Here is a 112,187-nt window from a genome sequence, read left to right as displayed (position 1 = left end):
CCTCCCTGAGGGAAGGAAGGACCTGCTGCAGAGACAGCCTGAGAGGGAAGTATTCCCCTCTCTCTCTTTCTCATACAAACTCCGGACTTGGTGAATCTCCTTTACTTTGTTTGGACTACAGGCGGGGAGGTAGGGGGAAAGGGGGAAGCCCTAGGACTGAGGCACGAGGAGGCATTTGCCACCTGATAGAAAGAGAGCAACCTCACTACACACAGCTGCCAGAAGGTTTGGTGTGTGACGATCGACTCCAAATTGGTGCGCAGTACTCCGCCACCGAATACGAGGTGGCAAGAGCTGAAGTCCACAAAGTTGGAGCACGAGCACCCCATGACAAACCTGCCAGTTTGCTAAGAAGATTATTGTGCGTTTTAACTTTAGCTGCTGTCTTCTTCAGGTGGGTATGGCAACTCGGTGTGCAGTCTAAGGTCACACCTAGATAGACCAATTCTACTTTATGCTTCACCTTCTGACCATTCAGATAAACATTCAGTTCTCGGGTTGTGCTGGCGTGATGAAGATGGAACAAACTGTAGACTGTTTTTATGATGTTTGGCTAGAGGCGCCAAGTCTTACTTTATCATGTCCCAGTTTAAGGTGGCATCAAGCTCGTGAAACGTCTGGGCCTGGGTACCGCAACAGATATTGTCTTCGTAAATGAACTTCCTTGATTCCGTTGATGGCAGGTCATTGATGTAAAGGTTGAACAGGGTTGGAGAAAGCACAGAGTCCTGGGGTAACCCACTGCTCTGTCATCTCCAAGCACTCGTCTTCTCCCCCATATGGACTCTGAACTGCCTATCGCGGAGGAACAGTTCAACAACACCTGTGACCCAAGGTAGCAGGACCCGTGATACCTTCATGAACAGGCCAGCACGCCATACTGTATCGTATGCCACTGTTAGATCGATGAAAACAGCGCCTGTTTTCAAGTTTCTCTGGAAGCCATTTTCAATAAATGTGGTCAGCGCAAGTACTTGGTTGCATGTGCTACAGCCTCGGCGAAAGCCGGCTTGGGTAGGGCTCAAAATTCTCTCCACGTCAGGTAATATGCGCTATAGGACCAAGCGCTCCAGTGCCTTGAAGCACACCAACAATAATGATATGGGACGATAGCTTGATGCTTGACTTGAGTCATTTCCAGGCTTTAGGAGGCCAATGACTTTTGTGGTGCACCATATCTTTGGTAGCCTACCTTCACTGATGACCCTGGTGAATAATTTCACAAGCCAAAGCCGAGCATGGGGAACCAAGGTTTTTCAGGAATTCTGGAGATACGTTGTCATAGCCCACAGCTGTTCCACACTTGATGCTACCCAGTGTCTGTTCCAGCTCTGTTACAGTGAATGGTTCTGGGCAGCTTTTGATCTGGTGTACGTTTAAACATATGCCATTCATTCCTCACTTGTCTTCGCACCTGTTTCTCCAAAGGTGCTCTGGCCACCTTAAGTAGGTGTCTGGCTACCTGGTTGAGTTTCAGCCTTAAGCAGCCCTGACTCTCAGACTACTGATAGCCCTCCAGGAACCCTGGGTCGGAGCCCAATGGAGGGAAGGACCTGGGCTCCCCTATCAACAACCCTCCACCCCCTTGCAGGTCAAAGGCCTAATCCCTGACCAATAGGCGGTGCTCCCCTACCAACCACCCTGAGCGAGGACCATCACAGGGTCCAATTCATCCCTGCATCAGAGCTGAACTCAGCATAGGGCTCAAGGTGGGGGCAAAGTGGCTATACACAAATTCTGTACTTTCCCCATCCTGGGCCGTCTTGTGGGCCCTTTGACCTCAATTGTAAGGTAGACCAGCCTGAGTACTGCCTTAACTTGAGCCCAGCTGTTTGTGGCCCCAAAGGGTGGTTGCAGCAGCCAAGAATGGCTGAAACACAATACAGCTGCCCCCAGCACATCTCCATGTACCAGGGGCTCCTGTCTGGACTGACATGCCAGCTAGTAAAGACTCCTATAGCAAGAGAATTCCTGAGCGAGACCACTGATCTTCTTGCCTTATCCACTGATCTTATTGCCTCTTTTCACCGGGGATGTGGCACAGGGCTGAATTGGAAGGAGAGGGCCACAGAGTTAATATCAGTGGGTGCAATTCCACTTAACCCAATAGAATTTAATGGAGGAGACTTTAAGAAAGAACAGCTTTCTGTATACAGTAGAAATGAGTGACTACATGCATGTAATTCACCTTTATGCTGCCATAGAAATGCTCAAGCTGTAATATATCACATTGGCAAAGCCCCTCAAATGATTATACAGAGTCTAAGAGTATAATTCCTATAAGCATGCAAATTAAAACAGCTCACAAAAATGAAATCCTCCCTAATGGACAACTTAAAGGATTTACAGGTACATCTGTTTCCAAGAAACTGTTTGCAATGAGAAGGAAAACTTTATAATGCTTGGTCTTTCACTACAAGAATCCTTACAGTATTGTAATGGGATCTTTTTCAAGACTTACTGAAAATAATATACTTGTGAAAGATATGGGGGGCAACCAGTTAGCAGGAAACATTAAGGGCAAAATCCAAAATTCATTGAAATTGATGGGGAAAAACTCCTTTGACTTCTAAGGTCTTTGGCTCAGGCTCCACATTACTATCTAAAATGTACTTGATTGTTATGCTCTGTGCTAGGATTTACAAAATATTTCAGGGTCAGAGGCTAGAGCTTTTGTGTGTCTGACATCTGCCCTTGCATCCATTCAGAGGCTGATTAGACCAGACTTTGGCTTTTCTTTTGTAAAAGAGAAAGTCACAATGAATGAAAATCTGAACCACTTGCTAGGCCCAGAGCGCACACCCTCACGTTTCCTTATTCCCAGTTGTCCCTTATGTAAAACTACTGTCCAGAAATTTGCAATTCTGGTTGTTCTAGCTCAGAACATTTGACATAGACTGGAATCCTGTTACTATTCCATTGGGAAGGCCCCACCAAGAGCTGGTTTTAAAAAAAAATTAAACATTTTATTTTCATTTTCCAAAAGACCTCAGAGACATGAGATAGACCTGGCCAGTGAAAACGTGTCAGGAACTGCACAACTTACTTCTCAGGAAAAAAGATTTGTTAAATATTGAATATAATATAAATGTTCCAATATTAAATCCTGGTTTAAAATAGCATGCTTGATTTAAGACACCAAATAAATGGGGCAAGGGCTTAAAGAAACCAAAAAGAACATTTAGTCTCACAGTGTAGCAATTGCTATAGTTCAAAGATGTATAATGATGGGTATTAATGGATTAGTGCTCCCTGTCCTTCTCTCTCACTATAGAGACTAGGGAAAATTGGTCCTACATAATTTGACTGGAGAATTGCATCAGCCACAATAGGGAAAGGCTGGTGATTGAATTTTGGGGAGATCCCATTGGTTATGGTTTTAGCACTTAGAGCTGTACCTAGGTACCTAAAAAAGAGGTAAATACAAGACTCCTATCCTGAAGAGTGAGTGTCCTATCTAAATGTAACATGACACAACAACGAGGGTCATAAACAGACAAGGAATGGGGGAGGGAAGAATATACCGGCAATAAGATGATCACACAGCGTGTACATATCTGAATGGTTCAATTTCCTGAGTGGTTATTTGCCCCTCACTGAAATGGCAGAAGTGAGTTTTTAGAAGGGATCTGAATGTAGTGAAGGAGGTGGCCTAGGGATTTTCCTACACACCCCCTGAATTTCCCCAACACCCGCTAGTGGTCAACTAGTTACATGCAGTGTTGCCAATTTAGTCATTGGTTGGAAATTTGAATTGAAATTAAAACATTAATACACATTTTAAAAGCATATACAGTGCACGATAAAATACTTGTACTTGAAAAAGTATAATAGGTTTGAAAAGTATGAACAAAGACTAGCTTCTTCACACAGCTGTTGTTTTTTCTGACAATGTTGGTCCATTCATTTCAGCAATGTTGGCCAACCTTATAATTTTAAATTATGATTTGTAAGCAAGGTCTGAATGAGCTCTCCCCTGACAGCCAGTGATGAGCTTGGGGGAGAGTGGGGCAAGGTGTCAGGACCAGACTGTATTTACATGAACTCACCTACTCTGCCTAGGTATCCAGCAGACAGAGCTGTGTTTCCCAAGTGATCAATTTTGGCTGGTGTTGGGTTACAAATCACTTTAGTATTGAATGTGGGGAGTCATGAAATGTTGTTATCCTTATTGTCTGAGTAAAGGGCAGCAGAACTGTACTTAGCCTGTCCCAATTGAGGGGGTCACCCTCAGTGCTTAAGTTTTGCCAGGGCTGAGCCCCAGGACCTCTGGGCTTGGCAGTTTCATAGCCCCGGGACCTCTGGGCTTGGCAGTTCATAGCCCCGGGACCTCTGGGCTTGCCATATCAGTTATAAAAGCAAACAACCTGCCTGAGCCCCGGCACTGCTTTTATTACAAATGAAACACTGGTCACCCTCAACTGAACAGCACTCGCTGAGCAAGGGGTATGGGCGGCAGATCCCAGTGGAGAGAGGGGCTTTGCTTGGTGGTGTGGGCTGTACCTCAGAGTCACAGGCATTATTTGACTTGGCCCTCTCACATATTTAAAGATAGAGCTTATTAGGCTCCATAGACAGCCATTTGTTTTGTTAAGTGTAGGGTGACCACATTTCCCTATGCTGAATATGAAACACCTGGTAAAATTACTCATATTCAAGTGAGTTCAACGGCTATCAATTGTACAAACATTCAAATTAACATCAAGTTGACTAAGCCCCTATTAAAAAGAAATACTGCATAGTTGGATCCTTTTTATTGACCTTCTTATCTTTAAGGCTTTAGGGTTCACACGGGGAGGGGTGACACACACCCCTAGCCCCGCCCCCCCACACACACACACGGGGATGGATGACACACAAACACTCCCATACACCTCTCTCACAAGGGGGAAGGAGGGGGTGACTGACCAACCCAACCCTCCCTGCCTGGCGTTATCCACCCTCCATGCCTGGCTGGGTCCCCAGGATGTACCCACCTCTCCTGGTATCTGGCACCACGTCTTCCCGAGGCAATACGTGGGGGGAAGGGGGCATACAGGGTCACATGCCCCTCTGCCCCCCATCAGATTTCTGCCAGGATTCACACCAGAATGTGGCCAGCAGCAGCCTTTTGGCACTGTGCAGGAGGGAAGGAACAGGAGCTGCTTCCAGCCACAAGAGAGGAATGACCTGGCCTGTGTCTTTGCAGAGCTCATCTCTTTCTCCCCCTCGCCCGCCCCCCGCTCCCATGTGGCTGGAAGCAGCTTGTCCCTTCCTGCCCACACAGTGTTAAAAGGCAGCTAACACCTTCAGGCTTCTCCTGGCCACCGACATAACCCAGCTGCCTCCTGTCCCCCGGCTACAGCACAGGCAGGAAGGGGTTAAGCCCTAAGGCTGCATTGTGCACCAGGGCCCAGGGAACCCGACTGCAGGGGCTTCAGCAAACCAGTCAGAGAGGTGGCTCAGCAGGGTAGGGTGTCTAGGTGACGGAGCTGCCCCGCACTCCCTGTGGGCAGGACCCAGGGCTGGGGTGGGGAAGCGGGTGAAGAGGGTGCTAAGCCCCTGCTTGGGGGGCTGCTGTGGAGCCTGCAGGTTTGGAGTGTGAACAGACCGGAAATCGCTTCCTCATGCCACTCCAGAGCTTAGCCGAGGGGCGGAGAGGCTTCCCCGTGCCAGTGCTGTGCAGGGCTTTGGCATATGCAGGGCTCAGCTCCTCCTGGCCAGCGCCCTGGGGCCGGAGGGTTTTGGGCTTTCCTGGGCCACCAGCCCAGCCAGTGGCAGTGGGGGAAGGAAGGAGCCTGCCGGCCAGGCTGTTGGTGAGCTGGGTGCTCTGACCAGAGGCTGGTTCTCCCCATAGCGCTGGGAGTGGGATGCGTCCCACCAGGGGTATATGGAGGAGCAGCAGGACTGGGGTGGCAGTGGGGCAAAGCAGGGAGAGAACAGCAAGAGGGGAAGCATGTAAAGGGCCAATGGGTGGGCAGCAGAGATGACACGTAACCGGACACCACCTGATGCCTCCCCACACTCACCAACCACTGCAGCTCGCAGCCAGTGTCAGCCGGAAACGGGACAGGGGCGGGGCCCTGCTGGCTGGGAACTGTCATGCAGCAAAGGCTGTGCTGACGGACCAGAAAGGGGAGTGGCCAGCCCTGCGAGCTGAATCTTTGCCCCGCCACCAGCCTTGCACACTCTCCCCCATCATCGGCCACTGGATCTCCACCCAATCACCGCTGGTGGGCGGGCGGCTGGAGAGCAGGGATCCAGCCAGCAGCAGGACCTGCCGGTACTGATGTGGAGGAGACAGAAAATATGGGACAATTTGCCCGTTTTCACAGCCAATTGTGGGGGGGGGAATGAGTGAAAATACCCTGTCCTCTAAACATTCAGTTCCCATGACTTTTTAACTTTAGATCATGTATCAATCCTTTGTGATATCACCAACAGTCAAATAGGTTGATTGCTAGGAGCATGTGAAAAAAAACTTTCATCTATTCCACAGGGTGTGAGTGGAGTGTGGAATTTAAAAGACCTTACTGTGTTGAAAGCATCAGCTTTCCAAATGCTGGGCAAATGAAATCCTTTTCATAATATTTGGTCTCACTTTTCTGAATTATATATTGTCAAGTATCAGGGGGTAGCCGTGTTAGTCTGTATCTACAAAAACAACAAGGAGTCTGGTGGCACCTTAAAGACTAACGGATTTATTTGGGGGTATATGCCCAAATAAATCCGTTAGTCTTTAAGGTGCCACCAGACTCCTTGTTGTTTTTGCTGAATTATATAAACTCTTATACATTCTAGCACTGACATAATCTCACCTGTTCTTCTTTGTTTTGCTATGTGTCCTGCTCAGTACATGTGCTTAGATACTTGATTTGAAACTAAATTAAAAATTTGAACAAATAAAGGCTAAACCAAAAAACAAAAATAAATAAAAAAAAAAACAGACTCCAGTTCAGAAAAAAAAAAACATTAGATGTTAGGCTCAGCAAGGGTATGTTACACAAGACTTTGGAAAAGTCTTCAGGAAACAAGATCCTCTTCTGTTTATAAAAGGATCTTAAATTTTCCAAATTCATATAAAACAGTAGCATCAAGCACCCAACCTACAGGCCAGATTTTATCTGCCTGATGTTTGTATGTAGCCTGAATGCAATAGTGAAGATTATGTTGTGAACTCCACATAGAGTAGGAACTAAATCCTTTAAAAAAATAAACACTGAGTCTCATCAAGCTCAAAAGTTCACAACTCTTAGGGGAAGTTGATCACAGAGTTTTTGAGAGTAAGAAGAGGTGGTAAAAATTTACTGTGTTTAAAAACAAGACTTTTAAAAGCCAGTCTCTTGAAATTTTCAGAAAGAGACAAATGCTGTTTTACAGTCTTCTACTTGAACAACTGTAACACACAAATATATGAAATCTGGCATGCTACTTTATACACTGAGAGCACTGTGAGCTGCTGTTAAGAAATCTGATGCAATGAAAAAAGATGTTTTGAGCCTTTTTCATTGGAATTTATTTTATTTTTGGCACAGAAGCTGACATATTTTTTTTCAAAGTCACAGGCTCACAGACACTACATTGATAAACTATCATACCGCCTGCAATGGACCTGGGGTAAGATACTGTCCGTGTTTGGATAGGGGTTTACATAGGAATCCACGATCAGATGCACTGTCTGTAGCCGAGGTAGGGGCAGCGGAGGGCTGTAGCCAGTTATGGGTCAGGGAGGAGTGAGTCGGTAATAGGTGAGGCTCAGAGTATGAATGGACCTGAGGACCGCATAGGGAGGTAGTGAGTATGAAAGGACAGACATCTCTGAAGGACAGTTGAATCCAGTTATGGGACAGGAGGGGATGAGCAGATAATAGGGACTCAGGGAGGGATCAGGGTAGGAAGATAGTGAATATGGGCTAAGCCTGCAACATTCCCCCAAAGAACTGCTCCTCCCTCTTAATGCCCACCTAATATTGGCCCATCATTGCACCATTGCATCAGGGCAGAGGGAAAGCAACAGAATTCATATGCCGTTCATGCATTCTGCAATACATTACTGCTCATCTCATTTCCTGTTTATTTCCTTGTCTGGTGCCTTTCTCTGGCACATACAACAGCAGTCTGATAAGAAGCTTTGTGACTGTGGTTACTCACAGTGGGAACACAGGATGTAAGCAATTTAGGAACTTTTGAGTATTTTTTTAACTTTAGTGTTAATTTAACTGATTATGGAACACAACATGTGAGCATCATATCCACAAAAAAATACGCATACTGTAACTGAAAATTACACGGTCATTTGCCATGCTTACAACATTAACAGCTGAGTAATGAGACAGCCAAGGGAGGCCTTTAGGACCTGGCACAAAGCCCACTGAAGGGAATCGAGTGGCTCCAGGTGACTTCAGCGGGCTTGGATGAAGGCCCATGGTGAATTCACATTAGAATTGGTAGATATAAAAATTTTATTAAAGTTAATGTTTAAAATTAAATATACACAAGTTAAGAGGGAAGGTACTATACACCTGGGGTCCGGCTTGAATTATGAGGGATTACAGGTATCGGTTATGAGGATCATGAGATACATACATATCACATAACCAGCATAGACCCAGATTTGGGTGTAGGAGTTTTTAAAGCGTCAGTGGATAAGTGGCCTCGGGTACACCATCCATGGAATGTATTAAGAGTCCAAGTCAGTATCAGTGTAGCAAATAAGTACATGGGTGGGATGCATCCCTTGGTTCGTCAGGGAAGGAAGTGGGTTATTTCCCTGGTCAGTGGTCTTGGTTACTCAACGTAGTATTGACAGTGTCCCATGATGTGTTCTGTATAGATGTCTCTGGACCACCTGATGGTGTCGGACACCATGAGCTGTCTCATGAGCCGGGCGTAGCATCGACCAACTCTGCACGCTGTCAGTACCAGCTCGTTGTGGGGGTCCCACGAGCCTAGGGCTCCCACGATCAGCGCGTGTAACTGGACCTCGTAGCCCTGGGCTCTTAGGGTGTCAGCCAGAGGGGTGTACTTCAATGCCTTCCGTGCTTGGGCCTCGTGGAAGGCCGGTGACCTGTTTTCAAATGGCACCGTGACATCTACCATGAGGACCTTCTTCTTTTCTGCGTCCATCACGACGATGTCGGGTCGCAGTCAGTTGTCTGTCCTGGGGATGGCGGAGTCGACGGTGATCTTCCCCAGGGACGGTGGGATGGCTTTCACCAGCCAGTTCTGGATGGTGCTGTGGTGGTGCCGCCACGCTCCAGAGTGCGGTTTGCATACACACAGGACGTGGGTCAGGGTCTCATTGGCATAGCCACACTTCCTCCAATGCTTGTCCTGGTTGCCGTGTCAGATGGCTCCATTGAGGGGAACGCAGTTTAATCGGGCCCGGTGGACGAACCTCCAGTTGGCGAACCTGGTGAAGCTGCCCCCAGGGAGGAAGTGGTTGCTGGCATCCCACTTGCTGGACACCTTGCCCTGGTCCGGCTTCTGCTTGAGGTTCTTGGCATAGTGGCAGCGGATGGTGTTTTTCAGGGTCCTTTCCAGCATCGTTCTGGCAGTTGGGGTGATGATGGTGTGGTTCGGAGTCTTTACGCGTGGCACCAGTATTCCCAGCTGCTGGTGCTCCTCGCACCACTTCCAGTGGCAGCCGACCCTCTTTTCTAGGTGTCTCGAGGTATTGCGGGTGCAGGACCAGAGAGAGGACAGGTCTTCCCTGTCTCTCCTGAGCTCAGCCTCCAGGGAGCCGCTGAGGTAAGTGGTGACGTCCTGCTCGGAAGGGGCCCTGGCAATGCGTTTCCGGACCACATCCCATACGGCTTCCTCCGCGATGCTCGTCACCATCGGGTCCGGGCACGTCAGGAGGCGGAAGGGGTGGGTCATCACCGCCACGTTGCACAGGTCACCCATCCGAGGTACGTTGGTGCCGCCCTGCCTGTGGGAAATGTAGATGATGTCGGTGCTGGCCCTCTGGGGAAGGTAGAGCCATTTCCTCACCAGCTGCCTGATGGTGCTGTCGGCCTTGTTCAGGGGCACCGTGGCTACGGCCGATCCCCTGAAGACAAAGGAGATGCAGGGGATCAGGAAGGTATTGAGGGGGTTCATCTTTAGCCAGAGGGCAAGCAGGGAGGAGTCAATTTGGCCATGTCCCACAGGATCTCCACAATGGTGTCTTCGGGGGTCTGTCGGACACTGACTCCTGTGGGTGTGTCCAGGTGTTGGTATACCTCTCCCTCCTTGAAGGAGGCCATGGGCTCACCCTGGATCAGGAACCATGATGCCCAGACTAGAGCCTGGCACCACCGTCAACGTGGAGGGAGGCACACTTTTTGGGGTTGAAGCGGAGGCCCATCCACTCGGTGGCTTGTCTGGCGACATCAAACATCTGCTGGAGGCTTTCCAAGCTGTTAGCGACCAGCGCTAGATTGTCCACGTAGGCCAGGATGCTGATTTTCTTGCTGTGCAGGTCAAAGCCGGTCAGGCCACTGGAGATGGCTCGGATGAGCGGTTCCATGGCCAGGTTGATGATGATGGGGCTGAGGGGGCAGCCCTATTTCACACCGCAGCGGATGGGGATGGTGACCATCTCTCCATCCATGGTGCGGATGGTGGTGGTGCAGTCCTTTGTAGAGGTCCTGGAGGATCTGGATGAAGCTTTCTGGCATCCCGAACTCTCCCAGGGTGGCAAATATGTGATGGTGGGGTATGGACCTGAAGGGGTTGGTCAGGTCAAGCCATTCTATGGCGCACTGCCTCCTTGACCTCCTGGCGTCCTGGATGGCCATCTGAAGAAGGAAGTTGTGCTTGCAGCATCCCTCACAGGACATGAAAAGTGTGCAACCCCTGTGTTTTACTACTGTGGTGGTTGTATGAAGACCAACAGCCTGTGAACCCATCCCCTGCCTGCCTTCTGAATGTAGTTGACCTCAGCCTGTGCAGTACTGTTGTACCCTTGTGTCCCTCCCAGGATATTAGAGAGACAATGTAGGTAAGCGAGCCAACTTCTGTTGGTGAGAGAGATGAGCTTTGGAGCTACTCCCAGCAGTAGCCTGAAAGCCTGGCTCATTTCAATAATGTCAATATTATCCATTCCTGATCAGCAGCAGAAGAGGCAAAGAACTGAGAAGAAGGGGTTTTTTGGAGGGTGGGGGGGGGGGGCGGAGGCGATTCACCCTTTTTCATTCACACTAATATTTATTCCGGGAGATTTTTACTGCTAAGCTCCGCAAAAAATAATAATATAATAATCAAGGAAACCACGCTGCATACTTAGACCATGCTTTGATGGAAAAGCACTTTGCAAACATCAGCCTAAAGTAGGGTGACCAAATGCATAGGCGCCGACTCCATGGGTGCTCCGGAACTGGAGCACCCACGGGGAAAAAGTGCCGGAGTCAGAGTGAGGTCGAGCACCCACCAGCGCCAAGGAACGGTGGCGCCTGTGACCAGATGTTCCGATTTTATAGGGACAGTCCTGATATTTGAGGCTTTGTCTTATGTAGGCGCCTATTACCCCCCACCCCGTCCCAATTTTTCACACTTCTGTCTGGTCACCCTAAGAACCGTCCCCAGGCGTCTCCCAAGATGTGACTGCCCCTGTCCCAGCATCACAAGGCTGCAGTGCGCCACTTTGCCCCGCTGGGGGCCCCACGCTGCCATTCGCAGAGCCCGCGGCCGCACGCAGACTGGGGCCGGCAGTAGGCGGGGCGCGGACACCCGCCGGAGACAGCGCGCTGCTGCCGGGAGCCCCCCCCCCGCTCTCACCTGGAACGCGCCAGCCCCAGCGTTCCGGGGCCGGCGGCAGCTCATTGGTGCAGCGGGAGCCGGGGCCAATGGGAAGGGGGACTACGACTCCCAGCCACGCTCGGGACCGCGCCTGCCGGGCGGCGTGTGCGCTGCGGGGGGCAGTGCCGGCCGGGTGCTACCGGCTCCCAGGGGAGGGCGCAGTCTGGAGGCGGGGTCACGCTGATACGGCGCCGGCGTTGGAAGCGGAGCCTGGCTGGGGAGGGCGGCGGCGGGAGGTGAGTACAGCCCGGTCGGTCTCGGCTCACTGAGCGGAGCGGCCAGCGGGTCCGGGGCGTCCCGGGTGGGGGCTCCCGTCCCCTGCGCTCCGCTGCCGGGCAGCCGGCGGGGAGCTGCGCCCTGTGGCAGCGGGAAGTCTCCGGGGGGACTCCGGGGCTGCTGCAAGTGACCCGGCTCCGGGGGTGGCCTGGGCGCAGGTGAGGGCTCCTGGCTCTCCCGGCCTTGCTGCGCCGCACTCCTAGCGGATCGTCGCCCTCCAGCCCTATCGCTGCCGGGCTCCCGGAGATGTGTTCCGCCAGGGGCGGGAGTCGGACCTGGGCCTGGGCTGCCCGCCGATGCCCGCTAGTTCCTGAGCGGGCCGGTGTGTGCACCCCGTTAGATGCGGCCGCTAGCTGCTCACACAACATCTAACCATCGCTGTGCTTCAAACAGCCCCCGACTGGGGACTGGGTGCGGGTGAAAGGAGAAGCCGGGGGATTGTTGTGACATAGGATCAGTCATTTCCTGGCAATGGGATCTGGTGACTTCACACGTCGCAAGAATACACTAGTTCTGCGCTGAAGGGAGGAACCTGGGGAGCACTAATACCAATACTCTGCCCTTCAGAAGTGACTTCCAGCCAGGGATCTCAGTCTATTTAAAAACTTTTACCAGTTAAGTTTCCCAACACTCCTGCACAGTGCCTCGGTACATTATGATCCTGGCTATGCCAGGCTTGGAGGAACATAGAAAACCTCTAGGTAGTCAAATGAGCCATTGCATCAGGCCTCGATATGAACATTCATGTAATCCACTGGTGAAGGAAACATTTTCTTGGTCATGTCTGCTATAATATAGCTCTGACTCAGCAGGGCTTCTGATCATAACTCTTCACACCCATTATGTAAAGGCATTCACTCTAAATGTGATGAAGTCAAGCATCAGTGCACACAGGTGTGAACTAGCTTGCACTGGGAAAGCTGGCAGGCTTTCTTAAGAAGGAGGTTTCATTTCAGACACTTGATTTTTGGTGGTGTTTTCAACAAGAGAGAGAAAAAATTGTCAGAAGGTCCCTTAAAATACTTGTGTGTACAAATACAGTCTGCTATAAGTGTATCTAAGGCTTGCTTATCTGAAATCCCTAGGGAACAGGGTTCTGTTTTAGGTAAACAGTGGGATTTGGCTAAGTACATTTCTGCTGTATTACTAACCCTGTTTTACAAATGAGAAAGTAAGGCGATCACTTGCCCAGCTTCACGCAGCAAGTCAGCGAGGGTATGTCTTTGCTGCAGTTAGCTCAAGTTCTCTTCGTTTGAGTTAGCCTAGCCTGTGTGAGAGCAGCCATGCTAAAATAATACTTGCTTGTCTGCAAAAAGAAGAACAGGAGTACTTGTGGCACCTTAGAGACTAACAAATTTATTAGAGCATAAGCTTTCGTGGACTACAGCCCACTTCTTCGGATGCATATAGAATGGAACATATATTGAGGAGATATATATACACACATACCTGTTCATGCTCTCTGTATGTGTGTATATATATCTCCTCAATATATGTTCCATTCTATATGCATCCGAAGAAGTGGGCTGTAGTCCACGAAAGCTTATGCTCTAATAAATTTGTTAGTCTCTAAGGTGCCACAAGTACTCCTGTTCTTCTTTTTGCGGATACAGACTAACACGGCTGCTACTCTGAAACTTGCTTGTCTGTAGTGCTAGGACTTCTGGGGGCACATCCGGCAGTTCTTAGCGCTGCAGTAAGCTGAGCCACACTATGAATTCTTTCTTGGTGTATTGTGGGAGAATTTGCCTGGTCCTTTCTGGGAACCGAGAAGGCATTGGAGGACTACCGGTACTCAAATGAAGGTAGTTTGAGTCCATACTGCAGAACGTCATAGCAAACAGGTTGTGCCTGCTTGAGCTGTAGCTTATGTTCCCTCTCAGGCCAGCCAGCTCAGGTTAGAAGCACCACTTCATTCAAGTTAACCCTTTTTGTGTGTGGACAGGAGAAGAGTCAAGGACAACATTCGAGTTATAACCTGAGTTAACTTTGCAGTAAAGATGAGTCTTGAGAGAGGTAGGAACAGCTCTACTGCTTCCTAGTCTTGAGCTCTAATTGCTATGCTACACTTCCTTTTCCAAAGTAACTAATTTGGAAAGCTGTAAATTTTTTGGGACTGTGTGTGTTGCAATCAGACACACCTAGATGGTGGTAATAATTCCCCTCAAATGCTGATGTGCCCGGAACTCAAACAAGTTGTCAGACATTAGAAGTTAGACTATCACACCCTGCAAGGGGCAACGACATGTCCTGCAAGAAGGGTGCTCACTCTCTTTCAGGATCGTGCCTTTAATTGTCACAGACCCCAATTACTGACACACTCATTGTTTCTAGCATACTTTGGGAAGGGGTACTGTATACATGGACTTGACAATTTAAATTGTGACATGTAAAACTCTTTGGGCATAGCTGACACAAACATTATATTAGCTATGCTTATATATTGGTTTATGTGCTACCTTTTGTTGTAACTGGTGATATTAAAGACTGGAACTTTCAAAAATGCCTAAGTGCCTAAGCCACTTAGACTCCTACTCTCCAATGTTACATTTAAAAAATGGTGATGAAATTGAAACAAGAGTTGACTGTCAGGAAATCTGCAAGTTGCTTCAGCAATCTGTCTTACCCTCGCATATGTCTAGGGTTTCTGGGTTTCAGTTTAAACCAATAACTGGTGGAAATCCAAAGCAACTCCTCAGTGTTGTCTACTCACAGCATCCTCTGGTGTAGTTGTACTGTTGCTCAATTATGGTTTCATTTTTGCAAGGCCTGAGAGTTACTTCTGGCCCACGGTTTTTATCCTGCAACAGCTGACACTTAAAGCTAGTCCAGGAGTGTCAACCCTTGCACTTTCCTTGTTAGTGATGTCATCAGCTGTAAGAGGGGAAATGCCAAACCCAGAATGTGAGTCTCCAATTAAATACATTTTGCATCAGCTTCATTGCCTTACCTGAAGAGCTTCAAGTCTGCTGCTTAGTTCCATTAAGCAGGAATCCTCAATACTTCTAGAGATATGAATGCAAAGTGTTTTACTTTGAACTCATCCCCTCCTTGTATAACCTTGACAATGAATTATTGAGGAAGCTGATTTCCATTGGATGATTCTCCCAAATGAGGAAACACACCAGGGTCCACTCCTGAGCAAACAGGAGACGGGAAGTCTCTATCAGTAAGATAACATAATCTTAGATAAATAGCAAGTGCCTGAATGAGGGCAGAACCTGTCATGGACCAAATCCCGCTCATGGAGTCATTGAGGTTGATGATATTACTCATATGAGTAGGGCAATTGGAATTTAGTCCAAGGTGTATTGCACACAAATCTACATTAGAAGTGTAAACAAAAAAAAATTAAGCAAGGGCTGAATATTGCCCATGTCGTCTTTTGTTTTCAGTGTAAATGTAGATTATTTCCCTGACTGAAGAGTTGAATGGTTTTGAAGAGGGAGAGAGGCTCCATTGGATAAATAATATCAGTTCACACACAATAGAAGTAGTTGCTACTTCTTCTCCCAGAAAGAATCTTCCATAGAATAAAGTTTACATCAGCTAGGCCAGAAATGAGTCTCTCAGGGATCCCACACACCTGAGGTTGGGGCAGAGTATGCAGCCCATCTCCCCAAAAGAACAATTAGGGAGAAACGATGCTAAGGAATCCTTGGAGAGATTTCCTCCCCCCTCTCTGAGGTTTTACCATGAGGTGAGAGCACCTCATCTGACCCGCTCACTTGTTATATTGGTTGATTAAGTAAATGCTGTAATGGACACAAGAATAAAGGATGATCTTAGGAAGTCCAGCTGTGACTTTTTTTTTATCCATCCACAAGTCAAAAAGACTGATAAGTCTGTCTCTCTTGTCACACTTTCCTTGATAATAGTCCTTAATGTCAGAGCCTGTTAAAACAAAACCTCGTACACACAGCCATGCACCTGGTTGTTTTTCCACTCTCCTTGCAAAAAATGCATAAAAGATGGTAGGGCTGGCTATTCTGAGCTAAAACTTCTAAACTCCAGCCCCTTTAAATTGTAAATTCACTTGTCTGTATGTCACATGGACTGTGGAAAAGCATTTTGGGTTTGTTTGTGGAGTGTGAGACCTAGATTTATGTTCTCTTCCTCCTAGTCAGTGACAAGGGGTCCGACTTCAGAGTGATTGCATCAGTGGCCTTGGGTTTGGGCCACTGATGCACTCAACCCAGGGATTGTTGTCTCTGGGGAGATTAACTTGACCCATAGTTTCATGCACCTGCCAAATCCTGACCAACCCATTTCAGCATGATGAAGTGGACATAAGTCAAACTATGACCCTGATTTCCCCCACCTGAATATCATGAGCTTTAATTGAACATTTTTAACTGTTTTACTCCTCTTGCATGAGGCAAAGCTGTCACTGAGTTTAACGAGAGGGCAGTGATGAAGTAAGGGTGGCAAGATCAGGCCCAGAGTCACCAGAGCTGCAAAAGAGGAATACAAATGGCCAAACAATTAAATCTCCCTCTGTTTTTGCTGTGATAGGGTTAGTTATGCTGGAAACATAGTTATCTGAACTTTGTGGGGGAGGGCCTGGGGTGCTTTGCTGTTTAAAGTGAGCCGTGATTTGAACTGTCTTATCAACGTGGCATAAGTATCACATGTTCCAAAAATGGGTATTAGTGACCTATAAGAGGTTGTCATGGAGAAAACAAACAGCAGCTATTGAACGCAAAATAGCGTATTAAAGAGCTAATGAATTTGGTGGCATGGAACAAATCTTTAGAAGCTAAAATATTTTAATCTTTGACATGGCAAATGAGGTATGAAACCTCAATCATCAATTATATGATCTAGGATATTTAAAAAAAAAACAGTAAAGTGCAGTGGCTGCAGAAAGATCAAAGGTGGTTGTATTTTCTGAGGTAAATATTGCTATTGTCCTTCATCTAAGAGATCATAGGCTAAAAATTATATAGAGAAATTAATCCTGTATGTCCATGAATTTTATGTTGAATCACTCTAGGGATTTTCTTGTATGTTTTCTTCATGCAGTTTCAGTTTGCGATGTACAATGCAAATGGACAGCACCACATGTAGCAAAGCAATTAGGGCATCACTCAAAGAGTTAAATTATGATACCCTTACTTAGTCTGAGTAAGGGCAGCTTATACCACAGCTAGTGTCATTGACTCCAATGGGACTTCTTGTAGAGTAGGCTGAGTAGTAAAACAATCTGAGAGGAAATACAAACGTAGGAACAAATCTTGAGGTCCTTACAGGGTCTCTTCAGTGGGAGTTTTACCTAAGTAAGGGCTGAGTTGAAATTCAGGGCCCTTGCAATAATTCTTCATGGTCAGATCCCATTAATTCATTACAGAGCATATCCGCTGAGTTCATTGTTCTACTCTAGTCAGCACTGGTGAGGCCTCAGCTTGAATATTGTGTCCAGTTTTGGATACCACACTTTAAGAAACATGTGGATAGCTTGGAGAGAGTTCAGAAGGTTGGCGTAGGGCAGAAGTAATTGCTGGGCAGGGGGATGGGCAGATGTGGGAGTGATAGACCTGTGACGGGTTGGATCACAGAAACCCCCTTGGGAGCTGCCACCAGATGTGCAAAGACTACCCCTGCTTCTGCTTTCCCTGCCAGCTCAGGACTCCAGCACCCTGTCTTGCTGAGCCAGACACTCCCGTCTGACTCCAGACACAGACCCAGGGTCTGAATCACTTGTCCCAAAGCTGCAAGTTTACCTGAAAACAGCTCGCAGTAGCGTGCTTGTCTTTAGCACTCAGATGCCCAACTCCCAATGGGGTCTAAACCCAGATAAATCCGTTTTGCCCTGCATAAAGTTTATGCAGGGCAAACTCATAAATTGTTCGCCCTCTATAACACTGATAGAGAGATATGCACAGTTGTTTGCTCCCCCAGGTATTAATACATACTCTGAGTGAATTACTAAATAGAAAGTGATTTTATTAAATACAGACAGTAGGATTTAAGTGGTTCAAAGTAGTAACAGACAGAACAAAGTAAGTCACAAGCAAAATAAAATAAAATGCGCAGATCTATGCCTAATCAAACTGAATACAGATAATTTCCTCACCAGTTCCAGAGTGCTCCCTTTTACAGGCTAAGCTCCTTTTAGCCTGGGTCCAGCAATCACTCACACCCCCTGTAGTTACTGTCCTTTGTTTCAGTCTCCTTCAAGTATCCTGGGGGGGGGTGGAGAGGCTCCTTCTTTAGCCAGCTGAAGACAACCTGGAGGGGTCTCCCATAGGTTTAAGTAGACTCTCTCTTGTGGGTGAAGACCCCCCTCCTCCCTCCTATGCAAAGCCCAGCTCCAAGATGGAGTTTTGGAGTCACCTGGGCAAGTCACATGCCCCTGCATGACTCAGTCTTTGCAGGCCGACGCCATTGTCCACATGGCATCTTGCATGTCTCCAGGAAGACTTCTCATGTGGATTGGAGCATTCCAAGATGCATTGTTCCCTAAGTGTCTCCTGATCAGGTACTTAACCTGGCAAATTCCTTCCTAAAAAAGCTGACCAAATGCCTCACAAAGCTTACTTAGAAATCAGGCAAGCATACAGCCCATATTCGTAACCTCGAGTAGAAAATGATATATATGTACAAATAGGATGAATAGATATAGTAGACCATAACCCTTACGGAGAGATGTTACATGGCACAGACAGCGCAAAACATATTCCAGTTATGTCATACATACATTTATAAGCACCCCCTCCCCATAAAGCCTTATGGGGTACACTGTCACAGACCTCACCATCACTTTTTTCACACCTCTTAGCCCTGGTCACTCATTGGTGGATTTGACATGGGCAGGCAGTGCAGAAGGTATGTGTGTTAGATTGGCATGAAGAGAAGCTGCTGGTTGGTAGTTGGAAGAAGAGGGGTTTCTGGCAAGAGGGAGCAGCATGGTAGAACGTACAGAGGAGATAGTGGGGGGGAAAAGAAACCATGTTTAGTCAGGAGACTTGGGTGGAACAGAGGGAATGAGTGTGGGGAGTAGGATATAATGAGGGCAACCCTGTAGTCAGGAGCAGATTTATGCAGAGCCTTAAAAATGAGGGTGAGAAGCTTGAACTATATATGGAGGTTAAGAAATCACAAATGGTTTCAAAGAGGGGAGTGATATGATCTGGGCAGTGCGTGAGGAAAGTGACTTTGGATGAACTGGTGCATGGAGCAGAAAGGCAAGTGGGGGAGATAGAGGTGTCGCTGGGTGCTCTAGTGGGGGGGGCTGTAAGTGAACAAATGGATTTTTGAAACCAAGGAGGAACCAAATGGTTCCTAAAATGTAGAATTGGGGAGAGGCGTTAAACATGACTCCAAGCATGGGAGATAGGAAAGGTTTTTGCTTTGCTGTATTGTAGTGGGATGCAGGACAACCAGGATGAGATGTGAGGTGGTTAGAGGTAGGTTTGAGAGTCATCCGCATAGAGTAAATGAAGCCATTTGGGAAATGAGTCTGACCCATGCTAAAGTGCAGAGCAAGTTAAGGAGGGGACCACGGAGAGAACCCTGAGGAACACAAGGGACCTGATTCTCTGTGACCTAGCACCTTGTCTGAGCACTTACACCCTTTTTGCACTGGTGTAAAACATTACCATCCTGATTTTTAGCATTTTACAGCCACTGTGCGCTGGTCTGATGACTGCACAAGTAGGGCAAGGGAGAATCAGGCCTGAGAAGAGACGGGGGTTGAAAAAAGAGTAAATAGTAACAGAGTTAAGATATTTCTTTAAATAACTTTGTTGTTTCCTAAATAGATGTGGGATTTACAGCCTTTGCAATCTCCTGTTAACCATGAATGGTTTGAAACATGGATGCATGGGACATTTGTTGTCTTGAGCTACAGCATGTTTCCTCTAGTCCAGTGGTCTCCAAAGTGGGGTGCGCAAGAGGATCCTTGGGGTGCGCGGCAGGAGGAGCGCTTTATTTATTTATTTTTTTGCTTCATCCAAGCGGCTTTTTATTTATTTATTTATTTGCTTCAGCAGTTCGGGCGGAAGTCTGAGGTAGAGCCGGTGCGGCAGGGGGTGTGTGCTCAAAAAATTTTTACTCATAGGAGTCTGTGATCAAAAAAGTTTGGAGACCACTGCTCTAGTCCATAGGTTAATAGCCATGACCATTACCCCAAAAACTAAAAGATAACACTTCAAAGGGCTGCAGTCCGAGTTTAACTTGGATTCGTCCAACAGAAAAGCATTCCTGTATATTTAGTGTAACACATTAAACCTACCTGTATTGTAAGGCTATGATTGGAGATAAGAAGGCATATTGTGTTGGTAGAGGTAATATGTTTGCTGTGTTTAATGCAGTCAAAAGGTCTGTGAAGACTTGTAGGGGAGCTGCTCTTAGGTTGGCTAATCCAGCAGTGCCACTGGATGGTCACAGAATGTGCAGTTTAAAGAAACAAAACTGTCCTATTGTGAGACTTTTTTTTTTTAAGTATACCTATTAAATATCTGAAATCTACATAATTTCACACTTCTGCCTCTGTTACTCTTCATTGTGTGCTGTGTTTTGGCTAAGGGGGATGAGCTGCTCCACCACTCGTGACCATCCAATATATCCGTACAGTTAAAAACATTCACACAAGGCCAAATCCAAGTCCAGTGAAATCAATGGGAGCTTTCTCACGAACTTCAACCAGACCAGGATTTGGTCTGTAATGCAGTTTCCAGAAGCCAATGTAAATTGTTTGAAGCTTCCTGATGGAGCACTTAGAGCATACCCAGGGTGGTACGTAGAAGTCTTCCAGGGGGTACATCAATTCTATAACAGGCTACATAAAAAAGCACTAGCAAAGTCAGTACAAACTTCAATTTCATACAATGACTTGTTTATACTGCTCTATATACTATACACTGAAATGCAAGTACAATATTTATATTCAGATTGCTTATTCATTTTTACCGTAAAATTATAAAATAAATCAATGTTTCCGAAATGGTGTGCTGTGATCCTTTTATATTTTTGTCTGATTTTTTGTAAGCAAGTAGTTTTTAAGTGCAGTGAAACTTGGGGGTACACAAGACAAATCAGACTCCTGAAAGGGGTACAGTAGTCTGGAATGGTTGAGAGTCACTGACTTAAGCTTTGTCTACATTGGCACTTTTGTCATTAAAACTATTGTAGCTCAGGGGTGTGGAAAAAATACCCCCCTAAACGACAAAAGTTTTGACGACGAAGGCGCCAATCTGGACAGCGCTTCGTCGGCAGGAGCCACACTTCCGGCGACGAAGCTACCATCCCTCATTTGAGGTAGTTTTATTTTGTCCCCAGGAGAACTCTCTCCTGGCAATAAAGAGCGGCTACACTGTGTGCCTTACAACTGTGCGGCTGTAGCGGCGTGCCGCTTTAAGGTATGCAGTGTAGACATAGCCTTAGAACATTGTCACCACATGGTGTTAATGTGGCAAGAGTCACACTTTTTCTGACACCTTCAGGTTAATAATAGCCTCCAGAGCTGGCCTTTATCTGTCAGATAAAGAACCACTACCTCTTAAGTCTCCTGCATGTAGCCTGCCAATTACCCCAGCTTATCTGGCTGATAAGAAATACTGCTGGTACTCTTATTGCTCAGTAATTCAATCTTTGTTGTTAAGCACAGATTATCTGAGAGCAGCCCTTCATTGTGTATAGTATAGACCCACAAAATCTCAAAGATTCCTTCCCCTCCTGCCCCCAGGGATACATCAACTCATCTAGATATTTGCCTAGTTTTACAAGAGCTTACATAAAAAGCACTAGTGACGTCAGTACAAACTACAATTTCATACAATTACTTGTTTATACTGCTCTATACACTGTGCAATATTTATATTCCAGTTGATTTATTTTATAATTATAGGGTTAAAAATGAGAAAGTAAACAATTTTTCAGTAATAGTGTGCTGACACTTTTGTATATTTTTGTCCGATTTTGTAAGAAAGTTTTTAAATGAGGTGAAACTTGGAGTACACAAGACAAAACAGAGGTACAGTAATCTGGAAAGGGTGAGAACCACCGGTTTAAGGGACTCCACTTCCAATTACGTTAAGCATTGCTTAGCACTCAAAACGGTTAACTTTGGAGACAACCATGGCGCTTGTGTATGCTGGATAGTTAAATCCTGTTTGAACATGTATTCAGTGAATCAAATCCTTTTTAGCTTTGTGTGTGTGTGTGTGGCTGGTAAATTGTTTAATGTCTATGCATTTATGCCCTGATCCAGCAAAACATTTAAGTACAATTTAACTTTAAGCATGTGATGATTAGATTCATTGACTTCAGTGGGACTACTCTTATGCTTAAAGATAAGCATGTGCTTAAATACTTTGCTGTATTGGGGACTAAGAGCCTGATCCAAAGTTCACTGAAGTCAGTGGGTACCTTTCCACCCACTCTAGTGGGCTTTGGATTATACACTAAATGAGATTCTATATCCACGTTTGAACGTTTTAGGCTGGAATTGAACAGATTTGTTCCATGTCCCATCAGTGTACTTGCTTCTTAGGGTTTGAACCTGCTCTTCAGTATATAGCATATATATTCACATTTCAATGGCAAGGGAAGTAATTGTAACATGTCTCTTGGGGTCTAAGTCTTCTGCATGAATGAACAGCACTTTATACATGAGTGTCACTAGCAGTCTTTGAGCCTAGCTTATTAGGTTGTAAATCAGTTTCCATGCTATAAAAAAGTTTAATGTTAATAAAGATGCAGACAAAATGTCACTTAGTTTTTTTTCTCCTGATTTAGTCAGAACTAAAGTAAAATATAAACTTTTTTACATCCTTTATGTCAATGGAGTTGCTCCAGACTTGCGCTAATGTAAACGCGATGCGAGTCCAGCCCTTAGATTGTTTCTGACAATGTATCTTCTCTAGGACCTGGCCGCCATCCGTAATGAGCTGTGACTCATAATCTTCCTCAATTAGTACTTGGTGGTGGTTACAATTCCCTCTGCATTGCTATCAGTCTTTCTCTCTCCACCTCTGGTGTATCTTTTCTTTGATTGGGATCTCTTTGAATTTAAAGAGAGTGGTTTATAAAGTACAATAACAACCAGTATATTCTTTTGTGGTTTGTATCAAGTGCTTCAGCAGGGGAATTGGTGAGGAAGGAAGGTAATTTTATGACTAAAATTATTATTCCTTCTCCCTCACTGTGACTCTCTCTAATGATGTGTCTGTCTGTACCTCAACAGTGGATTCTTTTGCTGACAGTCTTAGGCCTTGATCCTGCAAATAATTAGTCGCATGTGTCATTCTACATGTATGAGAAGTCCCATTGAAGCCAGTGGGAGTACTGGTGTGGAGAAAGCTAAGCGTGTATGGGGGGGGGGGGAGATTGGGGCCTTAGTTTGTACAGTTAAAATACATTCACCCTAAAACATTAGACATATAAGAAAAGTAATGCCCAATTGTAATCTAAAATTTGTGCCCACATGAGGTTTCCATAGCAACTCCTACACTACTGTCTGTTCTGGTCACTGGTGTCTGGGGCGCATGGCTCAACCAAAGGGAAATCCTGAAACAAATGTATCCAGCGTTACCTAGGGAAGTGGTGGAGTCTCCTTCCTTGGAGGTTTTTTAAGGCCCGGCTTGACAAAGCTCTGGCTGGGATGATTTAGCTGGGAATTGGTCCTGCTTTGAGCAGGGGGTTGGACTAGATGACCTCTTGAGGTCCCTTCCAACTCTGATATTCTATGATTCTATGAGCTCATCCCTGTTTGCTGGACCAGCTCTTTGGGGCCTAACTTGCACCAGGGCCTATGCTGGTCTCTGGTAACCCTTTCCCCACCCCCATGGTACAGCTTGACCAGATCAGGAATCTAACCTTAACATGTTATAACATTGCATCATTCATGGCAATCAGTGCTATCCTATCTCTTCAACTTTCAGGTTACTAAGGTGAAGCAGATGCATACTGTTTACTTTTAAAAGTCAATATAAAAAAATGCTGCTTTTTTTTTGGCTTTATCCTGTCCATCCAAGTTCCCTTTCTGCAATCTGACATGTTTTACATTAACCAGGTCCTATTTACTTAATAGTTTAATGGCCCTGTCTCATTGCTCATAAATGAGTGGAAAATTTCTTTTTACCCATATTTGCACAAACAAGCTATGCAGAGCAACAGAGAGGATGAGCACTGTATGCCTGTAAGGTGTTAAGAAACTTGGAAGTCAGGTATTTTTAGCTGGTTGTAGACACTTTTTGTCATTCAAAATTAACTCCCATTGATTTCAGTGAGCACAAGATTGGGAATAAATAACACCTGGCACAGGCATTGGGAGACTAGCCTTTTGAAGGTAATGGGGATTGTGCCTACTTCCATCCCCTACTTGACTGAGAGATAGTTTTGTCATAGCTTAAATAAGAGCATGCAATTTTTTAGGGGAAGGAGGCAATCACGTGACAGACTGCTTGGAGTAAAGAGAAGTGAATTTCTGAATTTTTAAAGGGGAGTCTGTATTTGTATTTGAGTTTCAGCTCCTGGTCCTATTAACAGTGACCCTTTATAAGGAGAGGTAGCAGGAAGTAACTCAGAAATAACACATCTCCCTAAACTGTTGCAGTCCTCTTTAGAAAGACTGTGGTGAGGGAAAGGGGAAGAACAGATTAAAGTGAATTTAACCCTCAGTGTTAAATTTGAATTTCCATACTTGCAAAATAATTGATGCTGGAGATTTTTACCTGAAAGAGAAATGTAGAAATATTCACTTCTGTGTAATGAAGACCACAACTGTGATTTTTTACAGCTGCTATACAAGCTGTCTGATCAATGCATTTGTCACCGCACTCATCACTGTAGTATCGGAGTAGTCAAACTGAGGTCCTTAAAGCTTCTTGGAAGGAAACCCCGAACTAGATGTTTAAGAAATAACAATAATGAGCTAAACTGTATCTTTGTGTGTGTCTAGGGGTTTTTTTGTAGAGACTTTGGAGTGGTTCTGCCGTTCCTGATAATTGAAATGTACTATGGAACATGTTCAAGAACATGAAGAGTGCCTTGTGCAAACCCAGATGTACTGGGTGGAGAGACCGGTATATAACGAAGAGTTCTTACAAGGACAGCTGCACAAGAAGGAAAAGACGCCTCAGCCTCTTAGCCAGAAGATAGCACATTCTTGTCGGTATGGGTTTTATATCTGCTAGTACCTTATGAATTCTTCCTTAGTTAATCTGCATACCTGGTCATTTATTTTCTCTCTCTCTCTCTCAAAACAAACAAGCAAACCAAAAACAATGGTCTGCAAGAAATTGATAGCAAGGGGATGGGCTTTATAATCTTTTTAATTTCCCTCTGCTATGATCTCGCTTCTTTTCCTTTTTGTATTTTCAGTTGTTCTTCCAAGAAAGCTAAGTCTCATCTCTACAGTTTTTTACCAATTTTAAAATGGCTGCCCCGTTATCCAGTGAAGGCATATTTGTTAGGAGACATAGTCTCAGGTATAAGCACTGGGGTTATGCAGCTTCCTCAAGGTGAGTAGAACTGTGTGTAATTTTATTATCTTTCTTAGACCATCATGTGTGTCTTGTTGTGGCAGTGATCTCCTGGATGAGTGTGTGGTAGTGCTTCACAACATGCTGAAAACCAGTTGAAAAGGCTGTCATTTAAAGTGCTGCTGTACATCTTCTTAGCCAGTGGTAACAAGTGAAATCCTCCCCTCTGAGCACCCAGCCCAAAGAACTTGGCCCCAGTTCACAGTTTCCCAGGCCGGAAGAGACCACTGTGATCATCTAGTCAGATCTCCTGTGTAGCACAGTCCAGAGACCTTCCCCAGGATAATTTCTAGAGCAGATCTTCTTAGAAGAACAACCAGACTTGATTTTAAAATTGCCAGTGATGGGAATCCACCACAAACCCTTGGTGAATTGTTTCAGTGGTTAATTACCCTCAGAATTAAAAGTTTACACTGCTTTTCCAGTCTGAATTTGTCTACCTTAAGCTTCCAGCCATTGGATTGAGGACTTTTCTCTGTAGATTGAAGAGCCCATTATGAAATATTTGCAAAGTATGTCAGCATGTGAGTAGTCCTGTTGAAGTCAGTGAAACTACTCACTTGCCTTAAAAGTAGGCATGTACTTAAATACCATGTTGATAAAAGACCTTAATTATTACTCCCTCCTCACCTATTCATCCCAAGATTAGTGGCAGGTCTACACTTCTCCACTTCACTTGTATAGGTCACTGGCAGCTAGAGCATCTCTGGAATGCCAGAGGGGTGGAAGATTGGCTTGACTCCGCTGCTTGGAGCAACTTCAGCAAGATCAGGAGCCAGAGATTGGTCCTTATCTTTTCCTTCATGACATGGTGGTGTCTCCTTTTCTTCCCTGCTCAGCCAGTGCAGAGTAGGCAGCGGTGATTCCTGTGTTTCATGGAGACTAGTGGAGAGAAGCTTGACGATAGGAGTGAAAATCCATTGAAATGCATTGAAACAACTTGGAAGCCTTACTCCACTTTCCTGTAAGTGGAGTAAAGTCTTCAGGGCAGGAACCATGTCTTGTCCACTCCAGTAGAAGGTGTGTTTTGGAAGGGATCCATATTTGCTGTTACACTAGCACTGGTACTTCAGCACCAGTGGGAACACTCATGTAGCCTAGACTCAGGTGGCCACTAGCATTTTACCACCAGGTCTTTCAGACCTACTTAGAAGTAAAAATACTAACCTACTGTCTATGCTAGTATGCAGGTCATTGCTGCCACCAATGGGATTGCTGCAGTGGGAGGCTTCCCAAGAAAGTCTAGTCTAGGCACAGCTTTGTGTGTGTATGTATGTATGTATGTATGTATGTATGTATAGAGCCCAGCCCCATGGGACCCTGATTCTGGTTGGAGCTTTGGGCACTTCTTCAATACTGCTACTGCTATTACAACCACTATTATTAGCAAGTGTAAGTGAGTTCCCTTATCTTTGGTTTGGTTTGAGATCACACTGCCAGATCACACTCTCCTCTTTGAATAGAGACAAATCTAGGAAGGAGTAAAAAGAGTCAGCTGTGTCTGAGGCTTTTACAGGCGTCATCACTTCTAAGTAATAGAAGGTTCAAACCCTAGCCTGTCAGAGAGGCTTTTATTCCTTTTCTGGGTGTGCAGTCTATTGGTTTTGTGCATTTCTCAGTTTAACTTAAGGATTTTGATATTGGGTGCAGCCTTCTTATTTTTATTTTTAGCATATCAAATAAAAATCTCTAGTTTTACTTACATTTAATGATAAATGTTCAAAATACTTTAAATGAGACGCTAGCTGGACAAAGCATTTAGAGGTATTGCATGTCTGTTATGTGTTGGAAACACAAACTGCAGCAGCCTTATCTCATAGTAGTCATTGCCACATGATTTATAGGTGAGCAGCAGTGAACTTTGCTCTTCATTTTGTGGCTTCCTTTTTTTTTAAATATGATTCTTTCTCTTGGTATTTGCAAGTGCTTCTGGGAACCACTCCAGATCTTTTCCTTTATGAACAGAAGCTTCTGTTCTTTATCACTTCCACTAGTAAACGAATGAAGTAAAAGTCAAGAGATTACAGCTTGGTCCTTCCCTTGTATTTTACATTTGAGCCAAGTTTGTGTTGACTTGCACCAGTATGCAACACCAGTGATCCCAGTGTGGTTGTTTGAGCGTAAATCAGTAAAGACTGGCACACACATTTGGCAAAGGAAGAAAAGCAAATGTGGGATGCTTCAGCAGTTAAGTCCTAGTCTTTTTTGTCTTTTATTATTCTACGAAGCTTCTTGGGGAGAGATGATTGAAGACATGGTCCATTAAAAAATACATGCACCCCCCAAAGCCTGTCATTGCAAGCTTCTTGTTTCCTCAATGGGATCACTCTGGGTTGCGGGATCAGGCCCTAAATTTACATGTGCAGTTGAAGAACATTCTTTTCTAATGTCTCTTTGGACATGTGACATGAAATGTTTGCTACATGTATTTAATAGTTTTTATATCATTAAGGGGATGATGTGGTTTTTATATTGAAACAGACCCTTTCTGTTTTTTCCTAACATGGCTTCCTTTCTCTCTGATTGTATTTTCTAGGGTTAGCCTACGCTTTGCTGGCTGCTGTTCCCCCGGTATTTGGCCTATATTCTTCATTTTATCCTGTTTTTCTATATACCTTTTTTGGGACCTCCAGACATATATCAATAGGTATCTTTCTTTATGTACAACTGAAGTGTTTTCTTTTCAAATAATACTTTGTAAAAATGAATAAATAGCACAAACTTTCTGATTATTATTTTTCTTCATTAAACTTGAAATTCTTAGGTACTTTTCATAGTCTCAAATGCCAGCAGGTTGTGTTTGCTGTCATCTTATCTAATATATTTAAGAAGGAATAAAAGCAACAGCAGCTAGCAGAGTGAGCATGAGCATCAGGAACTCCAGCTTTGCTGCCAACTAGCTACGTGGTCTTAGACAAATGTATTTAATTTCGCTGCATCTGTAAAATAATTATATTTACCTGCCACAGGAGTGTTTATTCAATGTATAAACCACTATATTGGCCTTGAATATAAGGGCAAATTTCACTACTAAAAATGCAACTTTATTGATTGAAAACTCTCTAAAATAGTTTGGAGATAAATGTTTAATTCCACAAAAGTGTACAAACATGAGATAATCCATTGTATAAGGAACCCTAGTAACAAGCAGGTAAAAGTTTGTCCTAAATGACGTGCAGAATTCGCATCTATTTTTCCTCTGTCTTTTATTTCAGGGACATTTGCTGTGATTAGTCTGATGATTGGTGGAGTTGCTGTCAGAGAAGCTCCTGATGAAATGTTTAATATTATGGAATCTAATTCCACCAATAGCACTGATCTCCTTGAAAACTATAAAGCCAGAGATGCTATGAGGGTAAAGGTAGCTGTGGCCGTCACCTTGCTTTCAGGGATCATACAGGTAACATGTTTATAGCTTGCTGCAGGGCAAGTTCGGGCAGTTCTCTCAAACTTGCAGTGGTAGGGGGTCCCAGGTTATTGAAGCTGCCCAGACCCCACAGTAAAATGCTAGTGCTCATGTCCCAACACAGTTCTGGGGGATATGAGCTTCGTCATGCTATCTATGTACCTAAGATTAAGGGAGAACTTGGAAGCAAGGCATGTCTCCTGACATCTCAGCTTTGGCTGGGGCACATCAGAGAGATCCTTTTCCTCCTCCATCACTACTACCTCTGGTCTGACAGGAAACCTCTTTTCACTATTTCTTTAAAGCCCTCCATAAACCATAGGCTATCAGGTCTATGTGTGACACCTATACCCCGACTCCGTCCTAGCATTGATGGCACTGAACCCTCTCAGACTGGCCTGGGTCAGTGAGAATGTTGCTCACTGAAACTTTATTCCTGCAGAAAGGGGGAAGTAGAATTGGTTTTGAGGGGAAGCCTAGATTTGCTTGGACTGTCTCCGGTTTGCTTAATGTCAGGGTTGGCAGGAATCTGGTCTGCTCTGTATTCTCTACAGTGCTGAGTTTTACGTTACAATTGAGTGCACTGGTGAGTTGCATAATTTGACCCTGTTGTTCTTCAATAGTTGTCTTTAGGTCTCCTTCGGTTTGGTTTTGTAGCCATCTATCTAACGGAGCCACTGGTACGAGGGTTCACTACGGCCGCGGCAGTTCATGTCTTTACCTCCCAATTAAAGTATCTGCTTGGAATCAAGACAAAACGCTACAGTGGAGCCCTTTCAGTTCTATATGTAAGTAACCATCTTAAAGGCATGTGACCCCCAGATTCCTTTCTGCAGTACTCCTTTCTAGGCAGTCATTTCCCATTTTGTACTACCCATATACAATATATCATAATCAGCTTCTCCAATCTCCACATGTCTCTGACACAGCACTCCAGTTTAGAAAATATTCAGAAGCTCTGATTTAATTATTGTAACTTTAAATGTATGCTAAGCCATTGTGCATGGTTCTGAAAAACAGACACAGTTGAACTTTGAAAAATCAGATATTATGTGCACTGAGTTATAAATTGCAAGTCTAAATGAGCATGTCCCATTATCAGCTGTGTTTCTGTGTGCATGTTGCACATCGTGTTGCCCCTTTGTCTGTTCTCATAAACAGGGAGGTAGTTGAAATATATTAAAATCTATCTCTCCCACTAGTTTGGAAAACCAGATTTTGCTGTAATTCAGTGTCTGCCTTTAAGACCAGAGCAAGGAAGTCTGAGCAGAGGAATATTGGAGGCCTATGATCTCTTAGGAGACCCAATCCTTTGGACTAGTTGATGACACACCAGTAGAAAAGTTGCAGCACTTAAAAGCTACAATGGTATAATGAGCTATAGAAAACCTAAGATTAAATCTATCATCTATTTGTGTAAATGTAACCAGCCTCCCAGAAACAGGGGGTGCGACATTGATAACTTTTTAGCTTTGATGCTTAGGCGACCTATCAAAAAGCCCGGGGGGAGTTAGCACTTGAAGCAGTTAGGAGGAAAAAGGATAATATTTTCCAAGCACACTGTGTAACCTTCACAGTGTATCCCCTTTTATAATTATGTGGCTGCCTGCAGCAAGGCTTGGGATTTGTGTTCCTTGTGGGTTTCTTTTTATAACCGCTTCTATTAATGATACAGGGCAATGTTTCCTTTTAAGATGTTTTTAACTTTAAGAACTTTTAGCTTTTTGGTCAGTTCAACAGCAGTTTTGGAAGATCACTGTCACCCAGCCAAAAAGAATCCATTGCCACGGTACCCTCACTGGTTCTGTCCAGTAGCTTTAAAACTGTTTATATAGCTTTAAACAGATTTGACTTGCTAAAGACTGCTTGAGACTATTGGAGTATGGTTTAACTAGGTGTTTAGCCTTATTTTGCCCTCTGATAAAGCCTTTTGTTCAAATTTCTTGTCCGGTTCTGGACAAACTCAGGTATTGCATCTTTTGGCCATAAAAAGATGTACATTAATGCCACAAAAGCAACTTAATATGTCCTGTGTTTTTTGGACCAGCAATTGCTCTAATAACGTACTCCCCTTACTCAGATATTTACTGTTAGGAGTAAAAAAATACATAGGATCTCCTCCACCTAGATTATTTCCTCCTACAGTTTGTGAGGTGCTTTCGTACTCTGGAAATAAGCAAAAACCCAGATAGCAACACATCTTGGCTTATTGGGCAGAGACTATTAAGCAACTGATTACAAATATCTTTGGACAAATAAAATCATCATGGAATAACAGAGTTGTATTATGTTGCAGAGTTTAATTGCTGTACTTTCAAATATCACAAAAACCAACATTGCAACCTTAGTTGTTGGATTAACATGCATTGTTTTGCTGCTGAGTGGCAAAGAAATTAATGACCGGTTTAAGAAGAAACTGCCAGTTCCTATTCCTATGGAGATCATTGTGGTAAGTCAGTTGTGAATAGTTATATATATTTTGTGAATGTACACACAATATTTCACCTGTGAAGCATACATGGAAAAAGTCCTGTAAAATTTAATAGTGACATATATCCCTGCTATACATTCTATAGAATGGTTCTCAAAAGCCTATAGAAAAGATTTCATTCTTTATTAAATCCTATAGGTATTGAGAGTGGGGCTGTCAAGCAATTAAAAAAATTAATCTTGATTAATTGCGCTGTTAATAATAGAATACTATTTATATACATATTTTTCCACATTTTCAAATATGTTGATTTCAGTTACAACATAGAATACAAAGTGTACAGTGCTCACTTTATATTATAAATATTTGCACTGTAAAAATAAATTGTATTTTTCAATTCACTTAATACAAGTACTGTAGTGCAATCTCTTTATCATGGAAGTTGAATTTACAAATGTAGAAATATGTACAAAAAATAACTGCATTCAAAAACAAAACAATGTAAATATTCGAGCCTACAAGTCCACTCAGTCCTACTTCTTGTTTAGCCAATCGCTCAGATAAACAAGTTTGTTTACAGTTTGCAGGAGATAATGCTGCCCGCTTCTTGTTTACAGTGTCACCTGAAAGAGGGAAAAGGTATTCGCCTGGCACTGTTGTAGCCAGTGTTGCAAGATATTTATGTGCCAGATGTGCTAAAGATTCATATGTCCTTTCATGCTTCAACCACCATTCCAGAAGTCATGCGTCCATGCCGATAACGGGTTCTGCTTGATAATGATCCAAAACCGTGCAGACCAACACATGTTAATTTTCATCATCTGAGTCAGATGTCACCAGCAGAAGATTAATTTTCTTTTTTGATGTTTCGGGTTCTGTAATTTCCGCATCGGAGTGTTGCTCTTTTAAGACTTCTGAAAGCATTCTTCACAACTCCTCCCTCTCAGATTTTGGAAGGCACTTCAGATTCTTAAATCTTGGGTTGAGTGCTGTAGCTATCTTTAGAAATCTGACCTTGCTACCTTCTTTGCATTTTGTCAAATCTGCAGTGAAAGTGTTATTAAAACGAACAACATGCTGGGTCATCATCTGAGACTGCTATAACATGAAATATATGGCAGAATGCGGGTAAAACACAGAGCAGCAGACATACAATTATTTCTCCAAGGAGTTCTGTCACAAATTTAATTAACGCATGGAAGCATGTCCTCTGGAATGGTGGCCAAAGCATGAAGGGCCGTATAAACGTTTAGCATATCTGGCATGTAAATACCTTGCAATGCCGGCTACAAAAGTCCCATGCGACCGTCTGTTCTCGCTTTCCTGTGACATTGTAAATAAGATGTGGGCAGCATTATCTCCTGCAAATGTAAACAGACTTGTTTTTGTCTGAGCGATTGGCTGAACAAGAATTAGGACTGAGGGGACTTGGAGGCGCTAAAGTTTTACATTATTTTGTTTTTGAGTGCAGTTATGGACCAAAAAAATATCTACATTTGTAAGTTGTGCTTTCATGATAGAGATTGCATCACGGTACTTGTATGAGGTGAATTGAAAAATACTATTTCTTTTGTTTATCATTTTTACAGAGCAACTATTTGTAATAAAAATAATATAAAGTGAGCACTGTACACTTCGTACTCTGTGTTGTAATTGAAATCAATATATTTGAAAATATAAAAAAAATCCAAAATATTTAATAAATTTAAGTTGGTATTCTATTGTTTAACAGTGTGATTAAACCTGTGATTAATCACGATTAATTTTTTTGAGTTAACTGCTATTGATCGACAGCCCTAATTGAGAGTAATTTCTATAGTACTTTATTGAGTTAATACCTATTAAAATCCTCTAAGACTCTTGCATAAAGGTGTTTCTCGGGATTCCGAAGGCAGCAATGTCTTAACAATACAGAACAAACTCTTCCTAGAGTTAGTAGGAGTTGAACGTTAGACTGTCATCGGAAGGGTAATGTTGACCATGTAGATTTGCAATGAAGTCTTGGATTTGACCTTGACTTCAATGTTATAATTTGTGTATTTTATACAGGTACTCTCTGTGACATTCTATATCTTGTGGGAGCGCCCTGTAGTCCCCATATTCCTCATTTACATATAATTGTGATATTGCATATAAAGCATACCATGTGAGGTATCATGGGAAATGTTATGGTCTGCTGAAAGTCATTGTTCCATCTAAATATGTGTATCATATAAAATGATAAGAATTGTGTTGTATGGTTCTCACTAAAATATGCTGTGTGTTTGGGAAGTGCCCAGATACTAGCTCTCCAAACACAATGACAAGGGAGGTAACCAACACCCGGGTGGGTGCTGAATAGATATCACCAGTCATTGTCCAGCAGAGGAGTTACAATTCAATGACTCACTCACAGGAGACGCACTGAGGTATTGCTTCACTTTGTGACTCAGCCATGCCCACCAGATGTGTCTGGACTTGTTCTCCAAGCACATGGACTAAGGGTATAAAACAGAACATGGGCCACATGCTTGGCCTTTTCTCCTCCCCCCACTTATGCTGCAAGCAACAAGAATGCTCAGAAGACTGAAGACTCCAACAGAGGAGACTGGCCCAGGTTTCAAGGGTGAAACCTGTGTACTATGAACTGCAATATTCAGTGGGGTGAGAAACTGCTTAAGCTCTTCCAGCACTCTTAAAAAAAACAAAACAACACCTCCACGAGGGGCATAGCTACCAGCACTGGTGCACTATCTACACTGGCGCTTTACAGAGCTGAAACTTGCTGCGCTCGGGGGGGTGTTTTTTCACACCCCTGAGCGAGAAAGTTGCAGCGCTGTAAAGTGCCAGTGTAGACAAGCCCTATATGTTGCCCAGTCTAATAGAGTTGAGAATTTAGACTGCGTGCTTATATTTTATTTTGGTAACCACTCTGACTTTTTGCCTAATACTTATAATCACTTAATCTGTCTTTTGTAATCAGTAAACTTGTTTTACTGTTTATCTTTGCCAGTGAGTTTGCCTGAAGTGTTTGGTAAATCTGCTCAGGTTTACAAAGGCTGGTGTATATCCACTTTCCGTTGATGAAGTGGTGAACCAATTAATAACTGCTCGTCTTGAGCAGTGCAAGACTGTATATTCCTGAGGTACAAGGCTTAGGGCTGTGGGGATTTGGCTGGTGCCTTTCTCTGTGTGATTCATGAGTGGCGCTGGGAGCATTCATGCACTATAGCTGGGTGTGGGGCTCCACATGCGGTTGTGCTAACAGCGCCTGGAGGGGTTTGCTGCTTGGCACTAGCAAAGCATTGTGAGAGACAGCCCAGGCTGGAGAGTTAAGGGGGCACAGCAGTCCCACAGTTCCAGGCTGCACCCTGGGGATCCCATCACACCCTTACTGTCTTGACTTACGAAAAAACATGATGTTGTTCAACATTAATGGTTCAAAACACCATTTCCATCAGTACCAAAGCACTGAAATAAATCCATTTTATGGAAGAGGACCCATCAGGCCTTGCCCTTTTTGACTGATAATCCCATATGGGACTGGTTCCAGCCACGTTCTTTCATTAGGTTGTTTCACATCTCAGGGACAGTCTTGTGTTTAACTTTGCAGTCCTTATTTGTAAAATGGGGGTAATACTGCTTAGCTACCTTTTAGAAGGTGCTTTGAGTTGTATAAGTGCTAGTATTAGTATGCATCTTGTTGGTGTCTCCTTGGATATGCTAAAGAAAAAAATATCAGGGTTCATGACCAATGTCCAGGGTTTGGGTAAGCAGTGACAGTCTGGCTGAGAGATGTGAGACTGTACTTCCAGATGCCCCATTTCAATTCTGTGTAAAGACAAAGTAGCTTAACGAAGAGGATGTGGGGTGGAGGAGGAGACTTCCTTTTTCTCCTGGGTTGTGTGAACCTTGGGAAGCTAATGGACTAATAATTTCCATCACATCCACTTAATGTCCATTCTTAGCATTGGTTCTAACCGATGTTTTCCCCTCAGATTGTGCACGCTCTCTTTTTGGCCTGTTTTTTCAAATGTGTGCATGCACCTAAATAATCTGTACTCTTCTAAACAAGTTTATATGTGTGTTTTTAGGTAATAATAGCTACTGGAGTTTCAGCTGGAATGAATCTGTCCAACACGTATGAAGTGGATATTGTTGGGGAGATCCCTAAAGGGTAAGGACAGTGAATGAAGCATATCCTTATTCAGGCTATACTCTTTTTCAATATTGTTATAGTAACTCTTTATCATTTATCTTCTAGATTACTTGCTCCAAAAGTACCTGATATAAATCTCATCCCAGCAGTGTTTGTAGACGCATTAGCAATAGCAATTGTTGGCTTTTCCATGGCTGTATCAATGGCCAAAATCTTTGCACTTAAACATGGCTACACTATTGATGGAAATCAGGTAACCTAGCTTTTTTTATATGTTGGCCTATGAAAATGTAAACCCCAAGAACCTGATCTAATGCCAGGGTCAGTCAGTGGTAGCCGTTTCACTTAATTCAGTGGACGTTGGATCGAGCCCTTAATGATCTATGACCCAGTTATCTGAAAAATCACCTCATGTTCTGTTCTATTCTGCATAGGTTCTTATGTTGTGCTTGTCACTGTAGTGTCTGAAGCACTTTTTAGTAGTGCATTACCAATGTGGCTAACATCTGTCTTATGTTTGTTCTGTAATCCCTCCTGAGCCATCTGTCTCATTGACAGGGATAAGATCATCCCCCTCACTTTAGCCTCTGTACGCCTGGTAATTGGGTCAAAGTGGCATAAAGGGACCCTAAAAGCCCCAGTCCCTAGTACAGGCCCTGTAGAAGACAGCTGTGTAAGGTCATCCTCAGAGGCTTCCCTCACATGCTGTGGGGATGAGAGGGATGTGTCGGGGACAGGGCCACAGCACTGAAGAATTTCTGGGCAGTGCTGGGGCCCATGGGGTAGCCCAGGAGGTTGCTGTAACTTAGGCCTCCAGGGCTATCTAAATTACACTGGGGCATCTCCAGCCACAGAATATCCCAGGATTGGGAGAGCACAAGGTGGCTTTAAGGGGCTTTAGGCCTTGTCTACACTACAAAGTTTTGTTGACAAAAGTTATATCGACACTCAAAAAGTGCTATAATAAAATTGGTATTGCATGTTCACACTCCCTCCCTCTGGCAGCAGAGTGTGTCCACACTTGGGGTCCTAGCATCAGCAGTCTGAGCAGTGCACTGTGGATACCTATCCCACAGTCTAGCTCGACATCTGCTGCTGCTAGGTCTTGTGGGAAGGCGGAGTGGATCACGGCATATCTTGGGACCAGGCCCAGTGTCCCGTGATGCATTGCTTTCTGTCCCTATATTTTTCAGTGGCCCTTTGCTGTGCCCCCCGGTATCTTTGTGAGAAGGGATGGATCCCTCACTGCTCTCCTGTGCTCTGTCATGAACACATCGTAGATGGCAGTGCAGTTAATCACCAAGTTCCTAACTGCAGAAGACTCCCAGTTGCCTGACATGCTGTGTGATCTGGATAGGAGCAACTTTAGATTGCTTATTGCATTCACAGAACAGTTGCAGAGGGTAGGCTGTTGCTTTTGGGCTCGGGAAACAAGCACTGAATGGTGGGATCGTTTGGTCATGCAGGTGTAGGATGACGAGCAGTGGCTACAGAATTTTTGGATGCGGAAAGCCACCTTCTTGGAACTGTGTGGGGAGCTCGTCCCAGCACTGTGGCACAAGGACGCCAGAATGAGAGCTGCCTATCGGTAGAGAAGCGTGGCAATTGCTGTGTGGAAGATGGCGACTCCAGACTGCTACTGGTTGGTCGTGAATCAATTTGGAGTCAGGAAGTCGACCATTGGGGCTACACTAATGCAAGTGTGCAGGACAGTTAATCGCATCATGCTACAAAGGACCATCACTCTGGGAAATGTGCATGAAATAGTGGATGGCTTTGTAGAAATAGGCTTCCCTAACTGTGAAGGGGTGATAGATGGCACACACATTCCAATTTGGCACCAGACCATCTTGGAACAGAGTACATCAGTAGGAAGGGGTGCTTCTCCATGGTGTTTCAGGCGCTTGTGGATCACCAGGGGCGTTTCATTGACATCAACATGGGCTGGTCTGGGAAGGTGCATGACGTACGCATCTTCATATCACCAGCCTGTATAGGAAGCTACAAGCAGGGACTTTCTTTCCGGACCAGTGGAGGATGTTGATATCCCCATAGTGATCCTGGGAGACCCGACATACCTCTTATAGCTGTGGCTCATGAAACCTTACACAGGAAACCTGGATAGCAGTAAGGAGCAGTTCAACAACAGGCTGAGTAGGTGCCGGTTGACAGTGGAATGTGCCTTTTGGCAGATTAAAGGGCTGCTGGTGATGCCTTTATGGCATGTTAGACCTCAATGAGCGCAATATACCCATGGTCATAGCCTCATGTTGTATGTTGTGTAATGTTTGTGAAGCTAAGGGTGAAAGGTTTGCTCAGTGGTGGAGTGCTGAGTCAGACTGCTTGGCTGTTGATTTTGAGCAGCCAGAGACCAGGGCTATCAGAGGAGCCCAGAGTGGGGCCAATTCGAATCAGGGAGGCTTTGAGGCAACACTTTGAAAATGAGAACCAGTAATGTATATCTCGGTGATTGGTGCTGCTATGTTACATTACATGTAGTTTTCCTAGGAAGCAGTGGTGACATTTGGGGCCTTACATTCCAGTAAGCAAATGATTAAACTGCCTGTGTATGTATTGGTAGTGCCTGCTATCTCAATTTGTAGGAAATAAATTAAAGATGACACGGGAAAGTTTCCTACAATGGGGGAAGGAACAAAGCTGCTCTGCCAAGGAACCTTCGGCAGAGGATTACCAAATACCTGCAGGAAACTTTCCTGGAGATCTCTCTGGAGGATTCCCGTGAGATCTTGGCGTGCGTCAGCACCCTGTTCCGCTGTACTGGTTAGCTACACAGGGAAATGTCCCAGCACACAGAAACACAGACAGCCTCCCACATTTCTATGCCCCACCTCCACACTACAAAAGCCACAGCCACGTACCAGGAGTCTCATCTCCTGCTTCTTGCTAGCCGGAGAGCAACTGCTGAGACTGGCTAGACACCTCCTGGAGCGGAGAACAGTTCCACCGGTCGACCCTGCTGGGAGCTCCACATCGTCGTCTAACTCCATCTCTTCATCAATAACTTCGTCCTCCGGGTATAGTTCTCTTTCCGCTGCCTCCAGGCCCGCCAAAGTATCCACGGGGCTCTTGGCGATGGAGGTGGGGTTGCCACCGAGGATAGCGTCTAGCTTTTTATAGAGCTAGCAGGTCTTAGGTGCAGCACCGGAGAGACCGTTTGCCTCCCTCACCTTGTGATACGCCTGCCTCAGCTCCTTTATCTTTGCTCTGCACTGCAGCGTGTCCCGACCATAGTCCTTTTCACACAAGCCTTGAGAAATCTGTCCGTAGGTATCAAAATTCCTATGGCTCAAGCGCAGCTGGGACTGCACAGCCTCCTCTCCCCATATACTGAGCAGCTCTGCAGTGGTCCAAGCGGGAGAGCGTTTGCTGCTATAATCTGCTGTAGTCACATGGGAAGATTCGATGAGACATCTCCACGTCGAGCCAGCAGGAAATGGAATTTCAGAAATTCCTGGGCCTGCGAAGGGAGAGGGGCAGATGGTTGTTTACCTGGCTGTGGAGCAGGGGTCATTTTGTTTTGTCACCAAAACTGGGCATTTTTGCTTTCAAAAGTCGCATTGCAGTGTGTTACGCATCCACTGTTTTGTCAACACAACTTTGTAGTGTAGACAAGGCTTTAGTGTCACCTTCCCCTGGGCTACAAGTTCAGTGCTGAGCCCCTTAAAGACGCAGCACCAAATCTCACCCGGGTTATCCTCTGCCTGCTGTCCTTGCTGTCAGTTCCTTATGGTAAAATCTTCGGAACTGGCAGGAGAGCACTGTTAGTAGAGGCGTCCTGCCTCTGGAACAGACTCCCTCTGACAGTCCCCCAGAGTCCCAGGTGAGATTCTGGCCCCATTTGAGTTGGTGGGAGTTTTGCCATTGACCTCAGTGGTGCCAGGATTCCACCCCTAGTTTGCAAGCTCCAGAGCACAATACCAGGCTTCTGTATTTGATCAAATCTTTGCTGCTTGCCCATCACCATGGTGGGCCCTATCCTGCACCCATTGGAATCAATGCAAGTTTCACTACTGATTTTGGGAGCAGCATTGAGCCCATCAGTTTGTGGTTTTATGTTTGTTTTCTTTCCAAATTCTGGGCTGGAGTTACTGGGCATGGTTCCCTTGACTTCTGTGGAGCTACACCCATTTACACCAGCTGAAGATCTAGCCCCATAAATCTTCTTCACGTTTTGTATGTCATGTGAACAGCTCCCTGGTGAAGCAGTGTGCATTATATATACATTTGCTTTTATTTTTCAAATAAATTATATATAAAAATAAATTTTTTTAAACATATCACACACACACACACACACACCCCTTCACCCACCACAGAAATGCAGCCACCTCTGGGATAACACATGACTGTTTTTTAACTACACACAACAGGGCAAAGTAACTAGTGTCGAGGAAGATGTTGCATATAATTTGAATACTAGAATCATAAAGTTAACCCCAAGTTAAGCCTGAAAATGGACAATTTTATGTAATTCTGTATGTTTTACATTTCAGAATTCAACCCATGGATCATTGCTGTGAAAAGATGGGGAAACAGTCCCTCCACACCATCAAATACTATGTTTAATGTATGATTTGATATGAAGCAACTAGTGTGTGCTTCTAGCACAGGAGATCATGCCCTGTTAGGAAATTATGTAAATTAGAAGCAGCTGTTAAAGTAATATGCATAAGTCGCCTCCATTTGTATTTGTAGAATTGTTCTGCTGATTCCTTTGATTTGTTTTCTCATCTGAAACAGGAACTTATTGCCTTGGGAATATGTAATTCTGCAGGATCCTTCTTCCAAACCTTCTCAATCACATGCTCAATGTCTCGGAGTCTTGTTCAGGAGAGCACGGGAGGGAAAACTCAGGTGTGTCTATCCAAATGTTTAGGCCAGGCAACATTTACTTTTTGGGCCTCCAGATTTTGGAGCCTGTTGCTTGATAAGATTTCCAGATCTTCTGGCCTCTGGTTGGTCCAGAGACAGTGAACAGCATTTCTCATGGTATTGTAGTCTAGCCGAGGCCAAAGTGGAAGCACAGAGGATGTATCAATATGAAACTAATGGAGCAGGAATGAGGGATCAGAAAATCACTGAACCTCCAGTATTTCAGAAAGTGCAATGCAGGTCAACCAGTAATGTTTGCACTCTGTCTTGTTGTCTGGGGCAGCTTTTATTCTTCAGAAATGTCATTTCTTGTATCTTTTTGTTCAGATTGCAGGTACCCTGTCCTCAATCATGGTTCTGTTAGTCATTGTGGCTATTGGTTACCTCTTTGAACCACTACCACAGGTATGGGAACTTTGCCTTTGGATACTGTGTGTATGAGCAGAAGTCAACTAGCTTTGCTTAACCGTCACAAAACCTGTATCTAAATGAATTAACAGCTTAGGGCCCAATCATGAAAAGTGCTGAGTGCCCTTAACACCCACTGAGGTCAATGGGACTGAGGAGGGCACTCGACGCCTTCCAGGATTGGGCCCTTGGTTGGTGGGCTGTTGGGTTTTTTTAAGTTAAATTAGAAAGCAGAGTATAGTGAAGGAGTCACAGCAATCGTCTTGTGTTTAATATTAGCCACGTTAGACATTTTGTTCCTCCTGAAATTGAAAATAAGATCGCTCTAAATACGTACACTGTGTATGGAACTGAGAATTCTTGAATGGGATGTTAAGGGAGAAGGAGGCTATTGAAATAGATCAGCGGGGAGGGAAGTGATAATTAGCACACACATTTTTACTGTATTTGCTTATTTTATTCTCTTAGATAAATATATCTATGTTTCGGGTGGAATGTATGCAATCCCTAAAGCTTTAATAGGCACAGTATCTTAATGTGTAGCCTGAAAAGTTGGTTGTTTAAAGGGAATGTGCATTTAACAGGCTTGCAGGTTGGTTCCCATCAATGGTATAACGTGCATAAACATGGCCATTTTAATGATGCCTTGGAAAGCTATTTCTGAGTGACATAGTTTTCAAGGGTAAAATAAAACTCTCATAAAATTTGTTCCTAGACTGTGCTAGCTGCGATCGTAATGGTGAATCTGAAAGGAATGTTTAAACAGTTTGGAGATATAACACATTTCTGGAGAACCAGTAAGATTGAACTGGTAAGTCAAAATGCATATCAGTGTAAATTAATTCCTTTTTTTCCCTACTTTTTTAAGCAACAGTTCAACATTCCCCAAGAATCTACAAAAGAGTGGAAACTTTCCAGGCAATTATAAGTGTATTGTTGTAGCAGATGAAGTTACAGTACAAGGGTCCGGCTATGCTAGGAAGATGACCTGTTGCTGACAACAGTTGTGAACATCAGATTGCTGCTCAGCTAGCGTTGAAAGTAGTTTGGCTGCAGGTGGAACCAGTACTGTGACAGAAACATGCTAGAGATCTGGCTGAACATGCAAACGCCTTTGGATCCTACAGGTGTCCCTAAGTAACATGGAAAAACAAATCCCCTGGCTCTCTTCTCCTTTACAGCCAAGGAACGGTTAGCCTGACAGCGGGCCCGGGTCAAGAGTGACACGCAGGAGGCATCACTTACTCTTTGTGATTCCATGGTAGCAGGTTAAGTTGTTACCTGGTTCGCTGTTGGGACTTGCAGCAATGGCTGCTGGGATAGTGCCCCACTTGTCTATAGAGGGAGCTGAAAATGTGTGCAAGACCTTTCGAACCATAGAAATGCCCATAGACACTGGTTACCTGCTGGGGCTGCCAGACTGGGTAGCAACCACTATTGTATATACATAGTAACCCTGGGGTTGAGACTCCTGAAGTCACCTGGACAAGGCCTTCACCCATGGAACCACCATCTGACCTTCACTGCCACATGAGACCTGAGAAACCACTGAGCCCTGGTCCTGCTGGCTCAAACATGCCACTGGGTCACTGTATGTAGAGGCACAGGCCCTACCATCCTCCAGACAGCAGGAGCTCCCTTTTTCCATGACAAGCTGCAAGCCCACTGTGCCTTGTTTAATCTCCCCAGTCCCTCTGCACTTTCCTGATTCCCTCCCACTCAGCACCATAATTAATCACTTCTTGAGGGCTTCACTGAGATTCTTGTACTGAGTTCTTGTGCCCATTCTGCTACTTGGGTGTGTTTAGGGTTGCCAACCCTCCAGGATTGTCCTGGAGTCTCCTGGAATTAAAGATTAATCTTTAATTAAAGATAATGTCATGTGATGAAACCTCCAGGAATTCATCCAACCAAAGTTGGTAATGCTAGGTGTGTTGGATAATACTAAACATCAGCACTACTGGTATTTTGCTGTGTAATCAATGTATGGTGAGTCTTCTGCTCAATACAATAATGATATACGATCGGGCTACTTGTAATCCCCCTTGCACTGTTTGTCTTTACAGGGCCAGCTTCATAGGAGGTTGAATCTCTGGCACGTAGTAAAATATGTTCTACAGCGAAAATGAGTTAATGCTCTTTTTACAACTCACATGTCAAACTATAAAACATTCCAACATGTCTGCCTCAGAGGGTATTGCCTTGCATTACATCAAGGCGAAATGTTACAATGTGACCTCCCCTTAAACTGTGGTGGTGTATATATGTGAGCCTGAGGCATGTTAACAAAAAAAACTGGATGCATTTTAATATTTAGCTTTTGTTTGATATTTAGGCCATCTGGATTGTTGCTTTTGTGGCCTCTGTTTTCCTGGGACTAGACTACGGCTTGCTTACTGCTGTGGCGTTTGCAATGATAACCGTTATTTACAGAACACAAAGGTCAGACTTTTTTTTCCCTCTTTCTCAGAATCAGGACTTTGTGGTGGATTTTTGTTTCCTTTTTTAAAGGGAATGAAATAAACAGAAGTCTTCGTGAGCACAGTAGAATCTGTTTAATTGGGTCATCCAGAGGGTATCCCTATTCAGGGCCCAGTTCTGTTGCTTCAACCACAGAAGGTACATAAAAGACAGCAGTTAAAGTCTACAAATATTGTTCTAAATGAAACCCCAGGAATATGCAGATTCTGTTTCATTTCTAATCTGTATTTGATCATTTTTTATTAAAGCCCTAGAGCTCAGAATTTCAGACTTATTTAATGCCTGGCTTTTGTCAAGTGCATTACTGTTAAATGGAATTTCTGCTAAGACTGGTCCGATTAAGCAGAAGTCACTGTCGTGTTAGCATTTGCTGGGAGATGTCCCAGTGTGGGCAATGTTGGGTCAATTCTGGACCCACATAATATATAGTTAATTCCCTGGGAGCTGAGTGTTCAGCAGAACACTCAGGTCCTTCCCTCTGAGAAGCAGGATGTTTCTTTGAAACTGTGGCCCAAGTTCTCTGCTGGTGTGAGCTGGCATAGCTCCATTGTAGTCAATGAAGCTGTGCCAACTTACACCAGAAGAGAATTTGGCCCTGTAGCTTTTGCTGGCCAGTTGCAGCAGCGGCCCACCCAGCTGGTGTCCATCAGTTGGTGGTCATCCAGACAGGCTGGATATTTTCCAAAGGCCCTTTTTTTTATTAAAAAAGACTTAGTTTGATTCATGGTTTAATCACCACATGGCACCTTTATTATGTTCTTGCTGTAAACTTCCTCAAAGCATGTTTTGATTAGTCTGTACCAACACTGCACTAAAGTACAGTAGCCATATCTGGTGTAGGTTCAAAGCTGTTTTATAATGTGTGTTCTTCTCTAATCTGTGAACTGTAATATTGAGACCTTATGCATCCATTTCTCTCCAGTCCACAGTACAGAATCCTGGGTCAAATTCCCAACACAGACATTTACTGTGACGTGGAAGAATATGAAGAGGTAGGAATGCGTTTTCCTGTATTAAATTATTATTATTAAATTGCTGTTATAGAGCATAGTCAGATTCCTGGAATGGCTGAACATTCTCAACTCTGTAATTTTATGCATAGTGGTGAGAGCCTCCTGCTGTGAAACTAGCCGCTCTTACATTCTTCTATGCTGAGGTTACACTGTGGGGAAACAAAACTTACTTTGCTTTAATAATATGCACCATTTTGTTTCAGATTTTAGTGCTTTTATAATTAAATGTGCATGTTCCCATGTGGATGGTGTGGTTTGTATTGCAGGGTATTGCATGACAAGTTCTGGTGCAAAGACCACGTATATAATAGAGGTCTTTGTACAGCATTTGATCTACTAATTGATTGCTTAGTTTAAGATGCTAGGGTTTATACAAGTACCATTTACTAATACCAGAGCTGTATGTGAACCCATTCAGGGTGAGCTCCACTAGTCACTTTAGCTATATTAATGAAAACTTACAGAACTAAAGACCTAATTTAGTCTATTTTTAGTAGAACTGGGCAAGTGGGTCACAATGGAGAACTTCATTCTATGAACTACAAAAACAACAAGGAATCTGGTGGCACCTTAAAGACTAACAGATTTATTTGGGCATAAGCTTTCGAACTCCAACTCTCAGTTTTCCAGTTATCCATGACCAGCCTTATTTTCACAAATGTATTTATTATTTGATGAATGATTTCTGTGAGCATACCGCCACTCTCTGGCTTACTCTCAAGGCTGTTTTGTATCTGCTGTTTATGCTGTATGAAGTCACTGAAGTTGCCTGGTATTGCTTCTGCTCTTGGAGAATGTCTCAGGAGTTTCAAGGTGGTTGCACTAACACTCCTGGAGCTAGTACTTGTGCAGTATTTATATATTTGCACAAGTTCTCGCATCACTTTTTTGTTTCCTTTTCATAAACATTTTTAGGAACATCATGTTGTTGGCAATAGGGATATAAAATCACTGTTTTGTATTCAAACATTGGCCAGGTATATTTGCAATCTTTGCCCAGCTCTCATCAGGTGCCTGTGTAAATAGTTGTAAATCTGCTTTCAAGGGGATTTTATTAACAATATCAAAGCAGTAACCAAATGGGAGGGGAGGTTTTCCTTAGGAACATTTAAAAACGAGGTGCTTAAAACCATACGAATCGTAGATCAGGTTACTGTGTTTTCCATTTTTTGTCACTGAGGACACCATAAAGCAGGTCAAGAAAGGAAGAAATAAAAAATTATTGGAAAATCAGTAGGGAGGAAGGAGAAGAGAAGCATTTCTAGAATTGCATGATTTCCTGATATTAAATAGTACCTAGTGTTCATAGCGACGTCAGATTTAATTCCATTTTAAATTATTTTCTTTCATTGTTAAAAATATAAATACAAATATTATGCGATATTGAACTCACTTAATATTTTATTGTATTACGATTATGGGAGAGCAGTAGCATCGAGACAGTAAACATAGTGCTTCTGACTGGTGGCAGATTGCACTGGGAAGGTCCTTCTAATTTACTTTCCATACAGCAGCCCAGGTGGGCGTATATTTCCCTTTATTTGCAGCATGCTACCCATCATTCACTCTGTTCCATGGCTGTTCTAAAGACGACAATGCCATTGGTATAGGCATTCAGTGATGTCCACAAGTGCAGTGGGAAGCTGGCTTATGTTGTGTATTCTGTAGTTCAGGCAATGGATATTTGTGATCATTCTTGTGACCACATATGTGGCAGAAATATAAATGTGTGCTTTCCTTCCAGAATAAATAGCCCTTAATTTCATGTATTGTAACGTTTCTTTCCTTAGGTGAAAGAATATCCTGGAATAAAAATATTCCAGGCCAATGCCTCCCTCTATTTTGCCAATAGTGAATTGTATGCAAGTGCACTGAAGAAAAAGGTGAGTAAAACCAATTCCTTAGTATTCTCTCCCCTCTTGAAATAGTGAACTGGTCTCTGAAAAGCTTTAAGGTTAATCCTTTTGTGCATCATCTTTCAGCTCCATTGGCAAAGTCTCTTCCCTCCTTATATGACCTGGGATTTCCTAGGGGGGTGAATATGAAATTTACTTGTAGTTTGATTCTGTGAAGGGCACTGCATACAAATTATCTACATATACACATTACTTCACCCACCACCAAAATGCCATCATATTTGGTGGGGAGGTGTTTAGCACAAATAACATGTATATTTAGGGGACAAGACTGCATTGGCAGGGAATGACACACATACTAATCTCTTAAACATTTTTCTGTAGCTTCCATGATGAATCTTGTACAGTTGAGGTGGGTGGTGCTTGTTTTCACGAAGCAAATGACATTGACAATTTATATCCAAAAGCATTTCCCCCCTTTAAATCTCACACTCAGTGTTCTGTTGAAACTTGTCACTATCTGATTTAGAAAAGGATTGTAGCTCAAATTTCCACCTCATCATTGTATTAACATGCTGATTCCAAAGATTGCTTCTTTCTTTGTACATTTCCCCTTTAAGGAAAGCTGTATAATGTAATCTTATGTTATAATATGTTAAGGTGATGATTTGACCTTTGAATAAGTAACATGATAGTCCTAACAAGTTGAACCTCATTTGATTATGCCTTTCCTTATGTGGTAGACTGGAGTTGATCCATGTGCTGTATTGGCAGCAAAGAAAAAAGCCCAGAAAAGGCATGCCAAGGAACTAAAGCAGACAAATGAACACAGGAAGAAAGCAGTCTTGAAGCTTGTGAGTGCCAGAGTAAATACTTGTCTTATTTTTTTTTCCATCTAGCAAATTAGCTTATTGTATTGGCTCTTTATGCATCATTCATACAAGAATGTTACTTGAAACAGGAAGGTTTAGAAATGTGTGTTGTGCAGCACAGACTGTTTTTGTTAGAAAACTACATCAAAAAAGGGAATGTTACTCAGAAGATTTGTTTTAGAGAATTCTCTAAAACAGGGGCTTAGTGAGATCTAGGAACAGAGGAACTGCCATGCTGGATCAGACCTAAGATCTATCTAGTCCTGTTTGACAATGGCCAGAGGCTTTAGAGAAAGGTATAGAAATTTCACAGTAGGCATATTTGGGGTTATCTGAGCTAATGTGGGCTAATCTGAAATTAACTCAAAGTAATAACCTGTTAAATATAAATATTTCCATTTCTCTTACAAGAACGACTTATTGATTTGGTTAACAGAAAAAGGGGGATCTGCGGAAATGCAGAGTGTGAGGGCAAGAACTGTCTGAAACTTGTGCGCTTTTATTTGCCTATTCTCTGTGGGAGCTGTTAGATGCTCAGTGCTTTTGAAAATCAGGCAGGTGCCTAACTATGGGATCAAGAGCCTAGTTGTAGGCTCTTATATTTTAAGATTTTGGCCCTATAGATTTTTATTCCTGAATGTGTGTGAGACAGCAGAATGGGTGCTCATGGCACTGCTGGCCCAGTGTGGTTATTTCCATTGCCAGAGGAGACAATGCTGATGTAAGTTTTTGAATGAAAACTGTAACTCACGGCAAGGTCACGTCTTAGATCTACTTGAACTTGCTATGTACAATTGGCATATATAGAGAAGGTGGGGGAGGGCTAGGTCTAAATTCAGGTATAAATCCTGTGAACGTAAAAATGTGGGAGGGTGGTTTGAAGCCATAGACCTTATCAGAGGCTGAAGGAAGCTTGTGGAAAAATCGTTATTGCAAATGTATCTACTTGTCATTAAACTCTTGGATTTTATCTTCTCTTATAGACTAATGACATGGAAACAAGCGTAAAACACGAGGTAATTAATGATGAGCTACCCCTAAATGGAAAATCTGCAGATGCAAATGCACAAGGCACATCTCCTGATGAACTTGAACACTTTATGGAGCCAGTGACAAATGTTCACTGTATAATTTTGGACTTGACACCAGTGAACTTTGTGGATTCAGTTGGAGCAAAAATGTTAAAATCAGTAAGTGGTATCTTTCATATTCCCTCTACCAAAATACATGTCATGTCTTTTGTAGGGCACTAAGAGGGCCAATCCAGGTGATCTTGCATCAAACTCTAATTACTACAGGTTTTAACTTTCACCTTTGATGCTAAGTTGTTGCTGCTATACTGGGGAACATGTGATCATCTTGTGCAACACTCAAGTCAAGTTAAGCTACACAGTGTGTGTGTAAAAGCTATAGGGATGGAAGAGGCAGAAGATAATGCTGTGCAAGAGCCATTTTAAAAGAGAAATAACAGTTAAGCAACTGAATGGCTTTTTAAAAAATGCATTTTGTATTTTGTCTTATACCAATGAAATTGTGGTATGCACAAAGGTATTTCTATAGATTAAACCTCCATTTAAACTTCTGCAGGTTATAAAAGAATATGAAGAAGTTGGTGTTTTTGTGTGTATAGCCAGCTGCAGTGGTAAGTTGTAGAGTTTTGGCGGGATTCAGGTGGGGTTGGCATCCATCCTTCCATCGATTTTTTTTTTTTTTTTTTTTTTTTTTTTTTTTTTTTTTGTATTGCCAGCCATCACTGTAGGGGCTGAGCGTCTTCCACATTTAAAAAAATATAATTGGTTTGAGAGGAGAATCAGGCCCTAGTCCACCAGGCCATGACTGGTGCCAGAGTAAAACCCTGATTTTAGCAAGTTCTTTAAAGGCTTGACCCTGCTCCCACCGACTTGAATAACCCTAAACATGTGACTTCAATGGGACACCTCGTATATGCTTCAAGTTAGGAGCATGCTTAAGTACCTTGCTGAATCGGGCCTAACTCACTCTTATAGTCAGTGGGGTCACCATTGTGTGAGGAGAATCAGGTGCAATAATGTTTGATTTCTGACATTTGGAAGTTTATCATTGTCCCCTGAGACTGATGATCAGTATATTATGGCTGAATGAAGATGTGCTAGTATACACACAAATCCATCTTTAATTGGAAATCTACTCAGCTGTACATTTAAATCTTGTGTATTTTACCTATAGCATTATTTGGCTTGCATCTTCTGTCTCAAATCTGTTTTGAACAGAAAAACTTAACGTGTAGCTTTCCCAGTCTCATCTCCCTCCCCCTTAGTTAATCTAAAGAAAAATACAAGGCATGAGATTCATGTATGCCATGGTTATAGTTTAATATATTTGCTTTACAGGCCCTGTTATGGATGATCTGACTCGACTTAATTTTTTTGAAAAATCCACCACCAGAGATTTGCTGTTTCACAGTGTTCACGATGCTGTTCTCTCCTGCCAGCTGAAGGTTGGGTCTGTTCCACAAACTGCCTCAGACCTCTTTGTTAGTACTTCAGAATCACACATGGAGAACTGAAATCTGCATAATTCCATGAGAAAGAGAGACTCTACCAACACTTAATTTGCACAGTATAAACCGAGCGTAAGACTATCCACCTCTACGGGTATACTGTATAGAGGTGGGGTAGTTAGTTTGCTACAGGAATAATGAACAAACAGTTTGCTGCCTTAATACTTTTGAACTGTGCTCTTCCTTACCTGAATCCAGGTGTAAGTTAACCCAACATGCAAACGTTTTATTTGGATGTTGTTGAAAATAATGTATTTTGCTGCGGACAGGATATTAGAACATTCTGATGAGGGTGGGTTAAGTGTTTAGAAACATGGCATTGGAGGATATTGCACTAAGCTGCATATTAGTTCACTTTGGATAAAATATTGAAACATGTGGAGTGCAGGTAATGGACAAATTGATATGTCACACACTGTTTCCAGCAAAGTGGGATCTTGCAGAAAATACCTTTTCTACAGTTACCAATACAATGCATTGTACTCCTGTCTTAAAGGGTTTTCTTAATCCGATTCAAAAACTGCTGCCAATGTGTATATAGCAGGAGTCCGCAACCTGAGACACGCGTGCCAAAGGCAACACGCTGCTGCCAGCTGGGGTCCCAGCCGCCGGCCCCGCTAAGCCCACTGCCGGCCTGGATGGACGGAACCCAGGCTGGCAGCGGGATGAACCACTCAGCCTGGCAGGGTCCTGGATGGACGGAACCCAGGCTGGCAGCGGGATGAACCACTCAGCCTGGCAGGGTCCTGGATGGACGGAACCCAGGCTGGCAGCGGGATGAACCACTCAGCCTGGCAGGGTCCTGGATGGACGGAACCCAGGCTGGCAGCAGGCTGAGTGGGGCTGGCGGTTGGGACCCTGGCTGGCAGGGGCTGGCGGACGGAACCCCAGACCGGCAGCAGGCTGAGCGCCTCAGCCTGCTGCCGGTCTGGGGTTCCGTCTGCTGCCCGGTCTGGCACGCGAAACCTTTTACTGGCATGTGAAACCTTAAATTAATGAAGATTTGGCACACCGCTTCTCAAAGGTTGCCAACCCCTGGTATATAGAGTAGATTCTTGTTCAAAACTATGCCTATCTACTAGCTGGATTTGTGACGTTTCATGCTGGTGTCATTAACTGCTGTTTTCTTAAGCTGGATGGTACAGACCATGTTCCTATTTTTATAGTTAACCTGTCTTAACAGTGACCACCTCGTTCTCAAAATATTCTCCCCATTTTGGCTCAATTTCAAATCAAACATAATTAGTCTGTTACTATTCCTACTAAAGAATTCCAGTGCTACAGTTGAGTCACACCTACTAGAAAATAGCAAATAATTACCAAGTAGTAAATGATTGAGGATAATCTGGTTAAATGGGGTGTGACCAGACTATCTGAAACAGATGAACCTTCTGCAGTGCCTTTTAAACTGCTACAGGCAGGTAGTCAAGGCCCAAAACGTAATTCGATGTGGAAGAAGAGACGTATTGTCATCTACACCATCCTGCTCCCAGTGCAGGCTTGTCTCTCATCCTGCTTTTAAATGCTTTGTAATATGAAGTTTTGCAAAACCTAATTTATATACTTAAATAGATGAAAACTTGTTCAAATATAAATATTCCCTGACACCGAGGGCAACCCTCCTAAGGCACTGATGTTACTTAAAGTGAAACTCCCTACTCTCTTTTCACCCTAATTTTAATTGCTGTAGCTGAAAGAACCTATCTTGACCCAGCTATAGTATTTTTAGAGCTGGACTCAAGCATTGTTGAAACTCTTGCACAAAGTTCCTGTTTTAAGGATAGCCAAGCTTTCAATTGTTCCTTAGCCATAAAATGACCCTTCACATAGTTCCATCATAACACAGGTTCTGTGCTCTAGGGTAATACAGAGGACTTCCCCCTCTTCGCTGGAAGTACAATTAGGTCTGTATTTAGTTGGCTTTATACATGAGCTATGCTCCTCAGTGCGGAGGAGGAGGTAAGTGCCTTGCCTCTGATCCAGCTGGCAACACAGATGGGCAAAATTTGGCATCAGCAATGAAACCATGACTGGAAATTACACTTAATCCTTTTATCTCGGGAGCATTTTTATTCTGGTGCCAGGGTAAATTTTGTAATTTTAATCTAGCTAACAGTCCTTTTGTATAACATGCAGTATATTTTTTTAGCCGTACAGTTTCTTCAGTTAATGTCAAAATTGTCTGTCTTCAACATCCCAAATAAAGAGGAGTTCAATGACTTGATTTTCTTAATCCTGCAGCACTGTGTTAGGAGATAAAGATTCTTTGTGTATCATCTACTGGCCATGGCTTTCAAAAGTGACTAGTGACTTTCTCTAACAGGGGTCCAGCTATCAATGGGCAGGAGCCCAAGCACTTTCTGAAGGGCAATTGCCTTTAACAGGTGTCAGGTTGGGTGTTCAAATCTCTAATCATGTTGGAAAATCTGAACCAGAAATTTAAATAAAAATAAAGGGGAGAAGCGCCACAGGGGTGGGCTGCCCTATAAAGAAAGGATAAAAGGAGCCTGCTTGTTGCCTCTACTAGCAAACCAAGAATGTTTTTGAAGAATCCTCCTTCAAGGGCCTGAGCAATTCATTTACATCCTCCTTGTGTAAGTAACACTTACTTCAAATAGGCTTTGATAGGGAAAGATCAGTTATAGCTTTTCCCTGCATGGCACTGTTTTAAGCAAAGCCTATAGCTTTCCTGAAGAGGGAAACATCCTGTGTGGAATAGTAGTGGAGAGCACTTTGCTGTAATTGGTTCTGGAGAGCAGCTATGTGAAGATATGCCCTCCCTCACAGGAGTACTGATTCCCTCTGCCTGGAGCCCTGACTCCTTCCCACTCCATATCCCCAACCCACACTTCTATTCAACTTGCCCTTTGAGTGCTGATTCAAGCAAGAAGGGACAAGGTATATGCAAGCCACAGCTTTACTTTTCTTCTAGTGCCAGAAAGTTCCTGAGCTGCCCTACTTTTCTTCTAGTGCCAGAAAGTTCCTGAGCTGCCCTGCTTAAAGTCTCCATTTAGCCATACACCTGCCATAGCCCCGCTCTGAGGCAGTGTCCTGACACCCCTCTATGGGTAGGAGCTAGGGATAATGACTGCTTTAGTTTTCCCCAAGCCATGCATTCCTTACAGTGAAGCCGCCTCTGCTAACACAGCAAGATCAAGTGGATTCCACGTTAAGGCTGTATTTGAGTCTACTCTTCAGTATTAGAGCTGGTTTTCTGCTTTTAAGCTTCTGAAGTGGTGTACTAGCCATGATTTTTATTCCAGGCTTATGCCTCCTGCCGCCCCTGAGATTAAATTGATAAACTATGACAGACTTTAGCCTAAAGCTGGAACTGATCATCAAAGTGGACTATGGGCTTTAGAGTTTTGCTACTTTGCTCTTATGCTTCTGTAGTGGACTAGCAGTGGTCATTGGTTCTCAGGGTGCATCAAATCTTATTCCCTGCCAGCCCCTACAAAGCATAAATCAAGCAATTGCTGTTTGATGCTGTACTCAGCTTGGCAGGAGATCATTGTTCCCTTCCACCAGCTTTTACACAGTAAGAGGGGAGAGATTAACAAAGTCCGGGGGAGAAGGGTTACTTAAAAAAAAAACAAAAAACCCTGCATTTTCTCTTTTATCCACACTTGCTTCTCCTTCCTCGTTGGGGGGCAGCTGCAGGGAGAAGGCAAGAAGCATTGTTATTGAAACCAGCACCATGTGAAAGCATTGGGATACCACTACTTCTGCTCTACAGCAAGAATAATGAGGGAGGACTACAGTGTAGAGGGTAAGACTACTGCAGGACAGCAAGGAATATGGTCAGAAGAAGCTGTGCTGTTTTTTTTGATAACAGCCTTTAGTCTAAAACTGGCAGGCACTAACTTCCCAGAAACCGAGAACATGTTGTGTCCGTTTCATGGGAAAGAATGGGCCCGGAAGACAAGGTATGAGTTACCTGATCACTGTACAACACTTTAGTGTTTTAAAAATATCGAGACCATGGTCTGCTAACTCCTCTGGCAAAAGCACCCTTTAAAAATATTTCACATTTCAAATGCTGTAAGTACAGTTTTTCCTTTAACATTCTCTTCTTTGCTTCAGCTGCTATGAAAGATAACTCACGTTTGAGGGAAGAGGAAAAGGTTAGTTGTAGCAAGCTGGAGCTGTTTTTATTGCTGCTGGGACTCTGATGCTGATGTCTCTTAGACACAAAGGCAAAAAGCAGCAGTTAGAAAATACAGCTTCTGGGTGTGAGGTTGACTCATTTGTAACCTCAGTGTCTGAGCAACACAAGCACAGCACACTCTTCTTAACCCTAAGACCTGCCAAACTTGTACCACTGTCAGGCTACTTACTATTCTGCTTTTAACTGCCTCCTTGATCACATGCTCACAAGCAGTGTTCAAACATGTGGTTCTAACTTATTTGATCATGCCCCCTTTCTTTATGGCTGAAGTGGTTTATGCCCTGCACCCTGACAGAAATACATATACTGATTAAAAAAATGCCACAAAATATTAAAACCAGTAAGGCATTGCTTCAAACAGAACCATTTCATCATATCATGCTCTGGTGGCCAAGTTCTGAAGGCAGTGCTGCTGGCAGCAGAGAGGGTGGCAGTATCATACCACGCCACCCTTACTTTTCCGCTGCTGCTGGCTGAACATCCAGCTGCTCTCCCTTCTCACACTCCCTCAGGATACATTTCATGTCTCCCATTTTGAGAACCTCTGTTTCAAACTACAGTCTTACTAGTTCAGCCAGGAGCTTATTAGTCAGAAGGTAAAAGGAGCGGGACAGGAAAGAAGAAATAAGGTGGGGAAGAAGCAGAGCACACAAGGTGTGTGACAGCTTTAGGAGGTGGCGATGGCATTGGGTCCCTCACTTTGGGCAGGACATCTCAGGAGGAGTCCCAGCAGTGTAACAGTAGATCCTTCAGAACATGCTGAAGCTCTCACTCCTGCCCATCCACCTGTATCCCTGACAGTTGTTATCGTTAGCTTTAAGAATGCCAAAAGTGTGATGGGCAGAGTAACCCAGCTCTTCATTTTGGCCACTGACTTTCAGTCCCCCATTCCTTTTGTTTGCCAGGCACGATCTGTGTCCTTGAGTCCTGGCAGGCGCATTTTTGTTTGGACTAATTCTGTCTCCCTTTAGTACCTTTCCCATCAACATTTATGGTTATAAGCTGACATTTTATGAACCTTTACCCATCTTTGAACAACTGAGTTTATAGTTTGCCTGCTATAGCCCAACAGCAGCATTAGGGGTTAGTAGTAAGCACAGGCTGGGTACGTGACATGCTTCCACTACCCTTGAAGCAGCCTCTTCTACTGTATCGCTCCAAGCAGCCAGATTTTAGACTTTCCCTTTAAAAATACAGCTGCTGGGAAGGGAGAGCTTTCTGAGCACTCTTTAGGCCTCAAAACTAGCTCCTTGGTATACCTAACTAGCCTACTCCTCACCTAAAAGCTGGGACACTGCTCTGCTTTGTGTTGCTGACACCAGCCACTGCCAGGAACTGGAAGACAGGTGATGGGAAACAACAAAAATAAAGTTGTCAGTTTAGTTTGAGATAAAACTTGCTAAAATGTAAGCTCAATGATTTAAAAAAAAAAAAATAGGAAGGAACAGGTTGAAGGTGTCTCCATAACATTTTTTGAAAAAAGTCTTAAAAGTTCTCTTTAGCACAATGCCACACAGTGCCGTACTTGAGAACTTAAAAGTAAACTAGAAATAGACTCATTGATTTTCATTAGCCAAGCGAACACTGGCTAAACCAAGAACACAGAGAAAAGTAAAGTTTTCACTTTTAATAGTAACCTAGCACCACATTTTTGTGTTACACCCTCCATGGTTTGTTCTAAGTCGTAATAATAGGGATAGTGCCTTCTTTTTGTGTACCACACTTAGCATGCTGGGGGCACCACCAGAAACGAGAAGCTTGACAGCAGAAAAATGTTTAAAAACAGTGGATTTGGACTGCATATTAAACTTAAAATCTAATTGGTTTTACTGTTAAGTTTGTAGCAGGTTTTGCAGGGTTGTAACCATCCCTGACTGAATCTCAACGTCTTGCATCATTTTCTGCTACAGCACTGATTAATTAGTGTTGAACACACTTAAAGAAAAATAACTACCTACCAGTCTGTCATTTGGAATGATGTATTTTATTTCTAGACTCAGAATGAGATTAGACAGCAAACACACCCTGAACAGTTACTCAGGCTTTTTGTTTAATAGCAAGATTAACAACAGGAACATATTTTCCTTTAATTTCAAGAAGTTAGTTGTAGGTCATGTATCTGGGCGTAGCACTGAATTTTGCATACGACTTGATGACTTTGTTCACAGCTTCTAAGAAGTCTTTCTCTGTAGCGATTTTTCGACGTGCTCGGATGGCAAACATGCCTGCCTCTGTGCAGACACTGCGAATTTCAGCACCTTTCAAAGAAGAGGACAGTTGGATTTAACACCTGCACATTATGCACTTACACAAAAACCAAACAGCGTACAAGTCATAGGATTCAACTTACCTGTGCTATTAGGACACAGTCGAGCTAACAACTCAAATCTTATGTCTCTTTCAACACTCATTGAACGAGCATGAATCTTGAATATGTGAGTTCGTCCCTAAAAAAACAGAAATTTGAGGGTGTGAGAGAAGAATTGATGCAGGGAGATAGGAAGTGAAGTAGAGTACTCAGCCTGTGGAACACCCCTTCAGTCTAGTTTCCTACTCCACCTACTGGTAGGAAACTGTAACGCTATTTCTGAACTGGCCTATTTGAGTAGAAAGCAAAGAGTTTATGGCACACAGTATAGATACTAATTAGAAGTGCTCTGACAAGTCATCACATGAGACCTCTCTCCTTGTAATGCAAATCAAGAGAGGAGGGGGCTAGAACTTTATAACCTACTTTCTGACTTGGTCTAATAGAATCTAGATTTGTTGAGTTGGGAGTACACTGCAAAGCACAGCTACTGTTCAGGGCTTTGCCTGGGGGGATGGACTCATGCTTTTTTTGCACATTTGAACTTCAAGTGTGCAGCTCCTTGAGAGGTGCTTGTATTATCTCTCTCTAAACTGCAGCAGAATATTAAGGTCTGAAACAACTACTGCTTTACTGTCTCAGTTTGCTTAGCATTGAAAATAAGCAGTTCTAACCTCAAGATCAGGTAAGCTAAATTCAATCTTCCTGTCCAGTCTCCCGGGCCTCATCAGTGCTGGATCCAAAGTATCAGGTCTGTTTGTTGCCATCAGGACTTTAATATTGCCTCTTGGATCAAATCCATCCAGTTGGTTGATCAGCTCCAGCATAGTACGCTGCACTTCATTGTCTCCTCCAGCCCCATCATCAAAACGAGCACCTGCAGAGAGAAGACCATTGTACATCAAGACATAGAAAAGACACTTTTCTAGTGAGGATAAATCCCATTGCCATGATCAAGAAGGATATGTTATATCAACAGCTGTATATGAATGCATGCCAATTACCAAAACAAAATGGTTTATCCTTTCTTATTTGGAATGCATCATCTTCAGCTAAGAGAAAGATAAGCAGGCAAAATATTTGTATCCCTTGTGTGAGTCCTAGTCTACACTGGGGGGGGGGAGGGAATCCATCTAAGTTACACAACTTCAGCTACATGAATAACGTAGCTAAAGTCAATGTACTTAGATCTTCTTACCGCGGTGTCTTCACTGCGGTAAGTCGACGGCTGACCCTCTCCCGTCGACTCCCCCTGCGCCTCTCACCCTGGTGGAGTACCGGAGTTGATGAGAGAGAGTGCTCGGCGGTCGATTTATTGCATCTAGACTAGACGCGATAAATCGACCCCCCGCTGGATCGATCACTGTCCATCGATCCAGCGGATAATGTAGACAAGCCCTGAGAGAGATGGGTATTGCTATAGTCAATGAGGAACACACCTATTTTTCTTAGGTTTACAAAATCCATATAGCAAAATACGTTGGCACCATTAAAGACACACACATAAATGGGAAGAGATTTTATTGAGGAAAACAGATCTCAGTTTCAAAAGTGTGAAGAAATGTTAAGTTTACATTGTTTAAGAATTAAATTGTACAGCAACTTGCTTGTACCGTATTTGTAAGAGATCCTACCTTAAGTTTAGTCACTTTGTATTTTGATTATAGAAATAAATTACTTCTGTTCAGGATTAAATGTGTTCAGATTTTATTAATTATTTCTTGATAGTTCCCTCTGCAGTAAATATAGCTGAACTGAGGTTAGAGTGACAGTTTTCCTAAGTTTTAATGATTTACAAAGCTGTGATTTATGGAATGCAAGTCCTGATAACGAGGAATTACATTGTGAAGAGAATTATAAAATCAAGGAATTGGCATGTAATATTTTTTAAAGTTTGCTATATAAAGAATAAAAAACTGCATGCTGCAAGCATACCTCCAATGGCATCGATTTCATCAAAGAATATAAGGCAAGCTTTCTTAGTTCTGGCCATTTCAAAGAGTTCACGAACCATTCGAGCTCCCTAATAAGAGGATAAGATTTTGTTACAGGCTGGCTCAAGTAAAGATTTTAAAGCAAACAGTGAAGCTTTCCAAGTGATAATTGGAAACTTACGATTATGAAACTAATTTTTGATTTGCACATATTTGGACAACTCTGGCAGGTATGGGTGCCCCTCAGGATACTTTATCCTGGGCTCACACACAAGCACCAACACAGTTATTTCAGATTTTTTTTTTTTTTTTAAGTTCTTATGAGTTTAGTGCTCTTGGAAGCTTCCAAACCAACTGTCCTGTAAAATAAAGGACGCTACTTTCAAAATTTAACCAGCAGTAGTACAAGCTGCCAACAATAATGTTTCACTCTCATACAGCACTTTTCATCCACAGATCTCAATGTGCTTTGCAAAGATGGTCAGTATCATTATGTCAATTTTACAGATGGTGAAGTGGAGGCACAGGGAGGTGAAATGATTTGCCCCAGGTCACCCAGCAGGCCAGTGGCAGAAGCAGAAATAGAACCCAGGTCCTTTCACATCCCAGGCCAGCGTTCTATCCATTAAGCCACATACAACTCAACCCTGAACTACAGAGACCACCTATATGGGTGGGGCAAGTAGTTCAAGTTTTAGGTCTACCCTCTCTTAGCTGCTACTATGAGATACTACTATGAGCCAGCTATCATGGTGGTTTTTTATATGGACATTGTCCTACTGAGAATTGAACAGAGATGATGATCTCTTTCATACAGGCTACTGACCAACTATCAAATGATAATTTTTGGCTTCCAACATGACCTAGGGGCAAAAGGCATCATATGCCATCACCAAACCTCGCAGCTATCTGGTTCCCCTTGTACAGTCTACACAGTGGCATGCACCTACTTTATCCAGTGCTGCCAGGAACTGGTGCAAAGTTTGTGAGTATGGAGCAGCAACCTGGTTATATGTCAAGACACCCTCCCCTCCCCCCCCCCCCCCAAAAAAAAAACCCAAACAGCTACAGGCATCACAAATTTTAAGATTACTCCATTCACTAGAACTGTGTGAGGCCACAACGGGTTTGAGTCACTTCTGTGAGAAGTTTACTGATAATTCAGGGTGGGATTTTCAAACCATTCAGCGCTGAGCTAATGCCAATGATTGCTTTTGAAAATTTCAGATGTAGAGTAACCAAGATTTTGAGATTTCATTCTTTTAGGGTTGTCAGACTATTACCTGCAATTATACGCTTGGTAGTTTTTAATGCCTCCTTGAGTCTACGAAACTTAGTTCATTTAGCTGCAATGTCTATTAAAATGCTTGGCCTCCACCACTTGGAGTTTGCAGTTTGCTCCACCTTTTACATAGTGTTTGGTATTACCTCTCCTACATATTTCTGCACCAATTCAGATCCAATCACTCTGATGAAGCAGGCATCAGTCCTGTTAGCAACAGCACGGGCACAGAGGGTTTTGCCTGTACCAGGTGGCCCAAAGAGAAGTACTCCTTTGGGGGGCTCAATCCCAAGGTTCACAAACCTCTCAGGCTGCGAAGGGAAGAAACAGGAGATTAAAATCTTTCTGTGAAGATTGGTGATAAATCAGCTTTACTAATGAAATAAAAAATAAGTCACTGAAAAGCTACTTTTAGCTTTGCTGGGGTGTTTACATTCAGACATCTCAGTACTTGGCAAGGCATGACAAGTCATCATATGAAGAAAATGTTATCAAAACATTGAGTCACAATCTATGAGTTACTTACATGAAGCAGAGGGGTTTCAACCACCTCTCTCAGCTTTTCAATCTGTTCTTTGCAACCACCAACATCGCTGTAAGTGACATCAGGTTTTTCCTCTACCTGCATAACAAACGGATAAATGCACATTTGAACAACTTGCTATTGCAATAGCAGAATTCACCCAGAGACGTCAACATTTTAAGCTAAGCAAGCTTGAAAAAGGATAATAAGCAAAGGGAATTCTCACCTGCATCATAGTAACTGTTGGGTCAATCTTTGGAGGCAAGGGAATATGGATCTGATACTTGTTTCTGTCCACACTGGTGGGAAGGTGTAAGAAGAGCATTATTTTCATGTTAATACTCCTCACGCTAACACAACTGAACTATAATTTAAACAAAAAAACCCTGTAATGTGAAGGGGGTAAAATCCTGCTAGTTCTCTTTTCTCCAGCATCAGCCTGAGCCCATCCCTAAGAAACTGAGAATTTCCATGGAAAGGAATTCCAGTCTGTTTTGAAAAAGTAGAAAACCACTTTGGACATTTGGAAACATTTCCACGACCCCTGAGCTTCCCAGAGCTGCAGCAGGCCACCAGGTGGGCAGCTGGGAAGCCTAGGCATCCATGGCTTCCAGGCTGCTGAGAAGTCATGAGCCTGGAACTCCAGGGTGCCAAGAAGCCGCAAGTCTGGAGTTCTCTGCTCTCTATTAGCCTGCTCAAGTGCTTGGAGCCTGAAAGCCCGGGCTCCCAAGGAGGTGGGTGGGCAAGCTGGCAGGAAACCAACAGTTTTGAAACCTGCCTGGCAGGCAAGGTTCCATTTGAACCCTGCCTAGTTTCCGTCGGAATTTCATCCTGGAGAACATTTCAAATTTTGACAAATCATCATTTTCCAATAGAAAACATCAGAAAGTTTCCCACTAACTCTATTACTGCGTATATAATTACATTTCAGCGATATCTGACGACACTTAACCAGTGAGTATGATTGATTGCAGAACACTAAACTGTGAGACTAAATCATTCCATCTTAAAGGAAAGGAAGCTTCTGTCTCCTGTTAGACTTACTGGTCCGTCTTTACTTACCCAACTCTCATCCCCTCTTCAATGTCAGTAGGTGCTACCTGATCGCTGAGGTCCACCACAAATTTGGCAAATTGTTTGACATTGATAATGTACTTGGGATCCTCGGAATCTGCATTGATTATCTTCGTACACCTAGCAGAAAAGACAGGCCATGAGTTAGACAAATAAAGCTTCTTGTTACTTCCACAAGCATCAAACAATCAATTATTAAAAGATGCTTGGTTTGTACTCTAAGTGCCTTTATGAAATCATATTGCTAAGGCTACGATTTTTGTCATGGATATTTTTAGTAAAAGGACAGGTCACAGGCAATTAAAAATTCACAGAAGCCTGACCTGTCCCTGACTTTTACTAAAAATGTCCATGACAAAACAGGGAAGAAGAAGGGTCCAGTACCCTGCCCCGGTGTGGCTGGGAGCTGCGGGGGTCCCCCACATCCACGGGGACTGGGAGTTGCCAGGAGATTCCCCCTGCTGCCCGCAGGGGACTGGGGAGCTTCTGGGGGATTCCCCCCACCGCCTGCCTTCCAGCCACCACAGGAGGTAGGGTTACCCTGCAGCTCCCAGCGGCTGCAGGCTGAAGTCACAGAGGTCTGTGGAAATCACAGATTCCGTGACCAAATCGTAACCTTACGTATAGCTGGTATGTTTGTGATTTTATTGTTCTAGTAGTGCTGCAACTCATAATTCTATCACTATTCCAACTATGGCATACTTCTCATATTTCACAAAGGTTAACATCAGCATTTTGATACCACAGTGAGTGGCACCTTAGAAATATATAAGAATCAATTTAAGTTTTTACCAGGTGTCATGTGGAAAAAAGGAAGGTGCTGCAAATAGAATTATAAATGCTTTTTTTATAATACCACATAGCTCATATGACAGGGATCCACAGAACATACACACCTGGCTACCTGTAGTGGCTGCTCACTTTGGAGAGTTTGCTTATCTGCAGCCAGATCCCAGAGGGCAGGAGGGGCCAGGCCTGTATCTGACTCTTTGATCCCTACATAGAAGACAGCACAGTTAGAAGGAAAAGCCAGTTCACTGATCACATTAATGATACTTCACACTCAGTGTTCTACAAACATTACCCACCAGTTGCATCAGAGAAGAGAGCATATGCTGAGAGGAAGCTTTTACTGGTACTTTAAAATGTGACCTGCAAAGGGAAAACTGCGGGATTTATGCCAGTTTATTTCATGATATTCCAGAAACAGAGTCTAAAAAGCTTTCCCCCCTCCTCCTCATTTTTTTTTTTAAATTAGAAACTCAGGTCTTGTCTACCTTGTTCTTGCTTGGCAGACTTTATGGACAACTAGTAGGATGACAGTAAACATACCAGTGAAGTTAATCATGATTTAGAGGGAACGTGATTTCTATTCCAACTATTGTAAACTTTATAAAAGTACTTGGAAGAAGAAACCTTTTTAAGATTCAACACTCAGCCTGTCAAGTCAGAACTGAGAGCTCACAAACACACATCTGAGCCCATCATCACGTCCAACATAAAAACAGGGAAGAAAAAAGTCAATATTCCTGGTATTTTTAATGTTAAAAAGGGGGAGGGGGGGGGTTAGTGACTTTTCCGGCTTTTTTACACACCATAAAGCAGCAGAAGAGGGCATAAATCCAGATTTTCCACCTCGCCTTTGCAGATCACCTTTAAGAGTCTTAAAGTCAACTCTGAAGCTTAGATACGAAGTATATATAAACACAAGCATAGTATCCAGTTTTATAGGTGATGGACATTCGATCAAGAAATCAGAATGAGACCCTTAACGTGTAAGAGATCCATGACACAGTTTTTGCTTCATAGAAGATGTGACTTAATGAAAGCATAACATGGTGAACTTACAGTTATAATGCACATACAGTCACAGAGTTTAAGGCCAGAAGGGACCACTAAATCATCTAGACTGACCTCCTGTATATCACAGGCCATTAACACTGCCCAGCACCTGCACACTAAACCCAACAATCAAAATTAGACCAATGCACTGCAGCCCACAGGAGACTAGACTATCCTGTGCCACAGGCAGAGATTAGGAAGGACCAAGGTGTACCAGTGCCTGAGTCCATGCAATGGCAGAGAAATGATTACACGAGATATACCCAAATAATCCTGGCAATTGACCTGCAGCAACACACTGGAGACAAAGGAGAAAAACACCTATGGCCACTGACAATCTGACCTGAGGAAAATTTCTTCCTGACACCACACTTGGCCATCAGTAGGACCCTGAGCCCGTGAGCAAGAACCAGCCAGCCAAGCACCTGAGAGAGAGAATGCTTGGTGCCACCTCCGAGCCCCTGGCCCTCCCCATTCAACGTCTCATCTCCAGCTGTGGCCATCCCTGATGCTTCAGAAGAAGATTAAAAAAAACCTTCACAGAACATGTTGGAGAGGGAGGTGGAATTTCTTCCTGACCCCTGCCTGTGATTGGCTGAAACCCTGAAGCACAAGTTTTAGGACTGGAAGTCAGCCCCAGGGATGTTGAGCCATACCCGCTACCGTCACAACCAACCTTGTCATACAATTGCGCTCATAAAATTTGTCCAGCTGTCTCTTAAAACGAGTTAAGTTGTTTGCCCCCACACCTCCTATTAGGAGGCTGTTCCAGAACCTTACCCCTCTGATGGTCAGAAACCTTCTTCTAATTTCCAGCCTGAATTTACTCATGGCCAGTTTATACCCATTTGCTCTTCTAGCTCTCCACCGTTCTTGGTATTTACCCCTAATGTATTTATAGAGAAAAATCATACCCCACTCAGCCTTCGTTTTGTGAGACTACACAAGCCAAGCTCTTCCAGTCTCCTCTCATAATATAGGCCTTCCATTCCCCAATCATTCTAGTAGCTATTCTCTGCACCTGTTCCAGTTTAAATTCATCTTGCATGAACATAAGTGACCAAAATTGTACACAGCATACAAATGAGGTCTTACCAGGGCCTTCTATCATGACATTAATATCGCTCTCTCTCCTGGAAATGTCTGTCTAATCACACTTCCTAGGATCGCATTTGCCTTTTTCACAGCTGCATCACATTGGTGGCTCATAGTCAGCCTGTGATTAACCCACACACCCAGGTCTCCCTTCTCTTCTGTCAGTTCCTACTGATGAGTAGAGCCCTGCAAATCCGCGGATACCCACGGACCATTTTTGCGGATAGTGGATCGGATGCAGATACAACTGCACAGGGATTTACTCGCCAGCAGCACCTGGCCCACAGCGTCCTGATTGAGGTCATTACTAAAAATATTAAATAAGATTGGTCCCAAGCCTGATCCCCGAGGAACTCCACTAGTAATATAACTCCAGTTCAATAATTCACCTTTCAGCACAACCTGCTGCCTACTCCCATCTAGACAATTCCTTATCCACCTTGCAATATTGTACTGATCCCCTCTTCCCTCATTTAAGTAATAATTTCCCATGTGGTGCTGTGTCAAATGCACTTCTCTTATCTAAAAAAAAATCAGATATTTTCTCAAAGAAGGAAATCAGTTTAGTCTGGCATGATCTACCTTTGGTAAAACCATATTGCATTATCTCCTCTTTACCAATTACCTCTATGAATTTAATTATTCTTTCCTTCACGATTTGTTCTAAAACCTTGAATACTACTGAGGTCAGATTAACAGGTCTGTATTTCCCAGATCAATTTTCCCCCTTTCTTAAATACACAAATGGTGTTGATTATACTCCAGTATTATCCCCGGATAGACTTATTAAAAATTCTTGCTACTGGAAAGCAGTAACGTGTGCCAGTTCTTTCAGTATTCGGAGATGGAAACTGTCTGGCCCCCCAAATTGAGCACATTAAACTCTTTACATTCTTCTTCCATCTCATATGTGAAAATTTCTATTTCTAGACACTCATTTCCATCAGCCATATTGCCTTCATGCACATTTCACATTAGCATTGTTATTGAAAACTGAGGCAAAGTATTCATTTAGTTTTTGGGACATACATAGATTATCTTTAATCTCCTATCCCACAGTGCATAGTGACCCAATCTCATCCTTCCTTATACTTTTTATTTATATAACTAAAAAACTTCTTATTTATTTTTAATTTCCTTGGCAAAAACTAATTCAGCTTGGCTTTTAGCAATTCTCATGTTATTCCTGTATTTACTAGCCTCCAGGATGTAGCTTTCTTTGCTAATCAACTCCTCTTTCTTCCCTAATGGCTCTCTGCTTACTCCTAATAACCTTTTTGATATGGTAATTAATCCAGCTGGGTCTGGAACCTCTCTTTTCCCCTTTCTTGGGATGCAAATTTTAGATAGTTTTTGTTTAGTTGATTTGAAGAAACACCAAGCCTCTTCTGCATTTAAGTCCTTGAGCTCTTCAGTCCAGTGACTTCTTTAACCCTTTCCCTTAATTTCCCAAAGTCTGCTCTTTTGAAATAAAAAAATCACAGTTGTCTACCTGCTTTTGATTATCTTTCCATTAAATTTTACTTTAAGAAAAGCACATACCAGTGAGCTCATTAATTTTCTTAAGTAGCTGCTGAATATCATCTTCTACCTGCTTAATCTGCCTTGAGTACGTGCTCTGGCCCTGGAACAGAAGAATAATTGTATGCACTTCAGTAACTTAAGAAAAACCATGTACATATATTTATGTATGCTAGACAGTTACTAACTTCTGTTGAGATGGTCAATATAGTTATTTGTTAACCTCAGAGATTAACTTGACCTTGATATGTAGTTTTTTAAGTCAGTATTTGGCTTGAAAAACAGTACGATATTAAAACACAGAGTCAAATGGTCCATTGTTACATACAGGAGCCAAAATAGACGTAAATTATATTAATTTATTCTCACATTCAGGCCCATTTCATTTACACTAAGGCACATAAAATTCTCTAAACATGTAAACTGTAAATGAAATTCAGGCCATTGATGGTCATATTTTAAAACAGAAATTCAAGAAATTGCAAACTTAAGTTATTTGGTCATAGTTCCTTCACAGACCAGTAATATTTAAATCTGTAGGAGTTTTGTTGTTTTTGGGGTGGGGAGAGAATGCATTAGGGGAGAGAGGTTGCAGAGATGGAGTAAATTTTAAAGAGGAACAGGGAAACAGATTTACTGGTTATTTCCAAATAAGATCAGTTTGGAATATACTGTTTTGCCTTGATTCGGTTAATTAGATTTTCATGTTTTTCTTTACCATTTTAGTTATGTAGGGTACTTACATAGGTTTTCAGCAAGGCAATATCCCCTTCATCCAATGCTGAAACAAGATACACAAGAATTAGCTTTCAGTTGTAAGAACAAAATTAAATGTGTCTAATTTTGTTTCTAAAGATGTGAATTCAGACACCCACAGAACCCCTATGATATGGGGGGAGGGGGTTGTTTTTTTTTAAACACTAAACCAGAGTACCATGCAATAAAGCTAGATGTCCATGACAAGCAAGAGTTAGGCAAGTTCTCCAGCTACTTGCAGGGATGAAGTAGTACTGCATTGTTATTTATCACGCACCCACACTGAGCTAGGCATCTCAATGACCAACATGAAAGCAGTCTGTCCAAAAGAGCTTATGAGCTAAAGAGTCTATATATAAACAAGGGACTGGAGAAAAGGAAGTAATAAATAAGCAAACTGATCAAGTTCTGCTTCCTGGCAGTCTCAACAATTGTCCAAAATCCAGATGTCATTTGTTCTGATACTAACCTCTCACAGATACTTGTACCACTGTACTTGTACCACTGTACATAACTAAATGCATACCTGCACACGAAGCATACCAGCATACTGATTACCAGCCTAACACCACATTTCAGGTGGGAAGAACAGGACCCTATTTCAAAATCTAAGACACTCTTGTGCTGAAGTTACCAACAAACAAGGAGTAGGATTCTTTACATCAATCCAATCATTTGATTGTTAGAAGGCAGGACGTGACACAAAGGTTTTGCAGGTGAGATACAGAGGTCCCCAAAAAAGCATGATTCCCTCCCAGTTTATTCAGTGCTTGACAGCAAGGTAGACGGTGTTGGTGCATGAGCACAGCCACAAACATGTTCACTACACAACGCTCACATTTCTGAGCGATCCTCACCACAAACAGCACTGGGGGCTGATGTTTACTCATATAGTGCTTTTTCCATCAGTAGACCGCCAAGTGCTTCACAATCTTTAATGTAATAAGGAGTCCGGGGAAGCTTATGCCCAAATAAATCTGTTAGTCTTTAAGGTGCCACTGGACTCCTTGTTGTTTTTGTGGATACAGACTAACACAGCTACCCCGTGATACTTGACACCTTTAATGTAGTTATTCTCCCAATACCCCTGGGAGGTAGGGAAGTGCTATTACCCCTGTTTTATGGAAAGGGAATGGAGGCCTAGACCCATTAAGGGTGGGATCCACAAAGGTACTTAGGCACTAAGTCCCAGTTTTGGTTCTACTGTGATCCAAGGAACTCCCACCTAATCCTGTATCAGCCTAAGCTCCAGAGCAAATCATGGGGAATGATAGGCATTTGGCCTTATCTTGCATGTGGGACCCAATCCACCAAGCGGCCTCTGAGTACACATACTGGATCAGGTCCCACTCAAAATCTGGCTGAAGGAGGTAGTGATAGTGCTGCAGCCCACCTTATCAATACGTAGATAAATCATTAACTAGTCACTGGGTTAGAGAGTCCAGTAGTTAGGGCACCCACCCAGGAAATGGGAATTCTAGGGTTCAGCCCCCGCTTCCAATGACTCCTTTATCCACATTGGGACACCTTCAACTGCAGAGACTGATGGAGAATATCCATAACATGAGAATATCCAGTGGCTCAGTGGTTAGCGCACCCACCAGAAAGATAAGTTTGAACAGGGGTATCCCTCCTTTCAGGAGAGTGGGGATATTGGGCTAAAAGTTATGGGGTGCACACAACCCCCTGCTCCCTGTTTTGTAGAGTGAGGCAGACCCTTAACTCATTGCTGGGTCCACTTTGCTAAGTACTTCCCCCCCAGCCTGGACTTCAGCACCTATCTTTGAGAGTGGTGGGGTTTCGGTTACGCTTTCTGGTCAGTGTCTCCCATTGACTTGGGCAGCAGTCTGCTAGCATGCTGAGTTTGTGGATTGCATTTCTCTCCCGCTGCTCATTGTAGAAGGAGAGGCGGACCCAAACTCAGGCTTTGCAGACGGTGATTTTTCTCGGCACTCTGATGCCCAACTCCCTTTGGGGATCCCACCCTTGAGGCTACGCCGACACGGGGATAAAAGCACAGTTGCATTGGCACAGGTCAGCTGACTCGGGCTCAAGCTGCGGGTCTAAACATTGCTGGGTAGTCATTCGGGCTCACACGCCGCCTTTTTTCAGCCCCGGAGCCGAAGCCCGGGGAGCCCGAGTCCGCGGGCCGGGCGCAGCGTAGCGTAGCCGTCCCCGAGTGCCCACGGGAGGGTGGGGAAGTCTGGGCAGCTCCTGGCCCTACAGAAGTCAAGTAGGACCCAGAGTCCTGGGCGCCGCCTGCACGAGCCTAAGGAAGCCACAGGCTCGCTCTGCGGCTCGGCCCCCCGCCCAGCTCGCCGGGCCGGGGCGCTCGGCAGGGCTAGAGGCCGGTCGGGCGCAGCCAGCCAGATCTAGGCCCCGCGCGGCTGCGGGTGTCTCCAGCGCAGCGAAGCCCAGAGGGCAGCGGGAGAAGGGCCCGGGCAGGATGCGGGAGCAGGACACAGGCCCCGGACGCCCCGCAACCCAGGCTGGGGGTGGGTAGGAGGCCGCGGCCGCCCAGCCCCTCACCGCGGATGGGTTTATCCCCCTTCTCCTCCTCCTTGGTTTTGCGCTGATCGGCGCCCAGATAGTCCGGCATCCCGGCGGCCACACGGCTCCCCTCAAGCGGCTCCTCCCGATCCCGAGACACTGCGCAGGCGCCGCCCCGCCCCCGGATGCATTACACAGCACCTCACCCAGCTTCCGCTCCGGCCGGACTGACCCGGGGGCCCAGGCCGCTTCCGCCACGCCCCGGAAAGCAGCCCGGGGGGGGGGGCAGTATTCGGTGCAACCAGCCGGAAGATGGAAGCTGGCCTCGTGCAAGCGGGTTCTGTTCCCCCAGCATCGCTTCCGGTAGGGAGGAAGTGGTGCCCAAGGCTTTCTTCCCCCGCCCTCGAGTGCCAGCCAGCGGGGTTCCTGTGCCGGCTTGTCCACTCCACGCCCGGGGCAGCGCACCCGCCTCGTGCCCTGGTCCCAGCCACCGGCACCTCAGGGGAAGCAGGGCGGCAGGCAAACAAGGCACCAGCATTATTCCTGCACCGGGCCCCTGGTGTGCAGCTTCCTGAGCACCCCTTAGGGACCCCGGCTGGAGCTTGGCTTAAAAACCATGAGCGTTTTAAAAATGCACAGCGGGATTTTTTCTTTTGCCTTTTGCTCTGAGCCCTCGGGTGCAGTAAGCTTTTGCCTTTTCAAGCCACCTCCGCCTCTCTGGATTTGATTGATTGGTAGGGAAAGCTTAGCTTCTCCTGTAATCACTTGACTCCAGGAACTGGGTCTTTAAACAAAACACCAAATATTGTCCCACCAAGATGTCTGCACCCAGATTGCCCCACACAGAACCCTCTAATTCCACACCTGGATCCCCCCACACTAAATTCCTCCACACATGGATTTTGCCGGGCTGAGCTTGCCTGCGCCACACCTGGATCAGGGGCCTGGGTTCGACATGCAAGCAAGACTCCGTTCCTCTTGCTTAAGGTGACCAGATGTCCCCCCGGTTTTATAGGGACAGTCCCAATATTTGGGGCTTTTTTGTATATATAGGCTCCTATTACCCCCACCCCCTGTCCCAATTCTTTACACTTGCTATCTGGTCACCCTACTCTTGCTTGTTATCTTGTTGTGCCTGGTGCAGAGGGGCAGGGATCAAGCGTGTTTCTGGGGCAGACTCCCAGCCCTTGCGCTATGTCAAGTGCAGCCTTAGCAGCTGTGGGCTGGGGTGGGCGAGCTGCAAAGTGATCTGCCCCCTCTGTGCAGCCAGTGGTGTGTGCTCCACACTGCCATGCCGCAGCCTCCACGTTTATTTATTAACAAAAATATGCAGAATTTTAAAACATTATGTCAGGCCTGGCTCCGGGGGTCAGGGGAGAGGCTGGGTCTGTCACCCTGCTGACTGAGGGAAGATTGTGACAACGTGCTGGCTTGACCCCCCACAGGCGGAAGGCCCCAGATTTAGGATGGCTCCTGCTGGCCGCCCACGGCTGCTAATTCTGCGCTGTGCCCTGACCTGCCACGGGGAGGCGGGGCGCAGAGCGAGCGCCCAGCCGGGGGCTGGAGGACAGTGACTGAGCGGGGGAAGCGGCTGCCCGAGCTGCAGCGCAGGAACGTCGCCAAGCGGGGCCTGTTCGGCTCCGGGGCCAGGTCCCGGGGGGGCGGTTAGCGCGTGACACGCGCGGGGACCCGGAAGTGGTTGCCGGGTATCTCTCCATGCGCCGGCTCCTGGCAACTGGCGAGAGGGAGCGAGCGAGTTCGGAGCCTCCGGCCCGGGCGCAGCTGGGAGCACCCCCCGGCCGCCACGATGTTGAGGGGGGCAGAGGAAGGGCAGGTCACCGCGGTCACCAGAGCCCTGTCAGCGGGTAGGTGCCTTCCCTGTCCCGCTCCCCACGGGCACCCCGGGCCCCGCGGCTCCGCCCCCGCCGCTGCCCGGCCTCCCCCCGACCCGCGTCATCTTCGGCGTTCCCGCCACCTCCGGAGCGCCGGGTCCCGCTGCCAGGGGCTCGGGCCGGGGAGTGACCGTGCAGCACCGCCCTGGCTGTCCCTGGCAGCTCCCTGCTCGCGCCCCCCGGGTCTGCGCTAACTCACCGAGGGACTCTGGGTGTGACCCCGCCGCTGCTTGGGTTACGCCCCGCGCCCAACAGCTGTGCCCAGAGCTCCGCTCGTCCAAGCCAGGTCATCCGTGCTCCGAGAAATATAGAAACCCTTGGGACAGGAGTGTGTCCCTGTACAGCGCCAAGCACAATCCAGCACTCAAATGCCCCTGGCTGCCAACTAGACACATGCCCCCTCCTCCAACACACACACACACTCCTACAGCCTGCGGTATGCTGCCACCATCCTGCAGACACTTAGGCATGTGTTTAACTTTATTGCCTTTGACGTCATGTAAACGATTGCAGGATCGTTAAGGGGCAAGAGTGATTTATAGGGTTCTTACAAACTTGCAGCAAGTGTTGTTGCATAGGTTTTCCAAATAAAGGTTCTGTTTTTGGCAAAGTTCTATTAGACTGACGGTGCTAGATTTTAAGCAATGATTGCCCAGGCCACTCCTTTAACAGGAAGCCGGACACTGCTAAACTTAAATATGTGCTGTCAGTGCCAAACCACGGGTATTTTTAGGGAGTTAATGAATAAGTAGTGAAGTACTGTACATAGAACATCTAATACAGTATTTCAAAATAGTAAAAAGCAAGTATTTAAACTGGTAGTTTAATTTGGGCATGGTGCGCAGTAAGCATTTCTCATAGCTATTGCATAGGGTCAACAGTGTAGGAACTTTTATGGGGTGAGGAATGCTTTTGTTTGCTTGCTGACTTTAGGACATGATCCTGCAAACAGTTACACACATTTAACTTTATTCCTGCAAATAATCCCATTGAAATCCAAAACTAAGCACATGCTTAAGTGTTTCCTGGATCAGATCCTTTATCTGTTTAATTCTGAGCAATTTAATATCTAAAAAAAAGATTTAAAAGTCACTGTTATATAATTGAGGCTTAAAATGCAGGTTTTGCAAAGCTATGTTATATAAATAGAAGAGCATTTAGCTCATGAAGTACCCTATTTTATTTGGTTTTGTTGTATTTGAACATTATCCTTTAATGGTTTTAACGCAAATATTGCATTATTATGCCAGTGAGGGCCAAAGAGTGAAATTAACCAATTTGATTTCATTGTCACAAGGGAGTGATGTTTAAAGAGTTAACATCATAAATGATAAGAGTTAATCTTAACTTCAGTGTTTTACTGCTAGCAACCCCACCCCTTTCCCCCAATATTCATGACAAAGGAAAGAATGTTAATTAAAAAAAAGATTTAACTTGGCATGTCCTTCTAATTTGATGACATTTTTGCATTTGAAAATACAATAACATACTTGGCATAAACAAAGTAGTGGACTATTTTGCAAGTTGATACAACCTTTGCTACAAGTTTTATTAAATGTGAATTAAAATGTCTCCTGGCTGTGGTATCTGATTAGACGTTTGGTGAAATACTTCTGGGTTCAGGATGGAAAGACAATTCTAATCCAGAAAATGAAGCTAAGTTTCTCTTATACTTCTGTTTGCAGCTTCTGTGCTTTGTCAAGTTGAACCTGTGGGAAGATGGTTTGAAGCATTTATTAAGAGGAGAAACATAAATGTTTCTGCCTCTTTCCAAGAACTGGAGGATGAGAAAGAGCTCTCTGAAGAGTCAGGGGATGAAGAATTGCAGCTTGAGGAATTCCCTATGTTAAAAACACTTGATCCAAAGGACTGGAAGGTATACAACTAATGTGAACATTGAGTTAGTTCTTTTGCTAGAAGCATCACAACAAATTTATCTAAATACTTGTTCCTTTTCCTTTTCTCATCTGGATTTTCCAAGTTCTTTAGCCCTATAGCTTCCTTTTTGTATTCCACAGGTAGTCAGGTGACTAAGGACTGGTCTACACTGGGAACTTACATCAGCATAGCTATATCTCCCAGGGGTGTGAACAATCCAAACCACTAAGCGAAGTAGCTATGTTGAGCTAACCACTGGTTTAGACAGTGCTGGGTTGACAGAAGAATTCTTCTGTTGCCCTAGCTATGGCCTCTCAGGGAGGTGGATTACCTGCGCTGACGGGAGAACCCCTCATGTTGGTGTAGGTAGTGACTACATTGAAGTACTACAGTAATGCAAATGCAACAGTTAAGTGTAAACATAACCTAAGTGAGGACAGTTTTACAAAGTGTCAGTAACTTTCCTATTGTTAAGTAGACTGAGGGCTGGTCCACACTACAAAATTAGGTTGGCTTAATTATATGGCTGAAGGCTGTAAAAACTTTCACCCCTGTGCAATGTAAATAAACTGACCTAAGCCCCAGTGTACACACTCCTAGGTCAAAGGAAGACTTCCATCAACCTAGCAACCACTTCTCAGAAAGGTGGATATACTATAGCGACAGAAGACCTCTTCTGTCGCTGTAGTGTCTACACTACCATGGCGCAACTATGCTGCTGTAGCATTTCTAATGTAGACATACCCTAATAAATGCGCATCAGAAGGAGATCTTAGCGTTGAAGCTCCATGTCCTGCTTAACTGGGGGTGCAATTAGTGAACTGATTGGCCTGAGATCAGTCCTAAACCCACTAAAATCAAGTGATGCTCAGTAAGAAAATGTTGTTTTTCTTTTTCTGGGGAATCCAGGCACCTTTTTCAACATAACATTTCTTGACAAATTGAGGTACGCACTCATCTGTGTTTTGTAAAATCCTATAGCTATATGAATTTGTGTTAAACTGGATGCATTTTTATAACAATGGCTTATTTTGTAACTACTCAATTTGTAGTTCGACATTGCTATAGTCTGTGGGAGAATTGTTCAAATTGCCTTTTTCTAATCTTTATACACAGAGAGGAGATTGCTGCCTCTCTTTGCTCCTCACAAAAGAAGCTATGTAAAGAAACCTTTCAAATAATTATATTGGTCTGCATATGTGGTCTTGTTTTAAAGCCCATAAGAGAATTCTACTAGATTACAGGTAGCTATGGTTTTTAATGTTTATATTTCTTTATCAGAATCAAGATCACTATGCAGTTCTTGGACTGGGGCACATAAGATACAGGGCCGCTCAGAAACAAATCAAAGCAGCGCGTAAGTAATTGCATTTCTTATTAGTGGTATTAGAACATAGTATTTTTTATCTTGTGTATACAATTCCATATTGTAAATACAAATATGTAAACTTTATGGACCAAGAGTATATTCATTTCACTATAAAGCTGAATTTGTTTCACTTATCAACTTTTTCATTCATCTCAGACATCTAAAACCTGCAGGTCTGAAAGTTTAGTGATTCCAAACACCTCAGACAGAAATCTTCAGACTCTCAGCTTTCTGATCTAGCCTTGGTTTTCAGAGACAACCTTGACAATATAATCCAACCCACTCTATCTCTTCTTGAGTTTGCAATCAGCCTAGCTGAGAGAATAGCACTTAAAGAAACAAGATCTGGTCCCCTTCAGCTGAATATGGGGAGGGGAGGGGGTGTTGTTACCTTTGAAGCCTATTTATTAGTACCTACATTGTAACATTGGTTAACTGTTTAATTACTAAATGTTATCAGAAAAATCTAGTTACTGCTCTTATTATTCCAGTCATTTAAATTAATGTCATGTAGGAATAAGGCTGTAACTACTGAATTAGCATGTAATCAAAGGTTTTATTACATATTATTTGATTTTGTGATAATTTAGATTATTGAGAAGTTTGCTTTTCCCTGATTTGAACATAAAAGGGATGTTTACTGTGTTGTCAGCTGAAAAAGTGTTTGGTTCCTGAGGTCTGGGTCTCTGGGATAGAGCAATGTAGTTAACAACCTTTAAGTTCTCATATGCTAAACTGATGTTACAATCGTCTTAATATTACAGTTAATTAAGCAATAAGACAAGGAAGCTCATGCAGTTACACTGCTTAGTGACATGACACAAGTTTATCATAAGTCATGAAGTGTGATTAATCTGTACAATTCCATGTTCTGGGATGTTTTATGGCATTTATACATTTAGAAATTTAAAAAGCAGTATCTGTCATATTCTAAAATTGTAATTAGTGCTTTAAAGTAATACAGTAAAGAGAGAACTTAGGAGAAATAGTAAAATATTTAGCTGAACACTATTTAAAACTGTTATGATAACTAGTTAATGACCTTTGTGAAATAAATTGATGGATTTAGGGGTTGATCCTGCAAACACTTATGCATGTGAATAAACTCCTTGTCTCCAAAGGGTTAACCCATTGTCTCGTGTGGGTTAAGACAGTTTACTCCTGAGTGTAAATGTTTATGTTCCCAGTGGTCATGTTCACTTCACATGAACCACCATCCCAATTAATGCTAATTACCATATTTGTTAACTGTTTTGACAGAAAGGCAAAGGACTAAATTGTCCAAGGAGCCTGCAATACCCTCTCCGCAGAGGTGGTCCTATCAATGCAGAGTTAGGCCACATTGGAGTGAAAATGAGAGAGCTTTCACTCTTGATTCATCCACTGTTCCTGTTCTGCGAATTAGAGGCTTTAATCTGGTTCCTTTCACAAGCCATAGATTTATGTAATCACTCCAGTACTGCTTCATATATCTGATAAATGGGGTAAAATGCATTTCCGGGGCTGGTTCCAGTACAACTTTGAGTGCTGCAGAGTTCTACCACTGAAGGGAGGCTGCAGCTAAAGCTTGTAGCAGAGGGGTTAAAATAACTAAATATGGTTTCCTCCTGGAAGTCTCCACTACAGTCCTGTGGTTTTCAACTTCAGTAAAGACTTCGTATGTGAAAGATACAACTTAGAATTTAGCACGCTCTCGGTTTAGGCCTTGATCCTAAAAAGACTGGCACACATGCTCAACTTCATGCACTGTGAATAAAATTAAGCATCTACCTAAGTCTTTTCAGGATCGCGCCTTAGTTATTTTCCTTAAAAACTGAATCTGCAATGAAACTCCTATAAAGGGACACTGTTGATTTAAAAGTCACATTCTGTCTACATTATTTTTACCTACTCTAGTTACAAGTAACATCTAATATTGTAAATTAAAGAATTTTTGTATTTATTTTAGCAGTTTGTTGAATTTTTGCATTTGATAGCACTTTGTACAAAGTTTGTTTTATAGTTTTTCCTCTGTAGTCAGTAAGACCCCAGTCCTGCAAGTTACTCTATGCAGACCCCTGTGTCCCAGCAGAGCTCATTGCAGGTTTAGGGCTGCAGTCATTTGGAAGATGCCAGGGGGTTGGAATGTTAGAAGTCCCAGAGAAAGTGGTGCTGGTTCCAATTGATTGGAAAGAGAGGTAAAGATAGTCTGTAGTTATGATTATTTTGTGTCCTGGCATAGGATGGAAACATTTTTTAACTAAGACTGGATTCTAATTTTCAGTGATGATATTATATTCAGGAGGGTCTACTTATTTCGGTTTCCTTCCTGATACTAAAAAAAAAATCTGAATAAAGAAATGCGGATCATGATTATGGTGCTGTTTTGTTTATTTTCCAAATTACAAAGTGAAACGTAGGTGGTGTAACATGTCTAAACTCAACTTGTTTGTTGCTAGATAAAGCCATGGTTTTGAAACATCATCCAGACAAGCGAAAAGCTGCAGGGGAGCAGATAGGTGAAGGTGACAATGACTATTTTACCTGTATAACTAAAGGTAAGAGATTTGGAGGAAAATATAACAGTGCTAGTTTAATCTGGTGTTTAGTATTTTTACAGTGCTTCAATTGTAGTTCTTACTCTTTGCACAGTTTGATTGATAGCTGTAAAACCAGAAAAAATGTAGTTTACCATTTTATCAAGTTGTTTCAAGAAGTAGAATCAAATTAAAATAGCTTTCCTTCTGTTGGAAACAATTCTAGAATAGCTCCTCTTATTTCACAGCTGACCTGCAGAGCATCGGCTTCCCATTTCATGCCAAGTGATAGGAGAGGGCAGTTAAAGTAGATTCATACTACAATATATACTAACATGAACCAATAAAAGTAGCCACGTATCTCCTACAATAAACTGGCATCCTACTATGCCAGGTAATAGACTAATTTAAAGGGGAGAAGTCACTAGCGGTACTAGGACCTGACTTCTCGTGCAGCTGCTCTGCCAGTTGAGCTAAAGAAGCCGATACCCTAGCTCAAGTCAGCAGACACTATCATCTATTACCCATAGTTGGCCAAGCCAAGCAAGGTCTTGTGCTCAACTCAATAGCATTTATCTGTCTATAACATGATAGATAACTTTGGAATACTGCATCTGATCAATTCCAAACTTCCAGGGAATGTTCTAGGCATTAATGGGCATAATCTTGTAGAGCTGGTCAGGAATTTTTCAACAAAATGTTTTTAATCAAAAAATGCCAGTTCACTGGAATGAAAACTTTTCGCGGGAAAGAATCAGTCCTGACAAATTTCTGTACTTGAAAATTTTGAAAAAAGTTTTGAAATGTCATGAACATCCCATTTTGAAAACAAAAAAAACTTGTTTTTCTGGTTCAAAATAACTTTCATTTTGAAATGTAAGTTAATTACAGTACAAACTTTTGTTAAATGTCAAAATTAAAATGAAACTTTCAAAATTACCTAACAAAATGCTTTGATTGACCTCACGTCGGGCTTTTTTTGTTTGTTTGGTTGGTTGGTTGGTTTTGGATTGTGAAAATTTATTGAAGTTTTGACATCTCATCCCAGTTTGAGATGGGGAAAAATTTCTGACATCTCAAAATTTTTTGTGGGATAGGAACATTGTTTCCCACCCAGCTCTATGACCCTACTGATTTTGGTGCAAATTGGAATACCAGAAAAGCCAGATTCAGGGGGAAACTAAAGTCCCAGACTGCCTGGTGCTGCTTTGTGGGGAGATTGGCCATATCTTGCAGTCTAGTAGAAATAACAAAGCCTAAGAGGGAGGGTTTGTAGAGCGGAAGCAGAACCTAAGGGTGTGGGGGGAGCAGGGGCCACAGGGATGGGGCAGTGGCTGTGAGAGAAGCTGGAACTTGTGCGGAAGGGGGGAATGAAGGGGGAAGCAGGGACCTGGAGGTGAGTAGTGGTGATGGGGTGACAAAGCAGGGAGCCAAAGGGAATAGGAGTGGGGGTAGATGGTGGTGTGGGAAGCAGGGACATGGAGCAGGGGAGCTGGGCTGATAGGTGTGGAAGCTAGGGAGATGGGGAAGGGAAATGAGTAGACAGAGGAAGGGGAGGCACACAGACTCTGACAGGAGGGAATACAATGCAGGGATGTGGGAAATGGGGGGTACATAGAGACCCAGACATGGGGGTGGGGAATGAGGGTTAGTGGTATGGGGGGAAGAGGACAAGAGGGGGACACATGGTCCCAGGCATAAGGAAGGGGTGGGGCAGTTGCAGGAAGTCCCTGAAATGGAGGGGGGTGAGAGAGGGTGGCAGGTAGGGAGGCTGTGGGGTGGAATGGAGGGATGTGCCAAGCCCCTGTCTACATAACCTGCAAAGTGAATGACCCCCTAGGTATTAATGGCCATGTTAGAATGCTGCTTAATGCTCCATTTTGAAGTTCCAGTGACACTCGCAGCAGAAGACATAAGTACTCCGGTCGATAGCTCTTGTTATTGCCCCATATCCTGTAATCAGACTCGCACAGGCAATTACTAGGGAAGTCCATGGGACACCACACAGGTACAAGGACCTGTCTACATGGATGTGATTGCAGAATCGAGGCCTAAAGGAGTTTCACCCGAACTCCCACTGCACTGGACTGAATTGACCATTACACAATTAGTTTAACATATAATTTGGTTTGCCATTTATAGCTGTACTTTAAGGGTTAAATTTGTTGGCTGTTTTTTATAAGCTTTTTCCTCCTCTTCAGTGCTTTTGTTACTGACCATTTTCAGGAGTTGACAGCAAATTTCTTCCAGTCACAACAACAAAAATGTTAGAAACACAGAGTTCTAAAGTATGGTGGACTTTTTTTTTTTTTTTTAAGTGTTTAGAAATTTGTCTATAACATTTCTTCCAAGAAGCTTCTGTATGTACATTCATTTCCAACCTGTTGTTTTATGGCCTTTAACTTTTTTCTCCAGCTTATGAAATTTTGTCTGATCCTGTGAAGAGACGAGCATTTAACAGCATAGATCCTACTTTTGATAATTCTGTACCTTCTAAAAGTGAAGCAAAGGAAAATTTCTTTGAAGTTTTTTCACCAGTTTTTGAAAAGAATGCCAGGTGAGTTATGTCACAGTCATTCCAGCTCCCATCGCCATTGCATGGGAATCGGCCATTTGCAGTTCCATATGGCATTATGATTGTAACTAGTGGGTTCTTTCCCCAAGATTTTAAGTGTGGCTAGGAAGCACAATGATTTAGCAAGAGTTTAGTTTAATTATGTCTCAGGGTAACAGCTCCTGTATTCCTCCTCCATGGTTTCCTCAAGGGCACCAACTTAAGGTTTCCATCTCCCAACCGTCACCTCTCAGGCGGAGACCCCCGTCTCTCTCCCTCTTGACCAGGGTTTTAAGTCTGAACAGCTCCCTGCCTTATACTGATATCCCCAGCAAACCACTCTTCTTAAAAGCACCTATGCTTTTCTTTTCTCCTCTTTCTGAGGGCTATGAACAGTGTATTGCCAGCAGTTACAAGATTCCATAGAGCTCTTTCTAAGTAAGCACATTTATTGTTATGGTAAAAGCATTACAGAGGAAATATATAAAAAAACAATAAACAGATTTAAATACAGACTAAACAAAGCAAGAGTCACCCATCACCTCATAGGCCAAAGTCTTTCCAACAGTTCCACAAAGGTTGGGGCCCCTTTTGGATATAAGGTATTGTCTGTTTGGATCAGAAAGAAGGCCCTGAGTCAGTGTAAACACAGCCTTTGGTATCTGAAAAACCTAATTTGAACCAGTATATGCAATCCTCCCAGGGGGGTTGTATCTCTCTTGAAGTGTTTACAACCTGAGTGATTTACCTTAATCAGCCCCCACTGTTTTTGGTTCCTGGAGGAGTTGTGGTAAGCCTCCCTCCTGAAACTGCATATAATCCCTGGCCCATAGTGATACGTAAATTTAATACACTGTGGTCCCCAAATATATTGCATGAGATTGCAATTAGGGCTGTCGATTAATCGCAGTTAACTCACATGATTAACTAAAAAATTAATTGTAATTAAAAAAATTAATTGTGATTAATTGCACTGTTAAACAATAGAATACCAATTGAAATTTATTAAATATTTTTGGATGTTTTTCTACATTTTCAAATATATCGATTTCAATTACAACACAGAATACAAAGTATGCAATGCTCACTTTATTTTTTATTACAAATATTTGCACTATAAAATTGATAAAATAGTATTTTTCAATTCACCTCATACAACTACTGTAGTGCAATCTCTTTATTATGAAAGTGCAACTTATAAATATAGGTTTTTTTGTTACATAACTGCACTCAAAACCAAAACAATGTAAAACTTCAGAGCCTACAAGTCCACTCAGTCCTAGTTCTTGTTCAGCCAATCACTAAGAGAAACAAGTCTGTTTACATTTACGGGAGATAATGCTGCCCACTTCTTAATTACAGTGTCACCTGAAAGTGAAAATAGGCGTTCGCATGGCACTGTTTTAGCTGGTGTCACACCGCCTCATTCTCTCAGAAGAGTGACATGCTTCCCTTTTGCCAAGAATTTAAGCATAGCTGCTCATTTCCTTTGTTGGCTTATTAAGCAGTTGCTTCTCTCTGCAAGGTTGCTGTTGCATTGACACTGTCTCTGTGTATTCCAAAAAAACCCATGTAACAGGTAACTAGCAAATAGGAACCTATACTGAGTTTAATTCAATTTTATTTTATAAGACTCAGTTTTATGGCCTTTACAACTTTCATTTTAAACAAGGTTCAATTCATTGTTACAGATGGTCAAATAAGAAAAATGTTCCTAGACTGGGGGACATGAACTCTTCATTTGAAGATGTGGATGCATTTTATTCATTCTGGTAAGTTAATGCTTCAGTTTATAGTTAAGGAACTGTCACTTTAAAAATGTGATATACTGGATGTTAAGAGGTTTGCGGAGCTGTACATCCTTGGTTGAAGTCTCCTCTGGTCTGGTAGTGGTCTAAAGTGACCCAGTGGCTCTTTGATGCCTTATATGAAACAAATTGGTTTCACTCTAGTTCATAGTTAATACATCTTCCACATAAAACCACCACACAGTTGGCACCCTTGTTGGCAATCTGACCAGAATAGCCAGGGTTTGAATGAATGTGGAGATGAGGCTACCTTCCCACCCCTAGAAAATCCAGTCTGTTAATTACTACAGGCAACTCCACCCTGCGCTCTTGGAGGGAGAGCCACTCTGCTTACACACACTGGCTCTGTAATAACAATTTCAAGAAGTAATGCTGAGTCAGATTTGTAGAAGGGATTAATTAACAGTAATTTGCAACATACACACTGTAACCTAGTTTGAGCTAAAGTTGCACTTAAAAAAAGTAACAAATTGCAATACCAGTCAATTAATACACAGTCAACTCTGTGTCTTTCCCCTAGCCTGTTCCCCCGATGTGAACATCCAATGATTTCTTCTTCTGTCCTCTGGCTTCTATTTCTGGCTTTGCCAAGACTCCCTGTGTGACCTTGAACTCCCCCTCTGTAAAACGGGGATAATGATAATTGTTTGCTTACCAAGTGCTTTGAGATCTTTGACTGAAAGACACAGTAGAGGGACAGAGTAGTTGTTGTTAGTAATGCTACAACTGGTGTTTTCTTCATAAAACAAAGAGGCTAAAACATTGACATAAGACTGGGTGAATAGGCAATTTCTATAAATGGAAGAAGACTTAAGAAACCCACCGATGCTAGTTAACTCATAGGGTATCTGGCATCTAAATAAACAAAGCTAAAATACATTTAAACAAATTTAAAAACAATGATTCTCAAATGGACTGACGGCATCTATTTCTATAATATTTACAAATAGCTTTTCTTGAATTTGGCAAGTTGACTGAATGCAACAATGTTGGTCTGATTGCTAATGATCTAACTGCATACTAAAACCTAACATTAAAAATGCAGACACTTTTAAAATGGCTTTATCTTTTTGGTTTATCAGCAATTGTGTCTCTCACCTGCATTGTTTTAATTTTGCATTTACTATAGGTATAATTTTGATTCTTGGAGAGAGTTTTCTTATTTAGATGAAGAAGAAAAAGAAAAAGCAGAATGGTATGTAAGTAAAAAGTCTTTGATAAGGGACTAACTGATTATTACAGCAAGACTTTTCACCTTGTAGTTAGGTTGTAAATCAGGGGAAGGAAGGGAGGAAGGATTGTCTAGTTATTAGAGTGTGGGACTGGAAGTGAGGAGTTCTGAGTTTTATTCCAGGCTCTGCCACTAACTTGCTGTGTGATCTTGGACAAGTCACACTCTGTGCCTCTGTTTCCTCATTGGTAAAATGGGAATAATTCTTGCGTATGTCACAGGTGTGTTTATGAAGTGCTCTGAGATCCTCTGGTGGCAAGACTATACAGGTGCCAAGTGTTTATTTCTTGTGCATTTGTGTAACTTCAAGCTATGATCTCAAGAGAGCTCAAAAGCAGATTTGGGCCAGCGTGGTACTGGTGATTCAGTAGGTATCACTCTCCTTTCTGAATCAGCGCTGATTTGATACTCTGCTCTGAGGATGGAAGTGATACTGTTTGTATTTAGACAGCAAGTTGCTGGCATCTTAATGCCACTAAAGATCCCATGACACTCAGGAGTAGTGATATTACTGAATTGTCCTGACCAAGTGCCAATTGTTAATTACATTCTACCTACTTTAACCTTCCTGTAGTTGTAATTCGTAGATTTGCAGAGTTTAAGGCTAGAAGGGACTCTCAGATCATATAGTCTGATCTCCTATATATCGCAGGCCATTACATTTTACCAACTTACTCTTCTATTGAGCCCAGTAATTTGTGTTTGGCTAAAGCATATCTTCCAGAAAGGCATCAAGTCTTGATGTGAAGGCACTCGCATCATTCTGTATGACTGCCCTGCCCTCATCCTTAATAACCATTCCACCAATCTTTGTGTCATTCATAAATTTTATCAGCACCGATTTTATATTTGTGTCCTGATCATTGATGAAAATGTTGAATAGTATCTGGCCTAGGACCAATCCCTGCAGAACCCCACTAGAAGCACCCCCATTCAACGATGATCCTTCATTGATTACTAATTTTTGAGATCACTGAGTTAGTCGGTTCTTAATCCATTTAAAGTGTGCTTTAATATTGTATAGTGCTAATTATTTGTCAGATCATTGTACTGTATTAAGTCAATTGTCTTACAAAAGTTTAAGTATATTACCTTACCCACCTTGTCTCTATTACATTTACACAGTCACCTTTATCAACCAAGCTTGTAAGCCTGTCAAAGAATGAAATAGGTTTCAGGTTTCAGAGTGGTAGCCGTGTTAGTCTGTATCAGCAAAAAAAAAAAAAAAAAAAAAACACCCCGAGGAGGAGTCCTTGTGGCACCTTAGAGACTAACAAATTTATTTGGGCATAAGCTTTTGTGGACTATAGCCCACTTCATCAGATGTATGGAGTGGAAAATACAGTAGGCAGGTATAACTATACAGCACGTGAAAAGATGGGAGTTGCCTTACCGAGTTGGGGGTCAGTGCTAACGAGGCCAATTCAATCATGGTGGATGTGGCCCATTCACAACAGCTGACAAGAAGGTGTGAGTATCAACAGAGGGTGAGGGTTCTGGGTGGCGCTTACCTTGGGAGGGGGGGGGGAGCTCCCCGGAAGTGGCAACATCTCTCCCTCAGCTCCTAGCTCCGCCCACAGGCACTGCCCCCGCAACTCCCATTGGCCACCGTTCTCGGCCAATGGGAACTGAGGAGCTGGCAGTGTGCAGCGCTAGGAGCACAGGGAGGGACATGTCGCCCCTTCCGAGAAGCCGGGTAGGGATCCTGCCAACCCCGCCAACTTGCCCCTGCCCCCCAGCACCAGCGGGGGTCCCAGGCTGCTCCCACTCAGGCACCTGCGGTGCCCCCTCGGGCTGCAAACGCACACACACCCCAGCACTCACAGCACCCCCTGGGCCATGGTCCCCCCATGAGCATCTGCGGCACTCCCAAGATTTGGCCAGGGGTATAGTACAAGTCATGGACAGGTCACCGGCCGTGAATTTTTGTTTACTGCCTGTGACCTGTCCATGACTTTTACTAAAAATACCCATGACTAAAACATAGCCTTAGTGATAAGTAACAATCAACATGGATTTGTCAAGAGCAAATCATGTCAAAGTAACCTAATAGCTTTCTTTGACAGGGTAACAAGCCTTGTGGATGGGGGAAACAGTAGATGTGGTATATCTTGATTTTAGTTTTTGATACTGTCTCACATGACCTTCTCATTAACAAATTAAGGAAAGATAGCCTAGATGCAGCTACTATAATTAAGTATTTAGTCATGGGTATTTTTAATAAAAGTCGTGGACAGGTCACAGGCAATAAACAAAAATTCACGGCTGGTGACCTGTCCATGACTTGTACTATAAATACCCCAGACTAAATCTTAGCTGGGGGGGCCGCTGCTCTGGGAGGCCCGGGGGAGGGGAGAAGGGAGGAGTGCGGCTGCTGGAGGGACCCTGGGGGGAGCCGCTGCTTGGGGGTGTCCCCGGAGGGCCGCAGCTCTTGGGAGAGGCACCAGGGCCAGCAGCACCCGCTGCTGGGGGCTGCCGAGCTGTGGCTGCTTCGGCTGCCCCTGGGACCACTGCTTAGGCAGTCCCCAGGGCTAGCCGCACTGTCCGCTGCTCAGCGGCCGGTGCGACTGGCCCCAGGGCAGCTCCAGCAACGACTGGCTGCAGGGCTGCCGGAGTGGCTGGCTGCGGAGATGCTCTAGCAGCGCTGGTGCAACTGTCCCTGGGGCTGCCTGAGCAGCTGGCCACACAGGCCGCTGCAGATGTCATGGAGGTTGCAGAAAGACATGAAATCTGTTACTTCTGTGACCTCTGTGACAGATACGGAGCTCTAACCATAATGTAGGTATATAACTGGTTGGAAAACTGTTCCCATAGAGTAGTTATCAGTGGTTCACAGTGAAGTTGAGAGAGCATATTGAGTGGGGTCCCACAGGGATCGGTCCTGGTCCTGGTCCTGGTTCTGTTCAATAGCTTCATAAAAGGTTTAGGTAATGGCAGAGAGAGTACATGTATATAGTTTGCAGACGATACCAAGCTGGGAGGGGTTGCAAGTGCTGTGGAGAATAGGATTAAAATTAAAAATGATCTGGACAAACTGCAGAAATGGTCTGAAGTAAATAGGATGAAATTCAATAAAGGACAAATGCAAAGTTTAGGAAGGAATAATCAATTGCACATATACAAAACAGGAAAATGACTGCCTAGGGAAGGAGTAATGTGGAAAGGGATCTGAAGGTATAATGGATTTACAAGTTAAATATGAGTCAACAGTGTAACATTGTTTAAAAAAACAAGCATCATTCTGGGACATATTAGCAGGAGTGTTGTAAGCAATACACGAGAAGTACTCCATCTGATAAGATGTATCCAGTTCTAGGTGCCACATTTCAGGAAAGATATGGACAAATTGGAGAAAGTCCAGAAAGCCAAAAAAAATGTACTAAAGGTCTAGAAAACATGACCTGTGAGGAAAGAGTGAAAAAACTGTTTTTGTTTATTCTGGAGAAGAGAAGACTGAGGGGGAACATAATAGTTTTCAAGCACATAAAAGGCTGTTACAAGGAAGTGAAAAATGGTTCTCCTTAACCTCTGGTGACAGGACAAGAAGCAATGGACTTAAATTGCAGCAAGGGAGGTTTAGGTTTGACATTAGGAAAAACTTCCTAACTGTCAGGGTGGTTAAGCACTGGAATAAATTGCCTAGGGAGGTTGTGGAATCTATATCATTGGAGGTTTTTAAGAACAGGTTAGACAAACACTTGTCAGGAATGGACTAGTTAGTCCTGCCTTGAATGCAGGGGCCTGGACTGGGTGACCTATTGAGGTCCTTTCCAGTCCTTCACTTCTATGAGCCTATGATTACTGAACTGTCTTTTATGTTAGACTATGTAGTGTGGTTGAGCTGTTGTGCAAGGATTCAGGGTTTGCACTTGACCTTTGTGGGCCAACAGCTGATGCGCGTAACTCTGCTTTTACTACAGTTGAAATTTGAAGTATCTGCAAATTGGTTCTTGTAATGGAATTCCTGACAGGACACCCCACCCCTCCCCCCCCCCCCCCAAAAAAAAAAAAAAAAAAAAAAACTGTCAGGGACAGTACTTGGTCCTGCTAGTGAAGGCAGGGGACTGGACTCGATGACCTTTCAAGGTCCCTTCCAGTTCTATGAGATAGGTATATCTCCATCCATTTATTAACAATGCTGGTAATTGGCAGAGCTGAACTAACACCATGCCTTCCAATTTGTAGTCGAGATGAGAGGAGGTGGATAGAAAAACAGAACAGAGCAGCCAGAGCACTGAGGAAAAAAGAAGAGATGAACAGGATAAGGACATTAGTTGGTAAGTATAAATTCTGCCTTTTTAAGAAGAGGCATTTGGTAACTAGCAGTGAAAAGGTTTAGTGTCCCCTTTCATGGACACAATGCTTTGTTTCCTCTGCTAGACAATGCATACAGCTGTGATCCTAGAATAAAGAAATTCAAGGAAGAAGAAAAGGCAAAGAAAGAAGCAGAAAAGAAAGCAAAGGTAGAAGCAAAACGAAAAGAACAGGAAGCAAAAGAGAGAGTAAGTTTGTAAATTGTTTATATGGGTTGAGAAACTCAGAGACTTAAATGTATCTGATCAGCTTCCAGATCTGATAGAGGCCACACACTGAAAATTACACGGAGGCCTGAGACTTGCTATTTTCAGTCTTGTTCCAGTGCCAAAAAGGCACTGCTATATTTAGGGACCAGTAAAAAGAAGAACAGGAGTACTTGTGGCACTTAGAGACTAACAAATTTATTAGAGCATAAGCTTTTGTGGACTGCAGCCTACTTCTTCGGATGCAGGGAGGGACCAGTGACGCTTTTAAGATTGAGAGTGAGATGTGGGCAGGACACAGCCCTGGCAGCCAGGAACTTCTAAAATCAAATCCCTGTTCGGTGCAGACTTTCTTTACTGTCTCAAGCAAGTTCCGTTAACATTTGTGGCTTAGCTGCCCCATCTGTAAATTGAAATAATTGCTTACTTTATGGGAGTGCTCTATGGACTGATTGGTTATTATCTGTAAAGCCCTTTGAAGATGAGCAGCAGCTTGCACTTGCTAATGCAAGCAATCTGTGAGATAGCTGCTGCTAAAATCTTAGCGTGATTGAAGAAGTTGGGACGTAAAAGATGCTAATCCAAATGGTATGATTTTAAAAATCATATTTTGCAGTCCACCAGCAATTGCACTTCAGAGGAGCAACACAAATGCTTACAGAACCATTAGATTTTTCTAAGGACTGGTCCTGGAGCAGGAATAAGATTTCTTCTAAAATGTAAATCTGCAGTGGTTCATGTCCACACTACCCTCCTTGGGTCGGTGGGGCAGATCCTCACCAGGAGCGCCTCCACCAACCTAAGAAGGGCAGTGTGGGGAGCTGAGAGTCCGGCTTCTCAGCTCCGCTGGCAGCTCCCTGCTGGGAGCCCAGTTGCCCCACAGGCCCAATGGGCTTCCTCCTCCTCTGCTCCCCATTCCCTGCCAGGAGTTGGGGAAGGCACCCGAGGCTTTTTGCCCCCAGGGAGCTGGGTCCAGCTGCCTTGGCTCGCCCCCTGTTTCCCCCCCCCCCCTTCTCGGGAGCCAGGCAGCCTTGTCATTTTCACTGCTCACCCAGAAGCCCTGGCTCCCAGTGAGGGGAGAGCCACTAGGGCTTCTCAACCTGCCCGGCTCTCCAGAAGAGCGGGGGGCAGCTGGGTTCTAGCTGCCCAGCTTTCTTGTCAATTTCACAGTGCCAGTCATGAAATTGACAAGACTGTCAACAGTGGATGTAAGGGACACTATGTCTACACAGACAATGTATCGCCCTAACTACACCAACATAAGTCTTATGTGGGTGGAAGGCTGTGGTGTAGACGCTGACATAATTAGGTCAACGTAAGCTGCCTTATGTCGACTTAACTTAACGTAGTGTAGATCAGCCCTTAGAAACTGGGTATCTGCAGTGCTAGTGAGGTATTTGTTAATTAATGCCAGGCAGTGTGTGCATATGTGCTTGCGCATTCATCTTTTGTTTATTTCTTAAAAGGTCAGTCTTCCAAGTGTTTAAGTATTGATAGTTTTATTCACCTTGTTAAAGTAGCGCATCTTGTGCATCTTACACAAGAAGACCTACTACATTTTTTTTCCCTTTGATTGCAGCAAAGACAAGCAGAATTAGAAGCAGCACGGTTGGCTAAGGAGAAGGAAGAGGAAGAAGTTCGACAACAAGCATTGCTGGCAAAAAAAGAAAAAGATATACAGAAAAAAGCAATTAAGAAGGAAAGGCAAAAATTGAGAACAACATGCAAGGTATAGATGTCATTATAGCTGAATATAGACTATATTAATGAAATTGTTGCACCCGGTTAGACCAGAACTTTTGCTTTCATGCAAATCACTCATGTATGTTTATCCTTATAAATGGAGGTGGAGGGTGGAAATTGTGTCCATAGGTAAAAGTGTTTTTTCTCCACGTGTCAGAAACACTTGTATTGTTGTTTACAAGTAAATGTCATTATAGATTTATTTTTTTAAAATACAGAATCACAACATAAAGAGATGCTTTGGTCTGTAAAGACAAACCAATGTAGCTTTATGAAGACTATCAACTAAAAAGCAAAATATAAAAGTACACACTCATAGTCCAATTTCAGTTGCATGAAAAACATCCAATTTATTTTAAGGCTATTCAGCCCCAGTTATAGTAATACTGGAGGAATGGGTGTGTTTTGAGACACTCTTTGAATTTCATTGTCCTATACCTTCAATGGAAAACATGTATTTCTGCTTTCAGAACTGGAATTACTTTTCTGATAATGAGGCAGAGGGTGTTAAAATGATGGAAGAGGTGGAAAAGCTTTGTGATCGTCTTGAACTAGCAAGGTACGTTTTCCTGACCCTCTTTACTCTATATTTTGATATCCATCTTTCTACTAGCTCTCCAATATAACTTAACAATTTATTTTTAGTCTGCAATGCTTGAATGAAGCACTTACATCCACGACAAGGGAAGGAGGAAAGGCTGCTGTAGAAAAACAGGTAATTATACATGGTGTCAAATCAATGTAATGAAAATATTTAGATTAACTAAGCTTTCCTGACTGTCTGACAGCATCTAAATAAGTTGGATATTAACTTAAGATATGCATCTTAGACTGGGTTCGTTACCTGGTAAGAATGGCCACCAAGACCTGTTTCATAACACAGAGACGAGACTTTGCCACTACTTCCACAATAAATAGCATAGTTCAGGGTCAGTCTAATGTGCTGTTGCCAGCAGAGTAAGAGTTTATGCATTTTAGATTAGTACCTAATCATCACAGTCAGTAACTGGTGTAATATCCCATAAGATTTTAGATAAGGAAGTTCATATTCCTCAGCAGTAGTGAACTACTCTGGGAAGAATGGCCCAATCTTCGCTTATCTTCATTATGCAAACAAAATCTAGCCTCTGTGCCAATGACCGAGAGTCAGCAGTCAGTCTAGACTTCCCCTACAATATTGTTGCTCAAATATTGGAAAAGTGTCTAGTTTAATTTCATGAGTTTGCACTCATTATGCGTCAGTTTTTTTGGCGTGCCCATGAGTATGCCTACACATAGCTGTATCTATGTCATCTGTTGGGGAAATAATGGTGGAATAGGTAGACTCTCTTTCCACAAGTGTGATGTATAAGAATAAGAAAACCAGGGAAAGTTGAAGGCTTGAAGCAATTCCAGTAGCTGAAAATGTAGTTGGGACTTTAATTTTGGATTTGTGGAATAAAATGTTAATATTAATTGATGCATATTTTTATTCACCTAGATAGAAGAAATAAATGAACAGATCAAGCAAGAAAGAGAAGAAGCAGAGGCTCGTTTGCGCCAGGCAACCAAGAGTTCAGAGAGATCAACAAGCGGTGGCGGAGGTGGAAGTAAAAATTGGTCAGAAGATGACTTACAGTTATTGATTAAAGCTGTGAATCTCTTCCCCGCTGGGACTAACTCAAGGTACTTTTTCATGTTTTAAATGTAAAAGACAACTATTATATTTTTTTTTTTAGTAACAAAACATTTTCCAACTTGTGGCATTCCTCATGAGATTTCAGAGCATCTGAAACAGTATTTTGCTGTAGGGCCTCTACAATGTCCCTCCATGTACGCTTTAGACAATCCCTTCATTTTATCTCAGTGCAGGGCAGAGACCTTAGTAAGAGGCCAACCCAACCTCAATGCAATTTAATAGAAAAGTTCTGCACTCCATTTACTGTGGACGTAAAGTAGCATATTTAGTTTCCAAAGAACTGAGTGCTAAGGATTATAGATATGCTATTGCAAGCATAGACCTCACTATAATTAGCTAAGAAATTAAACATATCTCTCACTGCTATTCTACCGTATGCTATTTTGCATTGTTTGTTTTCCATTCTTGGTGTAGGTGGGAAGTTATTGCCAATTATATGAACTTGCATTCTACTACTGGAATAAAACGAACAGCAAAAGATGTCATCAATAAAGCAAAGAGCCTCCAGAAACTTGGTATCTTTATTATCTTTGTAAGATGGTCTGCGTGCTTCTATATTATTTATGTAATAAGTTATTTTTCTTTAAATGCAAAACAAAACATTAATTGTCCATTCATGGAAACCGTTTCTATCTTCATTAAGTGAAAGCAGATGCTATTATTAGCACAACCACTTGCCTTAGCTCATTCTGAGTGGAAATCATCTTTGTCAAGATGAATTTTTAGATCCGTGCTGCTGTGATGAAGAGATTTTACCATGAAATACAAACAGGCATTGTGCAATGGCTAAACCACCATGCTGTGTTGTTGAGATGCAGTTCAGTTTAAGACTGAACCATCACAATGCTATCTGTATTAATCATTACTGAAAATAAAAAGTCGAACACCAAGACATTCCTTTCTTCCTGCTCAGTATTCCACTAGCGAGAGAGTGCATTATTTAAAGGAGTTTCTCAGTCATATTGTACCAAGCTACTTGCTGGGACAAGAAAGAGACTTAAAACGACCGACAATATCCTGAGTACCTGCTGATAGAGCTAGTTAGCCATACTAACGCTTAACAGATTTAGAGCCTCATCCTGTAGTCATCACTCCTGGGAACAATCCCACTTGGCTACAGTGGGACTAAGCATGTGATTAGGGCTGCAGGATCAGACCCGTGCCCTGGAAAACAGCTTTTATAGTACAGTGTAAACATTAGAATAAGATTGAAGCTGTTGGATATGTCATTTTTGGATCAATATAAATCTCACCTAGTTTTCATCTAACCACCCTTATTGCTAACCTTTGAAATGAAACATTACATTCATCTTCAGAATATTTAAATGCTAGCTTTAGGCTAATCTGCTATATGATGTGTTAGGCATTATGTATGGCTTTTTAAACTTCCTATTGTGGTCTCTGGTCTTGTCAACTAAATGAATCTGTATTGTCCTCAGACCCTCATCAAAAGGACGACATAAACAAGAAAGCTTTTGATAAGTTTAAGAAAGAGCACGGAGTGGTACCTCAGACAGAGAGTGCTGCACCTTCAGAGCGATTTGAAGGTAAGGCTGTCGGAGAACTATTTTCAGCCCTTCACAAACAATTCTATGCCTTTAGTTATGCTTGATAAAAGACAGTGTCCCAGATTCCTCGTTGGATGTCTGCAGGTGAAATAAAACTATAATTTAGTGAGTGCAGAATATGGCCAAATAATGTGTTGGCCCAGGACACATCCATTTGTGGCAGCTGTCAGATTTAATGCAGTTTTTGGGGAGGCTCTCTTGTCTCTCCTAAAGATCCTTCTCATTTCCCCAGAAGCAACCCCGGCCACTAGAGCCACACTGTCAGGAACTGGGGGGGGGGGGGGTCAGGAGCTCCACTGTAGGGGCAGAGAAGGTATGGGCCCTCTCCCCAGATGAGCTTGGCTTTGCATAGAACCCCAAGATCTGTCCAGGACACTTTCTTCCCCAAGGGGCTTTCCTAGAAGTGGATGATCATTTCCTTACTGAAATGCAAAAGCAAGCAGTTATAGGCTTCTTAAATGGTTTAGAAGGCACAAGTTTCATAGGAATATCAATTTCTTAGCAGCATTCTTGCTAGCTCATCCCATGGCATGGACAAAGTTTTATATAATTAGAGGACTTCTGGCTAAACATCTAATATTTCATCACTATTCTCATTTATCAATGGCTTTTTATAAAACAGGACTAGTCACAGATTCAGCCCCTTGGACTACAGAAGAGCAAAAACTTTTAGAACAGGCTTTGAAGACATATCCAGTAAATACTCCTGAAAGATGGGAAAAAATAGCAGCTGCTGTCCCAGGCCGGTCAAGAAAAGACTGCATGAAGCGCTATAAGGTAGGAAACACTGTTTTGTCTGTGTCCTACGATTATGTGGTTAGCCTGCTGCAATGTCTAGTCTCCACAACTGCCAGAGCTGCTGTTTCTTCAAGGAAAACAAGTGGTAAAAATTAGTTGGTCCCAGGATATGAGAGACACAAGGTAGCTGAGGTAATAATCTTTCATTGGACCAACTTCTGTTGTGGGAGGGATAAGCTTTTGAGCTTCACAGAGCTTTCATTCAAGTCTGGGGAAAGTAACCAGTGTGTCTATGCTAAATACAATTTGGAATAGATTGTGAAACAAGTAACGGGGGGAGGGGGGGCTTGCCCTGTTAGTCTATATCCACAAAAACAACGAGGAGGCCAGTGGCACCTTAAAGACTAACATTTATTTGGGCTTTATAAGCTTTCGTGGGTAAAAAAACCCTTCTTCAGATCCATGGAGTGAAAATTACAGATCCAGGCATTTTCTTCATGTATAACAATACCTGCATCTGTACTTTTCACTCCATGCATCTGAAGTGGGTTTTTTTACCCACAAAAGTTTATGCCCAAATAAATCTGTTAGACTTTAAGGTGCCACCGGCCTCCTCATTATTGTGAAACAAGGGGTTCATATATGCTGAAGGAGACTGCTTAAAACTAAGTGGGCAATCAAGGTATGTTACAAATTGTTATAATGAGCCATTATGAGATACCAATTTGTAACATCACCTCGCCTTCATTTTAAGTGGTCTCCTATAGCTTGTATTCAGCTTAAGCTATGTCAACACTCACTAAAGCAATGGGAGGGGATCTCCTGTCACTCTAAGCCACCTCCCAGAGGCAGTAGTTAAGTAGACAGAAGAACTTACCCACTGTCTACATGGGGGGGTTGGGCTGACTTAACTACAACACTCAGGGATGTGGATTTTTCCACTCACCTGAGCAATCTAGCTGGGTTGACTTAAGGCCAGTGCTGCACTAAAACGTTAAGACACTCTGGTTACCTTCCTCTGAAGAAGAGCTCTGTGATACTCATTGCTTCCACCAACAGAAGTTGGTCCAAATAAAAAAAAAAAGTTACCTATCTTGTCTCACCAGTTAACCTTAACAAGCATGACAAAGTGTTCACACAGTACTGAAAGGAAGAAGGCAGCAGTTCAAGCTGTGGGAAAGGGAGCATAACTGATTAGTCATGTCACATCTTGGCTTTGGATATTCAGCCTCTGCTTTCTCCAAATTCTCTACTCCGATGAATACTTGTCTAGCCAGAGTCCTAGTTTGATTGGCAGAGTTAAGTCACCATCTGATTAGTTATCTGACAATTTAATTGGTTAAATATACCACTTTGTTTCTTTTCTTTTACCCTGCAGGAACTTGTTGAAATGGTTAAAGCAAAGAAAGCTGCCCAGGAACAAGTGTTGAATGCTGCTAAAGCAAAGAAATGAGACTCAGTGACAATCTGTGTGTTCTGTTTTATAATAAAAATGCAAATACTGTACATGTTTTTATTATTTAGACAAATTACACATAAATAAGTGTTAACTTTCTGAAATTAGCTTCTCCAAGGGTGTAAGGACTGAGAATAACTGTCAAGGTGACTTCCTCAGTGACATTTATGTAATTTTTGGTACTGAATTTAGGGGTGGGGGAGGCAAAGAGATCAAATGTATTTGTCTTTATGCCTTGTGACAACTGCTTTAGAAGTCTGGTATCTTCATTAAAACATTTATCATGTGTTCCTAATCACGTAGCCAGTACATGCCACTACGGATTCTGTTGTAATCTGGAAGTTGTTCAAGCGGACCTGGAAATTAAAAAGAAGTAAGTCAAGACATCCGTTTAAGCTGCAGCTTGGCCTGGTGAGGAAACAGTGAAGGAGAATAAGCTTACCCACAGCAGCGATGGCAGGGCACTTATCATAAATGTACTTTGTGCAAATCTCTCTTATGGTCTGGGCGTCAATAGCCTGAAAAGTGTTTTAAGAAAAGTTAGTTAATATTTTCTTGGACAAAATCTATTAGAGCCCAGAGTTGAATTATTATAATAAAATGGTTTTACAGCTAATCAACTAGTAAGTTAGCTGCCATGTCTTTCTAAAGTAGCAGTTCAACTCATGAGCTGCTTGCAGCCCAATCAGCACACAGCTGTGAGCTCTGTGACATACTCCAGGCCATACAGAGATAGTATATATACTGTGTGGATATGGCCCACCTTGGTAAATAGTTTGAGAACCATTGTTCTAGAGGGCTAGCAAAGTTTCAGACAACCTTTCATCCTCTATACCAGGCTGGCCAAACTTACTGACCCTCTGAAATGCAAATGAGAATCTTCAAAAATTTGAGAGCCAGGGGAAAGGGGGGGGGTGTCTTGGGGTTTAAGCCCCACCACCCCGGTGTGGTGCAGAGCAGAGCACCGAGCTTCCCCTCCTCCCCCGCTCTGATAAGCGGAGAATGGGGGAAGCTTCACAAGCTGAACTTCAAGTGTAAAAGAGCCACATGCGGCTCATGAGCCCCAGTTTGGCCACCCCTGCTCTAGACAGCTAAGCTGCTAGCTGCTACGTTAACATTCTTCATCTAAAAATACACAACACACTTATTACTTACTTCAATTCTTGCTTCAAGCTCAGGAATTGGAATTCTACGATTGTAACACAACATCTGTCTCCCAATGTCCTCGCAGATGGGGGTGGACCCTAATGAAGGCAAAAAATACTCTAGTTATCAACATATGAGTAAAACGAGACTAAAAATCCCAATTTTAACCTTACCGTCCAGCTGTAACAGCATATTTGTTTTTAAAAGGTTCGTGGCTCGAGATACTTCACTTTCAGTAACACTGGTGCAGAGTCGTATCCTGAAAGACAGTTTGAAGCGCTAGTAGGAAATTTTACTAATTTAAGCAAGAATGGCATTAGTTATTTGAGGTAGGGTGCCCTATTACCTATGCACAATGCTAAGACACCACGCATATTAGTACACCAATGAGAGAATGTCATTTCTAGAGAGAGATGGGTTAGTGGTATTCTCAGCATATGTAAGTGGAGGATTAGAGATTTATCCCTGTAGCAAGCCTCTTCCATATGAGTAGTAGGATTAAAGGGTAAATGTAGGTTGAATCTGAGGAAGCTTTCTAATGGCATGAGCTACTTAACGTTGATAGTCTCCACAGGAAGATTGGGAGAGCCATAGCACTGATGTTTAGAAGTAAACAAAAAGTACTACAGTAGGGTAGTGGTTCTCAACCAGGGATACATCAACTAACCTAGATATTTGCCTAGTTTTACATCAGGCTACATACAAAGCATTAGCAAAGTCAGTACGAACTAAAATTTCATACAGACAATTATTTGTTTATACTGCTCTGTACACAGAAATGTAAGTACAATGTTTATATTCCAATTGATTTATTTTGTTACATGGTAAAAAATGAGAAAGTACGCCATTATTCAGTAGTAGTGTGCTGAGACACTTGTATTTTTATGTCTGATTTTGTAAGCAAGTAATTTAAGTGTGGTGAAACTTAGGGGTGCACAAGACAAATCAGATTCCTAAAAGTGGTCCAGCAGTCTGGAATGGTTGAGAGCCACTGCACTAGGGAACAACTCCTCGCTGTAAGTGCAGGGAGATGTATTAAAACAGAGGTTTCCAAACTCTGGGCTGAACAATGCTGGCTGGTCACATAGGGCTAGCTCACCCCTTCCCTCCCTCCCCCCAATGCTCAATTCCGTTAAACAAAAAAAACATTACGGTCCCACTACTACTGTTCCATTTAATCAATTGCTGTAGTTGCCATAGACATCATGTAACTAGGTTGGGGAAGAACAGGAGGGGAGATGGGCCACAAAAATCTCTCCAAGATGTAGCCCATCCTCTGAAAGGACAAAAATTCCCTTGCAAAATGTCCTAGAAATGTTCCCATCTGACTTGAATTTTATCTGTGGCTCATGCAGTCCAGCTGTACTCAGCCAGTTCAGAAGGTGGGTACTCTGGTGTCGAGATGACTCAAAATAGGCCCTAAATTACACCATTCCCTGGCCTATTTTTCAGAGAAATCCTTGCACAATCACATACCTACAATTCCATTTAGTTACAATGTAATTACTATAATTTCATCAACAGAAGTGGGTCCAATAAAAGGTATTACCTCACCCATCTTGTGTGTCTACACTTTCACTGGCAGTCACTGTAATTACAGTTAAGTGCCAGATAAATGTCTCATTGGTCATTTGCTTGTGCAACTAGCCATCATCCATGCAGTTACTGTGGTAGTAAGTACTGTATAGCCGAATATTTTTGGTAAAAAAAAAAAAAAAAAAGCATCAAAAAGTGGGGGTCGGCTCATAAACGAGTCTACGCCAAAATTTGATGATTTTAAACTCTATGGCAGGGATCGGCAGCCTTTGGCACATGACTTGTCAGGGTAAGCACCCTGGCGGGCCGGGCCTGTTTGTTTACCTGCTGTGTCCACAGGTTTGGCCGATCGCGGCTCCCCGCTCCAGGCCAGTAGGGGCTGCGGGAAGCGGCACGGGTCAAGGGATGTGCTGGCTGCCACTTCCTGCAGCTCCCATTGGCTGGGAACGGCAAACCGCGGCCACAGGGAGCTAAGGGGCTCCATGCCTTCAGACACTCCAGGTATACAAAACGTTCCGACCCGCCAGCGGCTTACCTTGACAGGCTGGGAGCCAAAGTTTTCCAACCCCTGAAATATAGGGTCGGCTTATGAAAGGGTTATACGGTTTTTGCTATTTTTACTTAACCATCTTGGGGGGTCAGCTTATAAACTAACGGGCTAATGAATGAGTATATATGGTAATTTAATGTGCTTCTCTGAAAATGTAAACTAAATGCCACAGTCTGTTTGCAGTTGATTGGAGGGTATATAAAGTTAGATAAGAAGTAACAGACCTTACTTAGCTTGCATCTTATTCCACAGAAGATTACATAACCCTTCCAATCCCTCCTCCTGCCAGAAAATTTAATTTGTAAATCAAATTGCTATTACTGATGTTTTGGGCCAGATTTCACCACTCTTACTCTTCCAAGTAGTACCTTGCTCTTCAAGTAAACCCATTGGAGCTACTTCCAGTGTAAGGTACTGTCAGGGTGAAGCAAGGGTGGGAGAAACTGGCTTTTTGGAAACAAACATCACAAGCTTCTGAACTTAGTCTACGTGTTCTTTCCCAACAAATTTGGACTGTGATAAACAAACAGAACACTTTTTTGATGAAGCTGCTATTTTTAAATAGCCAGTCCTCAACCCAAAACTAGCTGCTTGGAGAAACATGCGTTTTCTTACCACTCTCTTTGAACGAAGTGTATCATATCCTGTACAGTGGATTGTTCACAAACCATGTAGAGCCCCCACAGTCCAGTATCAGTGTAACAGGTGTTGAAAGACTGGAAGCTATGACACAGGTTGCCATGGCAAGTGATCTGGGCAAGCTTGCTGGATAAATTCTGTTTACACAAGATGATAAGTTTTAGCATTTCGGTGGGTTTTTTTTTTTTTTAAATATTCTTTCCCACCACTAAGCTCGCCCACTGCTATTTCAAGTGAGACAGATTGGCAGCTTCCTCCACAGCCAACAATACTGCTATGAGTATGCACCAGATGTTTTTGTGTAGAACAGGCAGCTTCCTCTCCTGCACATAATCTTTCACTCTCCAAGTGGCAGCCTGAACTTGTCAGTTTTAAATTGCAAAGGTTTTTTTTTTTTTTTTTTTTTTTAAGTCCTAATAAAAATAGTTAGTAAGATTCCAAGAGAGGGAACAGGCACTGGGATACTCATGGCATACAGCTTTGGAGCCTATTTAGTTTTTCCAACTTGTTTTCACTATAGGTTGCTAGGCTCTAGGAAGACTCCTCCCTTTGGTGACTCGGTGTGCCATTCCCCAACTGCACCTGCGCCCCAATTCTCATGTCACATGGCAACAGAATGCATTCAGAGACCTTTGGGCTGGATTTTGATTTTTTTTTTTTTTTTTAAACGCCGATAGAAATAGCCAGAAAACTTGATTCCATCCCAGACAAGGGGGAATTTGTGTACTGATGCTGGCAAATTACTGAATTAAACCCCTCTTACTGGTATAATCAACCCTCAAAGCTTCTTGAGGTTCACTCACCACACCTCCTCCAAAGGAACGATCCCAGTTGCCTATCAGAGTATTTGCTACCATAAGGGGAATTGTATCTGGGTGAGACCAGCCAACTGCTTCGACAGCTATTGCGATGTGTGCCAAAGGCATCTTGTCATCTCTTATACGAATCTGAATCACAAAAATGTTAATTTCAAATGTAATGCAGCAAACATAGTGTGTACATTTATTCAAATGAAGGAAACTAGAAACTTTCAAATAAAATCTAGTGCAAAGCGTAAAAAGCTTTACTCAATAATACCCTTCACTGTCTGTGTAAACCTAATGCTGTGTGTAAGGAAGTTATTATACTAGTCATTTTGCAGACGATTAAGACGACATAGGATGGCAAAGTGATTTGCCAGAGTCGGGGCACAGCACAAGAGTCCCAAGTTCCAGTCCTCTGCTGTAACCTTTAAAAACCCCTGCCCAGAAATATATCAAGTGAACAGGATGATTTTCAAGGATGGTGAGCATCAGCTGCTCCTATTAACTTCAATGGGAGCAATGGGTGCTTAGCAGCTTTGAAAGTCATGCTAGAAACTCAGATCACACCAGACAACTCGTTAATATTAGTCATTACTCAGTGTTGCTTGTTGAGCTGATTAACCTGAAAAGGCAAAAAGCAATCTCAGTGCTTACCTCACTACCTGTGAATTTGCAAGGGGGTAGGGCTGGCATTCCTCCTTCCTGAGTAGACGGTAAGTTACCAAAATGATAATTTGCTAAATCAAGCAATTCATCATGAGAGACTCCTGAACAAGAGAGTTTCAAAAAATGTATCATCTAAGAAGATCATTTTTCACAGACGTTAAAAAGCTTCAGCCAAGATGCCAGAGTAACAACAATCCATCATAACCTTTGGTTCTCTCCCAACTTGATTGTTGTACATTTCTGATTTCCCATCCCCCCTTTCCACGTCATTAAATGCCATTGCTAAAATCATCTTCATCACCTTTTTTGCCTCCTCTATCTTATACAGCACCAAACACAAGCTCCTTGTTCTCAACTTCAAGGCCTTACATCATCTCACCCCACCTTTCTATTTTCCCTTATTCCCTCTCCCATCCTGAACACCATCTCCTTCCCATATCTGTAGCTTTGTGCTCTGTCACACTGTCCTCTTACACTTGGAACAGCCTCTCAGTTGAAAGCCAAGCACCCTCCTTGCCTAAAGATAAATTTAAGGGTGTCCCTGGAAGATTACTGGGGGGGGGGGGGGGGGAGGGAGAAGAGACAGAACTTTGAGGGCTAACAATACACTTCTATGACCTATTAAGTAGTGGATAAGTCATATTTCTGTGTCTGATCTTTGTACTCTCTCAACAAAGTTAAAGTGCTATGGTTTTAAACTTATTTTCAAGTGCTTGCTGTGATGCATGTCTCATACTAACCTCCAGCAGCAGCCAGCACTATCCTGGGTCCTTTATAATGTGTTGTTATGTACTCCACCAAGTCATTGCGATTTATGGATCTGTAGTGGTAAAGAAGAAAATGACTACACCTCCTGTCAGCATTGGTAGTGTCTACACTGAAGCGTTGCAGCTATGCCACTGCAGCGTTTTAAGTGTATATAAGTTATAAACAGAAGTTTCACATTGTAATAGTGTCCAAAGCAAACATGTCTGATTGAGTGTAAGGCACTCAGGGGAAATTCCACTTGCAATTCCACCTTGTGCAACCCCAAACACTTCATAAGGCATAAAGAGAACAGAAATTGTTCCATTTATCTTTAAGTGTGGTTTTCAAATACTGGAAAGTAACCATGAAATTAAGACAAAGGAGAAATAAAAGCTGGATTTACTTGATGTTTTCGGTGGGGCCTAATATTGTCCGTCCCAGTGTAGTGTTCTGATAGGCTGTGGCATGAAGATAATCAAAGACAACTTCCTGCAAATTGGTTTCAACTTCCTGCATCTCTCGAAGGATAACTCCTCGCTCCCGCTCGATCTCCGCTTCCCCCAGTGTACTGTTCTGTATGATGTCAGCAAGAATCTCCACAGCTAGTTGAAAACACAAAGGGATGGGGGGCAAGTGTGCTTCAGCAACACTGGAACCTTCAGCTCACTATATCGTAATCAAATAAGTAGCTCAAATACATATTATAAGTAGGCAGAACTGTTAGCATAGAGTACAGGAAGAGAGATCTAACAGGAAATTGAAAATAAACTTCTACATAGTGTAATCTTATTTTGTAATATTTGTTTTAGGAAAACTTTAGTGTCCTTCTTGGAGAGAATGTGTGTTCTTCAGGGATTTTTAAAACTTCTAAAGAACATAATGCTGCCCATTAATTTCATTTGGTGGCCCCCCTAGTTCTTATATTATGGGAACAAGTAAATAACTTTTCCTTATTCACTTTCTCCACACCACTCATGATTTTATACACCTCTATCATCTCCCCCATTAGTCTCCTCTTTTCCAAGCTGAAAAGTCCTAGCATCTTTAATCACTCCTCATATGGGACCCGTTCCAAACCCCTAATCATTTTAGTTGCCCTTCTCTGAACCTTTTCTAATGCCAGTATAGCTTTTTTGAGATCAGACCACCACATCTGGACGCAGTATTCAAGATGTGGGCGTACCATGGATTTATATAAGGGCAATAAGATATTCTCTGTCTTATTCTCTATCCCTTTTTTAATGATTCCTAACATCCTGTTTGGTTTTTTGACTGCCGCTGCACACTGCGTGGACGTCTTCAGAGAACTATCCACGATGACTCCAAGATCTCTTTCCTGATTAGTTGTAGCTAAATTATCCTCCATCATATTGTATGTATAGTTGGGGTTATTTTTTCCAACGTGCATTACTTTACATTTATCCACATTAAATTTCATTTGCCATTTTGTTGCCCAATCACTTAGTTTTGTGAGATCTTTTTGAAGTTCTTCACAGTCTGCTTTGGTCTTAACTATCTTGAGCAGTTTAGTATTCTCATCAAGAAATTGTCAATATGAATTATTTTATTTCAGATGAACACTATGGAGTAAGACAATTCACTTAGACATACCAGGAATGAACAATTAGAGAAAACTAAACAAAAATATAGCTTGTTCTTCAACTGGCAGCACTTTGTTTCTCTCTTCTTGGAAACTTCTTTTTCACAATATATTTAGAGACAATAGCTTAAGTTAACCACAATGCAAATATCCAGGGCCCTATCATACCTTCCCAAGGTCAAACACACTGGAGGAGCACAGAGTGCCCAAGATACACTGGGGGGTTCACTTTAGAGCTTGAACAAAAGTTCCCTTAGAAGGACAAGGGTGCCAAAATAGGGGCAGGGAACATGGTCTGCAAACTCTGGATCTCTCTGAGATCTGCAGGGGAGTGAGAATTTCACATCTTTAGCCCCAAAGGAGAGCCATTTGGTCCCTAGGAGATGTGCCAAGCCTGGGCCACAATGCTGAAATGCTCCTCTCCAAACCTGCTAAGCCTCATCCCCATGGAGTTTCAGCAGGGGACTCCCAAGGAAGGGAGGTGGGAAGCACACTGCAGAGGCACTGTTCTGCCATTTCTGCTTTTTTAGAGGGTTGTCAGCTCATTTAATTCCTTGTTGTTCCCCTCCTCACAATCTTTAGGAAGGATGCTCCTTCAGAAATTCTGCAGAACAGAAGCAGTTACCTCTTGGCAAGTCCTTTGAGAAAGCCTTTGCATAATACACAGTTTGTTCTCTGGATGTGTAGGCATTAAGATGAGCTCCCATGTTTTCAATCTCTAGTTCCAGGTCTAATTGAGACCTCTTTTTTGTCCCCTGAAATTAAAGGGAAAAAAATTGTTTACTTGCACTCTGGAAGGTACCTACCCACAAAGTAGCTTTTGCACATGGGGAACAGCAAGGGTTTATTTAAAAAAAAAAAAAAAAAAAAAAACTGATTTGAGCACAAGAGAAACAACTGGTTTGAGGGGGGAAGGTTGGCAAATCCGTCTTTCTCCACTGGAAAACTAAGTTTAAAGCCTGCACAGATTCCAAGTGAAATTTAACTTGAGGACAGCGTGCCTATTTGTCTCCTTAGTCTCCTTAAAGATTAGTTAAATTCAGCATGACTCAACTCTACCAATCTCAGGTATCAGCAGGAGCGGATCAGTTCAGGAATTTAAACATAGTGGCAGAAATATGGAAGGAAGGTTGCACAACACCTGACTCAGACCAGTGTTGTTTTGACTGCACCTCAGTAAGCACTCAAATTGTTAATTTTAAAATGCTGAAATAACATGCAGAACTAACTCTTGAAACTAACAGATCTATCATTCTTGAATTCCTCCTGTCAGCCATTTTGTTTGTTTGTTTTTTGTTTCAAATAGATCAAACATGAAATTCTTCTTTCAGGCAAGGCCATAGCAGCACATGCAAATGTACGGGTGAAGCCATACAGATCTGAGGTGATATCCTGGCTCCACTGAAGTCAACAGCAACTTTGCCATCGACTTCAATGAGGCCAGGATTGCATCCTTGATTTTTATTTTGGACAAAAATCCAAATTGCTTGCGTTTTCCAGGTGATTTTGAAAAGTGATAGACTGAAATCAGTTGTAAAGAGTCTCCATAGTTAGCCTTAAAGTAACAATTTTAATTTTAAAAATTTTAATTTGAAAACTAGTTTTAATACTTACCTTGAAAGCCATATGCTCCAGAAAGTGAGCTGTTCCGTTGTTCTTCTCATTTTCATACCTGCTTCCAGCATCAATCCAAAGACCAACCTTATTAAAAACAAATATTAATTTTACTATTTAATAGAAGATAGCATTGGCATTGTTTTGCTGGTTCTTACTTTGGCTAAGATTTTAACTTTTATAAATAGACTACATATAGATTTTCAAAAGTGACTAGTGATTTGGGTGCCTCAATTTTGGGGTAAACTAATTTGCAGTTAAAGGGGCACAATTTTCAGAAAGTGATGAGCACCCACTCTCTGAAAAATCAGACCCCTTTACAGTGTATCAAGTTTGGCATCCAAAATCACTAGTCACTTTTCAAAGGCTTAGACTTACCTTCACCCAAACTTGTGTTCGTTATTTACAAACTGTTAAATACTTCTGCTAAATACTCAAGGAAAATAGTACATCTAATTTCACAATGTAATGAAAATACAGGTACATAGTTAAGTAAAACATTCATTCACAAGTTACCTACTGTGCATGTTGAGAGTCCAGAATCTTCAGAAGCTACTCTCAGACCATTTTCCAGAGAAGACACTTTAGTCTCAGGAACATTTAAAACTATTTGCGTTGCTGCCTTGGTGGTCCTGAATCTGCTTGTCCCAAGTTGTATGGACTGTAAAGAAAAGCCATTAGTTACAAATTGTAGGCACCATCCTATGATGCTTGTCAGGAAAGCATGCTCATGAACTTAGAAGTATGAATTATTTATTTTTGTTTTGTAAAATTAGCATTGATTTGGTGGCCACTGCTCTTCTCTCCAGAAATGAACCAACTCTGCCCAGAAAGGAAGCATGAAGGGGCATAAAATGGACCAGTCTGCAGCTGACCCCTTTTTAATGCAATGGTTAGAGCACTAGCCTGGGCTGTGAGAAACTTGGGTTCAGCTCAAGCCACTTAGGCCTGGTCTACACTAGGCGTTTATGTCGAAGTTAGCGCCGTTACATCGAATTAACCCTGCACCCGTCCACACCTCGAAGCTATTTAGTTCGACATAGAGGTCTCTTTAATTCGACTTCTGTACTCCTCCCCGACGAGGGGAGTAGCGCTAAATTCGACATGGCCATGTCGAATTAGGCTAGGTGTGGATGGAAATCGACGCTAATAGCTCCGGGAGCTATCCCACAGTGCACCACTCTGACGCTCTGGACAGCAGTCCGAGCTCGGATGCTCTCACCAGCCACACAGGAAAAGCCCCGGGAAAATTTGAATTTGAATTCCTTTTCCTGTCTGGGCAGTTTGAATCTCATTTCCTGTCTGGACATCGTGGCGAGCTCAGCAGCACTGGCAACGATCCAGAGCTCTCCAGCAGTGATGGCCGTGCAATCTCAGAATAGAAAGAGGGCCCCAGAATGGACTGATCGGGAAGTCTTGGATCTGATCGCTGTGTGGGGCGATGAGTCCGTGCTTTCCGAGCTGCGCTCCAAGAAACGGAATGCAAAGATCTACGAGAAGATCTCTAAAGACATGTCAGAGAGAGGATACAGCTGGGATGCAACGCAGTGCCGCGTGAAAATCAAGGAGCTGAGACAAGGCTACCAGAAGACCAAAGAGGCAAACGAACGCTCTGGATCCCATCCCCAGACATCCCGTTTCTACGAGGCACTGCATTCCATCCTAGGTGCGGCCGCCACCACTACCCCACCACTGACCGTGGACTCTGAGGATGGGATATTGTCCATGGCCGGTTCCTCGGACATGTTAGCGGACGGGGAAGATGAAGAAGGAGATGAGGAGGACGAGGCAGTCGACAGCGCTCACAACGCTGATTTCCCCGACAGCCAGGATCTCTTCATCACCCTTACAGAGATCCCCTACCAACCGTCCCCAGCCGTTAACCCGGACACAGAATTGGGGAAGGATCAGCCAGTAAGTGTTTTAAACATCTAAACATTTATTTTTAACAGAACTGGAATATTAACAATAACAACAATGGGTTTCTCATGATTAGTTTGCCCTAGGCGCTTAACATTTCAGTCCTGGGCAGTGCAACTATTGAAAAAAATCTAACAATGTCCGGTTTAGCATGATTGTTCTGCCCAAGCCGCTCTACTGTTTAGTCACTGCCAGTGCAGCTAGAGTAAAATGCGGTCTATATGTCCGGGGATAGAGCAGAAATCCTCCTGGGACATCTCGAGGAAGCTCTCCTGGAGGTAATTGGAAAGCCGTTGCATCAGGTTCTGGAGAGAGCGACCTTATTGGGTCCTCCGTAGTATGACACGTTGCCGCGCCACGAGACAATCAAGTACTCAGGGATCATTGCCCTGCACAGCAGGGCGGCATACAGCCCTGGTCTTTGGAGGCTTTCCCGAAGCATTCTTTCTTTCTCGCTGTCTGAGATCCTCATGAGGGTGATGTCGCTCATGGTGACCTGCTTTGAATTAGGTAGGGGAATATTACTTTTGGGACTGCTTGCCCGTTCCTTTACAGAACTGTAACCGCTGGTTTGGGGCCAGGCGGTGGAGGGGCAGCCTACAGGGATCGTTCCCGGGGACAGCCGCGAGGGGGTGGGACAGGGGCAGAGTTCCTGCTTGCCGGATTGCTGGCAGCAGGGACTGACATTGCTTTCAATGTGAAATGAGGCCAGTGCTAATATTAAAGTTTTAAGCTGCCACAAGTCTACGGCTTACCATGTCTGCCTGCAACAGAAATTCCGGTGTCCTGCCCTGCTTCTCAAATCTGCTGTGCAAGACCCCAGGCACTGAATGCGAAGGCCGAGAATTCGACCTTGCCCTGAGTGCGCATGTGATAGTGTAGATCAATCTCTGATAATTTTCATATGACTTTACATTGTGCCTCTTCATATAACCTTGTGGTGGGTCTACCCATGTGTGACCTCTGTTTTCATGGAACTTTGTATCAAAGCCTCATTTAGAAACTTTGCATTGCCCTTGGTATAATATTATAGCCCCTAAGGATAGAATAAGATAGAAGAAAAATTTCTTTTTGCTAGCAGTAGAACAAGAGCTCTCCCCCCCACTCTTAATCAATTGCCCTGTTGAATGAATGAGGTGTGGATGAGCAAGGCATGGAAGGCAGCACCTCCAGACAGCCTCAACTGTTGGAGAGGGGCTGGGAGCCAAACCCAAGGACAATAAAACGTGTCAAGTGGGCTCATTAAAGACAAGCAGACATACTGACGGCCTCGGGGGTTAGAAGCAAGCACCTTCTTTTGGAAACACCCTCTTTGCAGCATTGGGACAACACTCAAAAGAAAGCAGCACAAAGGACCAATGGACACAAACACAGAGTTTGAAGCTGGTATAGATTTGCATAAGAGGAAAGCTGCTATAAAAGTGAGGTGTCTTGCAGAGGACCCCGGGTCTCGTCTTGTCAACATGGAAGCATCGATCCGAATCGGCAGAAGCCCGGCTCCACCCCCTCCCCCATCTAACTCACCTGGCCAGTACAGTTAAGGGGAGCAACTAATTGGTAACAACAAGACGGAATGGGTGTGTGTGTGTGTGTGTGTGTGTGTGTGTGTGTGTGTGTGTGTGTGATATATTATATGCATATAATACAGTGTTAATGAATACATGTATTACTAATAAATGTGGTGTTCTGCCTTATTCCCCCTGAAAAGATCCTGTGCAGTACTTTAAGTACAACAATAGGTGCTGTGCATGGTCTTGTTAACAGAGAAAGACTATGTTCTTTGTTCACAACTACATTTATCTTTCTGAGGAATTCACTCCCTTTTTCCCATTCCCACAGCCACATCTGCGACTGTCTCACAACCTAGCCTGGCATCACACTCCCAGAGGCTAGCGCAGATTAGGCGTAGGAAGAAGAGGACACGGGAGGACATGTTCTCGGAGCTTATGGCCTGCTCCTGAGCCCAGGCAGCACAGCAGACCCAGTGGCGGGAGAACTTGTCCCAAATGCACCAAGCAAACATGGATCGGGAGGAGAGGTGGCGGCAGGAAGACCAGCAGGCGACTCAAACGCTGCTTAGACTAATGAGGGAGCAAACGGACACGCTCCGGCGCCTTGTGGATGTTCTGCAGGAACGGAGGCAGGAGGACAGAGCCCCGCTGCAGTCTATCTGTAACCGCCCTCCCCCGCCACCAAGTCCCATACCCCCCTCACCAAAAGTGCAAAGAAGGAGGGGCGGCAGAGTCCCTGCTAACTCTCACTCCACCCCTGCAGAGAGCTCTAGTAGTAGAAGGCTCTCATTCCCCAAAATTTGACAAGTTCTTTCCTTCCCGCCTCACACAAGCCCCCGTCCAAGTTTCACCTCCCAGTTCCATGTGTAGTTGCTAATAAAAAATACGTTTCTGTTAATTACTGTTTCCATCATGTTCTTTTGGAGGAGGGGGGGAAGGGGGTGGGTAATTGGACAGGACAGTCACCTTTGGCAGGGTACATAGGCGGGGGCAGGTCCAGCAGCAGGGCACATACACAGTGCAGTAACTAGTTACCCTGGTCAGTCTGGGAGGTGGTTTTCATGTTCTGTGGTGGGGGGTGGGTTGCTCTGTGACTTTGTGGCGGGGGAGGGCAGTTACAGATCTTAAGCGGCGGTCCTTTTCCTGGATCACAGAGCCACGCAGCAGGGGATCTGTAACCGTCCTCCCCCTGCCACAAAGTCACATCTCCCCCCCCCATACACACAGTCCCGATCAGGAGGGGTGACAGGCTCCGTTGAAACAACCAGTCCACCACAGCGGAGCCTGTCAATCCTGGAGTTTAGAAGCTTCATTTGCGTCAGTACACTACACCCGCTCCCCACCACAGTCTGTGTCCCAGTTTTAAAACATTCCCGTGAAAACAGTAATAAAGACAACGGTGTTCATTAACAAAGTAGAAGTGATTTTATTTCTAAACGTGCGTTGGAAGGGGGTGAAGGGGGTATGTAACTGGAGAGGATAGTCAACATTAACTGGGTAAAGAAACGGGGGCAGGTTCAGCTTCTCTGTACACTAACTTAAAAGTCACAGGTTACCCTGCTCAGTCAGGAACCTAGCTTTCAAAGCCTCCTGGATACACAGCGCGTCCCGCTGGTCTCTTCTAATCGCCCGGCTGTCTGGCTGGGCGTAATCAGAAGCCAGGCTACTTGCCTCAACCTCCCACCCCGCCATAAAGGTCTCCCCCTTGCTCTCACAGAGATTGTGGAGCACACAGCAAGCTGCTATAACAATGGGGATATTGGTTTCGCTGAGATCACAGCGAGTCAGTAAGCTTCTCCATCTCCCCTTGAGACGGCCAAAAGCACACTCCACCACCATTCTGCACTTGCTCAGCCGGTAGTTGAAGAGTTCTTTTTCACTGTCCAGGGCGCCAGTATAGGGCTTCATGAGCCAGGGCATTAGCGGGTAGGCTGGGTCCCCGAGGATGACTATAGGCATCTCCACATCCCCAACAGTTATTTTGTGGTCCGGGAAGTAAATACCTTGCTGCAGCCATCTAAACAGACCAGAGTTCCTGAAAACACGAGCGTCATGAACCTTGCCCGGCCATCCGACGTAGATGTTCGTAAAACGTCCCTGTGGTCCACCAGTGCTTGCAGCACCATGGAAAAGTAGCCCTTTCTGTTAATGTACTGGCTGGCCTGGTGGTCCGGTGCCAGGATAGGGATGTGAGTTCCATCTATGGCCCCACCGCAGTTTGGGAATCCCATCGCTGCGAAGCCATCTATGATCGCCTCCACGTTTCCCAGGGTCACTACCTTTGACAGCAGTACATCAACGATTGCCTTGGCTACTTGCATCACAACAACCCCCATGGTAGATTTGCCCGCGCCAAAGTGGTTCGCGACTGACTGGTAGCTGTCTGGCGTTGCAAGCTTCCAGAGGGCTATGGCCACTCGCTTCTGGACAGTCAGGGCTGCTCGCATCCGGGTGTCATTGCGCTTCAGGGCAGGGGACAGCAACTCACAAAGTTCAAGGAAAGTTTCCTTCCGCATGCGAAAGTTTTGCAGCCACTGGGATTCATCCCAGACCTGCAGCACTATGCGGTCCCACCACTCAGTGCTTGTTTCCCAGGCCCAGAATCGCCGTTCCACGGCATCAACATGACCCATTGCCACCGTGATGTCCCCGGCGCTGGGTCCCGTGCTTTCTGAGAGGTCTGTGCTACTCTCAGACTTCAGGCCCTCACTGCGGTGCCGTAGCCTCCTCGCCTGACTTATCTGCATCTGCCTCAGGGAAAGGTGGATGATAAGCTGCGAGGCGTTGAGAGCGGCCACAACTGCAGCGATGGTCGCAGTGGGCTCCATGCTCGCAGTGCTGTGGCGTCCGCGCTGTCACTCACCAGAAAAGTGCGCAAACTGATTTCCCGCCGGCGCTTTCAGGGAGGGAGGGCGGGAGTGATGGACGGATGACGACAGTTACCCAAAAGCACCCTCGACACATTTTTTTTACCCAGAAGGCATTGGCGGCTCCACCCAGAATTCCAATGGGCAGCGAGGACTGCGGGAACTGTGGGATAGCTGCCCACAGTGCACCGCTTCCAATGTCGACGCTTTCCCTGTTACTGTGGACTCACAAAGTCGAATTACTGTCCTTAGTGTGGACACACACGTTCGACTTTGCAATATCGATTCCAAAAATTCGATTTAAGTAAAATTGAACTACTCTCGTAGTGTAGACATACCCTTAGTCTTTTTGTGCCTCAGTTCCCCATGTGTAAAATGGGGAATAGTAGTCAAAGCATTAAAGATTATGAGGTGCTTACATATTACAGTAAGAGGCCATATAAGTACCTGAACTAGTTCCAGAAGGGACAACATCTACAGCTCCTCAATCTGCACAGATCCATGTTTTTATTCAAGAAACCCAGGGTCCAGGGCTCAGCCTGCAATGCTACCCTATGTAGCCTACAGAACTAAGGCTGCTCCAGCTTCAGCCAAAAACTGCAGAGCCACCCGCACTGTGGCTTGCACAGATCCCACACAGCCAGACAACCCCACGAGTACACCGGGCAACTACAAAGCTTGGGGAACCCCAGTGTGCCAGCCTGTATTCCACCTTGGTTCCACGGCCCGCCGGGGACATTAGTTGGTGACTCCTTCATGGAGCTGTGAGTACAGGTGTGTATCTGGCACGGTTCACCCCTCTTCCCAATGCCTGTCCTTGTTGCGGTGTGTGGGAGACCCTGGCTCATGTTGATCTACAGTGCACCAGGTTGCAGTCTCTCTTTCAGCTCCTCCAAAACCCCTTGTTGAGGTTCTGGCTGCACTTTTCCCCACACCTTTTTATATATGCACAGCCAATCCGGGGCCCCACAAAGTCACAGGACCACCTTGTCAACCTCCTCCTAGCCATGGCCAAAGTGGACATTTATAACACCAGGCTGAGGGGGGGCCTGCAACTGTGGGGCCCATTTTCATTCTCTCATCCATTCACGCATCTGGGCAGCGTCCCTCTAGGCAGCGTCCGCTGGCTCCTTGGACGCTTTTGATGAGCGGTGAGCGCTATCCAGGGTTCTCTGCTCCGTGTCCCCTAGTTCTGGTCCTTCAACCCCCCCACACCTGTTACTGTTTTTTTAATTTGTTGTCCCCCGATCTGTGTTGATGTCTGGGCTCACTAGCTCCTCCCCAGGCTGGGGGAGGGGCCCTTAGCTTATGCCTGCCCACTTCCCAACACCCAATAGGCTTACACAGCTTGGGGTGGGGTGGGAGTGTGCAGGTCCCAGGGCTCAGTGCGCCCCCGTGAAAAGAACCTGAAACTACAGCTCCCAGGGTGCACCGCGCGGAGGAAGCCCATTGCCCTTGAATTGCCGGCAGCCTGTGGCCCGGCCGGAGGGTTGGGAGCCCACCCAGCCTCTCCCCCGCGCGCCGATCCCGGCCACTCACCCGGTTCGCTGGAGCTGAGCCCCGCACAAGGCGGCGGCCAGACCCGGCCCAGAGGAGCCGTCGGGCCGCCAGGCAACCTGCACTCAGCGCCGCCGCCATCTTAGAGAAGAGCCGGGGCGGCCGCGCGTCTCGACTTCCGGCGGGAGCGTCCCAGGGCGGAGGGGCGGGGCGGGGATAGGTGGGGGCGGGGCGAAGGCCGGCCCTGGCAGGCGGGTCTGGCTCTTAGCGGCAGCGGCGCGTTGTAATCCTCAATGTCTCTCTTTTGCCATTTGGAGTCCGTACGCCATGGGCCGGGTATAGATTGTGTTCTCCCTGTAGCCTTATAAACGCCTCTGTCAGCACAGCTCTAAGGGCTCAGGGAATGAATCACATATGTTAAAATAAGCAAAACAAAATTGCTTTCATTGGCTTCTTTTGCATTTATATTCAGATCAGGTTTTGTAAATTTCACTCCCCTCCCCCCCACATACCTCCACCCTCCAACTCTCTCATGACAGCACTTTATTTTACAACATTTAAATGAGCCTAAGTGGTTGACAATATCCTTTGAATAAGTATTATTATTAAAATATGAAAAATATCTGAAGCTCGTGATGAGGCAATTTATTTTCTGGTTTAACAATTAATGCAAATGTATAGTCTCATGAGTAGTCCCACTGATTTCTTTTGGACTGCTCTTGAAGGTAAGATTTTGCAGGATTTGGGACATAATGCTTAATCGTGCTCACTTTCCTGGGACAGGTAGACCAGCTGGGCCAAATTCTCTGGTGTAAATGGGTACAACTCCTTTGACTTCAAGTTAATTTTGCCCATCTAACCAGCATGTCTTCAGTGGGGCTATTTGTACAAGTAAGGCAAACAAGATTTGATCTTAATATTACTCAAAATTTTAAAAAAATAGACTCCTAAATATAGTGAACGGTAACAAGAAGAAATAAATTGTTTTCTCCTACAGAAGTGACATGGAAGTTTTGAGTTCAGATTGATTGCAGGATCAGGCTCTTTATTATTAAAATAGAATTCAGATAGTGCTGCAAAACCTTATTAATACAAATAGTCTTTATTCACTTGAGTAATCCTTATTGGGTCACTTATGTGAGAAAGGGGTATGCATGACTCACTCCTAGGATCATTAACTTGCTTTAGGTTATTTATGTACTTTGAAATGGGATGCTAAGCTTAAATAGGTTATTGTGGAAGTAGGAAAAACCATTTAGAATGCATAAGGCAGGGTAGAAAGAGAAATTATCTTTCTCAGCTTTACCATTAAAGTTCTTTTAAACTCTGCAAACACAAAATGATAACAGTTAAGCCTTGAATGTTCATGATTAAAACAAAAATCCCAGTTATATGTAAGTTACTGAGTTTGCACACAAACTTCAAGAATAAATCTGCCTTTGGATAACGGTTTAAAGGAATCCAATTTTTCTAAACCTCAGAAGGGGCCCATAATATTTAAGCAAACTCATAGTCTCTGGTGACATACAGTATAGCTATGGATTAATCCATCATACTTTAGGCCTGAAGGATTTATTGTACTTTACT

The 112,187-nt window shown here is 43.6% G+C and overlaps 4 protein-coding genes across 6 annotated transcripts; 2 read left to right on the top strand and 2 right to left on the bottom strand.

The window, feature by feature from the left end:
- Window positions 1-11,977: 11,977 nt before the first annotated feature.
- SLC26A5 (solute carrier family 26 member 5) lies at window positions 11,978-51,784 on the top strand. Of its 2 annotated transcripts, none has more exons than XM_054017852.1 (19): window positions 11,978-11,996; window positions 24,941-25,153; window positions 25,363-25,502; window positions 28,060-28,170; window positions 28,739-28,923; window positions 29,553-29,717; window positions 31,226-31,378; window positions 35,434-35,516; window positions 35,604-35,751; window positions 40,260-40,373; window positions 40,719-40,796; window positions 41,515-41,610; window positions 43,135-43,241; window positions 44,203-44,272; window positions 46,084-46,176; window positions 46,893-47,003; window positions 48,005-48,211; window positions 48,609-48,663; window positions 49,391-51,784. In XM_054017852.1, the coding sequence occupies exons 2-19, from the start codon at window positions 24,999-25,001 to the stop codon at window positions 49,564-49,566; spliced, it is 2,247 nt and encodes a 748-aa protein (XP_053873827.1). In that variant the 5' UTR covers window positions 11,978-11,996; window positions 24,941-24,998; the 3' UTR covers window positions 49,567-51,784. The 2 variants fall into 2 exon arrangements, with proteins under 2 accessions (XP_053873827.1, XP_053873818.1); XM_054017843.1 differs by lacking the exon at window positions 11,978-11,996 and adding an exon at window positions 24,134-24,206.
- Window positions 51,785-55,693: 3,909 nt separating this feature from the next.
- PSMC2 (proteasome 26S subunit, ATPase 2) lies at window positions 55,694-68,729 on the bottom strand. Its single transcript, XM_054017834.1, has 12 exons — window positions 68,593-68,729; window positions 66,051-66,088; window positions 65,329-65,410; window positions 61,746-61,845; window positions 60,838-60,969; window positions 60,002-60,074; window positions 59,779-59,874; window positions 59,399-59,563; window positions 57,972-58,059; window positions 56,711-56,913; window positions 56,079-56,175; window positions 55,694-55,986 (listed from the first exon to the last, which is right to left on the bottom strand). The coding sequence occupies exons 1-12, from the start codon at window positions 68,660-68,662 to the stop codon at window positions 55,829-55,831; spliced, it is 1,302 nt and encodes a 433-aa protein (XP_053873809.1). The 5' UTR covers window positions 68,663-68,729; the 3' UTR covers window positions 55,694-55,828.
- A 1,503-nt stretch (window positions 68,730-70,232) lies between these two features.
- Window positions 70,233-93,554, top strand: DNAJC2 (DnaJ heat shock protein family (Hsp40) member C2). 2 transcript variants are annotated; one of them, XM_054017797.1, is made up of 17 exons: window positions 70,236-70,418; window positions 72,131-72,321; window positions 73,605-73,680; window positions 76,131-76,229; window positions 78,624-78,765; window positions 80,454-80,534; window positions 81,700-81,765; window positions 85,987-86,078; window positions 86,182-86,303; window positions 87,901-88,050; window positions 88,535-88,623; window positions 88,710-88,779; window positions 89,545-89,729; window positions 90,157-90,257; window positions 91,182-91,289; window positions 91,933-92,087; window positions 93,427-93,554. In XM_054017797.1, exons 1-17 carry the CDS (start codon window positions 70,361-70,363, stop codon window positions 93,499-93,501), a joined length of 1,860 nt encoding a protein of 619 aa, XP_053873772.1. In that variant the 5' UTR covers window positions 70,236-70,360; the 3' UTR covers window positions 93,502-93,554. The 2 variants fall into 2 exon arrangements, with proteins under 2 accessions (XP_053873782.1, XP_053873772.1); XM_054017807.1 differs by lacking the exons at window positions 91,933-92,087; window positions 93,427-93,554 and having other exon boundaries at window positions 70,233-70,418; window positions 90,157-90,274; window positions 91,182-91,288.
- PMPCB (peptidase, mitochondrial processing subunit beta) lies at window positions 93,509-110,776 on the bottom strand. Its single transcript, XM_054017822.1, has 13 exons — window positions 110,643-110,776; window positions 103,326-103,466; window positions 102,806-102,892; window positions 101,817-101,946; window positions 99,995-100,193; window positions 99,585-99,664; window positions 98,833-98,945; window positions 98,179-98,322; window positions 97,352-97,512; window positions 94,824-94,909; window positions 94,660-94,748; window positions 93,947-94,022; window positions 93,509-93,860 (listed from the first exon to the last, which is right to left on the bottom strand). The coding sequence occupies exons 1-13, from the start codon at window positions 110,739-110,741 to the stop codon at window positions 93,796-93,798; spliced, it is 1,470 nt and encodes a 489-aa protein (XP_053873797.1). The 5' UTR covers window positions 110,742-110,776; the 3' UTR covers window positions 93,509-93,795.
- Window positions 110,777-112,187: the final 1,411 nt, after the last annotated feature.

This window comes from Malaclemys terrapin, chromosome 1 (genome assembly GCF_027887155.1).
Source record: "Malaclemys terrapin pileata isolate rMalTer1 chromosome 1, rMalTer1.hap1, whole genome shotgun sequence".
Classification (NCBI taxonomy): Eukaryota; Metazoa; Chordata; order Testudines; family Emydidae; genus Malaclemys; species Malaclemys terrapin.
The sequence above is the reverse complement of the archived record's forward strand: the minus strand, read 5'-3'. Positions and strand labels throughout refer to the sequence as shown.

Bases quoted from the DNA above. Each gene is read 5' to 3' on its own strand.
- SLC26A5 (XM_054017852.1), top strand. From the start codon at position 24,999: ATGGAACATGTTCAAGAACATGAAGAGTGCCTTGTGCAAACCCAGATG. The intron at 35,752-40,259 runs GTAACCTAGCTT...CATCTGAAACAG, and splicing joins ACACTATTGATGGAAATCAG to GAACTTATTGCCTTGGGAAT. The intron at 40,797-41,514 runs GTATGGGAACTT...ATTTGTTCCTAG, and splicing joins TCTTTGAACCACTACCACAG to ACTGTGCTAGCTGCGATCGT.
- PSMC2 (XM_054017834.1), bottom strand. From the start codon at position 68,662: ATGCCGGACTATCTGGGCGCCGATCAGCGCAAAACCAAGGAGGAGGAG. The intron at 61,846-65,328 runs GTATGTGCTTTT...TCTTCTATGTAG, and splicing joins GAAAATTAATGAGCTCACTG to GGATCAAAGAGTCAGATACA. The intron at 60,075-60,837 runs GTAAGTAAAGAC...CCTTCCCACCAG, and splicing joins GAAGAGGGGATGAGAGTTGG to TGTGGACAGAAACAAGTATC.
- DNAJC2 (XM_054017797.1), top strand. From the start codon at position 70,361: ATGTTGAGGGGGGCAGAGGAAGGGCAGGTCACCGCGGTCACCAGAGCC. The intron at 88,624-88,709 runs GTACGTTTTCCT...ATTTATTTTTAG, and splicing joins GATCGTCTTGAACTAGCAAG to TCTGCAATGCTTGAATGAAG. The intron at 91,290-91,932 runs GTAAGGCTGTCG...TTTATAAAACAG, and splicing joins ACCTTCAGAGCGATTTGAAG to GACTAGTCACAGATTCAGCC.
- PMPCB (XM_054017822.1), bottom strand. From the start codon at position 110,741: ATGGCGGCGGCGCTGAGTGCAGGTTGCCTGGCGGCCCGACGGCTCCTC. The intron at 102,893-103,325 runs GTAGGTAACTTG...GTTTTTAATAAG, and splicing joins CTGGACTCTCAACATGCACA to GTTGGTCTTTGGATTGATGC. The intron at 98,946-99,584 runs GTTAGTATGAGA...TCTCTTGTTCAG, and splicing joins AGTGCTGGCTGCTGCTGGAG to GAGTCTCTCATGATGAATTG.